The sequence below is a fragment of the Strix uralensis genome, chromosome 1, assembly GCF_047716275.1.
Source record: "Strix uralensis isolate ZFMK-TIS-50842 chromosome 1, bStrUra1, whole genome shotgun sequence".
In the NCBI taxonomy this organism is placed as follows: domain Eukaryota; kingdom Metazoa; phylum Chordata; class Aves; order Strigiformes; family Strigidae; genus Strix; species Strix uralensis.
In genome coordinates this window covers 162,207,071-162,351,249 of record NC_133972.1, presented here as the reverse complement: position 1 = coordinate 162,351,249, position 144,179 = coordinate 162,207,071, and the positions used below count along the sequence as shown (strand labels likewise).

The 144,179-nt window shown below is 41.5% G+C and overlaps 1 protein-coding gene across 1 annotated transcript; it reads right to left on the bottom strand.

Moving 5' to 3' along the window:
• Positions 1-59,239: 59,239 nt before the first annotated feature.
• FER1L6 (fer-1 like family member 6) lies at positions 59,240-137,151 on the bottom strand. Its single transcript, XM_074859727.1, has 41 exons — positions 137,117-137,151; positions 127,553-127,635; positions 124,328-124,454; positions 123,703-123,757; positions 123,477-123,608; positions 122,684-122,746; positions 117,693-117,771; positions 116,039-116,195; positions 114,772-114,958; positions 112,986-113,178; positions 111,619-111,968; positions 108,337-108,445; positions 106,374-106,554; positions 102,722-102,842; positions 101,368-101,468; positions 100,620-100,710; positions 99,697-99,816; positions 98,391-98,543; positions 96,890-97,076; positions 96,216-96,340; positions 94,129-94,263; positions 93,424-93,573; positions 89,449-89,559; positions 87,073-87,234; positions 85,745-85,928; positions 85,367-85,551; positions 83,729-83,851; positions 83,537-83,576; positions 81,674-81,789; positions 80,406-80,537; positions 79,248-79,373; positions 78,106-78,233; positions 76,282-76,452; positions 74,974-75,134; positions 71,878-72,020; positions 71,216-71,304; positions 69,530-69,628; positions 66,952-67,193; positions 66,464-66,627; positions 63,654-63,754; positions 59,240-59,420 (listed from the first exon to the last, which is right to left on the bottom strand). The coding sequence occupies exons 1-41, from the start codon at positions 137,149-137,151 to the stop codon at positions 59,240-59,242; spliced, it is 5,592 nt and encodes a 1,863-aa protein (XP_074715828.1).
• Positions 137,152-144,179: the final 7,028 nt, after the last annotated feature.

Below are 144,179 nucleotides of genomic sequence, written 5' to 3'. Positions count from 1 at the left end.
TTGTAGATACATTTTTGAGGAGTATAACTCAAATGCTCTGGAAACTTAAGGTAACTGGCAGGAAAGCGGAGCAACTCTGTGCTGCCTTCAAAATCCCTGCACTTTTAACTCTTTTATTAACTTCTCTGGTTTTCCCATAAATATTGATTATGTCAATTCTAATTTCAGCCAGGCTGCACATGGGAGAAAAGTAAGGTCTGAGCAGATGGTTGGCATGAAATGAACAGCAAATTATTGCACAACTGTAGGAAATCCAGCACATTCTACAATGCTCTAAGTCAACATGCATTACAGATGCCAAAGCAACCAGACTCAAGGGACACTTGAACATGTAGGAACAGACATAAAGTATACAGCCTGAAGACTGAAATCCTTAATCCTATGAACAGATATGTTTCATCAGAATTTCTACAGATTGGAGTTCTTGTTACCCTTGTGAGAAAACAATATGGACAGCATATGTTGGAGGAGTATATAGAAATCCAGATTATACTTGTCCCTGCAGTGAAACTTCCTGCAGAGGAATGGACCAGATATTCTGGAGGAACAGGGCTCGGGTATTTTAAACAACCATTTTTCAGGGACAACTGAACAGGAGCTAGGAAAAGATTAGGCAGTTGTCTTGATAACAGCAGTACCTGCAATCAGAATAAACAGATTAAAAACATTTACACGTTTGTGCAATGGATTTTTAGTTTATAGTTTGGGGCCACAAACTAATAAATACTTGAAAGGGGGTTGAAGGAAACCATCTTTCTGGTCAAATCATTGCATGACTACCCTGGGGGACAGTTCTTCAACCTTCTGGATCCTCCAGAGATGGTCTTTCTCAGAGATGGAGGACTGAGTTTCAAGGTCTGTATGGGGTGGATCTGACCTGGTAGTCCCTTGCTTGCTGTATGTCCTACCTAAATAACAGGTCTGATGAAAAAAAAAAAAAAAAGCATTAAAAATTGTGGTGTTTTCATCATGAGAATGTGTTGTGGTTGGCATCTAGCTTGAGTGCCCACATCCCGCCTATGTAGCACTCCTCTGGGCTTCTGGGTAGGAAGAGAGAGAGAGAGAGAGACACCATTGTTTGCGGATCTTGGTTTTACATCTCTATACAACACCACCTGATTTCAGTTGTGAGTGAAGTGCTTCCTGAGCAAAAGTTATCCCAGCAGTTTCTGACTTTGCAAAATGCTTTGAAACCAAAAGGGTGAAAAGTGCTGATGGGGAGCAATGCACAATTTTCTTATTAAGATGAAAATTAAGTAGTTGTTGGATGATCTGGCAGCGCAAAATCCTAATAACAATTTTTCTGGCCTGAAATTTTCCTTCCCCAGTTTATCTGGGTCACAGAGAAAGCTAATTCAATATTGCAACCATGGGTACTCTGCTTGGGTGGATTAATGGACTACACTGAGCCTTTAATTCTTTGCCCCCTAAAACTGTGTCAAAGACCATTAGTCAGTAATTATTAATACTCTTGGCCTACATTCCTGCTTACTTGTACATATATATAATCTCTAAAACTATCTTCTTCAGTTTTAGCCTGATGAAAGATGCTTTCTGATGCTTTTAATTTACAAGCAAGCAGCTGGATCACACTTCAAACAGAGAATGAAGCCGCCTGGGCTGAGCACAGAGATTGCCACCTATCTCCTCTAAACCTTTCTAGCCTGATAAGCAACAAAGCATCCCCCATCCATCACAACCTTTTAAAAGGCAGGCAGAGTGTTCTGGGTTTGAAAATTTGGATGGCAGATTTAACACCCTATAGATTTGCAGTTTTATGGACTGACTTTAATCCTGCTGGCCTGGGGCAAGCTGGGGAGCTGGAAATGACTCAGTGCTGGGCACAGGCATGATCAGTGAGGTCCTCTCTGTCCTCTCCTTCCAGTGCTGTTTTCCAGCACTATTCTTGCCAAACAGAGAAAGGAAGGCTGATCTGCTTTATTTTCCATAGCAGTTGTCAGATGGTCCAGGACATATAACATACCAGCATTTCAAACAGCTACATATATTTCTTCCCAGAGGGGAAATAGGATGGAATAGAGGATTTCCTGGGATGGAACCAGGTCTTCAAAATAGCCACACAGCTACTATTAAATTTCCATTTTCACAGCTGCTGTAACAGCACATGCTCTGTAGGAAAAAATGGTCAAACTACACATATGCCATTTAGGAACAGAGAAGAGAGAGGTCAGCTTACTGAGTGCTGATCTTCATGATAATTCACCTTTTCATATACTGCAGCTTCAAAAATGGGGAAGGCATGAGACAAACTTCCATGTTTCATTGACTCTGACCTTTATTTTCCTTCTGGAGAGCCTATGGGGACCATTAAGTTTTCAGTAGTGGTTGGGGAGAAGCTGAAAGGAGGAATTTGGAAAATACTGGAGATTTTAGCAGGAGGTGAAATTGCTTATTTGTTGGGTCATTCACTTTGGAAGGGATTTATACTACTGTTCATGTAGTTTAAAGGACTGAACAATGCAGTCCTTGTGATACAGAAAGATAATCAAGTTTAATGTGATGAGGAAGGAGGTGCTTTCCAGCATTCTTACTCCTATTATCAGGGACATTGTTCAGATACATTGAAAGCAGGCTGAAGTACATCATTCATGACTGTTCTGGCACACGATTAACTGCATAGATAACCATTCAAATGTCTGTAAATGGGAGGATGATTTACCACGAGGTGAAAAGACCTATCAAGATTTTTGATATAGTTCTTCTATGAATGAATTACCATTATCAAAAAGCACAGTTGGCTGCTACAATCTAGAGCAGCTAAATTTTTGACAATCTTGAAGGAGAATGGATGCACTTTCCAATGTTATTCACAGTGTTTATCACCAGACAGAACCACACTTTTCTTGCTCTTGAGGGTGCAGCCTAAACCTCCTAACAAATAAGTCTTCTGGTAAACTGAACAGACTTTTGGTCACTTGAAATACAGGGGGAAACACCCAACATAACTTCTTCTAAGAAGCAGCCACTTTTGCTTTATCTTTCATTTTTGTCTTCTTTTGAAGTGATCTTGGTAATAACAAGAAAGATAGTAGACAGGTATTTTTAAGCCTTTTTTCCAATATGACAAAGCTTATGCAACCGTATTTCTGTCTGTCTGTCTGTGACTCACTGCCTCCCAGTAATTCTCAAATCCAGTTTTTTGTCCAGTCTTGACAAAGATAAGAAGCCTGGAACTTAGTAAGTACCAGTAAGTTTCAGAGAGGTAGGGAAGAAAGAAATCAGTCCGTCTCACCGCTGCAGTAAAGGTGTCAGTGCGAGCTTCTTGGTTACTTGCTCGATTTGACCTGGATGAGGGTACCAGGGGACATCTCCCAACATCGCTCATTGCAGCAAAGGAGCTCTGTTACTTTGCTCTTTTGATCATCTTCAAGCCCCTGAAGTTTTTCTCCAAGGACTAAGGGGATTTACAAGAAAGTCCTCTCTATTTCCCAGATCTGCATCAATAGGGCAGCCTTTTTCTCCCTGTTTATTCTCAGACTCATGGGTTCAGAGACAGAGCACAGAAGTGGGAGCTACCCATCCTTCTTCTCTATGAGCAAGCAGAACTATTCCATGCTGCTGGACTCTCTCTCCCTTCTGCTGTAGTTCAAGTCAGCTGCTCTTCAAATTTTTCTGTCCCCATATCGTGGCACAGCTGCTAAAGCAAAGTTCCATTAAAATTGTGGTGTTAGGTCTTGCCAGGGAACGCGGGGGGGGTCCCCATGAATGTACAGAGGTGTGTTATGCAGCTTATACATCTTTCCAAGGGTGAGTTTAGCAGGGCTGTATTTCTTCTCTGCCCTCCTCTTTCAGCATTATCTAACATGATGTTGGAAATAAGTACACCAGAACAGGGCAGCTTCAAGTCAGCAAAGATATTTCCAGAAAAAGACATTTCCCCTTGCTCTTCTGCCATCTCAAACCATCGTCTCCAGTGGTCCTTCGAACTGGCCGTGGTGGTGGAGCGCCAGGGCAGTCGGCCAGAAACGCTGCCAGCTCTCCAGCTCTGCTCTCCGCCGAAAGCAAAGCAGGAAACCTGCAGTGAGTTCAAGAGCTCAGAGCTGACATGGAGAGTTGAAAGGAGCTTGGAAAGCAGAGATTAATCTCTGGCAAAGGTGTGTTTGATGTTCCCATGCTATTAAAAGTGTCGGATATATAAGGTACTGGCTATTTTATGAGTGAGCCCAGCTAGCTGGTTTTCTTCATCGTGGGAACTAGAATGCTGCTGCTTTATGATCTCATGAGTCACTGCTTTATAACTCTGTTTAATGGTCATTTCTTTGTTTATAGTCTCACTTCATGCGCTTGGGACAGAGCTGAGTGACATGAAATGACGTTCATTCCATGTCTGGATCCTGTCACTAGAAATTAAGATATTTTTAGCCTGAGCTGAATTGTTGTTATTCTTAGTTACTTGGCTGGAGCTTCTTCTCTACAAGCCCATCTTCTCCCCCTTACATCTTCTGAAGGTTTTTTTTACTTTCTTTCTCCCTGAGTTTGCTAATGAGGATACTGGGAATATATCGCTGCTGGGGGAATGAAAGGAGTATCTTGGGATTGCACTGAATTTTCAAAGATAATAAGAATAAATTATGTTTTTCGTACAATGTCCCAGGCTCCATATCTTTTAGAAATGAATCTGTGCAAGTATTTATGTAGGAAACCATCATCATGGAATTATTGGAGAGAGGGGTACTTTTAAAATAAATCTGTCCACAGATTTTTTTCTTCCAGGTAGGGTCTGGTCTTGACTTGCTTAGACTAGGAAAAACATAAAGGCAACATACATAGAGCTCCTGACTTCTTACATTTAAGTGGTGAAAGATGAAACAAGGTAAAGAGAGGTGAAATGATCAGAGATCCCTGAAGGCATCAGCACCACCATCAAACCCAGGTCTTCTCACCTGGGAGTGAGGTTGCCTTTACACTGTGGCTGCAGTTGTTCTTGCTCCCATTTTTCCCACCTTCTGTGCAGCCTTCTGAGACAGCTGCTGGTTTGAGACTGTGCTGCAGGGGAAAAAACAGTGAGCTGATAATACCTCTTATTTTCCATTTTTTTAGAAGCAGATATATTAAATTAATGTCTAAATTTGCCATTTAAAGCCTTTATTGATAGTAAGAGTTTGAGCACCCTCATTTAAATCATCTAATGTTTCGGCATTAGGGCAATATACAAGATAGCTCTTATTATCACTCTGAATATTACCCATATTAATCCATGCCACAAATGTGGGGGGGAAGTTAATTTCACTCTATCAGATTATAATAATATGTAATATAAAGTTGATAATAGTATGATACACAGCTCAGACACCAACAGAACAGAATTTCTCTTGAGATATTGGTTTCTCTTTAGATATTGCCATGCCATGAAGCTGACAGTTGGGAGCCATCCCTGGTGGCTTCATGGCAGCCAGACACTAACAAGCAAGCATTTGGATGAAGTCCTGAGATAATTTTTAATGCAGAGGCACAAGACCTCCTTCTTTTTAGCTACTCAGCCTCAGTGGCTGTCTCTGTGGTTATCAGGCTGGAAGGCAAGGAGGAGGGGGTTTAGCCAACCCAGGCTACCCACTCCCTCCACCCTCAAGGCACTTGGAGACTGGTGGATAGTTATGCAGGTTCCCATAAGAAAGGGATTGAGCAGCATGGTGACCCTCAGAGCTGTCTCTTTCTTACACTTTTTCCTCTCATCAGAAGATACATCTGCCCTTATCAAGAGCTCTGAGCATCTTCCAATAGCAGTTACAGCTGCAGGAATAGTGATATGCCTACATAAACAGCTCCTTTCTCTAGCTTCCCAAAACAGATTATATTCAGCTGAGATGCAGTGAATAAGAGAGCGTTCATTCCTCCTCTGTGCCCAGGATATGGTTTTTCACAAAACGCTTAGGACAGAAATGGGGAAATTATCCTTGTGGATAAGTTAATTCCAGTCTTCTAGGAACCAAATTAGGAACCAAAGAGTTTGCTTGAAGTCCTGTATCTCTGAAGACATAGTGTGTGCAAGTATGTTGGTCTATGTAGTACAAGTTTTCAGACCATTATAAAGTGCCATGGAGATGAGAGAAGGTCTCTCTTGGCCTCACAGGACGCTGTCTGGGAGTCTCTTATGGCTTCTTCAATCTCCACATCTGTCAAGGTTGCAAATTGGACCTGCCAACAGAGGTGCTTTGGTGTGTATTGGCTGGCAACAGCCTGTGGGGCTTTATCCAGCTCAGAACTGACATGCAGCTCTGCAGCCACTGCCTCTAACTCAATGTACCTGCATTCAAGGGCTCAAGGATGTGCTGGGATGTGGGTCACTTCAAATTCAGCAGCACACCAATACAACACCCAGCATCCACCCCTGTGGGTGCAGGGTTGTCCTCTCCCCTTGCCTTGTAATCCCAGTCAGATTGAAACTGTTCTTTATAGGAAAGTGATGAAAAATGACACCTCAAAAGCAGTCTAAGACACCAGTCTTCATTTTCAAAAATGTGTTACAAGCAGAAGAAATGGTACTACATCAGAATAGACTTGTTACTGGCAGTCACAGTGCTTTTGAGTGTATAGATTTACAAAATGCAAGAGTGAGATTAACAGGGACATAGTTTTAAGTAGTGTGCATATGTGTGTGTGCCCGCTTGTATGCAGATTTCTAAAATGCAAAAATAGCAGAAAATAAGAAAAACCTTACAGGGAAACAGTTGATGTGTTTTCAGGTTGATAACATGGCAAATGCAAATACATTTCTTCAACTCACATTTCTTCTTCTCTTGTTATCCTAAAAGGAATTTTATTCATTTAAGCTGTAGTAGAAGCCTATAATCCTACCAGCTAGACGGACCAGTGAGGAAAGCACATCTGCTGCCATTCCTTGTTGAATCTCAGTTGCAGAATATGAAAGCAGATCGTGATTCTTGAACTGTAGCAGTCCTTTCAAACAAACTCTTGCAGAAGAAGAACACGACAGTACATTGCATTAAATTACTTTCAGGGTAGAAATAACAAGCTGACAAACCAAAGTGAGCAGCTAGACATAATAACAAATCTGGTGCTGTTGGATCATCTGATGTCAACCACTGCAATCACATACTGGTGCATCACCACTCATCCTATTGGCCAACCTGAAAGTTAGACTTAGTTCTATCCTTCATAAGATAGTTACACAAAAATAGATCACTTTACTTGCATTTTAATGTGTCTAAAATTATCAAGAGGTGAACTACAGAAAGGAGACTCCAGTTCCCTTTCTCTGTATTGGAGGTGTTCAGGTTCTGGTGTCTCTGTAGGTTTGCTTCCCACTATGACCCTTCCTAACTTGTGACACCCTCCCCCAATCAGCTGCATTATTTCTATGTTTGAAGCTTCACAACAGTTCTGGGCTTTTGGCTGGTGTTTGGTTATTTGGCCACTTACACAAGAAAGCTTCTTGAGAGGTGAGCAAAGCTCAAGGGCTTTTGGGACTGAGCTGTGACATGACAGGTTTCGGTCACTTACGCACAACTGCAGCATCTTGATGTGGGTTTCAGCTTGATATGGCATGGAGAGCAGGCTTCTCCTGGGGCTGCAGCATGAAAATAAAAGAGTGCTGAGCACTGATCCCTGCACATAGCTGGAGAAAGGTTTAATGAGTTCTCTAAAAAGCTCAGTTTCCACTTGGAAAAACAATTAGCAGAAAAATTTCAGCCAGCCTTGAAGAGAAAATGCATCTTAATAGTGCCACCCTCTACTCCCTCTGTCCTCCCAGAGAGTCCATGGTGACAGCAACAGGCATTTGTAACTATTGCATGCCCTGGTACAAGCAGTCCTGGTTGGCCTTGAGTGACTCCATTTTGGAGCTCTGAACTCTCCTGTGGTCTGGTGACTGTATTAAACACAAGTGGGAACACACCAACTCCTAGTCTTGCTCTAGTCACACACCAAACCCTGGCTGAAGATAACAGAATCATAGAACAGTCCAGGTTGGAAGGGACCTTGAAAGGTCATCTGGTCCAAACTTTAATGGAAAAGGGAGCCTAGATGAGATTATCTAGTACCTTGCCTAATCATATCTTGAAAACCTCCAGTGATGGGGACTCTATCATGTCCCTGGGGAGGTTGTTCTAGTGTGTGATCATTCTCACTGTAAAAAAATCTTTCTTATATCGAGATGAAACCCCTTCCGGTGCAACTTGCACCCATTGACCCCTGCTCTCTCCATGTGGCTCTTTTGTGAAGAGAGAGCATCTGTCCTTTTTGCTGCTTCCCTTCAAGTACTCAAACACTGTGCTGAGGTCCCCTGCTGACCCTTCTCTTCTCCAGGATGAAAAGACCTAACTCGTTCCATCTTCCCTCACAGGGCAGGTTCTCCAGCCCTTTTAATCACCTTTGTGGCCCTCCTTTGGATCCCATTCAGTCTGTCCATGTCTTTTTGAATTGTAGGGACCAGAACTGGACACAGTAAATGATCTCCAAGCACAGGCTCATCTTCAACTATTGTCCTTACTTTTATTGTTATCCCCCTCTGACATTATCATCATATCCAGCTTTTCATACACAGACCACCAAGAACTGCAAATGAAGGTGAGAATTTGAAAAGAGGTTCATTTGAAGGAGTTTGGAAAGTTTGCCGAATCTGGGAAATATTCAGCAAGCAGTACGTAATCCTTCAGAAAGTTTTGATGAACGATTATTATTCTTAGCTGTGAAATGACACTTCAGAATTAGAGCCTTAATGGTGGTAATTTTAATGTGCGATATTAAAAGATGCACATAGACATTCATTTATAGTCAGCCTCATATAGTAACGTCTGAAGCAGCTTCAAGGTACCTTTGATAATGCTTTAAAATGCACTTGTCTCCATTGCAGGGCAAGAAGGGTGAGTGACTTGTGACAGATCAGGAGAAAACACAGAAATACATTTTGACCATTTCATACGGCTGAGTTAATTATAAATTTCTATTCCATAAGGTTTGAAAATGTTCCTGAGAAACTATTTTTAACTTGCATGTCTTGAATGTAATGACAAAGATCCCATTTACTATAAAGGGGTAGAATCATGCACTTTATGAAAGTACATCAATTTAAAAAAAGTAATTTCTGGTCTGGTCAGTTCCATAATATTTTTGCTGCTGCAGCATCTTTTTATAAAGCACTTCAGTAAGGTTGAATGGCAGGTTTACTGCTTGTCTCTTTCTCTAACGCAGAACTCAATGTTTCAGAGCTGAGACTTTCCCTAAATAAAAGTTATTTATGTGACATAGAAAGCTTGTTAACTAGGTTTTTTTTTTTCTAACAGATAAACAAATTCAGTACCTTGTAACTTTGGCATTCAGTTGTCACTCAAATTGAGATGATTCCTCAGGCTGCAAATTCAACACTTTGCCTTCCTTCTCTTTCGTAGCTTTCCCTATCTGATTTAATCTAACATCAGATGATACAGACAACCCTTTTGTGCCTCTGTCTCTTTCTCATTTCAGACTTTGAGTCCTTTTTCCCCAATATTCTCTTGAAATCCTATTTCAAAGTGCCATGGTGCTGCCAGAGTTATCAATGCAGCAAATAAATACCGAGTGAGGTTTTCTCCAAGAGTACAGGTTGGTTAATCATGCTTAACTTTAATACACCAATATGTGAAATATGTGGAGTATGTGGATCAGATCACCCTGTCTCCAAAAGGATACAGTACAACTTGAAACAGAACTGAAAAGGGCAACAAGGATGATCTCATTGCTTTAGCACGAGGAAAGGCTTTAAAAGGGATCTCAGTCTGAAACGAAAATAACGGAGTGGGAATGTGACAGAAATCTGTAAAATCATGAACACTGAGGAGAAGGAGGAGAGGAAAGAGTGTTCATTACCTTTCTTAATACATGCCACGGGTAGAACCCAATTAAATTACAAGGTAATAGGTTTCAAACAACAAAAAGGACATACTGGTTAATAGGAGGAAGTCCATCTTCACAGTTGGGCTTCTTAAAGGAGGTCAAAAGTACAAACAGGCTCCAAAAGAGAATAGATGAATTCACACAGTAATGGACTATCAGTAGATATTAGACACAGTTATCTGAGTGAAGGTTCTGTCTAAGAGATCATCACAGCACTGTTTAAAGACATTATAATTCTTTCAGGATGGTTAATTTGGCTCTGAGGACTGGCTCTGAAGACTGAACACCCATCAGCAGTGGGAGCACTTGGAGTACTCTTGGAGCACAACTCAGATTTTATTTCAGCTGAAAGAAGCCCAGGTCCTGTCCAGCAACACTCGGGAACATAGACTGAAGCACAATAAGTCAAGATGATCAAGAGATTGAATTCTAAAGTGCACTCTTGATATGAACTGCACCGCACATGAAGGCTCACCATTATAATTATGGACAAAGCACCATGATTTCAGTGGATTCACTTTCTTTGGAAAGGGAGGGTGGGAGAAAGATTATCTCTTCACATTAGCATGCAGATGGGATAGAGGCATGAAATGCATTTATTGCACCTAAATATAGGAATTGGCCTAAACATAGTAACACCGTGAGGCAGCCATAGAGGTGCTCATGGTCACCATGTGGAAAATGGCCTTTGGGTGGAAAATGGGTTTGGCTTTCATGGCTGCCACCAAGGTTTCAAATGTTTTCATGGTATATGTCCTCTCCTCCTGATCCAACAGCAGGGTCCTATATGAGTATTCACTACTTTACACTTGACTGAGGATTAGATTCAGGCTTTGACATCACAGAATCACAGAATTGTCTAGGTTGGAAAAGACCTTGAAGATCATCCAGTCCAACCATCAACCCAACATTAACAGTTCCCAACTACACCATATCCCTCAGCGCTATGCCGACCCTACTCTTAAACACCTCCAGGGATGGGGACTCCACCACCTCCCTGGGCAGCCCATTCCAACACCTAACAACCTTCTTTCAAAGCAATGCAGCATGTAAAAGCTACCTTGCTTTAATATACCAGAAAAGGAGAAAGAAAACAGAAGAATGTGGAAATTCTGAAATCTGATCCTTTTTTATGTGAAGATACTCCTGCTGTTCACAATTGTTTTACCCCTCATGTCTTAGGAGCATATAAAAAAATTCTTTGAGTTTTGAAATTCAGAATATGTGTAGGAAACAGTGTTTTCCTTCACTAACTGGTTCCTAATGCCACACTGACAGTGTAGGACAAAAGCAAGACATTTTTCCTGCCTTGTGAGTTCTGCTTTTCCCTTTTTTTGAGGGCTGCAGTGACACCTGTTAGTTGATGAACATTTCTTTCTCTTTGGCTATCACCCTCTTGTCTGGAAAGTGTAAATCTCATGGTTTGAGATGTCAAGAATCTGTTGATTCTCACGGTGTTGATCCTGGTTTCCAGGTGGTGTTATTTAGGTCATTTTATTTCTTGTATATTTATAATAATTTCACCCTTTCTGTTTTTAAGATTCTTTCTCTTCCATGATGGCATGACAAATTAAAAACGCAGCCAGAACAAAATGTACAGGCTCAAGCAGCAGAAAGCAAAGAAAAAGATGTTAAAATATTTATTTAAAGTCTTGAAAGGATTACATCAGTGGCTGATTTTTTTTGGCCTGAACAAAGATTTTTTAAATGCAACCATTCACTTCCACTTCACCTGGGAGTGTTTTTGGCATCATGCATTTATAAGAAACATGAATTCTTACAGGAGTCTCACTGAATTTGCTCTTAATTTGCTGATTTGTTAACGTGAAAATCATATCCTAAAAACATGCTTATGTTATTCAGTTGATTGCTACACAAAATTTTACATTATGTTGATCATGTTCCTAGAGAAATGTTAGGAAGTGGGTACAATGTATCGACAACAGATTTTAAAAAATTAAAACAATCTTTTAAGCTTCAGAATTATAATTTAAGCACCTAGTTTAGGGTAATAAAAAGGTAAATAAAAGTAAATGAGAAATGCCACAAGGCAGACTTACAAGACTCTAATCTGCTTCTTAGTAAGCAATCAGTTAAAAAAGGGTATTAAAGATTGCTGATGAGATGCAATATTCAAAAGAATAACTGGTTTGCAAAAATGGTGATTTCAGTTTTGTACTTTTGTAAAAACTAATCACAAATCTTATTGTAGTCAGGAAGGGAGGAGATCATCAGCATTAATTTCATGGGGACAGAGATGTTCAGATCCACAGGTCATGCCAGTTCACTTCAGTCTCTGGAAGTCAGCCATGACTATTTTTTCCAGCTCTTTCTCAGAGACAGACTGATGCTAAGCTTAGCACATATCCTGACTGAATTCTGTAATAACTCCTTCAATACATCAGGTATTTCTCGAGGATCTTATGAATTTGTTTTTACAAGCCCCTACCAGGGAAAAAAACTATTGTCTGCCATTTTACAGGTGGGTAGCTATGGCATAGGCAGGTGAAGGACTTAGCCACAGGATCAAGTTATTGTCTCAGCAGACCCATGGTCCTTTTTCATACTTTGAGCCTGTGGCAAATGTGACGCAGTTTGATTTTGTCTGATCCCAACTCAGACACTAACCTGATTTGAACTGTTTCACCAGACTAACTATCTTGCAAAGTATCATTACACATAATGAAACTAAGGCAAAATAGTTCAGCAGTTGAATAGTGCTGAGAAAATTCTTAAGTTAAATTCACAATTGGCTTAGCCAAAACAACTGGGCAGAAACTGGACATGAAAATGGTACTTCTAGTGCACCAAGTTACCAGTGACTAAAAACCAACCCCAGTCCATGCGAGGTGTCAGGCACACTGCCCATCACAGTTACGCTCTTGCTTGGTCTGCCTGGCAGGTGACTGATGGAACAACACCGTGTTTTTTCGCATGCCCTTTTCTGTACCTTTTGGTACTACTGCTGGATTGGAAAGACCAGGGGTGACAGCTCAGACCTGGAGGAGTTTTACTGTCCTTGGGGGCCTTCTAGCCATCAGTGAAAGTTGCACGCCTTGGATCCTTGAAAAAATGGGTCCTGTCTTTTTTTCAGCAGCAAGAATCTAGAGTTTCAGTTGAATTCAATTAAAAAAACACATCTAATAGTATCTTGTCCTTTCTGTGTCTGTTTCCCCATCTGCATGAGACGCATATGGATCTTTTAATGCCTTTTTGGGCTGTGAAGTCCTGTGTCTAAGCCAAGCAGAGTGATTCCACCACTGGAGGGGCAGAGGGATGAATCAAACCTGACCCATCTGGCCTCTGTGCAGCCCTTCAGCTGCTCATCCGTCCTCCCTTCTCATCATGTAATTGTGCTCAGAAATCCAAGTGAGAAGAATGGTTGGGAAAACCAGGATATGTTTCAAAGGTTCCTTGAATGATTGATGGAACTTCTTTGTCTAAACAATTCATTCAGAAGAGTGGGTTGTTTTCTGAGTCATGATGTCTGCTGAGATATGTAAAGAAGTTCAAACTATTAATTACTAAAGAATCAACCAACTTGATAATTGAAGCCCTCACAAGACAGACAGCTAAAAGAAAATAATAAGAGGAACAACATGTCCTCAGCTGACATGTATGTTTGAAAGGAAGATGTGAATGACTTTCATATTAAGATTAGTCAGAAATTTCAGTCTCTCCATTTCATGTCTGATCAGCACAACTATTTTATTCTTTTGTCAATTGTGTGAGTACACTCAGCCCTACAAATACACAAAACTGGGCCAAAAGAGGAGAAAGCATGCAGAGTGATCCTATCTTTCTGCCATTTTAGCTTCATGTAGGAGAAAGGGCCTTTTTCCAACCTGTCCACATGGTATTGTAATTCATTGTCTGAATAAATATATCCTCTGCTGGATATTCAACACTTCTAAGAAGGAGCCAAGAAAACTCATTTTCTCATGGTTAAAGGATTCAGAGATGTTATTGAGCATCCACTCCCGTGGTCATTTCACCAGTGCTGTAACTTGCCAGGCAGACAAGACTTAGAAAGAAAGACTTAGAAAGAAAGACTTAATAGTTGTTGACTGACTCGAAGTTTTTTGAAGATCCCTTAGCAAAAAACTATGAAATGGAATTAACCATTTCCATACCAAAAAGTGATTGTAAAATCCAGCAAAAAGGATGCAACCCCATCCAGTATTAAAAATCTGCACCTAGTGCACATAATTCATTCATGTAAAACCATGCTTAGCGCCCCTGTCAATTAAATCTCCTTCTCCAACCCTGCATCTGAAGCACAGGCATACTTTTGACCTCTGAGAAACATTTCTATGTATCTGATTCTGAAATGTAGTTTTTAGAAACATTACCTGGATTAACTATGAAGGTTCCTGGGACAGTTTTATCTCTCTCACTAAAGGTTTTTGGGAACCTTAATGCCTATAACTCTCTCACTCTTGCTAGTGCAGGATAGCTGGAAACATAGTGTACCCATCATAGGCCATTAATTTCATAAGTTACTCCTGAATGGAACCTGATACATTTTGTTTGAATAAAGCAGTAACATAATTTAAACCATCATTCCATATACCATTTCATAGTAGCTATAAAACATAGTGCTAAAGTTTAAAGATCTGGTAATTTAGGACTTGTTTCACATTTCTTGGGAAATGTAAATCATCACCTCCTAGGGTGATAAAACTAATCATTGTCCTTAGTGGGTTGTGGGTTGTTATAAAACCTTTCATTTGCTGATAGACTACAATTGGACATTGTCATGATTTATGTAATATGTAAAATGAAGGAAGAAGGGAACCTAATATTAGCATATTTAAATTCCTTTACCTTTTGTTTCCACTCATATTATTTTTATCGATGATGAATGATATTTAATAGCCTAAAGCAATATTTTCACCCTGTTGATCTGAGTCCTGAACAGAAAAATAATAAAAGGCTGAAGACATTAAAAAAAGTCAAAGGGAAACTGTGTATCTGCAGTACTGCAAAAGTTTCTGCTTGGTTTCAGTTATTATTCAGAAAGATGCCTGAAATTATTGACCATTTCTACCTCCCATCTTCTGGTGGCTATTTTCACATACCCCTAGTTCCTGACTTGAATGGTCATATTTGACACAATCTGAACTCATTGCTTCTGCTTGCAGAAAAACTTGAAAAATCAATTTCATGGCTCAAATACCAGACAGAAAGGAAATGAAAAGGGGTTGGTTTGTTTTTTTCCATCTCTGATAGCTTTAAAGACAGTTTCTGCATCTGGTTGCTAAGGTTTTTTAACTTTTGGAGTTAGCATTCAGAAAAAAGCTCCAGAAGAGTTAATATAGAATCATAGAACCATTTAGGTTGGAAAAGACCTTTAAGATCATCGAGTCCAACTGTGAACCTAACACTGCCAAGCCCACCACTAAACCATGTCCCTAAGTGCCACATCTACATGTCTTTTAAATACCTCCAGGGATGGGCACTCCACCACTTCCCTGGGCAGCCTGTCCCAGTGCTTGACAACCCTTTCAGTGAAGAAATTTTTCCTAATATCCACTCTATACCTCTCCTGGTGCAACATCAGGCCATTTTCTCTCGTCCTATCACTTGTTACTTGGGAGAAGAGACTGACACCCACCTCGCTACAATCTCTTTTCAGGTGGTTGTAGAGAGTGATAAGTTCTCCCCTCAGCCTCCTTTTCTCCAGGTTAAACAACCTCAGTTCCCTCAGACGCTCCTCATAAGACTTGGTCTCCAGATCCTTCACCAGATTCGTTGCTCTTCTTTGGACACGCTCAAGCACTCAATGTCTTTCTTGTAGTGAGGGGCCCCAAACTGAACACAGTATTTGAGGTGTGGCCTCAGCAGTGCCGAGTACAGGGAGATGATCATTTCCCTAGTTCTGCTGGCCACGCTGTTTCTGATACAAACTAGGATGCTGTTGGCCTTCTTAGCCATCTGGGCACAATGCTGGCTCACATTTGGCCAACTGCCAACCAACAGCCCCAGGTCCTTTTCTGCCAGGCAGGTTTCCAGCCACTCTTCCCCAAGACTGTGGCATTGCATGGGGTTGTTGTGACCCAAGTGCAGGACCCAGCACTTAGCTTTGTTGAATCTCAAACAATTGGCCTCAGCCCATTGATCCAGCCTGTCCAGATTCTTCTGTAGAGCCTTCCTATCCTCAAGCAGATCAAAACTTTCACCCAACTTGGTGTCATTTGCAAACTTACTGAGGGTGCATGTGATCCCCTTGTCCAGATTGTTGATAAAGATATTAAACAGAACTGGCCCCAATACTGAGCCCAGGGGAACACCACTTGTGACCAACCTCCAACTGGATGTAACTTCATTCACCAACACTCTCTGGACTCATCCAGCCAGCCAGTTTTTTACCCAGTGAACTGTATACCTGTCGAAGCCATGAGCAACCAGTTTCTCTAGGAGAATGCTGTGAGAAAGGGGTCAAAGGCTTTACTAAAGTCTAGGTAGACAGCATTCACAGCTTTTCCTTTAGCATCCACTGAACAGGTCACCTTGTGATAGAAGATCAGGTTATTCAAGCAGGACCTGCCTTTCATAAACCCATACTGATGGGGCCTGATCGCCTGTTTGTGCTCTACGTGCCATGTGATGGTGCTCAGGATGATCTGCTCCATAACCTTCCCCAACACTGAGCTCAGGCTGACAGACCTGTAGTTCCCCAGATCCTCTTTCCAGCCCTTCCTGCAGATAGGCATCATATTTCCTAACCTCCAATCAACGGGGACCTCCCCAGTTATCTAGGACTGCTGATAAATGATTGAAAGTGGCTTGGTGAGCACCCGCAGTACCGTTGGGTACTGGAAATGTTTCAGCTGAGAGCTCTTTACCCAGAGACTGGCATATCTAGTGCTTATCAGTTCTGACAAATTTCTCATTCCACAGAGAATTCGTCTTGCTGCTAGAAAAAACCAGAACTGCAGAGCACAGTTGCACAGATCTGCTGTTAATGCACAGCACAACCCTCTCCTCACGAGAAGGGCTGTATTCGCAGATCCAGGCAGCTCTGGGCCACTTCTGCAGACAGCCTCTTGGGTCAGACTGAGTTACTGAAGCTGCGGTGCAGTCCTGTCTGTGATCTTGTGTCCTGTTGCATCCCACTTGAGGAGGACTCATAAACAGGGAGATAGCGGAGAGGTATCAGGATCTGGGGAGACACTTGCTTCATTTTTTTAACTAAATTTTTGGCAAAGGTAGAGCTTTGTGTCAGCTACAGCCTGGCTTGTTTCCACAGTGAAATCTAACCCCCTCCAAAGAGATGAAACCAGATGTCTGCACAAAGGCTGTATGGGATATTGTTGTATAAATGGTAACTTCTTAGTGAAATAAGGCAGGAGCACCAGCAGTGACAGGGGTTGATTCCACATGCAAAGCCCTACATGGGTGGTGACAGCAAGGAGGTGATTTGCTCCCAACACTGGCACGGCACACATGAGCTCAGTGCAGCCCTTCTTGGGGCAGCCTGTGGAAGGGCAAATGTCAGTGGAAGAGCTTTCCTTGGGCAGCTTGGGGCAACACAACCTATAGAAATGTGTAGTCCAGGGCACCAGATAGATAGAAGCTCATCAAAATCGCACCCCCCCCAGACAACATACAGCATAGAGGAAAATACCTCAGCAACAAATAATCTGATCTATCAAATTGCTTGCCAGTGCAGGCACGGCTTATATGGGCCATGAAATGGCTGCATTTTTTTTTTTTTAAACCACATCAATTCGCAGCTGTATAAAAGACAGAATGACCATAATGATATTGTACAACCTCTTAGTACCTTCTTTTCCCATCTGTAAACCCAAAATAGTATCACTAAACCTAACGGCAGATGTTGCGAGGCTAAATGAACTTCTGAGGCCTGGCTCTCATTAAAAGATACAGTTTAGGGCAACTGCCTTTGATGATGTTATGCTTGTACTCATCACTGGATCTGTCCCACTGACTGTTTTATCTGACCTCTTTGCATTGTGGGTGTTAGATATAGAAAAATGGAAATATATTTTCAGGCTGAAGAGTGAAGCCAGTATCAATTTTCTCAAACATTTCATAACCAGGCAAGTGATAAACCCCCAAAAGATTATTTAAAAAAAACCCCAACAACAAAGGCCAATGGAATTATTTTAATTTGCCATCTGTTTTTTATTATTTAAATGCATAAATATTAAAGCCAGCAAAGACCGCTAAATAATTTGTTGTGACAATCTGAATTGAAGCAGCTTTGACTTCCACCTTGGGACTCTTGGACAAAGCCTAACAACATGTGTTTGAGTAAAACAAGCCTTCCAGAAACACATCTGGTTCTGTTAAGATTTCCAGAGAGGCAGAAGAGTCTCAGCTCCACATTAAGGTTTAGAATGGAAACAGCTTAAAGAAAAATTGAGATTTTTTTTTTTCATTGCCAAATACAACCTACCTCAGCACCAGGGGCTTTCAGAAAAATACATTGTAGAGCCCAAGAGCTGGCAGCTACAGGAATTTTAAATGACTGATGCTCACTTCTAGACTGCTTGTGAACCATGAAGCAGATGTTTGCACCTCACAGACATGCTGTCCTGACAGAAAGCATACAACCCAGACAGCATTCTTGGAGCAGCACCAAGAACTCATCCCTCACCACTTTCTAGCCCTGTTTAAAAGCATGTTGGTTTTATTTTTTTCCCTATTTTATGAAAATAACCCCTGTCCTCAGCTTTGGATGTGTATAAAAGAGGAGTAAAAAATATTTGGGGAACACAAATTAGTGCTATACCCTAGCAGAAATGAAAAGTGTACTTGTAAATTTTCTAACTTGCCCTGTGCCATGCTGGTGCAGATGGAGGAGATAACGAACTACTGCTACAGCCTCAGTGTAAGGGCAGTGGGTTGATCTAGCATGAAACAAGTGCTTTGCTACTCAAATCCCCTCAAATCAGAGGTCTCCTGATTCAGAGGCCAGGTCATACCCCCTGTTTCTAATTCTCAACACTGGCCTATTTTTTTGAATGTTAACAAAGCATCACATTGTTGCTTACTCCAGCTGGTTGAACATAGCTGTGTGAGCAGGATATCTTCTTGAGCTATTGCATGTCTGGACCTGCTCCAGCTCTTGAAAGTGGAGAAGGCAAGAAGCACCTGCACATTTTCCCCCTCTGGACTGGCTGGCTGCATAACTGTGGTGCCTAATTTTGGGTGCAGACCGGTATGGTATGTGATAGATCTTAGGTCCCATGTAAACAGAATGAAAAGACAGCACTGTATGGAGAATGCATTGTAGATACTGTCTTATTTTGCTCTTGGTGGGTCAGTGCTGCAGACTGCAAACGTATCTATGTGAGGAACTAGCTTCATTCAGTGCTGAAACCACTTGTACTTGTTATCTTCATATTTAGTGGTCTAACCTAGGCCACACACAGATGACAAAGTGTGTTACGCCACATGGGTGTTGCTGCTGATTGATCTTCGGTTTATCAATGCCACAAAATCTCTCCCTAACCTGCTTTTGCTGATCTATAGTGTGGAAGAATAATCTGAAGGCATATTCTCATCAGGAAATGAATTCTCATCTTATTATTCAAGTAGATTTTCAAGCTCACAGTCCTGTGCCTCCTTCACATCTTGCACAGTCAGGAATGGCATGTTTTTTCTCAAGTATGTGTATTTGCCTCTGACCAAGCCACCCCTTGGATTGCACATGGCAGTGCAATCAATCAAAACCTGTGCTAGATGTGGATTTTTAAATGGATCTTTTATGTTAAGTTGTATATTGATAACAGGCTTGCAATGATGAGGCAGAAAAAAAGGAATGTAAGTCTGTTTAGAAATCTATGTTCTTTGCAGACTTTGCCAAATTTTCTGAATGCGGAGTAAATAATGTCTGTCTATAGATATGGAAAAAAGTTACCACGGATGTTTCAGATGAAGGTTGGACTTCTCAGAATGACTGTCTGTCTCAGACAAATACCAAATAATGGAAATGGAACTAGTCGCCTCTCGCCTGCTGAACTGTAGTACCTGTCCAAGTTACTACAATAAGAGGTAATTCCCCTAAGAGGAGGCAGTAGGTCAAAATTCAGTGAAAGGCAATACAGCCAAACTTTAAGCACCAGATAAAAAAGCTTGTCACATTACTTTCTGACTAGTAAGAGCTAGTAGCTTGCCCATAAACAATTATTAATAGCCAAGTTCACTAATGCTTGTTACAACCATTGAACTTTGTATGCCCACAGAACATCCTCACATCTCAATCTCTCGGTAGTCAGGGAAGACGGGGACTTTTAGGGAGTGAGTCATCCTCCCTATTTAAACACCATTGTAAAAAGAGACAAACTGCATATTAAGTCTGCCTAGTCCACTCTGCTGACTCCAGTGAGTGTCTGGAGGATGCAGTTCAGGTGGACACATGGGGAACATAGGAGCTGGTATTTACTCAGATGAATCCTGGCTGTACTACCCAGTTAAGGCTCCATAACATGCTATGTATCTGAATCTTCAGTTGCTTAGGAATATCCACTTTGTTTTGGATCAGCTGATCTGCAAAAATAATAAAAGATTGGGTGATTTTCAAAGACTGTCCAAAGACTGGAGAGTTGAACACAGGTGCACACCAGAACTCCCACACCCTTCAAAATGTTAGAGTTAAGTCTATAAAACCATTACCACAAGTTCATGTTGATTTTTAGGTTGCTGTTTATTAGGTTGAAAAGTACCTAGAGGATAAAAGTAATTTAGTAGTAATCATGCTCTGAAACCGAACTCAATTACTCAAGGACTTTAAGAACTTTAAGTTGGACTCTTCTTCCAGAAGTTTTACTTTTCGAAACATGTGCACAACATAGCCCTGATTTAACTGCACAGCCAATGAAGTCACATGCACAGGCCACATATTTTCTTATGCAAGTGAGGCCTGATCTTGCAACCACGGAATGTGAATAAAAGGACCCATTACCTCTGGAGGTGCAGGATCATGCTCATGGGTACCCATGAACATGGCTCGTCATTTCTGCATTTTCCCCTATCACTATCACCAAGTTCCTAAGACTTGCAGGTTGTATCTACACCATTTTTTTCCCATTGTAGGAGTTATAATCAGTGTCAAGTCTCACCTTATGGTTCAGGCTAGCTGTCCTTTTGGTCTGTCCTGTGTATCGCTAACCCCCAGGTATTTGGTATCACTGCCAAACATGATCAATATTGTGCTCTCTCCAGCTCCTGAATCAACAGTGTCACTCTCTAATTCAGGCCAAGACCATCTTTTTCCCTCCACCTTGTGTTTGAATTGCCAGAGTTTTCTGAAGCATGAAAGAATTTATACTTTTTAAAAAATCTTCCTCAACATGTGGATCAAATACTATCTTTGCTCTCTTTCTTGCCGTATCTTGTTCTGTCTTCCTTTTCCTATAAGAGGTAGAGCTATTTCATCTGCATTATTTTAAACAACTGCTTTATGTGACCCCAACATTCTTTAAAGGAATACAGTGGCAAGCAAACAGACTACACACTGGTTTTAGGTTTTTAAATTATGTCAGAGGAATTTACGCAGTCTAGACACGCAGTGGTAAATGATCATTGCCTTCCCCTCACAATCTCTGTAGACGAGAGACAGATTTTCTAAAGATTTGGGGAAACTGTTATCATCAAAAAATTTGATAGAGAGGATTGCCCCATCGTCCTTGCCCCCAGGCCACTCCACCTGGAATGAAGACTGCGAAAGCCAGCAAACATCAGTCCCTTCCTCACATGGGCAGCATGATTCAGAGGGACTTTTGGTGCTTGCAGGCTCCAAGAGGTTCCACCTGCCATAGGAGAAAAGGACCTAAGCACCCCACATCAGTGCAGGACAGAGTACCACAGACCTTTCCCAACTCTATTTGTGCCTTTTCTGCCTCTCCCAAAGGATTTGGCCAGTCCATTTGTCTCTCCATGCTGTGCAAGCAGAAAGAAGCATATGTCTGGGTATCCTTGAACCATCTCCCAACACATTGCACAATCCTTGCATTACTGCGAGCCAGGAGGTGTATGACCTCTGCAAGTCTTGGGAAAACATTTGATACCACCCATGTGTCCTCACTGGCATGGTTAGTGATGCCAATTTGCAGTCGAAGAGCGCTTTGAGCTCTCTACCTGGGAGCAGTGGTATGAGGTGGAGTGCCAAGGGGGATGTCCTGCACCCACCTTGGTACAGACAAAAGGGAACTGCACGACTAATGTATGGCAGCCTCCAGAAAAGCATCTGAGGAGACAAAAGTCCAGTCACAGAGGTTGGGCCATTTGTCTCATTCATTAGCCTCTCCAGGCTAAGAAAACCCAAATCAAACAATTATACAGTAAATGCCTGTGATCTACTCTGGGCTACCCCAGCTGGAGCTGTATTGGCTCTGAGGCTGGGTTTGGCCTGCTGTGAAGACAAGGATGCCCAATGTCTTTGTGAAGCTAAGGCTTCTGTATGTAAATTGGCTGCATTATATCTTTTTTCCAAGATGCATTAAGTCATTAAAATGCAAAACATAAACAATGTCTCAGATGATGGGATGGGTTGAACAGCTAGTAAGGAAGTCCCCTCTCAAGGACTACTAAAGCAGTAGTATTTAAATGACATAAAGTTCATTAAGTAAAAGCCAACAAAAGCTCATGGCTGGAGCCACAAAAGCCTATATGAGATCAAGAGGCTCCTTACCATCCTCTGTTCAGCTACTACCTAATTCTGCTATGTTTGTTGGCTCTCTGGGCCTTGCTTCTGGTCACCAAGCACTGCCCATGTGCTGAACACTGGGGACTTGGTACCTCATTTTACTGTTGCAAAGTCTGAGTGGTTTGGTGCTGAAATTACAGGTGTTGCAGGGTGGTTGTGGACCTACAACAGCAGCTGGACCCTGCAGGAGGGTGAGACCAGGCCATGTGGATTCTGGGGCTGTTGGTTGACAGCTGGCTGCATATGAGCCAGCAGTGTACCCAGATGGCCAAGAAGGCCAACAGCATCCTGGCTTGTATCAGAAATAGTGTGGCCAGCAGGACTAGTGAAATGATTGTCTCCCTGTACTCGGCACTGCTGAGGCCACACCTCAAATACTGTGTTCAGTTTGGGGCCCCTCACTACAAGAAAGACATTGAGTGCTTGAGCGTGTCCAAAGAAGAGCAACGAATCTGGTGAAGGATCTGGAGACCAAGTCTTATGAGGAGCGTCTGAGGGAACTGAGGTTGTTTAACCTGGAGAAAAGGAGGCTGAGGGGAGAAGGTGTAGTGTAGTTGTAATGAGGTGGGTGTCAGTCTCTTCTCCCAAGTAACAAGTGATAGGATGAGGAGAAATGGCCTGAAGTTGCACGAGGGGTGGTATAGATTGAATATTAGGAAAAATTTCTTCACTGAAAGGGTTGTCAAGCACTGGGACAGGCTGCCCAGGGAAGTGGTGGAGTGCCCATCCCTGGAGGTATTTAAAAGACATGTAGATGTGGCACTTAGGGACATGGTTTAGTGGTGGGCTTGGCAGTGTTAGGTTCACAGTTGGACTCGATGATCTTAAAGGTCTTTTCCAACCTAAATGATCATATCATTCTGTGATCTCAGCTGTGAATCAGGACAGAAAATACTATCTGTAGGTGTATTCTTGCTTTTTCACAGGGCGGTGGGCTTCTATATCTAATGGTCTGCAATTGTGCAGGACAGGTTTTGTAATAAAGGATGATTTTTCCCCTCATTAATGCCTGTTTAAAAGATTAAGTTATCAGGAAGGTGGAGAAAATTTTCCTTTAAGCAGGGACTGAGTAGTAATGAGGGGTTGAAAAGGATTTGAATGTTGTAGTGAACATTAATTTCCTTCTGTTCTGTTACAGATAATAGGTAGGCATGTAATCGGACATAAGGATAAGGATAAAGAAATCACAGAGTTTGGGGAAATGAAGGATTAGGGCTTGGCTTGACCTGAACTCATGTGAAAAACTTCCTTTCAACATTTGTTACTTGTTTTAAACACCAGGATTAGGCTGTGCTAAGCACTGAACAAAAAAAATGAATAAAATCCCTGTCTATATGAATTTACCATCTGGAAATAAATGAGACTGAGCACAGGCCACATGCAGGTTCTCTTATGTTTGTGTTCAGAGATGAGGTTTTGGTCCTGACCCATCTAAACTCAGGTTTTGACCTGGATTTCCAAAACTATTGGCTGACACCACATTTATAGAGCCATAGAATCATATAGTGACAGGGGCCCTGTTTCTGAAAACTGGGACACAAATATGTGGTTGCAGAGTATGCATTAGAAAGGAATTACATTAAAACCAGGTTTTAAATGTCTTGAACAAACAAAGGAGATGGTGTTTCATGGGAGATATATACACTTGTAATGGGAAATTATGCACAGTACTTCCAAATCTCATTAAGTTCCATGAGCTGGTTTGTGTGCTGCATGATGCAGAGCATGACTGAGAAGATCTGCAACGGATCATGGTCCTGTGTCTTGTGACCTGTCCTGACTGTATGCTCCCCTCATTCAGAGGGAAAAATACATATTCAGGCACAGTAATTAAAGGAAAAGAAAATGACTAACAAATTTCAGATGAGAAAAAAATCATTTTTTGACTTGTGCTGAAAATACTTGCATTTATTAATGATTTACACATAGGACCATGAGATCTTGGGTCATGCATATGGACACAGAGCCTAGTGTCATTTAAAGGAATGAGTGATAATACTCAAATGACCTTTCTCCAGTGTATTAGGGGATTATTTCTTGAGCTATAAATCACTTCAAATGCTACCAAAATTTGCAAGCTAACACACTGAACAGTTGTGTATTTCCCACTATTAAGTCAAGGACAATTACAAACCACAGTAATCAGATATGAAGATCATATTTAAAGTGAGGACAGAGGTAAGAAGTGGGGAAAAAAAATAGCAAGCCACAAAATTCAGTGTGCTCTGCAGCCTGGAGACATACAGAAAGGATTGGGACACATTTCTGCCTTTTGTTCCCTTATGTCAGTCACTTCCAAGCAGCATGTGCTGCGAAGGAATCAGAGAAACACCCCATCAAAAGTCATAAAATAGCAACAAGACCACAACGTACGAGGAAATGTAATCCATAGCCCAGAGCAGGGTAGGACTGGAGGGGTGATGGTAGCTATCGTAATTCCTTACAGAGAGGAATTCAGCCAGTTTAAAAATAGAAGTCGTCAGGCAAAACAGAAAGTCTTGGAGATGAGCAGGTGGCTGCAGCAGATTTTTGTTTGAAATACTAAGGTGGAGGAAAATTACCATCTTCATCCGGCCTTTCTGTTTCTTGAGGTCCAGAAGAAGCCAGGAGAGCTCATGGAAACCTCTTGTCTTCCCACTGAGCATCCCCTTTCATGGGAAAATGAAGATAATGTGCAATATGAGCTACTGCCTCTTCTCCAATTAGTGTATTGATGTTCTCTTTGCTCCCACAGTTTGAGAGGTTACTTAGAGACCAGTTACTTTTATAAATGTAATTTACTGCCTATGTCAAAGCAGGTCTTTTTTTGTTTGTTTGGTTGGTTGGTTTTTTTGTTTCTCCAGGGCTCTGAAACACTCATCTGCATCCTTACTAGTGCTTGCAGCCAGTTGCCTCTGGCAAGGAAGGAAGGGATTTATTCCTAAAGTAACCTAATCCTAAAGATTATGTCAGATATAGGAATAGGCAGAAGCAGACAAACAACAGCCAGAGCAATCCATCAGTCATTCTCAAGGGACTCTTAGCAAACAGCCTCAATGCACTCTCAGTACAGGAATTTACTGGCAGTGTAACCAAATAAAGCTCAATGCATTGCAAGAAGAACAAAACATTTTCATCGATTGCTACATGCAAGCCAATAACCAAGTCATCAAAGTACATGCTTTTGCAGATAATTCATTTTAAACAGACTGGACATAGACTTTTGTGTCAAAAATATCTCTGCTGTGGTTAGATAAGGAAAGATACATCATACCTAAGTTTGGATGGCTGTAGTACATGTCTCCAGCTGAGCTTCACATCATAAGCTCCTGCCACTGTCAATGGAAAGAAAAACTAGGCAATTTTAAATATGATTTATAGAGTATATTTTAGATACTGACTTTAGAGTGAAATAATGGACACTCTGATATGACTAGTTGTAACCACTATTAAGTGAAGCCAAATGAATGTCTCTTGATCACATGAATCCCACCAAAGGAACAGTTCATCCTAAGAGAGCTTGGCTTGTGTAGACTCCCAGTACTGCCCAATAACTGTAACCCTCTGTTCCATCTGGGGATGGTGGTTTATCTTAACCTACAGTGTTTGACAGTCATCTGGGACAACCTCATTGATCTGCTAGAGCTGGTAGTGTCTGACCTTTGTCTTGGTAGCTTCAGGCAGAGCAACACCTACTGGGAGGACTATGGGTAGGAACAGACCTATGCCTTTAGGGCAGCACCATCTGAAGCAAGTCTCTTTTCTGGACTTTGTTTTAGTATCTTTTAAATCCTGGGCTGCATAAAAAGAAGCATAGCCAGCAGGCTGAGGGAGGTGGTTCTGCCCCTCTACTCTGCTGTGACATCCCACCTGAAGTACTGTGTCCAGCTCTGGCATCCTCAGTATGGGGAAGACATGGACGTGTTGGAGTGGGTCCAGAGGAGGGCCACGAAAATGATCAGAGGGCTGGAACACCTCTCCTATGAAGAAAGGTTGAGAGAGTTCGGGTTGTTCAGCCCGAAGAGAAGGCTCCAAGGAGGCCTTATTGCAACCTTTCAGTTCTTAAAGGGGGATTATAAGAAAGATGGGGACAGACTTTTTAATAGAACCTGTAGCAATAGGATAAGAGGTGACAGTTTTAAACTGAAAGAGGGTAGATTTAGACTAGATATAAGTAAGAAATTTCTTTATGATGAGGGTGGTAAAACACTGGAACAAGTTGCCCAGAGAAGTGATAGATGCCCCGTCCCTGGAAACGTTCAAGGTCAGGTTGGACAAGGTTCTGAGCAACTTGATCTGGTTGAAGATGTTCCTGTTCATTACAAGAGGGTCAGACTAGATCACCTGGAAAGGTTCCTTCCAACCCAAGCTGTTCTATGTTTCTATGATCTTCAGGGATGCCTGAGCACTAACTATTTAACTTCCTAACAGTGATAGGGACTGCAAGAGCTGTACTTCAGAGAGTTCATTACAGCATATTGCTAGGAGGACAGGCAGTCTAGTATTTTCTCACTCTGCTCAAACAGGTGTTGACAGTAGTATATCAGCCTGTAAAGATCTGAGGCATAGATAAGGTCCCCTGAAATCCTTTGGTCTTCAGTAGGACACTCTGGTATACTCTGGTATTTAGGTGACTAATTTCCACTTGGATTCTGCAGTAGATATAATCTGCTCTCCTTGTCTTTCTCCTGAAACTTCTTGACATTTCTTTGTTTTTTCAACAGAATTTGTTCATTTTGCAAGCTTATAGCTGTTCAAGGGGATCTGAAAGGCATGCAGTAGCCTGAAATCAAAGTCTGAGGAGATCATTCCCAATTAATTTCTGTCCTTTGAGGTCCTCCAGAATGGTAGTTTCCACCTACTGGAAAGTAGCATTTCTGACCTTTCATTCCAAACTGGGTAAAAAAAAAAAAAAAAAAAAAAGGAAATCTGAAATTTTATACCAATACAAACTTTTTCAGCTGTGGCTATGTGCTGGGGAATTAAGGAAGGAAATTTCAATTCCACTAAACAATTTTCAATAGAAAGTTGTTAGTATATTTTCAGCCACAACTTAATTAAGTCTATCTCTTTATTTAGTCCTGACTTTCTTCATTAAGTTCACTTGACAGGATACTGGCTCAAGAGAGATTACTTTGCCAGCATGCTTTTCTGTAATATTTGCTAATTTTACTCAAATACCTTTTCCCCAGATAGCCCATGGATAGCTGGTATAAAGAGTAGCATACATATTGTGACTACATTTCCAATTTCAGAGCAAGCTTAAGTTTATTTGTTACTGTGATGTCTGTCTGGCAAATGGCTTCTGGTCATAAGCTATGCTGGAATCACCTTCTGTGTTTGTGCAATTAAAAAGAAATGATGCGTCTTAAAAAGTCATGTTGTAATGCCAGTAATGACGTTATATGCACATGCAGGTGATGAGCATTTTCTCTGTATTTCTTCTTATGCAGGCGAAGTGTCTTTGTTCTTGTTACTGCCTTTTTTGTGGCAAAGGTAGGAAATGCTAGATGCATCTCTGGTGTAAACCAATGCACCCAACAAATGTACAGATTTCATTAAGTGAATCTGAAGACATTTTCTCCAGCTGGTAGAAAATATGGATATGAAGCATCAGAAAGAGCACAATGGGTTACAAAGGGATTTTGCTCTGTGCATATGCTAGAGAAAGCAATATGAGTGCATATATTTGCATGCTCAGGATACAAGAGGGAGGGGATTTTATACTGTGGGCACTCAAACATGAACTTCTTCAGTACCTTCTCAGTCCTACCTAAAGCCAGCAGAGCACTGCCAAGTAAGCCAATCCCATGGGGACTGTGCAGCCATCACCTCACTTCACCTGTGTCCTGGCCTTCTAATGTTTCCTCCATGAGCAACAGCTGCGCATCAGGGTAAGCTCTGCTCAGGCCAAAGCTTGACTGGCATCTTCTTCCCACCGCTGCCCTGGAGAGGGATCTCACTGGCAAAACACCTTAACCTCTCCTCCTCCTCCCTCCCTTTCTTTCTCAGTCTGCTGCCTGTACCTTCAGTCCTCAGGGGAAAAAATTGTCATTCTGACATCTGTAAGTGAAATGAGTAATTGTAATACCTTATCGCTCATATCTTTCGTGTTTCTCAAAACACTCCAATGATGTCTGCAAGTTGGCATTTTATTCTTCTGAGGCAGAGGTCTCTGAGGCAGAAAGGGAATATAAGAACTGTAGGGAAGTATCTGTGCCAGTCTTTAGACATCTAAAATCTGTATGTTTAGTTTTAACTGGTTGCACATGCCTCCTCTATTGCTATGGGACAACCAACAGAAGAATTCTTACTGAAGACTGGGATAGGAATTATTTCGTCCAACTTTAGACATCTCCATTTGAACTAGTCACCCTAGGTTTCCTTTCCAGTCAGTGGAGAGAAGTAGACTATGATTCATCATGTCCATGATAGGATGAGAAGAATTACACCTATTCCTCTCCATTGGTCATAAAGGTAATTCAGAAATGACTAGCTTGGGAACTGATGTCTATGTTTCAGAAGCTGATGTTCAGTGAGTCGCATTTCATCCATTGTGATAAATATCAGTGTTCTCTAAGATTACTTTTGATACACCACATACCTGCTGCCATGTGATGTACATCATGCTCAGACTCAGCTCCAAAGTACAAATGAGACTGACTGATGTTGCTAGGTCTTTGGTGTAACTTGTAGTTCTTATAGATTCAGCAAACTCTGTGACTAAAAAGTTCTACAAGGTAGTTGACTACAAAAACCATTTGTCAGCCAGAACTTGTGTCAGAAGGTAAGAAAACAAGATAAAAGGACCATTTTCATTGTCCTGGCATTAGTCAGCATTATAGAGAGTTTTAGAACCAATTCTCCTTGACTAAGGAGGATAAACAATGGGAAGAAAGAACAACTGGACAAGAAATTCCTTTGTAGAATGTTGTAACTTCTGAAAGCCATGTCCTTCCCACTCACCACATTCTGGTGTACATCTCTGAAGAGATCCAGATTTTTCCAAACTTGGGCCATTGCCAATCCCAGGTAAGAAATGTCCTGTTCTGAATTACTACAGATTATCGAGTTTACTCAGCATTAGATGTTTCACCAGAATCTGCCTTTGGTCCTGCTGGTGGTTTTGGAAAACAACATTTGTAGGATTGGCACTATACAAAGCCAAGATCTCTAGGTAGTATGAAAACATCATATTCCTTTTGTCTTTATTTTCAGTTTTACGATCTTGTATGAAAAACCTAAAACTAAGTACTTTTCACTCATTATATCTTCCAGTAAAGATGACCTAAGCCATATCTCCTGAGTAAGCAGTGTGGAAAGTGTCTCGTAACTCTGTGAGACACCTCATCTCAGCAAAAACAGCCATATTCGGCTGGGATGAATTACAGTCATTCCATCTTTTCCTGTACAGCCGCTGAGATATATATCTTCTTGAGGCAGTTATTCTCAAATCCTCATGATAGTCTTAGTGCCACAGGAACCATTTAGCCATGCCTCAAGGGCCATTTTGATTTAACTAGAGGAAACAGGGACATAAAATGTGATACTGGACCTGTTGGTCACCAGTGCAAGTGAGCTAATGGGTGATGTCAAGATTGGGCTGCAGTGATTATGCACTGGTGCTGTTCACAGTCTTAAGGGGTATGGGTCAAGTGAAGAGTAAAGTCAGGACCCTGAATTTTAGGAAAGCAAAATTCCAGCTCTTCAAGGAGTTAGTCAGCAGGATCCCCTGGGAAACTGCCCTTAGGGACAAGTGAGCAGAACAATGCTGGCAGATCTTTAAGGACGCTTCTCATAAAGCAAAAGAGCTCTCAATCCCCTGGTGTAAGATATCAGGAAAAGAAGGCAAGAGACCAGCCAGCGTGGATGAGTCAAGACCTGCTGGTCAAACCAAAGGGCAAGAAGGAAATGCACAGGCAGTGCAAGCAAGGACAGATATCCTGGAAAGAGTATAGGGACGCTGTCTGATTGCGTAGGGATGGGGTCAGGAAGGCCAAGGTGCAGCTGAAGCTGAACCTAGCAAAGAACACAAAGAATAATAATACAGGTATTTCAGCCAGAAAAGGAAGGTCAAAGAAAATGCACCCCTGCTGATGAACAAGACTGGCAAACCGGTAATAATGGACAAAGGGAAGACTGAGGTATTTAACACAGTTTCTGGTTGTTCCAATGTCAGAGTTTTTTTTTTTTTATCTCCCAATTTCTGTCCCACTGTTCTACATTTTTGTGGTTATCTGTTCACTACCAAAAGAAAACACACTGCAAGAAGTTGCATCTATTACCACACTCTCCAGTCACTGAGGTTCATGTATTTGAATCCTTAGAGCAACACTTCCACAGGGTGACATTTTCCTGTATACCCAGACCCAAATTCTCAAGGATATCTGGTGTCCATCTACCCCTTTAGGCAAGCCAGGCTACCATGTGGCTGTTGACAGCTCTTCCACAGTTCAGCCTGCCACCCCAATGTCCTAGATGTTATATTTCTCTGCCATTGAGCTTTTACAAATCCATTGACGGTGCCCTGCAGCAACCTACCTAGGATTAAAGGTTCACAAAGCTGCAGGTAAGACCCTCACACCATGTGTTTGCCTTGAGTGTTTCAGAAAATCCTGCTGGTACCTCAGCTTGCCATTGAACCACCAGACAAGAAAAGAGGCAACAAAGCTCATTCTCCAAAAAGTACCAGGCACGTGGTTATATAAATGTGGTGAGATGGAAGAATATGAGCAGAAAGGAGGGGTGGAGTGGGGAGTGGGGACTGTGGAGAGGGACACTGTGAGTGTTTCACAGAAAGAAGATAGGATACATAAGCAGGTAATCTGGAGGGAAATAGAGGGTAAAGTCCTGGCTGGGACCTGTCTGTGGCTCATCAGCCAACTATATTCATAAATCACCCTCCCTATAAGGAAAGATTTAGGTTCAAGGCTGAAACTTTCTAGTGGATGGCCAAGAGGGTAGGTCTTATCATGATCACATTTAAATATTTTTGAAGATTTGGCCTTCTGTGATTTATACTCCCTCCAGCAGGACTGCCTCTGACCTGGTGATGGAACGACCGGGTCACCGTGGGCTGCGGCATGTCTGTCTACAAGGGCAGCACTGTGCAAACCCTTAGGGACTACTCAGGATTGAGGACCATTGTCTGATCTTCGTGTACCAGAACTCCACGGTGAAGGTGGCAGCAAATGGCACTCGGGAATACACAAAGCAGTCCCAGGGTGGCTGAGGCTGGGGAGAAGTTAGTGACTTGCAAATGGCTCCTTCTGTGCAGCACTTCCTATAAGCTGCTCTCAAAACACATCAAGAAAGCAGAAAATAAGGTTTCATTTCACACTGAATTTTTTTTATGGAGAGAGAGAGAGACATATATATATTTACTTTAATGGCTGTGAGAATAAAGACATTGTTGCAGCCAGGATAGTGAGGAAAAAAAGAAAAACGAATTCATCATGAGTCAGGTAATTTCCATCAAATTCCAAGACTTCTGTGCACAGGAGATGGAAGGAGATGGCAACTCTTCTAAGCACCCATTTCCTACTCTATTCCAATGTGTAAGAGTTTAAAAGAAAAATTCTCCAGGAAAGAAAAAATTAGGAATCATGTTGGATTTTCAAGTGCAAAAAATTATTATTTCATTTTATTTTCCATGGGGGAGAGTTAGAAGCAAGGAAGAGTAAGCCACAAACCTCCACATGAAACCAACTTTTGCTGGGGTAGAGGAAGGCAGCTGACCCAAATCACCAGAAGACCAGTGACATGTCTGGGACTGGACAATGGGCCTCCCACATCCACTATTCTGACTCCCTTGCACCTCTCATTCAGCAGTTCTCCTCCCTGGATCAAAACATTGTATCTGGTTATTAGTTCCTAGAGCACTTTTCACCTGCCATATCACTTGTTCAGAATTATGTGTGAGCTATAAATGAGAAAATATGTGTATTATGCCTCTGTACCAGGAAGGAGAACTGCTTGTGCAGTCTTACTTTCACAATCCACATTTTCCAGACATGCACCTTTTCCTTTTTCATAGGATGACCCTTCTCTTTCTCTCTGCTCCTTTCTTGAGCATTTAATTGTCTTTCACCTAAACTTTAACTGATTTTCTTCCTTCTACCCTCAAAAACAATAAAAAAGGAGATAGACATTTTTAATAGCTGCATTTTCTTACTGAGGAATACAAGGCTGCAAACTCAGAGGGAAAAATAAATTTCACAAATTTCAGCATCTCAGTGAGTGCGAGATACTGCTGACTGAAAGAAATTAAGATGTAAGAAACTCTATGCTGTGAAGGAGGTTTTACTGACATTTTGTCACCACCAAATTCTTAACGCTGGAAAATTATTAGCTCTTGTGTCCATGGAGATACATGAGGGACTAATTTGGTCTTTCTTGTTTCTTTATAATGTCATGTACAGTGGATGTTACATGACACAGACTGAAGTACACAGTTTTGCTGAGATATGGACTCTGAGATTCATGCAATTACCCGTCTCAGAGGCATGACCCATGCAATGTGCATTTACAGGAAGAACCACAGCCTTCTCCTTCTTCCACAAGCTCATGTGCCAAGGGCACAAGGATATCAGCATTGTAAACTGCATCAAATGTGCTGTAACAGAGAGACAAGGAGGAAGATGAAGGAGGAAAAGAGTTAGCTCTAGAGTTGACCAGCTCTCCAAGTCTGGGGTAAGTAGTGCCTGAGGAAACACAAAGGCATCTTGAGCAATGGAGACAGGCGTGACAGTCCTGTGGAAGGTACAAGTCAAGGTCTCAAGGGGACTGGGGTGGAGAGAGACTTGGGTGCAGACAAATTGGTCGGTCAGGCACCAACCACACAGGTGTCCTTGGGACACCATGAAGACAAGCTTTCCTCTACATACATGTCAGGGAGTTGTACTCCCCGGCTATGGAAACCCATTCTTAGAGGATGAAGTCCTTCCATGAAAAATCCATTGCTACTTTAAAGTGTGGCCCAGTTTTCAAGCCCAGTTTTAAGGGCTTGAAAAACATATTTTAACTTTGTTCCCTCCATATTGTGCATTCTTAAAGAGCACTAAACTATAATCTGGAATACTAGTCACCCTGGAGTCTGCCACAAACCCACTGAGCCCCCATGACACTCAGTATACAAATGGCCTTATGTGAATGGACATCTGATAGATGTATCATGTCTCCCCAGAGCACCCATCTGCAGGGAGAAGGGAAAGGATTTTTCCCCCAGTCATTCCATGTGTCAAGCTAATTGTGCTCTCTATTTGAGTGTATCAACAAAACAGGTAGATTTGGTGTGCACATCTATGATCCCTGACTCTTCATAACTTTACATGAAACCATCACTGGATTAAAAAACATAAGTTTTCTTGGGAGCACCATTTAAGCCCTTCAGTGGGTAATCCTTCCTTACCTGCTTAGGGCTCAAACAGCAGAGTCTGACCTGGAGCCATGATCAGGGAGCCCAGAGAAGGCCCTGAGGGACAAGAACTTTTGACCCTCAAACTTACTGAAACTGAAAATGGTTTTTCATAATAGCTGATGCTTGCAATTTTCCACATGTCAATTAATGGAGGGAGGCTTTTTCCCTGTGGGTTGCAGATGTCAGATCACTTAGATGCTTTAACAGAACTTCAGACACTAATTAAGTACTTTCAGCTAAGAAAAAAAAAGTGAAAAAAGATTTTAAAATTAAGTGAAAGGTTCAGAGGTGACAAGCTCCCAGGGAAATACAAGTGGTGTCAGGATGAAACTCCCTGAAGTAACAGAAACATTTGCAAGTCAGTGAGGAAGATTTATACTGGGGAGTCCCCTCTTTGCTTAGGTCCATGGGAACATACTGCAACGAGAATCCTGATGTGCTTGTTCTCAGAGACTATGATTTAGAAGTAGTCTGTGTTGGTCATTGGGCTTGCTTTGGCAGGGCACTGCAACCAACGATGAAAAATAGGTATGCGCAAATTATGGGTACTCAACAGGGTGTTACTGAGAGAGAAATCATCTTTGCATGCTCAGAAATGGAATCTAAATAAGACCTGGAAAAGTGCTGTGCTGGGATGACTTGGGGAAGTTGCAGAGATTCCTTGGCATATTTCAGTACAGTTGAAAAGATCATTACTAAGGCTGCCTTTCCAGCTTTGCAGGAGGTTCATGATGGCAGAAGCAATTGGTGAGAAAATACTGCGGTCTGGGAAACTCTTGGCTACATTCTGTGTGTCGGCCCTCTGCATCTGAGAATATGTCCAATGCCATGTTCCCTGGGCACATGAGACCTCCAGGCAACTCCATCTGTGGGGTCTTATCCTTCTCCAGCGGTGAGCACCAAATAGCAGCTCTAATCCTTTTGCTAGTTTTGAAGGGCTCACAACACTGCTCTGTGAAGTGAACAGTCCAGTGAGTGAAGTGATGGCTTCTTCACCCTAGGAATGAGCCTTCAAAGTCAGCTTTGCAGTCCAGTGATGGATGAGTAGGTGGAAATCACAGCTGCACGATTAACCATGGAACAATCCTTCACCGATATGTGAAGAAGAGCAGTTTCCAGTGCTGGAAAAATTCTCCCTTTCCTGGAGACCATATCACACACAGAATCACACAGAATCATCTAAGTTGGAAAGGACCTTGAAGATCATCTAGTCCAACCGTTAACCTAGCACTGACAGATCCCAACTACACCATATCCCTAAGTGCTATGTCAACCCACCTCTTGAACACCTCCAGGGATGGGGACTCCACCACCTCCCTGGGCAGCCCATTCCAACGCCTAACAACCCGTTCTGTAAAGAAATGCTTCCTAATATCTAGCCTAAACCTTCCCTGGCGCAACTTGAGGCCATTACCTCTTGTCCTATCACTTATTACTTGGTTACATGTGCTCCAGACCCTTCACCAGCTTTGTTGCCCTTCTCTGGACACGCTCGAGTAATTCAATATTCACCCTGTTCTGAATGAAAGACCTGGGAAAAGCCCCAGTCATATCTCCTCACACTGCCTTTCAGAGAAACTGTGTGCAGGTCCTACAGGATGATCTGGCTTCTCTTATTATTGAAATAGTTGTCATCACTGAGTCTGTAGTAATTACATTCAATTCCACATTGTAATTCTTGGAGTCGCCCTCAGACATATGTAATACCCTAAATCCAATTAATTACAATCCCTCTCCTAGAGACAGACCATCTCTTTTAATGGGAAAGACATGTATAATTTTTATCTAACAACCAGTTCTTGGCCAACTTGACAAAAGCAGCTTAAAGAGGCTGCCATCATCACAGTCCTTGGTAAAGAGAGCCAGAGGCAATGGTCTTGGCACTGGATTTATGGCAGCTGGAGATGCCTGAGATCTGGTACCCAATACCTGATACAGCTGTATTGGAGATGTATTTCTCCCTTGCCTGAAGAAGAACACTTTATGGAAATTCTTTCAGGTTATGGCTTTGATATTCAATTAAAGCAAATCCAGTAGTATCAGGTTCCATAACATCAAGTGACATTACAAATCCACTTGAAGCCTTACTTAAGACCATCATTCCTGTAAATATGACCATCATTACTCAAATACACTTTTTATATGACAAAAACACTCTGATGTCCAGGGGACTGTTCTTATTCCTAGATACTCTCTATGCTATCTCTCAATTCTCAGTTGAAATAGTTTATCTTTCATATATGTAAATAATCACTTAATCTGTTATGCCATTGTTTTAACTGGACAGGCAAAGACAAAGAAAACCTAGAACCCTGTCATACAGGTTACATTAATTTATTGCCAGGTTAGGTAAAGCAGAATAACAAAAAAATGTATTGTACATAGGGGATGTCCCTTCTTGTTCAGGACCTCACTGGCCAAGCCTCCAGCCACAGGATGAGGGTAATTCCTATAACATGCTTGATGGTCTTTCAATCTTCAGATCCTAGTCTCTCTTTTTATTCTGTTTTCCTTTCAGTTTAAAATATTGTTAACATCCAGTTGGTTAACTTTAAATGCCTTGATATGGATGAATCTTAAAGTGATTTCTGTCTACCATTTAGGTCCTTTACTGAGAAATTTTGCATCTGTGATGCTTTGTCACTTGTTAGTTGCAATATGACATCTTTTATTTTGCCTTGTCTCACACTTATTTGCTTACAGTATCCCAGCAACAGCAACCGGGGGTCTGACTGAATTTACATAATCTTCTATTGTCATGGGGAGAGCAAAACCAACAGTGATACAAGGTAATATGTTGCCTGCTCATTTATGCAACATGAAGTCTGCATACACAAAATTGCATTATTTTAGCTATATTCAAGCCCACAGAAGTGGCTTTTTCTTATGAACCAAACAAGACATTGCTTTATGACTGACAAACTGGGGAAAAGGAAAACTTCAGATTTGATTTGCAACTACAGAAAAAAACCAGGATCTATACCCCAGCCTTCCCCTGCTGAAGTGTGCCATCATGGGGTTATTGCTCCATTTAGTGAGTGATGGGACATGAACAACTTCTTCTACCATTTTCCATGAGAAAGGATAGTCCTGACTGAAGCATTAACTCCAGGGAAAGTTTTATAGAGAAAGGTGCATTTAACGTGTCTCCTCCTCCCTGTCATATGCCCTGCTGTGGCTTAGGGACTGCACCACTCTTATTTACTCCTGTGGCATTTGTGTAATATGATTCACGCATCACACTGAGAGTTTAGGTGTTGAGCTCAGGACTAGTGCTTCAGAGATGGGGCAAGTTGCTTGAGTTTTGGTGCTGGGATGCTGTGTGCTGCCAGTTCCCTTCATGGACCTTGCTCACTCATCTTTAAGACTCTTCCATGGTGGGTTACTTCCAGGGCTTTCTTGAGGAAATATCTAATTTTTTCCTTAAAAATTCTTTGTGTCTAACCCTTTAAACCTGAATTGATATGTAGCTATATCCTTTTAATATCCACTTTAAATTTCCTTCTAGAAATCATAGCATCCATTTTACAACCAGTACATTAATTTCTTCCACTATTAGAAACCAATTTCTCTTACACATTTCCTCTCTTCCAGCCTCTGGAATATTTTCATGCCGCATTGACACAGATAAAGCAACTGCAGTACTCTGGAAAACATGGAAAAATATTAACATTATTAAACAAAAGAATACATTAACATAGAAGCAGACTGTTCAAAAAAGTTTCACTGGCTATGGTTACTTGAGGTACAACCTCACACAGTGGAATGCTGGTGTAGTTCTACTGGCTTTATAGTTGATTTACTTTGGATGGAGTTATGTTACAGAATGAAAACAACTGAGCGGAATTTTAAATGGATTCAACAATCTTCCATCGACCCATTTTGGGTCTAGAATTACTCTTAACTAAATCCTTCATTTCTTTTTGTTCACTGCTTTTTCGATATCTGAATCACCACCTTTTATTGCACCAGAAGAAGGATCATGAAATAATTTATGACGATAATCAATCACAAGTAATCCACTATTAACAGAAGTGGGAGGCTGAGTTTGCATTGGAGACAGTCTTTGGGGGATACCGTTATGTGGTACATTTTGTGTCTGATCTACAAAGTTCACTTAATTGCAATCTGATCTGAGGTCAGAATAAGACATAGAATTTAGGTGACATGCAAATAAGCCACACATCTGCCCTTTACTTGTTTTTTGAAGTGTTCATGTTCTCTCTGAATCCTTACAGGAGCTTTTTTCTTGTTATGTCTTCTGCTCAGATTCTGCATATAGTAGCCTGTAAGGTCATTCTGCATATAACGATACGTTGAAGCAAAAAAGATTTAGAAGTGCCCTGATACAATAAGGCATCTTCCACAACTCAATGTCTTGTGCACATCTGTCCTTATGCCTTTATGGTCCCCAAGCACCTTTCTGAAAAGTAGAAAGTTTTAAGAGCAGCTTTATAGATCCACTGAGATTAGTGATGGGGAAAATAGTTTTCTTTGACCATTTTCTTCCTTCTCCTGGGTGGGTTGCCTACAAAATATAGACAACAGAGTGACTGGACCTGCCTGACTACCCCACTTTTCCCTAAGCAATACAGCTGGGCAGGTCACACCAGGCTAATTATTAAGGCGACATTTGCAATTAGCCTACAAGGTCCCTGCTGCCCTGTTCAGTATGGACGAGGTCTCAGCTGGAGCACTTGGGTCCATTCAGAGTGACACAGAAACAGTAAAAAGATTTTGAAATACATGTCAGGTTCCTACAAGGGAGAAAGGGGTAATCCCCATTTCCATCCCATGATGGGCAGGATAAGAAGTAATCAAAGAAACATGGAAGAAGGTACAGATTGGAGAGTAGAAAACACTTCCTGTGAGATCAGTAGATGAGCAATGACCTACTTGTCTGCTCTGAAGGCAATATCCTCCCAATCCTACACTTTGCCTTATAATTGTAATACTTGTAATTTTGCTCAAATGTAACTGAGCTGAAATTTCCCAGCCTGGGAAATCCCTGGAACCAAGGTTTAGTGAAACTTTCAGTCCAAGCAGTGTGTAGTTGAGAACTGTCAATGTTAGATTAATGGTTGGACTAGGTGATCTTCAAGGTCTTTTCCAACCTAGATGATTTTGTGATTCTGTGAAAGTTTCAGTTTCCACTACTTTTCTTGGCACCATTGCTGACTTGGACTGGGAGGATTGGGTCTGGGAAAACTGCAGTCTTTGCTGTTGTCAATCAGTCAATCCAAACTGGAGAAGCTACTTTAAAAAACCCCGAACCTCTGTTTGTACATACCCAACAGAGACATTCGTCTTTTGTGATTATCAAACAGAAAACTCTGGGTTCAAGGAATCAAGTTCAGCCTCTAAAGGCTCTTGAAATAAGTCATGTTTGTTCAGTTGTTGGAGAAGTTCCTTCTATTGCTACTTTTCACAGTATATCAAAGTCTCACAAGATGCCTTTAATGTGTCACATGCAGCTTTTTTCCCCCTGTAAACTAAATGAAAAAGTGATGCAAGTGTGGCTATCTCTCCAAGAATTGGTGTAGGACCTATCTCAGCCCTTTATCTCTACTAACTTTAAACACTCTCCTGGAATTTGGAAACTGAGATGAAGCACAAGCCTTTGCCATCTATCTGATGCCAGTCTGTCACTGTCACTAGATCAGCTGCTTTTGTTGCCATAGTGCTGTACAAAGCTCCTGCACCTTCATCCTGCTGACACTTCCAAGGGGAAAGGGACATTCAGATCCTGTTACCCTTTCTGAACAGGATCTGCTCCCTGGTGCCATTCATGGAACAGCATCCAGCTTCTGGGCTGGTTTCATGATGAAATGGGCTTTTTTTCAATCAAACACCTATTTGCAGCACAGTTTAATTTCTCAGTCAGTTAGCTTTAATAATAGTAATTAGCAGATTGGAAGAGTATACTTGATTTCTGAAGTCTCTTCAATGATTTTCCTGCTGATTACTTGAAGAACAACAATGCCCTGAGCCCCAGGCATGAGTACAAGAAATGTCTGTATAAGAACAGTTATGAAAATGTAACAATTATATCACCATTTGAAGAAAAATAATCAGCTATCTCATATTGTCCAAAAGAGACTGATAGATAAATGCTGTGATGATTGATAGCAGGATAATAGTTTTTCACTTTATCAAATATGAAAGTGAGATAGTTCCTCCTTTCTTCATGGTTATCTCAAATAGAGTCATGCCCCAACATTGGCTGAGAGGAGGCGGTGAAGTTTACGTGACAAGACAGAGTTACCTGCTGAAGTAGTTGTGCTGGGCCTGGGCTGTGATCAAAACACAGAAAATAAACTCAGAGGCAGGAAAGACCTGAATGTTTTTGGAGACTGCCTTACATAAAACTTTCCATTCCCTCAGACAAGTGAAGTATGAGACAAGACAGGTAAAGAGGGAAGGGCACCTGGAACTGGAAGCTCCTCAGCTGCTGGAGAGGCACTTCTGTCTGGGAGCTGGCATCAGGGAAAACTGCCTAATGAACCACCTTTAAAGCTCTGCAGGAGGTGTGCCATCACTCATCCTGAGTGGCAGGTCTCAGTGCTGCCTGTGCACATCTCTAATTCGCCTTGTTACTGCTGAAGAGTCTTCTCACTTCCCCAAGACTTCTAACACCAGGTAAGGCAGGGCATGGCAATGTGACAGGTTTATTTCATCCAAGCCAAAGGATAGGTAGCTGTACTTCAAGTAGGGGAAAAGATTACAGAAGAGAAAGACAGAATAAAAGAACCCAACCTCAGATCCTATCTGTGCAGAAACATTCCTCCCTTGTAGTCCCTGAGATGCCCTAAGGCTTTTCTCAGCTGGAGAGCAGAAAGGAGTTCAGGCATTGCCACTGACCTCCCTGCATGCTGCTATTCAGTGTTGAACCCTAAAGGGCTAACCCTGACCAAACACCTTCCCCATCCCTTCCAGAGTAGCTGTGGCTGAGCTCTCTCTTGCTCCCTTTATCTGTGATGGACCTCCTTTCCCAGCTGTATTTGAATTTCACTTGCTAGTTCTTCCCTGTCACAAGAAGGCAGCCTCTGAACCTCTGACTCAGACTGTTGTTATATGGGATGGGGACCATTTGCTCTAACGTCTTCCACTGTCATGTCTTTTGGAGACAGTCCTGGAGGTATAACATCCAAATGTAACAGGAGTTACCTTGTCCTCCCAGGTGGCCCCTCAGTTCTAGAGTCTTCTTTGGCTGGGACATTCCTTCTGCTGTAATGAATCACACATTGTAAGATGCATTTATTGTACATACACTATAGGCAACCCACGGTCCTGCTGAGTTTTATCTCTCCATGGGGATCAAAAGCTACATTACTAATGCAGAGGATGGAGTTGTCCAAACTGTTCACTCCCACGTCTGCCCACACACCTATCACACAGGGCTCGCAATGAAGTCAGTATTTATTTATTTATTGTGCCGTGGGGTATGGGGAAAGCAGCTGAAGGGTTTTTCATTACTTTGGTCACCACCTGAGAGTAAAACATTTTCCTTGATTTAAATAACTATGAAGGGCTCTGTTGACACACTGTCCAAGTGCCTCAAACTCTTTAAAGAGTTTTATCACCTCCCTGATACAATGTGAGATGTTACAGATAGAAACAGAAGTTGTAAGTATAAGTAGTAATGAGGCCAACAGCATCCTGAACTGCATTGGAGGAGTGTTACCAACAGGTAGAGAGAGGTGATCCTTCCCCTCTGCTCAGCCCAGGTGAGACATGCCTGGGTGCTGCACCCAGGAACCATTTTTTCATTTTACAAGGTCACCCAGTTCCCTGAACAGCACAGGGTCTATTTACTTCTGCAGCCCCATCAGAATAAATATGATGAAAAAGGCAACTCAAAGCCATGGCCATGTACCTGTTCAGAAAACACAAGGTGAAGAAGAGCCTCAGTATGACCATATGAGTTCCCAAGAAAGGAGATGTTAATCACAGTTTAAAGTCTGCTTCAAAAGGACCACAAGCAGCTGCTTAATTAGGGGACGTAGAGCCCACCATGAACACAGTGAGAGATGTCAGCAGGAAGGACACCGAGTTCCCTCTGCACTCAGCTTTTTCTCTTGTGCCTGGGAGCAACCCATCCCTGTGCAGCAATTAGAGAATGCCCCTTCTCAAAAAAACTATGTCCCACCAGCAATTTTCTCCTTTTCTTCAAAAACTAGTTCACAAAAAGTGAATTTCCATACAGCAAGTATGTTCCCTGAAGTTACTGACCACCCAGAAATCCTACCTCCATCCTCTGTGCCCACCTCAGGCAGGCAGCTCACTGGGAATAGCCTTTTGCAACCTTACAAATTCTCAGCCCTTAAACAATCTCGCAGGTACAAGTGTAACCATACAGACTTGATATATTTAATCTGGTTCCACCAAGGTTAAAGCAGCCATTTCAATTCACAGTAGCCCACAGGGACATTGAGCACAACCTACATCCTCTTCAGAGTGGATGTAAGTCTTCTCTGCAGACAATATGATAGGTTATGGAAAGATGTTATTTAAATATACATGATACTCAAGCAGTAGCAAAGTATACTGCATTCACACACACCCACACCTGCTAAGGTATACTGTTATATAAAGACTTTAAAAAAATCTTCCTAAAATACAAATTCTTGTTAGTTGTTCTCTCAAAAAAATGAATTAAAGAAACTTACAAAACTTCTGCCAAATATGAGCCTGGGAATTAAAACTCTTAGTTTACTGCATACCAGAAATCAATGGCTCTGTAGCAATATTGCTTTTACGACACATGATACTCTTCTCCCTGATAACCTCTCTGTGCTTCACATTTTCTACACTATCTTGCCTTCTCTTTTCTCAGCTGGTATCTACAACAGCATCTTTCTCTCCATCCTATTAATATCTTTCCACTGGAGAGGTACCAACCACAATTCCTTCAGCAATGGTCTGATACACAGCTTATCAATCTGTGACAACATTTCTCTGCTGTGACATGCCTGTGAAGCTCCGTGGTTCTAATGCAGATCTGAAGAAGATCTTGCGTGTCCAAAAATTTGCCTAATTCTTCCTTTTTCACTGGTTGGTCTTAAAAAGAGATGTTGTCTTAACTTATATACCTTGTTTTGACTTAATAATTTTAATATTATTTATTTTTTAAAGAAATGTTTACATTTTTTATATTTGCTTTAGGATGCCAGAACTACTGAGCTCAGTGCTGCAGTTTGCACTGTAAGGAGTGACGTATTTGCATCACCTACATCCTCATTAGGCCAGGTGGATTTAGAGTCCCTGCAGCATGGTAACTGCACTGGCATAACAGCTTTTCTGCTACAGGACTTATTCAAAAATACAGTATGTATATATAACTGCATATAACTATGAATTACTTATTCTGCAAACAGGAAATGAGGAAAAAGGAATAAATGGTGATCCTCTGGGTAGGTGACTCAAATTTTGCCCTTTAATGAAACCAGTCACTTTATGCTTTACCAGTTGGATTATGGCAAGCCAATATATAAACCTCCAGGGAGCTATGATGAAGTGAGAGACTTCTGGCATGAGTCTGCTCCATTTCAGTCAAAAATAAGAGGTGAACAGTGAAAGCACAGCACAGATTATGGATAAAAATTGACATCCCAATAAAAATGTAGTGAAAAAGGTAAATGTGGTTGAAAATCACGAATGACGTGCTAGAATCTTTTCCACCTCATTCATTTGGTCATATTCTCTATTTTCACTAGTTTTCAAACTGAAATGTTACTCATTCTTTTGCCACAGCTGAGAAATTATTTAATTAGACTCCATTCCTGCTTTTGTAATAAAAGGACTGAAATGAGCACAATAAGAAGCAATAGGTTTGTCTATTGGCCCAGTTTTGCTCTGCTGAAGTCTCTGGTTGTTAACCCAGCACCATCTCATAACCATGATGATGTGGTTGCTGGGTCTATTGAAATAGCTTGTTCTGGGTCCCGGCTGTAAAGCAGTCTGAACTCAGGAGACGTCTCTCCACTGTCACTCCGAATCATCCTAGTGTGCGCTGTAGAATCCTTTTTCCAGCATTGAAATGCCCTTGACTAGGAGGGCTCAATTCTGCAGCCAGTGACTGCTAAAAATACTTCATGGCATCACCTGCCCCATCTCAATATGTTCCTTAAGGTGTTATTTGCAGTAATAGCACATATCCAGGCTCAGAGAAACATCTGTAGATCTCCCGGTGAGGATGGGCTGGTGAGGTCCTCATATCAGGTGCTGCAATGGGGGGTGACGGGGTGAGCACAAGCAGCTGACTGTCCTGCTTCTGCTCTGCCTCACAGTGCCTGTGCCACCACACCAATGCAAATGGGGCATCTGATGTTGGTCCTGCCTTGACGTCTCCGCAGTGATGTTCCTACATGCCACGCGCTGCTTCAGAACTGCACCCAGTGATCCTGGAGGGGTGAAATTGATCTCCAGGGCTGCAGTCACACTGCAGGAGTTCAGAGAAGTTTGTGGGTTTTTTAAGAGGTTTGTTGTTTGGTTTTTTTTCCTAGTCCTCATCTTGAGTCCTGCACAGCAAAAGTCTGAAAATGTGAAATACTGAAGCTACTAAGCTTTTTTATAATGAAACATTTGTTCACAGTGTCTCTTTCTTTACTGTGTTCAGTTTCCTCCAACATGCAAACTATCAGGAGCACATGTATTTGATGAGAGTCAACAAAGGTTTTTTACAAAGCCTTCAGCAGCCAAGTTAGTTACTCTCAAACTGTTGACTGTTTGAAGTCTAGCAATCTCAAGCCCCACACACATCAGAAACGAAGTTCCCACCGTGTTCAGCAAGAGCAGAACTGCTTCTCCGTGTTACACCAGGGGGCGAACACTGACAGAGAGTCATTTCAGATAAATGTTTAAGCTGTGCCAGGGATGACTGACCACAAAAACCATATGGTCTGTTCAGTAATTAGTTGAGCATGAATGCTCTGGCATGCCAGTGTTTCAGGAGCTCTGCTCCAGTGATGGGTTTTACGGTGAGAGCTTTTGAAGGTGTGAGCAGGTCGCACACCAGCTGCATGCAGCTCAGCAGATGACTTGCAACTGCATATACACCATTTGGAACAGCACTCAGTTTGCTTCTCTTTCAGTGACGAATGCAGTAGCAAGTAAAACCAACCCACAAGGATTCCTGTGTAAAAAACCTTCAAATCCTGGGATGAAAGGTATTTTGATGGATTAAAAAAAAGGAGATCACAGTCATACATATTCATAAGCCAAGAGTCTGGTGAAAGCTCTGAGTTAATGTAATTATAAGCAGTGCAAGAGCTGTCATGTATGAAGTACTTGCAAGCTGCCCAAGGTTAAAATAACATTTTTCACTGACAAATTTGCCTTGCCCCCTCAAAAGCACTGACAAAACAATACTACCTGTTTTTCTGAGACAGGGATCATCATTTATTTAACTCAGTTCCAAGAGAAACTGCCAGTGGTTTTGAATCAACTGTAGACTGTGAGAAACTTGCATAAAGATCTGCAAAAAGTACTGAAATGCCATCAGACCTGGAGAGCTGAGATAAGACCAGGTCATGCAGGGGTGGGCTAGTGCTATCAGACACTGATTCTGATTAGTGCTGAGAAGCCTCAGCAGCATTGGAGCCTGCCCTCCATCACACATCCCAGAGGGCACCTCGACCAGCTGGTAAGTCTGCTCCTGTTGTGCTCAAGCTGCTCTGAAACCTGGAGGTAGCAGGACCAGCTGTGAAATTTGGAGCTGGTTCCTCCTCTGCCCTCCTGCCGTGGGTTAGGATGTGCAGGACCTGGGTTCCAGCTCTGAGTCTGATTTGTGCTGTCAAACCTTCTTGTAAAATACACTTTCTGTAGCTCATTTTCACATATTTCCAAGCAGGCTGGATGTTTCTCAGACCCAATGACTGCAGAGATGTGTCCACCTGCTTTTATCCTTTAATTTACAGCCAATAAATACAGGCTCAATAAATAACATGCTGTGGGTACTTTGCAACACACAAAGCAATGATGAGCCCAGTTAAACCAGGTGTGCATCTACTTTTCATTGTTAGTGGAAGATGAGCTTGCTCCACATGTACTTAAAATGAAGGAAGAACCCACAAGGTTGGTTTCTTCTAAAGAGGGAATTACTTGTCTGCTCTTGCAGTACTGGGAATGGGTAGCAGAGGGGAAAAGAAACAGAGGGGGTTTAGCCGATTACTTGGCAATGGTGAATGGTTAATTTTAGCAGTGAGTGGAAGCTGATTTGGAAACCTTGTTGTCTTGTGATCGTGAACTGCAGGGAAAGTTTTGTGACCTTGAAGCATGCAGGGGAGAGGTCTGAAATCATGGAGTGACTCAAAGGTGATTAACAGGTAGGATACATATCACATGCTCTGTTTGTCCTTCAGCACTGTCATCAATTAACTGGAATCAATTAACAAAGCAAGGCATGATCAGCAGGGCTTGTTAAATATTACAGCTTTTCCAAGACCAGACTCAAATAGTGAGTTGATATTTCTCTCCCCAGCTGTCAGTTCCCCAGCCTGTCTGGGCGGTCCTCAGGATGCTCACAGTGACTCATGAGGAACTTCCCCACAGTGGGTACAAAATGAATGGGAGTAAATTCGGAGTCAAATCCGTAGCTTTTTGTGAAACTACTGAAATGTAAGTGACAGCAGCAGTCAGCATGTAGTTTTGTGTGCAGCAAGATAATTTTCTTGCCATGAATAAATTAGCATATTTGAATACTAACCAAGTGAAACAACCTTTCAGGCAGATGTCACACCTTTTTTATTCTGTTCCTAAAAAAGGTTTTGTGCCTGACATAAGCAGTGGAGTGTCTGGGGTCTGACACATGCCCAGATGCCACAGGGAATTCAGTCAGCACCCCAGTGACTACAGGTGCAAGTGATTTACGGGTGCAGCTTCCCTTTTTGGATCCAGTGGGAATAACACCTTGGATAAACTGACACCTGCTGGGAAATGGTTTGCCTGATGTAGTAAGAAATGGCTTTGGCAAGGGGGCGTTCAGCTGTGCAAGATCTCACAGTCTGGAGCATGTTCGTTGTACAGGCCCCCAAGGATTGATGCAAGAACTCAGCCTGGACCATGCCCCTCATACAGCTCTGTGCACAGCTCTGCCACTGCCCTGCCAGCTGCTGCTGGGCAGACCTCTGGCTTCGATGGCTCATGGTCTGACCTGATACAGCAACCTCAAATTCTCATTAGTCTATGCTTCCCTGTCCCCAAATCCAGCTGACTTCTCAAACCACTAAATGGGAATGGAAACACTAAAGTCAATCTATAAAATTTTAGCCCCAAAATTAGAGGTGATCTGGGAGAAAGTGATGTTCTTAGAAATAAATAGGCTTTGGCTCTTGACCCGAGGGGGCTGTGAGGGCTCTACAGTCACTGGAATTTGAGAGGGCTGTAATGAGATTTGGACTACAAACATAGTGTTCCCAAAATTTCTCTTTTTAGCTGCCTGCACAATCTTTGGTTTTTCAAACCAAAAAGGCCCTGACCAAAGCCCATGGAGTAAGTAAAAAAGGGTTTGGCCTTTTCATCTTTCCTCTCCCCATCACAGATATTACAGGGAAAAAAAATTCTGACAAAGCATCCCAGCTTCACTTTTCAGGCTGAAAAATCTTTCATGTCTAAAAGTCCAACAACTGGATGAGCTAATAAGTTCCTCTTTCTTGAGCACATATGTTAGCCCCACACTCCAGAGGTCCATCCTGGTGGGCAGCGAGCATCACCAGTGAGAGATGTAGACCCAGGATCACGCGAACAGCACTGGAGAAGGCAGATATTCAACTCTCTTAAGGGTCTACTATGCTCCTGGGAGGGAAAATCACAGTGCTTGGCTTTGAAACCCATCCTCCATGCTGTCACATTTTACAGATCCAGTCCGTAAGTGCTCCTCACAAACAGCTACTCCAGCTCTTTGTGCCAAGAACAGGAAAACCTGGCCTTAGTACATCAAAATCCACCCATGTTCCCAGAGCTGTGAGTGAGCCCTCTTTCTGGTCATAACTGCCAATGGGACACCTGTGTGAACTGCACCCCATCAGGAATCAGTCAAAACAGAGCCTGGGACATGCAAACTATTTCCAAATAAAGATATTGAAGGAGGAGAAATATGTGAACTGAGCAGAACAAGAGAACTCTCACTAATCCTCTGATTAATGGTTTGCTCTTATTATTACTGTTAGCTTAATATATTGACTTCATTGTATGATATTCACTGCAGTTGCATTCCAAGGCTCTAAAACAGCCTTTGAAGGTGCTATAGTGTAGCGCTTTCACCATAATCTGTGCACATCCATCTGCACTGTGGGTACCAGTTCTGGAGAGCCATTGGTCAAAGGCAGAGCTGCTCTCTTGGGTGAAGAAGCTATTCACACACCAAGAGCCAAGAACATAATGATGGTGTCAAGAGGTCAAAGGCTTTTGAAAAGTGCTTTGTTTACTGTTTCAGTGAGGTTTTATTGCAATGGCTAATTAAAAGTTCATCACATGCACCAAATGCAGCCAACATTCATACATGTACAGTCCTATTGACAGGCCAATGCTTTACCAGTATATCAGAAGTGTGTGCTTGTTTCTGCAGTGGATTAGCTATCACTTATCTGCGAGGAAAAAGAAACATCACTAACCAATAAGTAAACAAAAAAATAAATCCTTGTCTCTCATGATGTGCCAACAGCCTCTGGGGTTGCTTTTGTATTTGGCTCTTTTTCTAATATTTTCCTGAGATCTGGCATGTAAGTTGCAGTGCAGAGCTAAACGGTGTGGACCAGCATGCTCTGAGCATGACAAACCTACCTGGATTTCCTTCTGTCTGAAATCTGTTCCTTAGCCTAGCGGGGGCTTGCAGCTGTAACCACTGCTCATGGGTGTGTGGGAATTAAGAACTGGTAGTAAGCAAAACGTAAACTGCCCTTGAGGTTAGAAGAATGATTGTGGGGAACTGAGGCAACATTCAGAACACCATGTTGCGAGCGTCAGAAACAGCAGGCCAGAACACCGCCTGCAGAATGCATGGTGAGCGTGTGAGCAGTAAACAGATAAAACCTGAAGGTCGGTAGGATGTAGAAATAAAAACAAACCTATGTAAACAGGTGGTAATAAATAGGGAGCTTGCACACAGTGCGGTGTCATTTGTTCTTGACAATGGTCCCCCTTCAACAAAGTGAGTTTATTATTATTTAACATGTCGCCCTGGTCCCGGCTGGTCTGAGACCGACAAAATGGGTGCAAGGTGCTTTGATCAAAGATGAAGGATTGAGAAGCAGGGCTTCCAAATGAGGCAGCTTGACCAGCTGTAACCACTTAGATTACAGGTAACAAAAGTGGATGAAGGAATCCCTCTGAGATGTGGTACCCCAGGGTGGCTGGCTATTCTGGTTCAGGGACCAAGGGTACACAGAGACCCTTCTGGATGAGAATTGCAGAGAATAACAAAGACCTAGAGTAAAAGGAAACCCCTGGAGGAAGGTGATGGCAGTATAACTATACTGTTCAACCATCCCACTTAGCAATGTAGACATGTGAAGAGTTCTTCTTCTGTATATTTAACATGCTTTTATATATACTACAGTATTTCCCAGTCTCCAACGACTCTCAATTTTGCCTACTAATGGATGTCAAATTTCTATACATGCCTTTCTTAAAAGACATTTTGGGAAGGAGTCTTATAGCACCTGCAGATACTACCTGCAGGTCTGCAATGTTTTCAGTGCCTGAATGGCAAGGGAAAATGCAGACTGGGGCTGGACATGGAAACTGGAGAACGTTTCCTTCCCCTCTACCAGCCTTCCCTTCACTCCAGCTTCTGAGCCAGCAGTTGCGTGCAGTGAACTTGCTGCTTTCCATCTTGCTCACAGGCAGGAGCCAGCTGCTTGCAAAAAGTACCAGCCATCAGTGCAGTACAAGGGGGAGGTAATGGTGCTGGTAACGGTGTCCTCCTGAGCTGGCAGGTCAAGCACAGCCTTTTTCAGGAGCTGCAGCATGAAAAAGGTTCTGTGCTGTGACGAGCAGATTATTCTGAAAGAGCAGGGTGCTGGAATTAGCCCATTAATTAGCTGTCAGTATCATCAGAGAGAACGCAGCCAGGGCCGCTCTTCGGTCAGTGGGAGAGACGGTACAGCCAGAGATCTTTCCAGATTGCTCTTAATGAAGGTGGTCTCTGTTACTGCCGTGGCATCTTGGAGCCATGGCAGAGGCATCCAAGAAGCAGATGCATAGTTTCTGCTAATTAATGTAGCTCTGATTAGTCTCCATACCTGCTTGCAGAAGTGATTAAAAGAGATGCAGTCTGGAAGATTTTTATAAATCATCCTTTCTCCATCAGAAATAATGTGAAACATTGTTATTTGTTTGCTTTTGAGATGGGGACTTAATTCGAAAGTGGAAGGGAGAGGTGGTTGTCATATACCAAATGTCTGGGAGCCTGGAACCAGATTTTGGGTTGAACTTTTCCCCTGTCACAAATGGCTGATAGAAAATGTATAAATTAGTCTAGAAGGAGACAGCATTCTGCACTTTGGAGCTGAAGGCAAACAGGCTATTCAGCCAAGCTCATAAATATCCCTTTTGGAGATCACAGCCAGCACAGAGAGCAATGAGGAGCTCCTCCTGGCAATCAAAAGCCTTTTCTGTGACTAACGTGTGGAGGAAACAAATTCTTATATCACCTCATCAGGGAATTTGTTTCTTCCAAATTTAAAATTAATTTTAACGTACTCATTAGTCACTACGAGACCAACCAGCTGGGTGCAGTGCAGTTAGTGGGCTAGGAGCAAGAATATTCTGCAGAAAGCAGGGCAGGGCAAGACCCCCTGCAGACCCAATCTGACACCCCTGGCTTCATGACCCTGACCAAACCACCATACCAACAAACACCTCAGAAGCAGCAGCAGCTGCAATGTTACAAAATATTTCTGTGCTTTGTGGAACAATTCAGCGCACTGAGATGGAGATTTGATTTATAATATTCCATGTAGGATGGATACAGCTGTCTCTTATCTATATGGACAGCAGAGTAGTGATAGCTAAACGTGAAAGGCTCTAGGGTACATTTAAGTGAGGAATAAGATTCAAAGGTCTGGGTAGTGCCTTTCTTTTTCTGATATGTCCTTAATATATCTTGTGCGGTGGTGACCACCTTTCTTTGTGTTGAAATCAGAGTGGAAGTGAAGGACACCTTGCACTTACTGCAAGGTGCCAGGACTGGCTTGAGATGGTCTCATACGTGTAAAAAGGGAGACCTCCAGGGGGCACGTGCAATTGTAAGGAGACCCCCGGTTGTTGAACCTTCAGATAAACTAACTTCTGGAGCTATGATCACATGAACATCAATCACAGTGCTTTCAAACCTTTTCTGAGTAGGAAAGAAATCTCTTTACAGGTAAAATATCTTCAGTTTGTCCAGAATCTTAACTTTCAAGAAAGTTTGGGGGGGAAAAAAAAACAAAACAAAACAAAACAAAACAAACAAACAAACTAAACAAAAAATACCCAACTCCCCAAATCCAGGAGATCCAGGCTATTTCATATTGGACTTAAAACCACTTAGAATGAAGTCTGCCAAGAGGCACAGAGCTGTTGAATTTGTTGTCTCAGAAGAAAGGTAACTGCAGGATAAAGATGTATACAGTCTGTTTTGGAGTTAGCTTTTCCCCCTTGCTTTGCTTTGTAGGTTAAATTGTTCTGCCAATCCACAAATACAATATTCAGTACAACATGAATGGCCACTCTCAGTATGATAATCCCACCAAAACTAGTTGAGTATGTTATCCATAATTTCTGCCAGTCACATTGTTATCTTCCCTTTTTAAAATGTTTGCAAGAAGCTAAAAAAGTAAAAAGACTAGGCTTTCAAAAAAAGTATCCCTTCCTTACAGAGGATAAGGATTGAAAATTGGAAGGTACATTTTCAAAAGCTGTCCTTTCACCTTTATCACCCTTTCTCCTTTATGTACAAGAAAGCTGGAAAGGGACCTTTTACAAGGACATGTAGTGATAGGACAAGTGGTAATGGTTTTGAACTGAAAGATTAAAGCCATTAGAATACATATAAGGAAGAATTAATCACTATGAGGGCAGTGAGACACTGGAACAGGTGGCCCAGAGAGGTTGTGGCTGCCCCCTCTCTGGCAGTGCTCAAGGCAAGGTTGGATGGGGCTTTGAGCAACCTGGGCTAGTGGAAGGTGTCCCTGCCCAAGGCAGTGGGGTTGGAACTAGATGATCTTTACGGTCCTTTCCAACCTAAACCATTCTATGGTTCTATGATATGGTCAATAGTTAGGTGTCTCTGACTGACTGACTGACTGATGCATTTGAGAGAACTGTGGTTCTGCATGAGCATCTGGGAGTCCAGCAGCAAATTAGATGTTAACTGCTGCAGTGGGATGCTGAGGGGTTGGGGCAGTCAGCAAACACGTGCATTTCCATCACTCCCTCAAAAGCAGAAGGAATTACATAAATGATAGCCAGCAAACCTTCCTTCTTCTGCAGAAACAAATTAGCACATCTGTGATGAGAAGCACATTGTGTGAGTTGCTCAAGTTTCTCCCTTGTGTGAAAAAGATCTTCTGAGACCCCTCCTTCCCTCCATGTTCTTCTCTTCCAAAGTCTGAGCAATGCAAGGCCAAGATGCCAGGCTGGGCAGGCACAGCTCCTCAGAGCATGCCAGCACCTCCCATGGTGGCTGCAGAGGCTCTTCTGAGTCTTCTGGCTTGTAGTGGTGTGAGGGGAGAGGTGAACACGTGATGTGCTCAGAGTATGATGGCTCCCAGCACAGGATCTGGAAACATTTGTCCATCAGCTAGGTTGTCAGAAAAGCCCCACCCCCCAAAGCCCATTTATTTTGGGAGGGAAGAAGATGTGGTGCCTTATTCACAGCAGAAGCAAATCAGCCCTTTGCCAAGGTCACATAGAGATAGGAGAGGAGTGTACCTGCTGCCAGCATCAAGGGGCCACATGGCAAAGAAAGGAAAACAGATCTCCAGAGCAGATCTGGAGAGAGCACTAAGCTGCAGATGCAATTGTAGCCCATCTAGACAACCCACGTACCAGCCTGCTGCTGCATGCTGCTGGGATGCTACCTCACTATATGAAATGCAAACTAACTGCACAACACTCAGAAACTAGCAGGGACCTGGTGAGTTTTGCAGAAATTACTTTGCAGATGATGGTAAACGTGTTCTGGCTGGCCCAGTGCAAGTCTGGGCTTTGAAACCTCATCCTCTAGCAGAGCTTCAAGGCTGTCCTGGTTGTCCTGGCTCTGCTGGGCAGCTCAGCATCGGTGGGGGCTTGGTGGGAACTTGGCTCACAGGGAAATCAAGTGCTGCTTTTCTCCGTCTCACTCAATGGACAGGGAAAGGGAATTAGAATTATGTTTTTTTTCCTGATTCCTTTTTATCGTGTGGTAGTTTAAGCTCCCGAATTGTGGTGACAGTAGAGGGAAGCCTATGCTTGAGTTTTCCTGGGGGTTTTGTGATAGGCTGGGATGTTATGAGTGGGAAATAGCTGGTAATGGGTGCTGCACATGACCCCATCCTTAACTCCCAGTGAGTCTGGTGATCATTTCACACTACGGTATTTCCAGACCAGCACACATAAACAGCTGGTCTTCAGTAGCTAGGCTGAAGTAGCTTTTGCTTACACAGTTAAATGGGGTTTTTTGTTGCAAACTTCTGTAGCAAGACTCAGAAACAGCAAGTGTATTCTTTGGGAGCTGCTACACTGTGCAGCATGAGAAAATTTTTGTTTGTTTGTTTTAATTAGCTATGTGGGAATGCAAAATCGCCAAAATTTGTCAATAACCATAAGACTTGCCTTTTGCTGTCATGTACCTGGTCAGCATGTGGCCAAATCAGTGATAACAGCTCTTTTCTGTTCTTACAGTAGGAAACGAGGCAAGACTGCAGCAAACCCCAATGTGGAGGTACTGATTACTGGTAACTGTCTACTTTTACTGGCCGAGCTCAAAACTTCTGCTGCTTCTTAAGTATTTCATGCTCTTGCTTGCCTGTAGCATTACCATGTCACTGTATGTTCCCAAACTGAGCCAATAGAAATGAAAGAGGTAAAAATGAATATTTTGCTCAAGGGCTCACAATTCAGTAATCTGTTGGTGGGTTTTTTCAGTATTGTTCCCTTTTATGGGAGGCCTTGACAGCAAAGATCTGATAGTGATTTCTTATTGCTTTCCTCCTGCTCTGTCAAAGCGTGTGGTTTCACATCTCTACTCTGCAATGGCAGTAATGCTTCTTCCTTCTGATTCATGTAATAAAAATATTTTATAAAGATTCCATTTTTGTGTGCCTGTGAATACTCCTGGAGCTGAGATTTTTTTCCTCAGAGAACAGGTCCTTTTCCAATGGTTCGTGTTGTATCTTGATTAGATTCTGCTTTGTTTTTCCTCTTTAAAAGTAGACTTTCCATTTCCTTTCCTCAGATGTTCTTCAGCTATATCACCAGAACAAGGCAGAGGTCCATCTTCCCCTGCTGCCCCATCTCTACCGCTGTGCTGTTGGACATATGCTGGCAGCATTTATAAACCCGTACAATTTCTTTTCATGCAGTTTTGCCTAGTGATTGAAAATGCAGCACATTCACCTACAACAATGGACACATGCGTGGATGACAACAGGCCACTATTTGCTTTGTGACCTGATGTGTCCTGTTGAAAGCAGCAAGGTTTTGGCACCAATACATGTTTTTGGGCTAGAATTGGCTTCAGTCTGGCTAGCACAACTCTCTGATATGTCTGTCCCCAGTCACCCATCTTGATGTGCCCATAGGTCAAATCATCTACAACTGGAGCCTAGAGCAGGAGCAATGCCCAGCTTGTTCCACAACACTAAACCGTGGGACTCTGTTCCCACTCTGCTCCCTAAATGCCAGCAGAGGCTGAGTTAGTGTCTACAAATCTGACCCAGGGTATCTGAAGTTGGGCACCCAGGAATTATTTCACCCCAAACTTGTGTCTGTCTTGAACAGTTCAGGAATAGGTCTCTCTATCTTTCAGGTTTGCCTCCCAGAAGGGTAACATCTGCTCCCTCCTGAGATTTTTGGATGCAAAACCCATGTTTATTATTGCAAGCCAAATGTTTCAAAGCAAGATGTGCCTTTTTAGATTAGCAGTGGTCGGCTATTATTTCCAAATATTTTTGGGATTCCTGGCTAACCTTCCCATTCCAGGAGAACAACCTTATATCTACAGATCTCATAGTTGCCAATGGTAGCACTCTGCTATTTAATGAGTTATTTGTGGTCAGAAACCAGTTGATAAAACTCCAAGTTGTACCAGCTGGCCTCAGAATTCAGCCAACATGATTGCAGACTAATGTTGAGGTAACTGCTCAGAATAAGGATCTCTGCCTTTCATATGAAACAGATAGAAGCCTTTGGCATTAACAAAAATCCTCAGTATAAACCTCACTCCCTATTAATCACAAAGCCCATGTCACCATAAACTCACTTAAGATGCAAACCCATAACATCTGGCATCTGTATGAGTAGTTGTGTTGGGTTTGTGTGTGTGGTGGGGTTTTTGGTAGTGGGGAAGGGGGCTACAGCAGTGACCCCTGTGAGAAGCTTCTCAGAGCTCCCCGGGCTCCAAGCCGGACCTGCCTTTGCACCAAGGCCGGGCCAATTAGCGATGGTGGCTGCGCCTCTGTGATAATGTATTTAAGAAGGAGAACTTGGGAAGAGGAGTTGAAGTTGTGAGGAGGCATTCTGGGGGACACGCCTATGCAAACACTGAGGTCAGCAGAAGAAAGGAGAAGGAGGAGAGGGGGAGGTGCATTGCAGCAGAGACTCCCCTGTATCTCATGGTGAGGCAGGTTGTGTCCCTGCAGCCCATGGAGGTCCATGGTGGAACAGATGACAATCTGCAACCCATGGAAGACCCCATGCCGGAGCAGGTGGCTGCACCTGAAGAAGGACGGGACTCTGAGGGAAGCCCCTGCTGCTGTAGTTCAGCACTGGGAGGACTGCAACATGCAGGAGGAACCCACACTGGAGCAGTTCAGGAAGGCTTGCAGCCCGTGGGAAGGACTCATGTCAGAGAAAGTCATAGAAGACTGTGTCCCATGAGAGGGACACCACGCCGGAGTAAGGGAAGAGTGCAAGGAATCCTTCCCTTGAGGAGGAAGGAGCAGCGAAAACAATGGATGTGGGACTGACCACAACCCCCATTCCCTGTGCCCTTGCGCTGCTGGAGGGAAGGAGGTAAAAAAACTGGGAGCAAAGCTGAGCCTGGGAAGATGGGTGGGGTAGGGGGAAGGTGTTTTTAAGATGTGGTTATACTTCTCACCGTAGGACCCCAGCAGCAAGCACACAGTGGCAGCAGCACTGTTAGGAGGAGACAGATGAAACTTAACAACTCTCTTTGTTAAGTGATAGTGGTGGTGGTGTTTGAATTAAATTGATCTTTTTTTCTTCCCCTAAAGAGTCTGTCTTTTGCCCATGACCATAATGGGTGACTCATCTACTCCCCTATCCTTATCTTGATTCCTGAGCCTTTTGCTTTATTTTCTCCTTCCCATTCCTGAGAGGGAAGAGGTGAGTGAACAGCTGCATGGTGCTCAGTTTCCCTCTGGGCTCAATCCACGACAGTAATCCAGAATTGAGTGCTCCTATATTTTGTCTCTTTCTTTAATACTTACTGACAGCCCTACCTCTCCAGCTACTTTGCAGCCATCTGGAAGATCATGAAAAGGTATTTGATTTAGTTTTGTCCCATAAGACAATGCTATCCAGCTCAGCCTACGTTTGTTGACTATAGTGATAGGCAGTTTAAGAATTGTGGAGGAGTTAGTTTGTTTAGATTTTGGCTCTGTGATGCCCTTTTTAGCCCAGACTGCAGGGCTATGCAGGGATAAGGGGATCTTGGTGGTTCAGCAATGCAAGGGGCTCAGAAATGGCTGTGCTGCAGGGGATTGAAGACCCCAGGGGCAGCAGGGGTGAAGGAGATAGCTATTTGAACAGGAAGGCAAGGGAAGAAGGGAGACAGGGTCTTTGCAAGGTCCCTGCTCATCCAGACTCAGACCAGGACTTGGAGGAGGATGTCTTTTCAGCTGTCTCCTCCTAACAGTGCTGCTGCCACTGTGTGCTTGCTGCTGGGGTCCAGAGTCAAGGCTTGGTCATGAAGTCATGCAGGAGGACCCTCCAGCAAGGGCAGGGCACTCAAGCCACAGTCCAGTGCTTCACACAGTGCGTGACAGCAAGGTCAAACAAGCAGAGTAAGGACAGATGGACAGAGCAGCTGTCATGCAGAATCAGGCCTACTACCTGACACACTGGAAAAAAATCAGAACCATCACCTTTATGACTGTCACAACATACTCCAGCTGTCGCAATTCATCTTCCACTTATTGCACAAAAATAATTTTATTTGCTCTTACTGGAATTTTCAAATTGTAATTCCACAATTCATGGCATGGTGAAATATATTAGGAGAAATAAGATTTCGTTTTCTATTTCATACAGGCTCAACTGCAAAGTAGCACAATGAAAAGCAATTGGTTTCAGAGGAATGTGTCACACATGCTGTGGAAGTAGAGGCTGCACTACATGAGGGCCCAGTGTAGAGAGATATGAGATGAAGAGGGACTCGAGGGTGCTCAGCACCTTTCCACATCACTGTCTTGCATTGCTACATTTAACTAGTGCAGATTCAACCATGTAATTGTGTTCTAATTTCTTGGTCATATTAAATGCACTGCTAAAGGAAATCAGCCCAACAGTAAAACCCTCATGTTTAATCGTAACGTAATTACTCACATACCTAAATAATTCAGTTATATTTACTGTATACTTAGAACATGAACTAAGAGTTACAATTAGCTAGATAGGGTGGCGATGGAATGTGTTCAGCCTGCCTTTAGCCATCTGCCTCTATCATCAGTGGAATGAGGAAAAGGTGCTTTCAGAGCAATTCATTCCATCCAAAATAAGCCTCTAAAATGCTTTTTAAGTGTAAAATATCTTTGTGGAAGTTTTACTAACCTTCATTTTTCAGAATAATGCAATTGCCTGTGTTGTAAGCTAGAGGGGAACACAGAGGATCATTGCACAGTCTTAACAGGCCAGGTACAAACTACCACTCAAGCTTCTCATAGAATTGGCCTCTGAGAATGATGCAGATGCCTACATTTCTGTTCCTGCACCTATATAATTCCTGTTAACAGTATTTCTAGGATTTCTTGTTCTTGCCTTTAGATACTTTAAAATTTGAAAAGGGTTTTCACACTTTTTATGAGCAGAGCATGATGCAAAGCATTTTCTCAAAGGTCACCTTTACAACATGTCTAACCATGGATGAGACTAGATTTCTATAGCTACTTCAAATTCATAATCATTCATTTTAAGGCCAAGTGGGGTCATTAAGTTATCAATCCTTGCCTTGTGCATGACAGGCTGCATCATTTTCTTCTGTATTCTTAGGTAGGATGAGGATTTTCATATTGACAATTGTGTAAGGTTTTATTCCTTGTTTTCTTTAATCCTCCATGATTTGTTCCACTCTGGAGATTTTCTCTTTCCCATTCCTCTTTCCCTCTGCTCATCAAGCAGCAGGATTCTCCTTGTTCCCTCTCCTTAACAAGGATCATTTGCTACTGCAATGCCTGTGACTGAGTCTTCATCTTCCTGATCTCTCTCCTCCAGTGACCTCCAGCACTTTCAAACTGCAGCTGAAAAAAGTTCTTTCCATCTCTGCTTCTACCTCCCCCTGTCATAGACACTTACCTCATTTATAAGTGTGTGAGACATCTTTATAGAGCACAGAGCTCCTACTGAGAGGCACAGGATGAATTCTGCACATGACACTAAATGAGACAATTTAACCTTAGATTTATTTTTAATAAAACTTTTATCTCAAAATAATCATGCCATTATAATAAGTCATTGAAAAACAGTTGAAATAATTAATTACAAAACTATGCAAAGACTGAACTATACATTTATCTTTGTGTACAGATTTTGCCCTGAATATTTAATCATTTGTCTGTAATAATAAATATCTGACTGACAAATCAGTTTCTGCATAGCATTAAGGAACTTACTTTCAAACACAGTTTTAGGTGAAGAATCAAACTTCCATTGTCAATAAAGCTGCATCAGTATGTTAATGATAATGTACATTAAGGCTGGGTCTGAATGAGCAGCCAAAGAAGACAATAAAACATTCTAAAAGAGCTCCAGTTTATGATATGAATAGTTATATTTTCTTTTGACAATGAATGAAATGTGTTTCAGGTTGATTAATTCTCTATGCCTGACTTCTGTTTTTAACTGAAGTGTCTGTATACGATTGGTTACAATGAGAGCCACAACTATGCTCATCCTACAACTATCCTATGACTGATTGCACCTGGCAGCGTGTAGATGAAGAGCACCAGGAAGACAATAAGAATAAGCAGAATTATGCCAGCGATGATGTACTTCTTGTAATTTCTCCAGATCAGGTGATACAAACACTTGAAAGGATTTACAAACCAAGAGAAGGATGTGTCTGGTCGGCTAAAGCAGAAGAAAGAAAAATAAAAACTGTTGTAAAGGCAGATCCAACTATTTCCAAAGTTACCCCACTGCAAAATAGATATTTGAGTCTAAAAAGACCCTTTAACTCCTGGGAACCCACTAAAGAGTTTAGAGGAAACTTCCACAAGATTCACATATATTGGGTCATTCTTCTTTCATTTGTTCCAGACCCCAAGCCCCACACACCACTCAGAATGAAAATCCAGTTCACACTTCATAACTACTCCAGTTCAAGGCAAGATATGGGGTTCAAAATTACAGGCAAGATCATGATAAATCCTAAAGAAGAAATGCAGATATACTCAAACTTGAGTACAAAAGCTTTCTAATCATTGCAAGGAATTTAACATTGCAAAAGGAGTAGTCACTACAAAAAATCTGATTGCTCAATGCTAGTCACAGTGCCGTAACAGTCAGAGCCAGCTCAGGCCTGGCATATGGCCCAAAATGGCATATTTTCAGAAGGAAATTTAAAAGAGGCCTCCTGAAAACAGGAGATGAGTTGAAACCCAAAATCTAGGTAGTTTGCTTGTGTACATAAAGAAGAGCCACCTTCTTCTGCTGGAGAATATCTGCAATCCACAATCCTAAGTTTTTTTCAAATGTTGCCTCACGTTATATTCTCCTCCATATCAGGAGTTTCTTCACACTGTACAGTAAAACTGGCTACATACAGAGAGGAAAACAATGTTCTCCTTAGGAAAAATGTTGGTGTAATCTCTCCTCTGGCATTCCACCCAGCTTGGGAGGTCACTGTGCCTCTTACTTCAACAGCCCTATCCCTGCAATGAGCTGAGGCAACATCTGTCAGTTTTGTATGATGGGATGACCTGATGAATATGGTGGTGTGGAGCAACATTAACACCTGAAAAATTTGGTGCAGGTTGTCTTTCTTATCTAATATCACTGTAGTTGTACAGATAGTGCAGCAGTAAGGAGAATGAAATTAAGACTCAGGGTCACAAAAAGCAACGGCCATGCCTCACTCCAGAAAGCTGTTTAAGGAATTTAAGCAATGTCTTAGTCATCTGGAGAATTCAGCGTTCAGCATGTGGCAGTGAATGCCAATGTAACAGAAAGTCTGTAAATCTAAAAAGCCAACTGAATATCTTTTAATTAAAGACTGTTTTATACTGAGGTGGAAATGACTCAGAAATAAATCAACAAATAAGCCCTCCAGGTTAAAAGGAATTATTAAAAAATGGATACTCTAAAGAGTAAAACTTAATGAATCACAGACTTGAGTAACAAAACCATTAATCTGCATGTTCCAACTACTTAAGGGCTTTTCATAACCTTTAAAGACAGGGAAAAAAAGCCAGGCTGTTGATCATTTAATTTGTTTTCTTTGCAATGTAGGCAATAGAATTCGTGCCAGTTATAGCAGCATATTTGTTATAATAGAGTGCATCCAGAGAAGCATTCTGTCTTCATTGACAGAGATGAAGAGATGGACAACATCATGATGCACATCACGGTGCTTTGGCCAGCAGGAAATTACACTCACTGCACTTTATTTCTCATTTGCATGTTTCTCTTTAGTTCCCAGACAGTTAATCTTTGTCTACCTTTGCTCTGGTACATTAAAGAGTCTGCTACTGTCTAGTAGCTCCTAGAAGATAATTTTAGTTTTGAAATTATTTTGTTTCTTATTTTGAAAACTTAATTACAAAAAACAATCTGAAACTTTCCCTCCCTCTCTGTGTGAGCCTATGTGATTAGAAAAAAATAATGTGACCCTACAGTACTGGCATAGAAATATGGAGGTCCTGACACAAAGCTCCTTGAGATGCACTTCTTCCTAAAGAGAACTCATTTAAAGTGCAGAAACAGTTATCTGTTATCTCTCAGTTGATTTTGTCTACTCTGCATGTATGAACTACATATTCCATCTCTCGGGGGCACTGAGCTGGTTAATGGCATGCAATGTCTTCAGCTATTAGTTTATTTTCTTTACAGTAAGTGAGTGTCTAGCTAAAATAGTATTTACTAGCCACATGTTAAAATTTTACTCTAGTAACCTTAGGATTTATTTTGCCTAACTTTAAAACTTAGGTGCCCAGCCTGGTCAGTCATGGGCTGTCTGCATGTGGAGAGGAAGGACCTTCTGGAGGACAATACATCTCTTTCCCCAGCTCCCGTCTTAAGATATGTTTGTTAGGTAAATGGGGTGACTCCATCACCTGTACATAAGCAGCTACAAAAGGAGCCTGAATGGCTTGCTTCTGAGATGGGTAATGTCAAGTGAGACTAGCCTCACTCTAATTTCAATTTAATTGAGGCATATATCTCAGTTAAGAGTAGAACTGGGTTGAGTGATGTGTCAGCCCTGTATTTCATCATAAAAACCTAGATGTGGAGCCTCTCTGATTACTCAGTGCAAGATCTGGAGGATGACTCTGGTTTTGTGGCTTCTGGGTGAAAACACCTCCAGGCTGGCTATGCAGCAGAGAAGGGGCCAGCAGGCTAGTGACAACCTTTTGGCCCAACAGCACATTTGTAGATAAAACACCCTTGACGTGAAAACACAGGGAGCCCTGGAGCCCCAGGCTGCCTGGGATGAATGGGCTGGGCCTGAAAAAATGAGAGGAAAATGAGACAGTGCCTCTGCACATCCTGTTGACAACCTCCTGGACATGTAATGCCGCTATTACACACTACACTCCCTCTTAAAACTGCCTAGTCTGATTGTTTCCCACCACATGTATTTCAGAGCTATCCCAGTCCTCTCTCCTCTGTAAAACAGTGCTTTAATTTCCATTACTGGGAATCTTTCAGACATCTGTCAGGCATAGCTCATCCTGCCTTTGGGTAAAGATGTTGGGTGAAATGATTGATTAAAGTCTTTCCAAGGCTAATTTTCAACAAGTCTACCTCTAATTTTCAGGCTAAATTTATACCCTTTGTAGGGGTATTGGCAATTCCACATTTATGCTGTTTTATCCTTCTTCATGTTTATCCTGAGATATATATCAAACCAACAAAATTAAACAGAATATGCAATGATTACCATTATGATTAGCAATTGATTTTTAGAAGCTCTGGTAGCAGGAAATATAACATCAATTTCTCTTTTTATTTTTTTAAATCTAGCTCATTACTTTAGTAGAACAAAGTACTTGAGCCAAAACAGATTTGAAGTACATTTTTTCTGAATGCAAAAATCTCAGCTGATATTTTTTTAATGTGACAAATGCTGAAAGAGAAAATGCTCATTCTAGATCATGTCTTTGATAAACCACTTTAAATGTCGTCATTGAAAAGTCTTATGATGAAAAATAAGCATTTTAATTCTTTGATCATGAAGTAAAAAAAATTTAGAGAAAGATTTGTTAAAGTTGTATCATTCCTGTATGACCTGATTTTCTTGCTTTATGTGCTTTTATATGCAAGTGATTAATTTATTCAAAAATAACTATATGTACACAGAGGTAAGTTTTCCACTGGTATGTAACAGCTGAGATACCTTTAAATGTGTGCAGATAATTCTTGGAATAATAGAATCACAGAATCACAGAATCAGTTAGGTTGGAAAACACCTTTAAGATCATCAAGTCCAACCACTAAACCATGTCCCTAAGTGCCATGCCTACAGGTCTTTTAAATACTTTCAGGGATGGTGACTCACCTACTTCCCTAGGCAAACTGTTCCAGTGCTTGATAACCCTTTCGGTGAAGAAATTTTTCCTAATATCCAAAATTCTTGCTTCCTAATACTAAGACTCTGTCTCCTAATGGTCATATTAAAAAAAAAAAAAACAACCTAGACATAGAAAATTTTTCATACAGTCATTTTAAAGCACTTAAATATTAATGGCTTATAGTTATCCTTTTAATATAATAAATATAATCCATCTGATCTTTACAGGTGACTAAACTGAGGTGTTGGGTGTATGCATAAATTATGATGGTTTAAGAAGTTATCACATACCAGGTCAGCTATGGAATGAGCCCGCCTGTGAACTCTAGCTGAGGACAAATGTGCAGCAATGCAATTTATTTGGTCTTCCAGAGGAAGGTATTTCAGCTAACCTGGAAGTTGCTGCCAACTATGAGTGCCAGCAGCCACGCAATGCACAAGTTGGACAAATGTCTTGCTCAGGGTTACAGCAGGAAAGAGGACAAAAGCCAGGAGAGGACAAGACCTGCTCTTCCCCGTCTCCTGCTGAATGCCCCTGCCCCAGCTTGTTTAATGAGTATGCTTCTACTCACTTGGGTTTTTCCAAGGGCTCAGGCTCCTTTCGAGCTTTGCCTACCGGATTCTTCTCAGCTTCTTCTGCTGTGACTAAGTGAAACTCAGCTTCCACCTTGCCCTGGATCAGAGAGATCATATGTAAGCATCCAATCGTGGGTTATTATCACTAAATCACAGCAGGATTCAGCTTGTGGATAAGTTATGAAACCAGCTGAGGGCAAAGGAAGTTTTTTAGAAAAAAATAAGATAAAGTTTTTGCAGTTAAAGAGAAAGCACAAAGGAAAACCCAGGCACCAAATTCCTGACTTATGCTCAAGGACCGTGAGGAAAGAGAGAGGTAGGATGTTTTCTTCCAGACCCATAAATACATATTCTGATTCCTAAATTATAACGTAAATCATCTGAGAAGACCTGTCTTCTATCTATCACACTTCCTGACAGAGCTGAATGGTCAATCTGGAAGCTGCATTGCTGACATGGACAAGGGGTAGTACACCAACAGGAGGAAATCCAGCCAGTCACAAGTGCTGGAGCAGTTGAGCTGTGGGGTCTCAGCTCACAAAAGGCGGATGGCTAGAAATGAGATCTGTGTGCTGAAAACATCATGAAGTGCTAGAGCTCTGTTCAGCATAAAAGAATAGTGGTCTGGCAGGTGGATGCAGAGTAAATTTTCGTGATGGAAGATGATACACAGAGCTGTGACAAAAGGACAGCTTTGTTCAGCACCAACTTACTGATAATTCCTAGAATCAGGAAAAGTCATAATGGAATATAACTTCTGGTTTACTGCTTGTTTTCATTGTGACAGGCCATTAAAGCTTGTTGAGTGACTAACAAAATATTAGCACTTGTAAGAGATCATGTCTGTTACACCTTGCAGTAGAAATATGTAATCTGAGTTATTTGGACTCTTAGTATCAACTGTAACTTCTGCTATGGAAGTTAGAGTTTCCTAAATATGGGTTAAATATTTATTTTTCCCTTGCACTCACAGCAACAAATCTGTTGATAGTTCTGTCTGTATTAGGTTAGAGATGTTCTCTCTTTTCCCTGTTCATCCAGGTGCGTTCTTCAGTGCTATCTCCACCATAGAATTAATTAGGCCAAAGGAAAAAAGATTTTAAAAAAGATTTCAGAGATTTAAAGATTCCAGTAACTATTAAGAGTGGGTAAATCAAATCTGCTTTATAAAATCTGTGATGGATGAAAAACAAACAAATTGCTTTTCATGTATTTACTATTTTCCTACCCCATACCTTTATGGATATCAAAAACTGAAATGTGGTTATTTATCAGTGGCTGCGATTCAGCACAGAACTAGGCTGAAAGAAGGATGAACATAAAAGGGATCAGTGTGGAAGACAAGGGGATCAAGAGCTGAAAGTGGACTGGGAGAAGGAGAATCAATTGTACTAGAGCTGAGAAAATGGAGGTAAAGCAGGGGTTTGGGAGTGGAGCCCATTCACTAAATCCATGGAAAGTACACAGTCACCTTCAATCTGAAGAACGCAATGAACTTGAAGATGGCACTTTTTATTAAAACATTCTTGCTGGAATGGACAGAACTATGAAGGAAGGGTGAGGTTTAGGAAAACCCTTAGAGAATCAATGAAAATCTACAGAGGGAAGGAGATCCCTTAAAAAAGGGCCAAAGCAGGTGTATTTGTAGAGGACTATACTACAGGAAGCTATCTTGTAACTCTTGGTCTGTATCCCCACAGGGATCTGGATGCACCTAAAAAGACTCCAGCCACACCAATCCCAGAACTGGGCTGCAGGGATGTCTGGGTTCGGGTCCAAGCTCCCAAAGTCCACTGTGGCCATGCGAGCACATTAGCTTGGGTTTTCCTTCACTACCTCACGTGCTTCTGCTTCATGCTCTGTTTCATGTAGATATGCCCCAAAGACCATGAGCAGAGTTAACTATTGGGATGTAATTCATGTCTAGATACATGCACTCCACCTAGGAAACAGAGAACCAGAGCTGGCTTTACACTGAGGATCCCTATACTGCTGTAACAGTACAAAGGAGCCTTAAAGATAGGGAAAATGGAGAAGTTGTGTTAAACACTGAGAATTTCAGTGTAGCTCCAGATTATAAACAGAAAGCACTATAACGTTATGAAGAGAAGCTGCACCAGAAAACTCTGAGATAAATGGCTAAGTACACACTGAGTGAGATTTACACCCTGCTGCAAGCCTGGTTACACTAGAGGCTTTGGGTAAATGAAAATTTGTGTGTCAGCATTTATATTCCTTTTAGGAGAATAATTCTAATGTAACAAGTCTTATAGAGTTTGGGGGAAGCTGTCATTGTCCTTTGCACTCCTTTGTATCAATTGTATCCTGCCACTAAATCAAAAAATATTGGCTTATTGAGCACACTTCAACAAGAAGAGGGGACTGAGCTCTTTCTGCTTGAGAAGTGTCACTAGCAAGGAGAATAATGGTGGACTCCAAAATCAGTTCCTTTGCTCTGGTTGACGTGAGAAATAAATACTAAAGAAATAAATAAGCAGGTGAGATTCCTCTCAGGATTTCCTCAGCTGAAATAAAGTTGGCTGGAAACACCTCATTTTCCACACTACCCATCCAGTGTGCTGGGAAATGAAGAATTCAAAGAAAAAGTACAAAGTGCTCTGGTTGCGTGGGATTATCTGAACCAAATCTTTGGGGAACCACTAAAGCATTTGGAGGGGTCCTATGGACTGCCAGTGGTGTTTGTTCTTCAGATGCCATATCCAAAATTAGTATCTCGCTGTTTCAGGATCTCAGCAGAGCATAACAGCCCCAGGGAAAAGCTGTTCATCTGTAGTGAGATGCCTACCGTGAGCTCCCCAGCCTTGATGAAAGGCCACCAGCCTCTGATGCGCTTCTGCTGAAATATGGAGATCTTGTTTTCTTCACTTGCTGACATAACTATGCCTAGGTCACAGCTCTTGGCTGTCTTTGCTGCTCGAGGGAACCCATTCAGGTTTAATTCAAGAGTGCCTGGAGGGATAAGTAATGTGACAACAGTCAGAGACCAGACAGACACCAAGGTATTCAAACAACAGCTTCTAGATGAGATACATGGAGCCAAGCATCTTGGGCCCAAGCTTCAGAGCTGGGGATCTCTCTGTACTGTCAGTCATTCATTTGTGTTGCCCTAGCAACATCTCATCTGAGTTCCTAATTATCCTCTCTCCAAGAAATGTGTAAGTTTGTAATGTGGTGCTTAGAGAACGACAAGCAAAAGTTGGGTCTCATACCTCTACAAAATACAGGTCTGGCGAGACCTCAGGTGAAGTTCAGGCAGATCCATTGCATACTTACCCAAGAAATCATCTGAAGAGAGTCTTTCAAAGTCCCACACCTGAAGCACCAGCTCAGCAGGTATTTTGCGCTCCGTCTTTTCCAAGGAAAATATGTTTTCTCTTTTACTAACCACCATTTGTTTCTCTGCTGGGAGATAGTGGAATGGGAACACAAAGCGCCAGTTGAAATTGCCCTCTCCTGTTAAGGAGTTGTAATGTACATCTGTCTCCTGCTTGTCATCTTCCAGGCCCTTTATCCACCTATGGCAAGCACATAGTGGAAAGCACTGCTGTCACCAGGGGAGCTTGAATCATGGTTGTCGTTATTTGGTTACAGGCATGATCATTTACTAATTCCTACATAATCAGCAGGAGGCAACACACTGTTCAGGACTGTGACATGCAGCAACAGCCCAGGCTTGGGGATCTCAGCCACCTGCCAGCCATGGCACAGGCTGCAGTGATGGCCAGTGATGATCAAAAGCAGAGAGTGAGAACATGATTTTTATATCAATTAGACCCCAAAATACCAGTTGGCAACTCACTATTGGCCAAGACATCTGTCTTCTTTGGGAGAGACAAAGACAGCATCAGTCATTTATCCACTACTAATCACCCTGTATTCATGTTGTGCCACACTAATAAATTGTGTGTCAATATCCCAAGACTGATTTCAGTGCTCAGTATTAAAGTCTAAGTTGTTTGCAGTTGCTATTTGGGGGTATAAACATGGCATAAGTATGGCTGGAGAAGTCTCTCTGGTTTTTCTTGTGATTTCCTCTTGGTTTCTGCTACAGTGTGCACATCTGATGTGCAATGCTATGGTACAAAAGGACAAAAATTTCCTAAACATAATCTCTTCTGAAGAGCTCCACTGAGGTAATGATCCAGCAAGGTATGTTTTAGTTCTGAAGATGATTTATCACAGCTTGAGTAAAGATTAACATCTTTGTGCTGCACTCAAAGAGTGGCTTTTCCCCTGCAAGCCCCATTATTTCAAAAAGGAATTGGGAAAACCAGTAACAATCCCAAGCACAGCACTGCCTGCAGTGCAAATCCATGCCTGGTGACAGATTCAGTGCCATGTGCACTGTCTGAGCATAATAAGATTTATGTCTTCATCATTAAGGCACAGAAGCAAACACTCTGGCACTGATAATGATGTCTTCATGTTATCACAGAGCTCAGCATAAAGGCTAGCTCCCTATTTCTTTCCTCAATTTTGTGCTCTCGGAGCTACTCTGCTACTGCTCTGAACACGTTTATTGATAAATTGGATATATCTGTGTGAACACCAGTGATTTCAGAGTAGGTCCTCTCAGGGAACTGCAAGGGGAGGTTTGCTCAGCCAGTGTGTTCAATAACCACTCTTGCAGCACACTGGGGGCCATATGGTTGTATTAGAGCGTGCTTCACCTGGGCTAATATCACCTGCTCCAAAGGAGTGGTACCATTCCTGATGCCCCACACAGCTTGGTCAGAGCTAACACAATGTAACCCCCCACAGGAGTAAGAGCTGCTACCAGCCTGACCTGTCCTTACGCTTACTTTGGATTTCTTATTATGTTGACGTGATTTTCAGAACCTGCAAAGTGGAAAACATCCTCCCTTCCCTGCTCCATCAGTCACAGTGCTCCCTCCTCCAGCTCTTTGCATTTGGTCATTGGCAATGCTGCAACAAGTTTTTAGGGAAATTCAGTTTCCCTATGCTTAGCACTCTAGAAATTCAGATTTTTCCAGGACTCCAAAATTACATAATTCATACTGGCATATTAATGTCCCTCTCTAGCAGTGGAAACACAGCAAGAAATGTAAGACCAGTCTCACACCTGAGATTTCCAACACTTCTTACTGCCATTTATGCCATATATTCCCCCACTCCTCTCTGGTACCTGCATTCAAATCCTGCTCAGAAGCAGAAAATGCAAAGCAGTACTCCAAAACAAGCAATTAATTTTAAGTAACCTGCTACAATCTCAGGAAAGAGATGGTTTGAGTGTTAAGGTTCTCTTTTGTTCCCCCTCTTTTCATTTTATTTATGTGATATGGTTTATTGATTGTCCCAGTAACATCTGTGAAGCTGCGATAGACGTTTTGTCTGCAGAAGGAAGGAGATGGAGAGCAGAAAGTGCCCATGGGATGTTCTCCCCAATGTGGCTGTGGTCATTCACCTACACATGCTCCCCACATGGGGTTACAAAATATTTCCAATAGAAATAGTCTAGCAGACAACTGCTTTCTTGTTTCTAATGTAGTCATAATTCCCTTTTCTCTGATTATGTCAAATCTTTCTGCATCTGTGTAAGCTTTTACAGTTCAAGTTCTGTAAGTGTTTGATCTCTGTTTGCTAAACTGTGGGCTTGGTTCTGAGCAGGAAGTAATGACTAGTGTCATTTTACAGTTACTTGATTTTAAGAGGGGAAAAAAAAAAAAAAAAAGCAGTATCCAATATAGATGAGTAATTTGGGCAGGCATTTAGAGCAAAGTGCCAGGATCATAGAAATAGCTTATCAGATATTCTCACAACATAATTATTTTTTGTGATTTTTGAATGAAATATTACATGTTCTTTTGAAAACAAGTCCTGAAGAACTTACCCTTTTACATAGATATCACTTGATTTTTGCCCTGTAAAGATATTTTCATCTTCTAGAATTACATCCTCTGTATTCCAGATTATTACCCTCAGTTCATAGCTGGAAAAAAAAAAAAGAAAGTAGGCCTGTGTATGCTTAAGCTCTAGTTAAACACTAATGTAAACATCTATCAAATCATGCTTTTATAAAGTGAGAAATGTTGTATTTGTGAAAAACTCTTAAAATAGCATCAGCCTCAGGCCTCTTCTGTTTACAAGAGTCTAGTGATAGACTAGGGCTGGTGGCTCCTCTAAGGTCTTGGAGTATGCCGGACAATAGTGGAGTCACTGTCAGCTTCAGAGGGATGGAAAATAACTCGCTTTTTATGTGCCTGTTGCTTTACATTTCTTTTCACAAAAATGTTGCAGTGAAACAAAGCAAAGTTGATCTGAACATCATCAGAGCAGTCTCCAAAACAGTGAGCAGCTTGCTAATAAAAATCAGAGCTTCCTGGAAGGTGCTTTTCAGAAGAAATGCCTAAAAACATTGTATTTGGTGCAATCTAGTTCATTAAAAGGGAAGAGAAGCACTGTTTAGAAATATTTTCATTTAAGCAAGTGCAATCATCTATAGAGACATCATTAGTAAAAGGAATTCGTTTTCCCATCATTTCCACTCCCTATATACAGACATTTATAGTGGCCATCCAAAGCTCTAGAAGCTTGAACTGAAATACAAATGTTACAGGTGACATAAAAAATTGATACTCAAAAATTTAGGTGTGACTTGAGTCATTGTATAAACTGCAAAATAAATTAAAAAAAAAATAAACCAACTGTGTTTGAGAACACTAACACATGATTTTTCTGATATGACATGTGTTGTCTTAGAAAAAGCCTCAATCTCAGGTGTGAAGCAGTTTGTCCCAGAAATTACCAGATACCGAGATACCAGGCCATGGAGGTCTTAAGGAGATGTTGACCATAAAAACCAACTTGCATCTGCAGTACTCCGTCAGAGCCTTGTTCAGTTGAAGATCTTCAACAAGAAATACTTTCACAAAGTGTTTGAAGTCTTATGGAGCCTGGAGACTGTTTTGCTACAGCAAATATACATTTTTCATCAAAATGTGTAAGTTGTGTTTGCATGTTTACTTTCTTTCTCATAATTAATTGTTTGACAGTATTTTTCCCTGCTTTTGTAGACCACAGAAATGGCAGCAACAATTTGGTTTTGTGGATATGATTAGTTTCAAAACTTTTTGGATTGAAAAATGTTTGTTGTTAAGGAGCTTTATAGAAAGTTCTGGTCTGAAGAAAGTGATTGTTACATAGACTGTTATTTATGTCAAATCTTGGCTTTTGTTAAAGGAAAGAAAACGAAACAAGTTTTTATTACATTATTTCTTGTTCAAACATAAATAATACAGGAATAGTACCTGATGTTGCTTCAGACATAAAGTTGTCAGGAAAGGCCTTGCTAAAATAATGGAATAAAGCTGATATAGGATGAGCTGAGAACTCTGTTGCTCATTTTTGTGTTTCATTTACAAACATTCAATTAGCTTGAGGAACTATCTCAAACTTTTCTCAGGATCACAGAAGTTTGTTCTGATAGTTCTTTTTATAGTTCTTTCCACACTCTTAAGAAAGATTCAATCTTTGAAGACTTATGCCACTGTGCTGGGAGGAAAGCATAGAATATTACCCTTTGGGTTTTCTTGGTGAAATGTCCACTGGGGGTCCTGGCAGAGGCATATCTTTAGGAAACATGTCGACCCACATCTGTACACGACCCTTGAAAGCAAAGAGATAAACATCTCTCTAATCTAATTTTAGAGACTTTAGAAGGCTTTAAATATAGTTCTGACATCCAAAACCACCACTTCCTCTATAAGCACCAACCAGCTCACTATACTGTAACTATGATTTTATCTATAAACTTACAGGACAATATATTTTTTTCATACACATATTCTATCAGTGTCTCAGGAATTTGGTAAAGTTGGAATTGAGCTCAAACATTGGCAACTTCAAGGTAAAATACATATAAAAATATTACTTGATGAACAGAAAAAAAGAACCGAAGTCTAAATACAAGCAGAGTTTGTGTTAACTTAATAAACTAAAGTATTTAAAAGAATGAAAATATGCAGTTACACCTTGTGTGATTACTGTGTATTTAGGTAACTGGCTGTATACATACATGTGTGACAATTTCCAGGTTGATACTGTAAAAAGTCTCATGTATGGTACAACATTTGGATGCTGTTTCTGTAAGTTCACACATACAAATAGAAACCACAGTAACTGGAGGAAAGAAAAACTGCTCCTGGGTCTACCATCACCACCACCTCTGAGCTGCTCTACCTGTTCCATGCCTGGCTTATCCTTATGGTAGAGAGGCCGAGTCTCAATGTGCTCTGGGACCAGTTTATATCCAGCTCCAGGGATTTCTTCCCAAGCACATAAAACCTTTAAGGAGAGATGTTCATACGATTCAACTGGCTCCTCTATAGGAAAGAGTCAAACAAAAAGAACAAAGAGAGCTGAATTATAATGTTGAACCCCTTGGTAATATGTGCCATTAATTATTAAAGACGGTCATTAAAAATTTGCTTGAGTTAAAAGGAAGGTTTTATGTATCCCAGCTGAATAAAGAAGCGTCTTGAAATGCATTTAGTTCTTGTAAATAAGGATACCCACCAGGGCAACTAGATTAGCACTTAGGCAGCAGTTTATCTGTAATACACAGCGAATCATTTCACTATTACAGTTTCTAACAGGGAGATGGAAGAAACCTGTGAACTACTCTTTTAACTGAAAATGTGAATCTTTTTTACAGCTCATGAAAGACAAGGAGACTTGGATTTTGACGGAGCTGACAGTAAATAGACAATAGTAGTTATATCTACACTTCATTTTGCCTTGTGATGGCAACAGCAAAGAGAACTGAATCACACCTCAGAGGAAGAGGGTTGAAGTCCATGGGCAAGAGCGTGTCACCTCCTGACCAGCTCAGCTTGGCCACCGGAGGAAGGAAGAGCCCAGAGAATGGCACCTCAAGGAAGGACCAGTGTTAATATTGAAGGTAGGGTGAATATTGGAAAGCACAGAAAGCCTTTTGAGGTCTTGACCTTACTTTTTTTGTGGGATTCAGACAGAAGGGACACAGACTTTGAAGAGGGATATCTTCTAGATTAGGAGAGAAGTACCCCAGTGAGAAGAAATTCAAGACTTCTTTGTCAGCAAACTGTTATTACTTTTTCTGTGTTGCTATCTCTGGGTTGGTGGTAGATGTCGAAAGGTTTGTTTGGGATTTAAACAGTAGGTGATAAACCCTACCTAATGGCTCAGAGAGCAAGGAAGGATGACCCTGTGGTTATGAGTCCTGGTTGCCTCTTGTGTACCAATATGTGTTTGAGATATGATGTATTTCATTTAATTTTAGCCAGCTAAAAGCAAGGTCTTTAGCCTGAGCTACTCAGGCAGCCTCTACAGCAAGGACATAGACTGTCCCATGATAACCCCCATATCCTCTCTAAGACACCTTTCTAAAGATTGTTTTCACCCTCTGAAGATGCCTATTTCTTCCCATTGGCTACAGGTAGTCCTAGACTACCTGGGAGTAGTGGTCAGGCAGTTGGACCAGATGATTGTTGTAGGTCCCTTCCAACTGAACTATTCTATTCTATTCTATTCTATTCTATTCTATTCTATTCTATTCTATTCTATTCTATTCTATTCTATTCTATTCTATTCTATTCTATTCTATTCTATTCCATTCCATTCCATTCCATTCCATTCCATTCCATTCCATTCTAAACATCTATGCTCCTAAAGCAAAGTTAAATTATTCTTTCCCTTGCAATTTAAAGCTGGATGTAAGGTCCATAAATATAATTTTCTCCACCTGTAAAGTGGAAATGGTACTGCTTCTCCTTTTCGGTACTCCTCTAGAGCTCAAATCTGTGGTCTTTGTTAGTTTTACAGATCCAAATGATGACCAGCACAGAAACCCAGCAGGAAATAAGGACCCAGATGTACTTATCAAAACAGCAATCTGGATAAGAATTATGCAGAAGACTGTCTGCTGTAAACTATTTCTTTATATCGTGTTGAAAAACTGGTGTACTATGTACTTTGGACTTTGCCATCTGGTTCTGTATTTCCTTGCTTCTGGTTTACATCATCTTGTCTGATGTTGGTTTGTCTGAAGCTCATTTTAGTGAACCAGAATTTTGATCAAGAGATCCTGTTGCTGGTAGTCACACTCAGTCATCTGCTGGTGAGGAAAATAAACAAACAACACTACTGGAATCAAATATCTCTCTCAGGACAAGAAAGCAAAAATGGATCAACTCTTCTCCCTTTAGCAATGAAACCTTAGCAGCCTCCCACTTGAGGTGTGAGCTGTATTTTGTAGCTGCCAAGGGGAATTTGCTCAAAGATGTATAAACACAGATAAGGGTGTAGAGGTTTCCCTACACTGACACAGTGTCCACTACTGTCTCCAAGACCAGCTCCTCCTGATCCCCCCCCGAAAGTTTCCATCCTCACACCTCTTTTCCTTATCCTAAGTATAAAACTGAATCATAGAACAGTTTGGGTTGGAAGGGACCTTCAATGATCATCTCATCCAACCCTCTGCCATGGACAGGGACATCTTTTGCTGACAGCTCTGTCCCACTCCATCCCTATGTGATATGGACACTCAACTTACTGGCAGCTTTGACCTCTTTTTAAAGCAAGTTCTGCCCTGCCCTCTGGATTCATGGACCCCGCAGGTACCTGGATTTACACAGTGCTGTGTTAGTGTTTCAGAGCAGTCAGAGTGGTAATAATCAAGAAGAGGAAAAAAACAACAGAGAGGAAAGCCAAGTAGATAAGGTAGGACTGGCAGATAAGTGACCTGGAACCTAACTGTCGTCACAGACCTGTCTGATCTTGAGTGACTCACTTCACATCTGTATTTCCCTTTCCCCTTCTTCTCACTGCTTGTTTTAGTTTAGACAGGGAATGCATTTTTGAAAAGACTCTCCCTGACTTTCCATGCTGTGATTTGCTGTGTGGAAGGACCTCAGAGCATGCAAGCTGCATTCCTTTCAGATGAAACTAAGCCAGAAGACATGTTCCAAGAGGGTCCCCTGCACTCCAGCCAATCCTGGGCATGCTATCCTTGGGATCAGGCAGAAGCTAGTTCATAGCATCCCCCAACACCTACAATGTGGATGACAGGTCACCAGAAAAAACTGTCTCAACCTACAGATTCTCTGCAATTAAGCTACAGCAACAGCCAATATAGACACAGCATTCATCTCCACAGTTGTATGAGTATTTCAAAGCAGAGACGGGTTCCAGTAATTTGACTTTAGAGTGCATAGCACAACGGGGCCCCAGCTACAGCTTGAGCAGCTTCTTAGTGCTGCTACAATGCAGCTGATAAATGATGAACTAGTTCATTACCATTCTCATCTTCTGTGAAGACTGTCTGACCCTTAAAGACTTTTGTTCCTACTTGTATCTCCCCTGGCCGCATGAAGGGTCCACTTATTCTGTAGTCCTTACACAGCTTAGTGAGGATCTCACTTGGCTTGGTTGCATCTCGCCATGCATTGTACCCTTCTCTGCAAGGAGGGAACAGAGAGTGAAGAGAAATGGGTGAGGTTTTCCTTCAGCAAAGTGGACTGGCAAATCAGTACTTCCTATGCAGAGATTTGCTTTGTGGTCAGTGGCCCTGACATCTGCTCAGCCAAATTTTTCCTTTGAATTGTCCAGCACTACTTCCTTGTCTGCTCAGGTTCTGGGGCCAACCACTCTTTTCTCTCAAAACACAGGAGACATTGATGCAAGCTTACCCACAGCTTAGATAAAGTAGCCCAGGTACTGGCATGCTTGCCAAGAGGAACAGGACCAGAGCTCATTCCCTGTTCTACCTAAAGGATTCAAGTCTACTTGTTCTACCTCCATTTAAGGAGAAGTGTTCTGTGGCTCCCACACACAGAGGAGAAGCCGAGATTATCTGGGGCCTGGAACAAGCACATAAAAGCAATATCTCACACTGGAGACCAAGCTGACAAGGAAAGTCTTGGGGTTTGGTCTGTGCTCCTGCATTGCTTTTTCACATTGTCCACCCTTTGTTTGTAAATAAAATATAGAAACAATCATAAGAGAAGAACCCCAAACCCACGTCTCCCAGGTTACTGCCCCACCCCAGGGCAATGGAATTATTTTAGTTTAATTTTCTCTGGATTAATTAATCTTTGTGCACAATGTCCTTGAGAGTGCAGCCATATGACAGGGACCAGAAGCTCAGCATCAGCATCCTGTGACTCATCTCTGTTACAGAGGCCATGCCAGCAGCCCTGATCTGCTCCTGCTCCCACCAGTGCCACACCAGTCCCACCAGCCTTGCTACAGCTGCATAACAGAGAGCAGAGTGGAGCCCTGTTATAACTACTCTGACAGATTTTTTTCCATTTGTCCTTTATGCCTGTCCAAAGACAGTTTATCAAGCAGGTATGTTATACGCAGGCTGTTTACTATCTAAAATACATGGTGAACAAACAGTGTTGTTAATTTTAAAATATCCACTTCCTACTGAGGCTGGCAGCTACCCAAAGCCACTGATAAGCTCTTTGGTGAATTTTAATTAAAATATCTCCTGTGACACTTTTGTGCTGGAGAAAACATAATATTTAACCACGACTTGAAATTCTCCTTCAAGTCAAGTCATTCACTGTGTGCTCTGTTGTTGTCTGATAAGGTACTTACATTTCATATTGACTTTGCAACCCACAGGTCGCTCGATGCCTGCTGTAGAAACGATTTTCCAAATCAATTTTAGTCTCTCCAATGAGATCATCTGTTCCCACGAAGTCATGGTCATAGATCAGGACTGTGAGCAAGGAATCCTTGGGGAATGTAGCTTGGATTTCAAATGATCTACAGCAAAAATTGAGACCTACATGCAGTCAAATCAGTTTTGAAGCCTAAAAGATTAAGTTAATGAACACTGTGCAAACAATGCGTGAACAGTGTCTCTTCTAATAAGCAGTGGGGTGGTTTTGGTAGTGTTTTTTTGTTTCAGTGAAATACCTGAACATACTGGAAACACAGAGTGCAAAAGTATTTTTTTCTCCTGCTTCTGTACCGCTCCCTATACAGTTCTAAGATTTTTCCTACCTACAATAGACAGAGCAATGGGATGGAGCTGGTCAGGTGCAATGACTTATCCTGAATCCAACAGAGGTGGAAGTATGGAAATTACAAGGCTAACAAAGCTATTTGTAAGAGTTCTCACATGCTTTTCAGAAACCACAAAAGGGACATCTAAGTCTCTTCTGTTTTAGTCCAAAAGCTCCAGGTTAGCTATTGAATATAGAAATCTGGGGGCACCCAACAAAATGATCAGGCAAAAGCTTTAAACAAGTCTCAAAAAAGCGAAGATCAGAACTCCCTTTTTACTCAGTGCATTTTTCAAGGATAAGAATCTTTGTCATTGAGACATTTAGGGAAGCTGAAAATATAAAAGTGATTTTAAAGGCGATTTGGCAAATTAATGAGAGGGCACCCTCATCAGCAAAGCAGTGGCTCCAGATTTCTCCAGAGCACAGGCAAAACTGAGCTTTGTCTGCTGAAGGATTTGCTGGTCAGGTCACCTCAGTGTTGCCACTGGCAGAAGCAGCAAGGACTATCCAAATGAACAGTGCATTCCTAACCTTGCCTAAAACGAACACAGTGATGATTTCCCATTCCATCTACATGCATGACTGTGCTTTGTGGTTTATCATAACGATGGTTCAGTTGCAACCTCTACTAAGGAAAAGCTTAAATCACAGAAACTGAGATGGCATGCTATGGAGGCACTACTCTGTTCTTGTCTTTTCTCCCTACACTTTTTTTATTAAGCCTCTGCTTTTGCAGACAGGACCCTGGACTAGGGGACTTTCAGTCTAACATCGTATCATTTCTCTGTCTTAATGCTCTTACAGAATAATTCCACCCCAAATGAAAACATTTTCAACTGTCTTAAAACAGGAAAACTTACTGGCAAAAAATCACAGCTATTAGCATTAACAATATAAATAAGTATAAAACATTGATAAAGCAATGTTGATATTTACTGACAGTTGCCCCTGGCTCCCCCATTCAGAAGGCTGTGTGGGTTCAAAAAACTAGGTTTTTTGTCCTAGTCCTAAAATTATGAGATTTATTTGGCACTCTATTCCACCTGAAATAGTAACAAAGATTGTGAAATCACACTTTGCTGTGCTGATATTTATTTCACTTTAAACTTAACAATTGCATCAATTTGCACAGACAAGATCATTTGTTGCCTCATTTCCTCTCATGCCTCACTTTGCAAAAGCTCTCATGGATTGCATTCTGTGATGTGTTTTCACTAGTATGAAAATGAAATAATTTATAATCATACAGGGTGACACCAATTCTCAACATTTTAACTAATAGAATGATAAAACATCCAAACAGGCTGAAATCAGCACATAACAAACACTTTGAAATAGTAACAGCAATGGTGGTGGCAAGTGATGAAGCAGAAATCACCCCAGAATAAGAAAATGAGCCATCACTGACCTTCCAAATACTGGGTTTAGTTGCTTGGGGATGTAGTTTTCCCTGTCTTTAATTTCTGTGCTGCCCAGTCTCAGAACAATGTAGGGATCTGACTTGCCATCTGGATCAGCTGGGCTGAGGTTAAATGCCTGTTAAGAAGAAAGACTGCGTCCTCAAAAAGCTTGCTTAAATGCAGCATGGTCATGACACAGGACCGTGGGTTTCCTGCCCAGTCCTGTGTATTCCAGAAGTGCGGGGGCTTTGCTTGCCTCATGTAATATAAAATTTGGCATTTAGCTTCGTAGGCTACTGGGAAGAGACAACCTGGAGGAGAAGAGAGTTTGCAAAGGTGGAGCAGATGTAAGTGCTGTCCCACCACCAAGATGGAAAAAGAGATGAGCAGGAGAGACAACCCTGAGGAGGAAGCTGGCTGCACAAGTACATGTAGGATTCAGGAAAGGTTTCCCAAAAATACTGGTCCAGACCCTTGGACAGTGCAAAACAACTCTTCTTCTTCTGGCTTGGAAGTCTTTATATTCAGGAAATAAAGTAATCTCTTCCAATCCTTCTCTTCTGTTTTGTTTACCACTGTCTCTTTGCTTGTCATTCCTCCCCTCTTAGATCACCTGCAACTCTCTTATTTCTCTGAAATACCAGCTCCTTCTACCCCTTTTACTTCTCACATTGTGCTCTCTTATCATCTTGTCCTCTATATTTCTACCTCTTTCTCCACCCCATAACTTTTTCACAACCTCTACCACTTTGATTACATGGAATTCACAGCCCTCAAACTATGTGCTCCCACTGAGGTTTTGTTTAAATGTGTGTTATGTTGAAACAACTCTACTGATTAAAACTGGCTGCATTTGCATAATGTGGCTGGAACAGGTTGTCCATGCTATGTTAGTTATGTCTCTAGCCCTTTCAGTTTGAACAAGTAAAGTGATTCTCCAGTCTTGTGATTTATCATGAGGAATATGTAACATTTTCTAGTCTGAACACCCATTTCTAGAACATGAAATATGTCTGAAATATGACCCCAAAAAATTCTACCACATGGATGAGGACTTTCAGAAGCTTCACTGCAAAGACACTGCAGGTAAACTGAGTTGAAAAGAAACATCCAAGTTATTTCAAGGTTAAAAGAACATCTGTCTACTTACTGCCACAATATAAACCCTGATGAGGACTTTGACAGAGTGGTTTGGTGGTATCCCTTGCAGGATGCGGGGCTGCCCTCCGTCCAACAAGCTGCCATCCTCAGGACTTCGGTATATGCAGAAAGAGCCCTGGTAATAGACTGGTTTTTATCTCCCTTGAAAACAGATCAAGTGCAATACAAAAACAACCCTCTGAATGCAAACAAAACATCATTCATGAGGCCTGCACTGCAGCACATACATATACACAACACATGTTGTGGTACCACTCCAAGGCTTCAGTGCACTAAACATCATCCTTTAAAATGTCTTTGCTCTATAAGGTGGTACTATTATCACATCTAGGTGATTGCAAGAAGTACTTGCACGCTCTTAGCTCTCTATCTTATTATTTAAAGGACTAACACCTGCAGGTGTTCTAAATCTAGTTTTCTTAGTATTAATATTCTAAAAATAATGTTTCGCCCTTAACTGTATATTTGCAAATCAACAATTCCACTGGGTTAGTTTTGCAAAAGTGTGACTGGAATCCAACTGTATTTTTGCAGCCACCACACAACTCATATAAATCAATATTGACTCATGCTGCTGAGTAGCTCATACTGCCTGAAAGCAACTAGCAGGTCATTTGAACAGAAATTTGCATTGCAAACTAATTGAGGTATCAGTGAGTTTAATCAGTTCCTCTAAAGTACAAAATGCTTGAAATCCTAATAGCATTATTCATGCTCTGAACTAGGTTTTCAGATTGCCTCATCGTGCCCTGGATCAGGCTGTGCAATTGTTTCCAATTGGAGCATCTGTAAGGGCCTCCATTTAAATTACTGAAAATTACGTATATGGTGCAGTAACTGACAGTGCAGTAATCAAGTTGCATTAGCAGAATCTGGACTACATAATATATCTCATCTTCCCCTTCTGTGGTTTAAAACTTTTTTCTAATTCCTTGTTTCTAAACACCAGTGAACACCTGGTGTTGGATGCTGCTTTCATCTATCAGAAAATGGGAAAGGAAGAATATTACTCTAGATCCAATAAAAGAGATAATTCTATTTACAACAGCCTGTCAATGTCTTTTTCTTTCATCTTTGTTATACCTGAAATAAGCTGAAATCTTAAAGTCTCTAAATTATTACCCATTTAATCAGCACTAAAGCTCACCTTAAATTTTCCTATTATTCTGTCTTCAGAGTCAGCATGAACTTCGTCATTAGATTTTCCTCTTAAGAGCTGGAAAGTTTTCACCCAGTCCTCAAAGTTATTAAACTCACTCTCCAAGTCTCCTTCATAAATCTTTGAAAATACGAGAATGCTTATTTTTTGTGGTGCAGTGAATATATTTATAGCAAGCTTTTTATTGCAGGATGACTAGAAATCCATTTTAACACAAAATAGATATTTTAATAAAACCAAGGTTTTGCAAAAGTCCTTGAGGAAAAAAGAAGTTAATTCCCCACTTAAAATTTGAGCAGTTTTGTCCTTAACCAAAGTCCTCCCCAACTACTGGAATAGCACGTTAATGTAGCAGGTAGAAGTGGCTCTAGAAGGGCCAGAATGAATATATGTAAGCACTGGTGTGGGTGAAAAACAGTGTGGATGTGCTGCTCTTTGCTTCTGTTTCCTCTCTGCAATGTGCCTGTGATGTACTGACCCATTCTGTTATGTTAATGTGTCAGAACATGAGAGCAAAGCAGACAATAATAAAGTGCTGTGAGGACAGAGCTTTAGGATAGGTAAAAGACCAAATAATTTTTAAAAGGAGGGGGTTTTTTTCAACACTCTCCTCCTGTGATTTATGAAGTGTTATTCAGTGTGAAACTAAAGGGCCTATACTAGTGCCATCTCTTAAAAAATGGAAACAGCAGTTTCAAATTCCCCTTTAGTCAGCTACAATCTAATCCAAGCAGTCTTAATCTTTTCAAACCCCCTCATCTCTCCAGTCATTTTGCATGACCCATATAGTTTTCCTTGAATTCATTCTATCGTTGCTCAATCAAATCTAATGCAAGCTGAATATTACCTCCCCATCCCCATCAGGGAGGATGCACTAGAGATTGAAGCAATGCTTTCCACACTCTTTTTAAAGTTATTCTTAATAGACTGTAATATTTCCAACATGAAATTTGGAATTTCCAAATTCAGTGTTTTACAGGCGAACAGAACTGAATTTTCACTTCAGTCTCTCTGGGGGTGTCTATACTGGTAAATTGAAGGTCTAAGGCCAAGGAGGCCACGTCTGCCCTACGAGACCCTGGTTTCCTCAGGGCCCCATGTGCTGATGTATATTATCACTATCATTTTGTGTGTTTTATTCATTTTAAAGTGTCTGAAATAAATGTAAGGGGGATTCACTAAACTCAGCTGCTGATGTCAAGCTTTGAGGAGACAGTGAATAACAGTCTTACCTCTCAGCCTTACTTCTCTCTTACCTGAAGTGTTGCTAGGTTTGCAATTTCTTTCTGTTTCTTTTTCAATGTCTTATCCTTCTTCTTTTTGTCTGTCTCCTCTTCTATGATCAATGCAATGTGGTCAGAAGTCTGCTTATCTGCAGAGATTTCATGACATCATGTAGGTTTTAGTGAGCAAAGCACATCAAATGCTTCAGATAAGGATGCAAAATACATTTTAAAGAGTCCTCCTCGATCCTTCTCCATTCATTCTTCTACCCCCAAGCATAGGTTCCTGCCTTTTCCCACCGCTCCTCCCAGGCAGAGAAGTGGCATTTTATCCTCTCTGTGGCTAACAGTCTTCATGACAAGCTTGGTGGACCAAGTGTGATGGTGTCCTGTATCACTCCTTCCCTGCTGGTCATCTCCAAGAACACCTTTTTCCTTCCGCTCTGACTCCTCCAAGATGCAAACTAACAGATCTTAACAGTTTTCGTGTAAAATTTAAGGCTTATTTAAAACTGGAAGCAGCTATTTAGGCTGACTAGTACTTCAGATATCAGGTGATCCAAGTCCTTCTCTCCTCAAAGGTATCACAAAATAGAGTGTATCTCACCTTGTGAAAGCCTAGAAGTATGAGAAATGGGAGGAGGAGGGATCTTGGCCAGCCCCAAACACTGAGAGGGAACTTCCCAACGAAAAGACAGTGAGCACTCAAAAATGGCATTGAGATGGTTCAGTTCTTTGGCTGAAATCTGGATTTTGAGTTCACTTTACTATCATTTTCTGAGTAGTTCCTGTGTGTTTGATATCACTAAATATTTTGAAATATGTATATATGTGCTGTCCTGTATTTATAATGCCTATCATCATAGGTGAAAATATGTAACAAAAACTATCAGAATTTACAAGATCTGAAGCCACCAGTCAAAACCAATATGTCATGGCTGCCTGAATAACATGTGGGTGGATGTCACAATTTCAAGTAAATATCTATTTGTAAGTGAACATTTGTAGAACATTTTCTATCTAAATATTTCCTCCCTGTGGACAAGTGAGTTTCACTCAGAAACTGATCTCCGCCTCATCTCTCAGCAGCCCTGTTGATCACTGAAACACCATCAGGTGCTATTTCCAGAATGATACCATCTGACATTTAGGTTGTGTCTTCCATCCAGAGAAATCTCCACACCTCCTTCAAAATAGAAATCACCTCAATCACTGGTGAAGTGCAGTCAGCTCTGGCATGGGAAGACGTTATAGTTTAATTCCAAACAGCAGGTCTGTGTAAACAGTAAAAATTTGGGGGTTTTGCCAGTCTGCTCAGTCACATTTGTCCAAAAAAAAAAAATTGTCTGGAGTTCTGTTTGATTGTGGGAGGACTTGTTAAGCCATGAAGTATACACATATGGAGACATATATACATACACACACACAGAGCTTATTTCTGGCCAGTTCTTTTAGGTTCTTGAGCAAAAAACTTTCTGCTAGAATGTGAGCTAGACACAAAGTTTTTCAGCTATGGAAATAACACACATGACTATGGAGTCTCCTAGCAAAAGCTGTTGCTACATCATTGATCCTGAATTGGATTCAAAATTGAAAGAAGCTTTTTTCTGAATCTGTTACAAATGTAACCTAAGATTAGGATAATCTCCACATTCTATCATTTAGGACTTTGACTTTGTAAATCTTTGTGCATGAGATTTGAATGACAGGAAACTCATTTTAACCCAACACTGTTTATGAAGTTTTAACTTACTCACTATCTGATCAGCTGTAGTGGAAAGAACCCAGCATATTAGCAGTACTCTGTTACCAGACATTAACTGCTGACAGTAAAATAATAGAAAAGCAAAGTATTAGTAGTACAAAGTAATAGAAAAATGCAAATAATTTACTTACTGTCTTCAGGTTTTCCCTCACTGGAAAGAATTTCTTTTGCCTTTCCAAAAAAAAAAAAAAAAAAAAAAAAAAAAGACAATGGACAAACTCCTCATTATGAATGAAATACCAAAAAGGAATCATCCAGTAGTAAAAATCTAATTTTACAACTTTGCTCATCCATGAGAGTTTTGGGCATGCTGGGTGGCTTACCTTTTGCATTTTGAGCACAGAAGCATAGTATTTTGACCACCAGTCAATAACATTTTCAGCTGATTCATCTGCAATTGTTCTTCTTCTCCTCTTTGTTGACCGTCGGATAGATTTTTTCATATCCTACCAAAGCATGGGAAAAAGACAGACTCTAGAAATGATTAAAACTAATCACCTGACTCATGACATTAAGCATGAACAGATGTGTACAAAGAAAATTTCAACCTCCAAGAGCTAAATAAAATGCAATATGAATTAGTGTCTCTGTCTTTTATTCCAAGACACTTCATCATGATCATCATATTATTAAAGCTGTCTCTATATTACCTACTGATGATGTCAAAACTTTGAACATTTGAGACATTGCCACAGGAGCAACACACACAACAGGCAAATCTACACAGAGAAATAGGTAATGATGTTTTAAGGGATGCGAACATTCAGATACAAACTGGTTTCTCCCACTTAAGTCTGCGAGTATTTTAAGAACTCCCATTATTACTTTATTGCCTTTTGCAAGAAGAAAGAGTCCCAACAGTTGCTGCAGTTCAGCTGTTCTCTTCTTACAAAAAGCTAAAATCTGATCCTGAAGATGACCTGCTCATGTGGCAAACCTTACTAACTTCATTCTTGCCTAAAGATTGGCCCTTGTTAAAGAGTGTTTAATCCTACACGATTAAAGAGAGTTGTCAGCTTGGCTGGGGAGGCCAGAGCAGAGATACATGATTGGGAATGATAGATAGGTGGGAATGATAATTAATATAACACAGATAGTTAAATTACGGGGTTCTCTTTAGGACTCTTTTCTTACTATACTTTGCTGCTATACATTAAAATTGTTCTGTATCAGATGAAAGATCCAGACTGGTGTGTACATCAAGGGAACAAGACAGCCCTGCAGTTTCTTTGACCTCCTAATTATGAAGGATGCCGGAAACATCTGACCACTGAAACATCAAAGGTTAAAGAAGCATGTCTCATGTAGCTGCAGAAACAGCTTCTGAAATGAAACACAGTACTGCATCCTCTGCTTTTGTTGTTTTTAATAAAAGAGTATTTGTGATGGAAGAAACTACAGAGAAAGGAGGAGCAAGTGCATCCGAACAAAAAATAGTACAATCTAGAGCGTTTGCTGTACTGCAAAGACCATTACCTTGTTTTCCTGTACTTTCCTATCTTCTTCTACCCACAGACTGACACTAGTTTTGTACTTTGTCAGTCAGATCTTTTGGAAACAGACTTTCTGCTCCACATTTGTACAGCATCTAACACAAGGGGGCTTTCATCCCTGCCTAAATGCCATGGACACAGAAACAGTCATTCACAGTGAGAGTTTTGCAATTAAGTAGATCATTCAAGGCAAGGAAAAGCTACACCAGTATTATTTGCCTATGAGATGACTATCTAGCACAAAAGGAAAGAAAAGAAGTATCTATTAATGGAAGTAATGAAATTATACACGGTTGAAGCCTCATTGCTATCTAGTTCTCTCAAGGGCCATCAAGATAGCATGGGTGTTAACATCAGTACCCAGAATCTCTAATCCTGAGATAAGTAAGAGATTACCATTTTATAAGGAAGGGCTAAAGTCTGCAAGACTGCAACAGAAAGTTAGTTGGCAGCTTCAACTATGCACACCTTCTGTTTTCTCTCTTTCTTTGTTTCAGAAGCCGAGTGCTCTGGTTCAGTTGCAGGAAGCGTTGCAAGATGTGGGTCTGGCTCCACCACTGTACATTTACCCTGCTCCACCTCAGCATAGATGTGATCAGCTAAAAATGGTTCTTCTCGGGATAACTCAGCAGGCTGGGAGGACTCAGGCGAAGCTGAAATTGAAACTTTGCAAGTTAAGTAAGATTTTGCCAGAAATGTTATCATCACACTTGGTGATCATCAAATGACCATATCATCAAGGGTTTGACCCTACACTCAACACAATAAAACATAAGTATGTGCTTAGTGTTAAGCTTCTGAGTAGGTCCTTTGTCTTCTTATTTGGGGTTGGGACTGGACATTTACCTTTCTCAGTTTCTACAATGTCTAGTCTGTTTGGTGTAGCTTGAGGACCCAACTGGGTTTTACAAAGGAATTGTTTAAGGCAATTGATGGTATGTGTTCCAACAAGAGTACTCCTCCCAAACGCTCTCCAGTCGACCACACAGATGCTTAGTGGTGGATGCAAGAGTTCATTTTCAGGCAGCTCCTAGTGGAGAAGGACAGACAGCAGCTGAGAATTGCCAGAGAATATAGAACACATATAGAATATTTGTCATGCACAGCAATGAGGCTTTTACTCTTCCCTCCCTTCTCCTCCTCAGCTATTAACATACTCAAAATGCAAAATGCATACAGCATAGGCAATATAGTTCTGTCCATGGTTTCCTGCAAAGTATGGAGAAAGCCTTGTCCTTAAGAATACAGAGTGGACTGTACAGACTGTGCTACTGGTTTGAGTCCCATGCTGTCATATGCAAGCATCTCTTGTTAGAATAAACTGGGAGAATCAGGATGTTCAGAAGGAATGAATGCTGTATTGGAAGTTGAGTCCTAATGCCACAGCTGCTTTGTTGAAGGCTATTAACCCTCTCTGCCTCAGTTTGCCCAACCATGAGTTGTGGACATTGGGTGGCTATATGCCTTATAGGATGAATTACAAAAGGGAAAACAGCTCTTTGGACATATGATGTACAATGGAAGCTAAAAATACTGTAGCAACTGCACTTCACTTTCCAGGCTAGTGTTTTGATGTCCTTTTGTCTTATAAACTTCTTTTCTCTTGATGTTAGCAACTAGAACAAATCGAACCAATTATTTTTTTCTGATGCTGACCTTTGTCCACTGAAAGTGTAACCCAGACAACAAGTGATAATTAAATTTCCAGGCCATAACAGTGAGTATTACAATATGAAAAGGTCCAGAGCTCATGAGCCATAACTGATCAATCCCCTTAATAGCCCAGTAACACATGAAGGAATGTTAAAAGAATGGAAAGAAAATAAAGGAAACTGAGCACTACCCTGCAAAACGGGAAAGGAGGAGGAAAAAGTATTAAAAATATCCCTGTTATCTGTCAACAAGTTCCAACCTATCAGTAAAAATCTGATTGCAACTTATTTCCTTGCCTACTTGGGACATAATGTGAATAACATCATCTTCTTTTATCATACAGTTATAGCAGAAGTCTTTTAAAGCATCTTCAAATCAGTAGTTTTTTCATGAGAACTGATACCCCTTAGTATTTTATCAAGACACAGAGGAAATTATTTGACAAAGAGGGAAGGAAATTAGTAATTAACACCTTGCCTAACCAGAGAATGGACAGGCAAGCAGCAGCATGCTATACACACCACTTCAAACCAGTCTGCAAGGCCACTGAAATTGGGATTTTTCTTGTAGCTTTGGATGACACAGGATTTCACTCCTTTCCCCGCACATTCAATGAGAACCTGGGGGCGATCTACAGAGAGGAGCTGGACTTTCTTCAGTTCTCGAACACCCCAAAACAGGACCTGTGGTAAGCAGAGAGAAACATCAGTAGCCTGCAAAGACCCCTCAGTCTGGGGAAAGCCACTGCTGGGATCCCATCACCTCATATCCCTTTGGGAATGCAGGAGTACCAGAAAACAAACAAACAAACAAAAAAACCCAAACAAAACAAAAACTGAAATCTGATATTCAATAACCATCAGGATTAATGGTAGAAGTCAAAGCACTTAATAACATCCCACTATTATCAAGGAGATATTGCCAACAGCAAGCCATAATAATCACATTTGCAAAAGCTGTCTTTTCAGCAGGGCAACGGGGACTATTCATCTGACCAGCAGTGGCTTAGTTTGTCTAAAGTGTTAGACCTGTTGAAGGAGCAAACAAATCCCATATGAGCAGAGGTGATTAACAGAAGCTTGCCAGCTGAGCAAGCCCTCAGGTCTGCAATGGATGGTGGGAGGTCTCCAAGCAGATTTCCTTCAGAGGACTGTCCTTCTGGACTGGAGGACAAGAAGGAAACTGGGTCTGTAAAATAGAGGTCTGCAGGAAAAATGGGAGTTTATACAGCATGTGCTGGGGGGGCCCTGAAGGAGAGGGCTGGGTCAGCAAGAGATGGTTGGTTACAGTTGGTGAGAGATGGACGTTACAGTTGGTGAGAGAAGCCATGAGTCTCATGAACGTGAAATGAAGACTAGAAGCAAAAGAAACCTTGGGGGGCTTTGTGGACAATTTGAACATTGGCAGGACTGGAGATTTGTGTGAGTCAGGGAGCAGCAAGAGTCACTGGAGGGGCGTGAGGATCAGTGAGATCCTGCTTTGTTGCCAGAGGTTCCCAGTTAAAATTGAAGCACACTTCTGTAGTTACAATGGTTCCGTGGCCTTTTCCACCAGTGTGAGATATAGTTTATAATAACTTAACAAAAATAATTGTGTTATATTCATTTTGTGTTATGTCCTTACTGGATATTCTCCAGAGTTTGTATTTCCCTATATATACATGCACTTCAACTTGTTCTTATAGCAATTTAACTGTCTGGATCTGGATGCAATTTCCCTGATTTTGAGGTGCCCAAGGTATGAGACTAAGGAGTGGAGCTGTCCTGGGCTCCTTCCATAACCAAAGGAGACAGAAATGCACTTACAAAACATGATTTAATCTATCTGAGATCTGAAACACTTTGAGAAGGTAGCCACTCTGCTCAGCTGTTCAAACAAGAAGCCTACAGTGAGGATGTTTCTAAGCTGGGTGCCTTAGAGCTAGTTGGGATGAATGTCACAGCAGTGTAAAGTAGAAATTGCACAAACAGCACAAAGCAATCATGCTGCAGGAGCAATGGGAACACCTAAATTTAAGGATTTAAGTCGTCCCTTTAGCATCAGCAGAGTCGTTCATGGGCTTATTTTCCTCCCAATGTCAGGTGTGAAAAAAGAATACTGCTAACAAAAACTCTTTCCTATGTACAGAAAACAATAGTTTAACTAAATGATACAGCAGAGCTAATAACTGTTCTCTCCTTTTCAGCAGCTTAATTGCTTGATCCTTGAAGGCAAAGCTGGACCCGCTTCTGGGCTCCCAAAAGAGTATCTCTGGGGAAGGGCCACCAAGTAATGCAAGCAGGGTCTGACTTGGCACAGCAAAATGGACAAGTAAGCAGATAGTGTGAAGGCTGCAGGACAAGTGACAGTGAGTGGTGAGGCTGGGCAGTATCCAGGCCTTACACTGATGTGAAAAGCTGCCACATTTCCCTGCTTTCTAACATAAGGGGAGTTTGGACCCAAATAGTGCAAGAGAGGAGGGCAGAGGAGGTGCAAACATTTGCACACAGGCAGGAAATATTGTTTGGCTGAAGTTTGGGACCCAGAAAAATCTTGGGAGGTGGCTGATGTTGAACTTAACCTCCAGTGAGGTCAGCTACAAGGGGAAGCTCTCCGTCTCCTGCAGACACTTCCCTGGGCTGCACAGAGCACAGGTCCATCACCCAAGTTCTGCCTTCCCAGCAGGTCCGGACTGAGATGTAACCCTTGCTGGTCTCAGGTGGAAGCACTTCCTTGCATGCTCAGCCTCGGAGAATCAATTTCATCTGAGTTTACCAGAATTATTTTGGGACCCATATGCTATATTCACGTGATTCCTATTGATCAGGATTTTAAAATCATCATCCCTTACTATTACAGTTCAATAAGAGAATAAAAGGAGCTGAGATTTGGAAATGGAAATATTCTAAGTAACTCACCTCCACTCTGTACTTGCTTAAAACAGGTCGGATGTTAGCTGGGACTGGGTAAATCTGGCCAACATCTGGTGGATCCAGTGGGGGAAGTCTGCCTGGATCTGACTCAGGAATCTGCAAAATTAAGCGGTCATAACTTAGGGTGTTTTTTGGAAGAATAAAACTAGTATGAGAAATATCTGTGAATGGCACATAGAACACATCAATTTACTGCAGTTTTACAAGACACATTGCAGAGCAGACAGGTTGTGCTGTGAGGGGAATGTGGCCTGGATTGCTATCTGTCCTGCTGGGATGCTAAAACATTTGGCAGAAAGAGTATTCAATACATTGGGTTTACGCACCTTTCTGAAAAAAAGACTTCTTTGTCCTAACGGGACATAGTTTGCCCTAAAGACATGCATGTACTGAAGCATGGTGACTTTATTTACTAAAAATGGAATGCATGGTAATTCTATTTAACAAAAATCCTGAGCAAAACTTCTTAGAAGGCTTTCACAGGAAAATTCTAGATCTGATCCTAGTTAAAAAAGGCTGGTGAACAGACTGTACACATCAGCTAAACCACACATTTGCCAGACAGACATAATGGTTTTCAGCCCCTATGACATAGTGGCCCTGCATTATTGCATGCTGTCACCATTTGAAAACTTGTAAATGGCATCTTCAGCATTAGGTCTGGGTCTTCTCTGTGCAACTATGAAAATCTTGCAGCAGGCGGCACTTATGATCTTTGTATGTGATTACACATAAGCCTGCCCCACTTTCAGGAGCTTATTTGGGTGTACACGATTGCCATGTACCAGGTGGGTGGGAGGAGACCATGCTCCACCACAGCTCTGAGGCTTGACCATCTCTTTGCCTCTTGCCATGCTCCAGGATCTGCTGCCTGCTTGGTTTGGTTCACCTTCTGTGGGAAAGCTCCCTGGCTTCCTTTCCAATACCTTTCTAATTTTCCACAGTGTGTTTATGACCTTCTCAGTCCATGCAGGCCAGAACTGGCCTGGCCTGATTTAGCAAATGTCTACATAAAACAGTTGAAGCCAGCACCTGATGATCAAGTCTTACATGAAACTCAGGTTGTGATAGCAGAGAACAGTAGGAACGCAGGTTTCACAGGTGAGCTAGCAACCCATAAACAGAGCTCTCCTTGGCTTTCACATGAAGTATGGTACCTAAAGCATACTGTACATACAGCTTCTGGAAAAAAGAAACACAACTTCTGGAGTGCTTCAGTGTTCCTAAGTTAATATGTCACTTGAAAGGTGAAGCAGCTGAGATACAGCTCTCAAAGGACCTGCAGAGTTGATTGAACCTTCTGCTTCATTTAACTAGGCCACCTGTCTGTTATCTGCAGCTATGTACAGTTGTGTGGGAGTTTAATGTGTTCCCTAGTACCTTGCAGGTGAAGGAGACGGGTGGAAAATGTATCTTCTAGCATAGGACCTGCAGAGTATGTGAGTATTCACATAATTAACAGCAATAATTCACATGGACATGTTTACTTCCTTTTATCAGTAGAAATCAAAAGCAATTAATTTAATAGATTTCATGAAACTTAAGGCCAGAGATCTAGGTCTAGTTTTGTTGTTCCTCAATGTATCTGGTTTCTATCAGTCGTGTCTGTGATGTTGTTTAAAAAGCCAAACAGAAACACATGACTTTATGAAATCCACCTGTTTAGCTTTAATCATATTCAGACCTTCCAACTCTATATTAACTGACATTAAATGTTCCAAAAATTTACCTCATAATAGATTAACTGGTACTTTAAATAAAACAGGAGGCACACTACCTGAATCAGATCATATACCAGATGTCATCTTCCTGCACACAGTCCATATCTCAGGGTACCCACTTTCATTGCATTATCCGACTTGTGTACTGATGACAGGTGATCAAGCAAAATATATTAATCTACATGATACAGTGATTTATGCATATGCAATTTCTAAACTGTACCACTTATTTATTTATTTTAAACTGGAACATATATAGCTATTTGTGTCCTCTCTTACAGCTGTGAGAAGGGATTAGTTCCAAAGCACATAGCTTAGGAGAGGAAGGCTGGCATGATCTCACATTTGAGGACAGAACTGCACTCTAACACTTTTAATAAAAGGGTTTTATTAAACTGCACTCCAAGAGTGCAAAACCTAAGACTGATACCAAATCAAGATTCTCTGGATCTTCACTTGTTCTTCATCTTGTTCTTTTTATGTATTGCAGTTAACTGAACAGTTCAATATAGTGCAAGGTCTCCAGTTTTCCAAGATCTAACAACCATTAGTGGAGTTGACACTGTTTCTGTATTACATAGTGAAATTCTGGTAATTTCAGTGAAATTAGCTTGGTATAACTCAGAAAGGACTTTGCTTCATGGCCACAGTGAAACTGCACAGAACAAGAAGTGAAGAATGATCTGTCACTCAAATGACAGTAGAGGAAAATGCCCATGAGATGTATTTACAAGGGTATTTTGCTTTTTTGATTAAAAAAAATAAATCAGTAAGTCCTGAGCTCACTTTGAGCAAAATCAAGCCTGTTAGTATTCATTAGTCATATTTTTATAAATGCCAGGATGCTCTGTTTTAAGAATAATTTCATCCCAAAACCCAGCATAATCGCATTCATTTTGAGAAAGAAGCATTCACTTCTTACACTTCTTCAGCTGAACCAAATGGTACCTGCAGATCAGAGTTATCAAGGACAGTATGTCATAGGAAAGGTCATGGGCCCAGAATGAGAATAAATCAGTGATGAGAGATTTTTGTTTCCATCCTCACACAGGGCATCATCAGGAATCCCTTGACGTTGGAAGGAGACACTGGCACATTAGCTCTGGGAGTGCTTTGAAGACTGGCAGATGTTTATATATATATATCTTTTCCTGAAAATTTCTTTAATGTCCATATTGCTATTTTATGCCATGTGAGATGTTCTAGAGTGTTGTACTGAGAAGAATAATACAGTGTGTGAAAATAAAGACTGCAGGGTGTTTATTTACTGTTACTGTCAACTTTCTAGAGAAGTCTTAGGGGTGTATTTAGATATATCCCGGAAGCAGTGTTGCTTCCCTTGTCCCAAAAGATGGCACAACAAATTACAATCCTCTCTTTGTTCACCAAAAAGTGGATTTCAGTTAAAAAAATGGGAAAATTATGGATAAGGTACTAGACTCTATCCCTTGGTACCCCCCATAACGAGGAAATGTTCCACATGGTGTCATATTTCAGGCTTTCACCAAGAATATAATTAGCCCATTGTGTCTAGAAGCCTGTTTTATCTTGGGAATATGTGCAAAACATGTCATGGAGTTCCACATTTTTCCCATTTCAGATTTCAGAATAAACTGCTATAGGTTTTCAGCAGAGAGAAGTTTCCTCTAACTGGTGGCTCTGCAAATTCCACTGAAATTCCCTGAAATCCCAGGCATGATGCACCCCACTCATGCATCTGCCAGGCTAGCCCCAGAGGTAAGCTGAATTTGCCTTTTGTCTTGCAGTTGGAGACCAGCGTAACATTTCTCTTAATATGTTACGGATATCTGAAAACTCAGTCTCCCTAATCCAATCCTTACTATTCACCACTTCCTTTTCCTAAGAATGAAAGCTGGATTGAGAGCTTTGAGGTTGCTAAAGTCAGGGCCGTATGTTACTCCAAACCACAGGTCATTGCGATGGCGATGGGATTTTCACAGTTGTTTCTCAGACCAGATCCCAGTTTAGAGCAGGGCAAGTGATGGGCAAATGAGGCTCAGAGCATGAAAGGGGCTGGCGGCGGTGTGTGCATGGATGGTGGCCCCTGGCAGGGTGGAGGGAGTGACAGAGATTGCTTGGGGACTATGAGATCCACAGCAGAATCAGTTTGCTTCAGTTGCAATTCCCATTAATTCAAAAGAGTGATGGGCCTTGATGCCACAGCTGCTTTTGTGAGCCCAGGGTGTAAAAGTATAATGGTTGAGAAAGTCTAGTTTACCTCCAGAAGCTCAAATGTAGCAAGAAGGTCTCCTCCTGAAAGATTGCCACAATACACTGGGTGGTAAGAAAGTTTAGGTGGTTCATATTTTTGATCAGCAAGTCTCACCACGGGGGCAGCCACTGTAGACCCAATATATTCTGCCTTACCCTAAATAAAGGAGAATACAGGTGTCAAATGCATTTCAATTTCACAGCTGTCATAGGAGCCAAGATGATGCAGAGTTTAGTATTTGTAAAAAAACCTTCCCCTGAAGGAAAGAGCAGGGTCAAATGCAAGGCAGCAAAGAAAATGGAAAAGCTGAGTACTTTTACCTCCTCAGAGCATCCAAAGTTTCTGAGCTCTATATTCAGTCAGTGAGACTGTGTCAGAATTTGCATGGTCAGAGATAAATCTGTGTCTCCCCAGACTTAGAGACAATATTTACAGCTGTGTGCAGGAGAGGTGAGAGCAAGATGCTTCTGATTTCTGTAAGCCAGTCTTTAGGAGTGAGATTCACTTGGGAAAAAACAAGGACACAGCTTTGCAAGGACGTAAAGTGAGTCTCAGGGCTGGTTTCAGATGTTAAACTGCAAACCACTGTAACACTGAGCTCCGTTCAGCAAGGTCATCCATTTAACAACTATTCAGTGACACAGCTTTGCCTTCAGACTGGCAGTAAGATGTAAGAACCCAGGCTTTTACTAAGAAGGATTTCAAGTTTACCACTGCATCATCATCATACAGCTCGATGACGATCTCTGGTGGGAAGTAAGCAATCTCCTCTCTGTTGCCATGAAGCACAATGCTGTTGAAGAGCAGCATCTGGTTCCAGGTGGGCGATAATGTCTGAGAAATGATCTAATGAAAGAGAGGAAATGTTTAATGAGCTATGAACTGGTTGGTTGGGAGTCTTTCAGAGGACGTGCTGCTGGTGATGTCCTTTCCCACAGTCTGATCAATTCTTTGTCCGAGACCACAATTTTTAGCAGTTATTCCCAGACAGAAGAATATGATTCTTTCGCCTTGAGGCTGGTGTCTCCATTTTCTCCATATCACTGTTTTCCTCACAGACCCCTTGCAAGTATATCAATACATGTCCACCAGTCTCTGTAGACAAAGATCAGTATTAAATTTAGAGGAAAGCTGTTGGTTTAGGAAAACAGGCACGTGTCCAGTGTTATTGAAATAAAGCCTTTGCCCTAAACCGAAGCCAGTTTTCACTTCTCCAAGGTACATTTTTTCAGTCTTGTTTTTACTTCAGTGTAATGACACATAACATTTAATGAGGAAAAAAAAAAAAGATATTTTAATGAATCACTCATAATAAACCAATAGTTTTTAATATGTTGGAATTTGGCTTATGTGGATGCTTATGCCGTTTCATCATAGACAATGTTTTAACTGTCTTGGCAAGAAATATATTTAACAAAGATAACATTTAAAGAGGAAAAATATGCCAACTGTAAAATGACTCATAACCTGCTATCATTCTTTTGAATGGAAATAAGGCTCTTGACTACAGTTTATTGGCACTTCACTGAGAGTCTTCTAAAAACATGCAAGTTATTGGTTGCAATATTTTATTCAGGCAGTGAATAAACTTAACACTTCTGTGCCTATAAAATCCTATTTTTCCTGGGCCAAATTCCACTTTTCTGAATCTAGTGCATCTAAACACGCACTTCATTGACTTCATTCACCAACTTCTATTAGAAGTTAAAATCACATTACAGGAAAAAATCAGTTCATATCCTTGAGGCAAAGGAGCAGAAACAGACACCTACAATGTAGAGCAGAGAAAGGCTTTTGCTTCTCATTCCCTTTGGCACATGCCACAGAACTTGCTTCGTAAGAGAAGCAGCTGTCAGAGGAGTTTCAGAATTAATTAAATTAAAACAGTATTCTGTGGAGTTTTTTAGGGGAGGGACTGGACGGGGGTTAAACACTTTTTCTGAAGCAAGACCATATTTGGCCCAGCAAATTCTGCTTGAGGCATGGGTTTCAGAACTACCGGCCCTATTTTAACTCCAGGGTAGTTGTAGAGGGCTCAGGACCTCTGAAAGCCAGTCTGCATGTTCTGTGAGGGACCATCCTCCTGCTCATTTGCCAGGGCTGTACTTCAACCCTTCTTACTGGAGCTCCGTAGAAGTTCCCACTTCTCTCTGGAGGCTTCATCAAATGTCCACAGGATACCATCTGCCCCCTGGAAATGCCTGAAGGAGATGTGAGACCACTCCCTCTGGGCACATTTTTGCAACATTTAAGTAGTGCAGAAAGTCTCACACCTCTCTGTTTTCAGCTCATTTCAACTTTGTCACTCTAAAACCACCTGTGTTCTTTGCCGAATTCCATCACAAAGAGCCATGCTGGCTCACATGGCTACAGAAACCATATAAAGGTCTTCACTCTTTGCTCAATCATTGCACACATAGACTATAGGAAAAGAGAACCGTGGGGGTTCATCCTTATACCCAAGCAATGACAACAGCCCAAACTTAAAATGTATAGAAATAGATGCAGAAAAAGGTAATTCGCTTGCTACAATGTCCTAGTAGCCCCAGAGAATCTGACATATGAGCTAAAATAAACTAGTACTACTGCACCTCATGTTAGAGTAGTGGGTTACACCTAAACATTTGCCTTGCTTGCAGTGGACTGTCAGGCGTTGCCCTTTAACAGCGGGCATCTAACTATTCCTGCTAGGTACCTCCTTGCAAAACCAAGATTTTTCCTTTTCATGGCTTATTTGGGGGAAAAAAAAAAAAAAAAAAAAAGTGTTTTCATTTACTGAAATAGACTTTGGAACTTACCTTTGTAGTCTGGCAGTGTGATGTGAAAGTAACTTTTGCAAAAGGGTCGGAAAGTCCAGTGCTGTCAGCTGCAATGAGCCCCCTGGCCTGATACATGTGGGCTCTCAGCTGGAAGAGGTGCGGGGCTATGTCAGTGCAAAGAAAACGGTAAAGTTAGCTTCATGGAAATGATGCAGCACATAGATAGAAAGGGAAGATTCATCACCTGCTGTCCAACCAGAATCCGACAAGGGAAACTGTTGCTAGTGTTGTCTTACTAAAGAAACACCCAAGACACTCAGAAGTTGTGTAAGACTTCTGTATTCACTTAAAATCAATGTCCGATGTAAGTCTCTACTGCAATGTTGTTAACTGCCAGTTTTTATCTCTCATCACTGATTTATCTACTAGATGTTCAACATGGTAGCTTCATCAGGAGAACTGAAGGATGTTTCCTCATTGGGACAGGGAACAGAAATTACAAATTAACAGGTCCTTTCTTTCCCTGACATCTGCTAATTTTCAGTGGCAGGGCTAATGACTTGGCAACAAAACTAGCCTTTTCTCATTAAAAGATGCTAAACCATGATCATCTTAGAACAGTTACTTTAAACAGAGGTTGTGCCTCCCTCTGAATTAGAGCTTTTGGGGCCATGTCTCTTAATTGCTAATATTAAGAAGAAAGAGTGCCTTACTTTTATACAGCAGGCAGGCAGGTGAGGGCACCACACTGTGCCCTGAGTTGGTGTTAGCTGGTAGTTCAGTCTCATATCCTACAGGCAAATTCTCCATGATGCTGTGAGCATAGCTGGCAGGTCCAAGCCATAGGTAGATGTCCACCTTCGCCTGCACAGGCCAGCCCAGTGGGCGCTTGCCTGGTAACTGAAGAAAAAATCCACCCATCACCAACAAGCTTAAGAAAGAGAGATGGCTGGATGCTGAGTCCTACCAAGCCTGAGAAAAAGCAGCATTCACTGAGTTGATACACTGATAAATTACCTTTCTCCACAATGAGTGGCCCTGAGACTCCTTTAGCACAAGGAACTTCTGTGATTCTTAGGGAAGAAATGAGTGGTTTGCTCGGTTGAAAGTCTATGTAAATGGCATACTGCCTAATATGCAGAGGTCTGTGTAGGCTACATAATAGCTGCAAGTACATCAGTGCTAGCTGATACCCTACTTTTCCCAGACTTCAGCCTACTTTCCATTTCATGCACTTTTACTGGTCTCCAATAGTTGCTCCCATGTGTTACTAAAAATATTACTCCATTGGACAGGTTGGAAAACATATTCAGGTATAAAACATTACTAGTCTTAACAAAAAATACTATTATTTCCTTCCTCTCCCTTCCCACTTCATTTAGCTCAGATAATAATAAACTAATTTATTATTATCTGTTCCCAAGGTAAGTCTTGATACTGAAAGGGCTGGAGAGTTAATTATGGCATTTTTTTGTTCACGCAGGCAAATAGTACTGTGCTTAATGAGTACCTATGACCACTACCAGGAGCTTAGATACTTATTATGGGAGTACTTATATATTATGGAAGTGCTCCCAGCAACCCCAGATGAAAAAGCACTAAAAAGTCATTATATGAAGTTACTATTGTCTTGTGTGTTTGAGCTTTTCCTGATGGCCATAGTAAAAATTACAGTGCATGATATTCCACTGCCAGATACTACCCACCTTTGTAGGATTATATGCACTAAGACTTTCTTCAAAATGAATAATCCAATAACAATATTTTTGACATATATTGCACAAACCTAGGCACATTTTAAGTGTAAAGAATTGTTATATTACCTCCAAACACCTAGTTTCCTTGCTATCTCAGTTGCTGGGTGCTGGTCGCTTACCATTCTCCTCCCAGACTTTCATGTACTGTATTCTGACGTCTTTGCCAGCAAAGAAGCTGTACCTCTTCTATCTGTTTATGTATACAGCTATAGATAAACAATGCTATACACTTGCCATAAAAAGTAGTGAGAGAATTAATTACTGGTGTACCAAAAGCCTGGCAATGATACAGTGCTTAAAGAAGGACAAGCATAAATGAGAAGCAAACAAGCTATGAATGTGTACACATTTTTAGTACATTACAAAGATGAGCCTGTAAAATACAATCCCTGAAAGAAATTTGAATACTGAATGCTCCCCAGACAACCCCAGTGTTTGCAGAGCGCCCCAGACTTACTTTCAGGAAATGGGTTTTAATCTTCCCACAGTCTTTGCCTCTCTGCTCTTTCGCTGGGGAATAGAGTATGTTTTTTGCTGGGACTCTTGCATATGCAACTCTCTTGTTGCTGCTGAGCATCCAGATGAACACATCAGGCACCGTATTCTGTGGCTGTTAAGTGAGAAGGAATATTGAACTAAAACTGAATTCTTTCTATGAGCCACCACCAATATTTTTTGTTAAAACACCCTCTACCAAGAGCTGATTCCCTCACAGCTCCTGTGGGGTGGCAGATGTGCACCCAGACTAAAAGAGACTGTCACTTCATGCTTGCAGTCCAAACCTCCATTCCTAAGCTTGGTAGAGTGATTCAGGAACACCCACTCCATAAAACATTTCAGGGGAAACTAAAAACCTGGGTACAACTCTGCTTCAGGAAATAACTTACTCACAGACTGTGTAAACTGGAAGTACTTACCATGGAAATACCATCAACTTCATCTATACCAGCAAACCAAAAAGGACCAGGGCTAAACCTAAGAACTGGCATATGATCATCTATTCTGCTTGAGAGGATGGTCCTTGGCATTACCTTGCCCCATCCCAGACAACATTTCCCCAAGCAAAGCCTGAGCGTGGTCTGAAGCAAAGACCAGCCCAGAGGCTGTTCCCAGAAGGCACTGTGAGCGAGGTTACTCTGTTTTGGGAAGGAAGAGAGTTTGGGTATAGGCTGCAAACCACACCAGGCTGTGCCACTTGCTCTCTGAGCCAGGGAATAGCCATGGCCCTGTTTAGTTTGCTAGCACAGACAGCTCTCAGAGGGATAGCACTCCACTGGCTGGATTTTGGTTTGACCAAATATGTTTCTTCTTCCCTTATTCCCAGGCTTTATAGCATGTCTAGGCAGTGTCTGCACAGTGAAGTGTAGCATAGAGATTCCTGAGCTTATACTACGTCCATACAAGTGGAGACATGAATTCAAATCAGAAAGCAGACTATCTCCAAACTACCAGGGCACATATGGGATGACCTTATTTAAAAAAAAAAAAAAAACAAAAACAAAAACAAAACAAAACAAAACAAAACAAAAAAGAAGAAGAAGAAGAAGAAAAAAACTCTCCATACTGCATCCTCTCCATACCACATAGCCCAGTGTTTCCTACCCCAGTCTAACATCTCCATTTAACACAAAACAAGATTGGGTCCAGACATCCAAAGGAGAACTCTTTGGATAACCAGACCAGGAGTTATTATTCATACAGGATTATGAAAATCAAAGTCAAATCCTGCATTTTAAATTTATCTGAATTTCTGTGTGGATTACCTCATCAACCAAGAATCGAATTTTATCTATAAAGCTCTGGGTCTCACGCATGATTTCATCCAGTGGCATCTTCTTTTTCTGCTGCTGAACAATTCCCTTGGCATCACTGGACATTGCTTCCTGCAGTCAGGAAAGACAATATGTATTTTTTATGCATCCTCAAGTAGTTTGAACTGGACACAGAAGGAGAAAACAGTCTTCGATTCAAGTTGAAAAGAGAAGAGACACTTGGTTCAAGGTAACAATAACCTTTGTCGTAACAGAAAGCAATCAACTCTTTGGAGCTGAATAACATAAAATGTGAATGTTCCCCATTTTCTTTTTGTATGCATACTGCATAGATGCCCCAAGAGACATGTGATTACCACCTAGAATTATCAGACCTCAGGCCTGACAGAAGTCACAGCCAAATTCTGTGCTACAAACAGCAAACAAAGCTAATAAACATTCAGATGACCTCCACCCAGTTTGGTTTCTTCTCACTGGTTCCCTGGAGGAGGTGACTAGGTCCAGGAATATCAAATGCCAGACTTTACTAGTCTTGAAGTTCAGCCCCACCACAGTAATTAAATGCCTAACAGCAGTGTTAATCTGGTGTTTTTACACTGAACTAGCATCACCCCATTTTAAAATGCATGGAAAAGAAAAAACAGCTCATTATTATAATGTCTTATTTGTATGTAAAAACAACATGTTCTGAATTATTTTAGGGTATCTTACAACTCTTTGTTGTTGTAAGACCAACCTTCATTGTAAACTAAGCACAGCAGGGTTTATTAAAAAAAATGCTCTTGGATACTATATTCATGTTAATTACAAAGCATTCCAGTATGGTGAAATCAAAGAGAAATTAAAATGTATACAACCAGTGTGCTTTCAGTTAATGTCATTGCATCGATGCTTAAAGGCAAAAACACACATACCAGCTCTTGCTTGAACAGCATGAGTCTCTTTCTATCCAAACCAGTGTAGTTCAACCCTTTGGGCTTCTTTTCAGCAATGGTAATGAAGGCCCTAGGACACAAGAATAAAAGGTTCTTTAAATGTGTTATTTTTTTAATGTGAGCTGCTAAAATACTTTGGAATTAAATGTTCTATCTGCTGCAGTGCATGAACCAGAAGACAGAGATGCTGAAATTCTCTAAAATAAATATTGAGCATCTATAAGATTCAAAGGATAGATTCCAAAAACTCTGCATCACATTTCACAGAAACAGGGTTAATATCTAGAAATAAGGGTTTACATCTACTTTAAGCCAAATCATGTCATCTGACACAGAGCCCACTGTGTGATTTATCCTGCCATGTGGAATCCTTTGTTTTTATCTTAACCCTGTCCTTTTTTACAGTATGTCTATCACACAGTCTATTAAATCCTACTTATCCCATAGACATTCTATTCTCAGAGTCCAGAAAGCCAAAATAATATGACAATGATTGGCAGTATTCTACTGACAATACTGAATACTGAAAATAACAACAAAATATTTTCTCTGTATAAATAGAAACTGCAATTTGGGAAGGCCTTTGCTTTTGCAGCAGAATAAATAAAATACATATTCCTAAGTTTACTGTACTTTTTTTAATTATCATCAGTTTCCTTGTCTAGCTTCAAATTTGTAGCCAATATATAAAGTTGATTTTCTGTATGCCTCTAGTAAATGTAGTTACCTGCTTTGATTGATAAAATGATTTAGGGTCGTCCTCATTTTCTCCTCAGATGCAATCTCTGAAACCTTGATCAAGTCCTTTACTTGCTCTAATGATTCTTCCTATGAAAAATACATGAAAAAGCCGTTATGTAAAGAACGGAACTTTGTCATTCTGATAGTGTTATAATACCATTATTCACTGTATGACTAGCAAGAATGAGGGAGGCAACTGTAATCTGACAGAACAGGACCTCTGATATATCACTAACGCTTAAAGTACACAGAGAGAAGACTCCGGCAGCATCATTTATTTTGACCTTTCCCCAGTTTCTCCAACTACTAGTCCAAGCTACTACTGCTTGGAGCAGCTTTGTTTTCTCGCTTCTTTGGTAAAGATCAGTCAGTGGGAAACACTCCACTAGGTAGCAGGAAAAACTGTAGTTCTCCTTGGTTCTGCTTCCAGCTCTGCTGCTTAAATTTAGCAAGTTGCTGGAGTTAACTTCTTAAACTTTAGTGGGCATCTGAATCCATATGCAAGGTCTACTGCAACACCTGCTGTTATCATTGAAAAATGGAGTCTGTTCTTACAAAATAAAATACATAGCTGGATTTCCAGCAAGGCCTGTGAGTGTTCAGGTACAACATATCAGATACAAACATATCTCTCCATATATATATATTTAGATGTTTAATTTGCAAATACCTGGGTTTGAAATGTTGGCCTATAAACCACTGTCTTCTCATGATACAACCTTGTATGAATATGACTTCAGTGTTGTTGATCATGAGGTGCATAAGGATAAATGAGGAATGAATCAGACTCTTAACCTGAGTGCCCCAAATTAAAATATTCAGCATTAGAAGTCACTTTAAAGAAATACTACTACTGGTGATAGTCAACTTTAAATAAGGGTAGAAAAAAACATTATTATGGGAAAACACTATGATTAGGGCATCAGAGTGACTGCCCATGAGATGATATGTTCTAAGAGTCTCCAGCATAAACACAGGTTAAACCATGTGGTCTGGGCAAGAAGACATCAGAGGAAGAGCCATAGGAAACAGAATTATTCTATATCACATATTTTAATTGTTTGACTGTTCTTACAAAGAATATAGCGTTTCTCAGAAAAGAAGACATCCCTATGGAGAAAAAAAAAAAAAAACAAAACATGGACAAGAATATTTGACTAATATATCAAACAATTTGGGAAAAAAAAAAAAAAAGAAGGGGCTATATCACCTATTCTTTCACAAAATGAACAACAAGAAATGCAGTTGGGGGAAATTTTGAAGGCCTATTTTAGGGAACGTGACCTCTCACTGCCATACTCTGATGAATACATGAGCCTGGAAGCATGGTTGCCACTTACCAGGTGATCTGCCATTTTCTCAAGAGTGTTGGAAGAGTACAGACGAAAGGTCTGGTTGCCCCAGTAGCTCTTGACACAGATACAGGGCTTCCTCTCATCGTATGGCAGGTATTGGTAGTTCCTGTGAAAACAAAGTATGGAGCAGATAATAGAGGTGAGAGAGGAGTTCAAGGGGAGGCTCAGGAAAGAAAAACTTTGGTGCTCTCTCACAGCACAGAAACTGAAGACACAACAGGATGCGTTCACATGTGTTAACCAGTAAATACCGGGAAGAACAAACACAGATATCACTTACACTACCTGTGAGATCCCTGAAGAGAAAAAGCTTGAAGTCAATGAATCTCATTTCAGTGCTTTCCAGGGTGGGAGAAAAGCCAGGCAAAGAGGCATGCAGAGAAGCTCTGAAATACTGCTAATGGTGGGAAGCAACAAGGGGAAAAGAAGCAAAGATTAAAATCCAATCACCTCTTCAAGAACAATGGCTCCACACACTGCACAGTGGAAGAGGCATGGTAGAGTCTCACCACCACATTACTTTCATGAGATGCTTTTTTTCAGAAGCAATAGCTAGGGGAGATTGACATTCCTTGGGAGAAGATGATCTGCAGGACCTGCTTAGTAAAAGTGATACCAAACTCATAATAAGCTCAGTGATAAAATGCATCTGTTGCTCTCTCCTTTCTCACTTTTTATCTTAGGTCCAAACTGCCATATTGACTATTTTTATAATGCTGCTTTCTTTGGGTGTTCAGCTCTGAGTGTCTTGTAGTGAAAAAAATGAGCAAGACACCAGCATAACCAGAGGCTCTGCAGACTTTAATGTACACCTGCCACAAAGCCTGATGCTTTGATTAGAGTTGTGGTAGGCACTACGTCAAAACCATGTACCTGATAAGCATGTTTTCCTCCCTTTATAGAAATACTATAGCTCTATGAAACACCATGCTCAGCCATGCTGGATTTCACACACAAGGTCTCATCATTTACCTTACTAATGGTGGGACAGTGGAGAGCTTTGGATATGAAACTCTATAAACAGCTTTATGTTCTTCTGGGAATGGGTCTAACCCGATGCCACCAATACATGCCCTGCAGCTGAGAAGAGCCTGTACTGGAGAGCTATTTACTGGTGTATACGTGTGTCGTGGTTTAATCCCAGCCAGCAACTAAGCACCACACAGCTGCTCGCTCACTCCTCTCCAGTGGGATGCAGGAGAGAATCAGAAGGATAAAAGTGAGAAAACTCGAGGGTTGAGATGAAGACAATTAAATAGGTAAAGCAAAAGTTGCGCACACAAGCAAAGCAAAACAAGGAATTAATTCACCACTTCCCATCAGCAGGCAGATGTTCAGCCATCTCCAGGAAAGCAGGGCTCCATTGTAACAGTTACTTGGGAAGACAAACATCATCACTCCAAATATCCCCTCCCCTTCCTTCTTCTTCCCCCACCTTTATATCAGTGAGCATGACACCAGTTGGTATGGAATATCCCTTTGGTCAGTTGGGGTCAGCTGTCCCAGCTGTGTCCCCTCCCAACATCTTGTGCACCCCCAGCCTACTTGCTGGTGGGGTGGTGTGAGCAGCAGAAAGGCCTTGACTCTGTGTAAGCACTGCTCAGCAATAACAAAAACACCCCTGTATTATCAAACTGTTTCCAGCACAAATCCAAAACATAGCTCCATACAGTCTACTATGGAAAAAATTAACTCTATCTCAGTCAAAACCAGCACAACTTGCCTTGTGACCCTTCAGTATTTCCCCACAGAAACTGATTCCCTCAATAATAAAAAATAAAACTACCCACATCTCCTGCTCTTCACGATGTTCAACTGACCTAAAAAATGGTTGCATTTTCCATTTCCTCTCCTCTAGGAGAGGCTGTGGTTCTAAGAAAGGAAAGTGCACTTTGTATGGAGAGGAGACTTTTCTTCCATTTCAAGGTCTCTCTATCTCAGTCAGCACAGCCAAATTTTTAGAAAGTCCTGATCATCTGCTCCTGAAATCCAGAGCCCCAGTAGGCTGAGCTGACTAAGCATGGGCATCCACCCGCGGGCCCAGAAGGGGCTGGGCCTCTCATGTTTGCTTGTAAGGATGCCTCAGATACCCTAAGTCATTTCAGATAGAACTGGGCACATGTGTTTAACCACTAAGCCAAACCCACAGAAACCAAATCCCTTGCCACTCTTGAGCGGCCTATCCATAACTCCTAAGTTCCACACATACCTAATAGGTTTATGTGAGAATTTTTCTGTTTAAAAAGATAAAGATCTTCTATACAACTCAATTTTCCTGCCCTATGGGATATCAAAGAGAAAAATAATTTCTGTTTTACTTTCTCCTCAATAACCTACAGCAAGGTGAGCATTACCCATTGAACAGGCGCACAGCAGAGCTACACAGATCTCGGGCAATAATTAATTTTGGTCGTTTCATAAGAGGGAAAAACAATTCAACTATCTCTCAATGCCAGACCTTCTTAACCTGAAATTCATAGATCTTAAGAATCTTTTCATGGGATTTACTAAGAAAATTATATAGCCATGAAATAACTCACATGAAAGACTGAATTTTCATGTCTATTATTCCCTCTATGAGAACCGGGGGAAACCACTTTTTTAGTGTTAGCTTATCCTTGCTATACATTTTGACATAAATGTGGAAAATTCCTGGCAATTTCATGGTGTCTGCTTTAGAAATCTTACTGCTCTGCCTGCTCCTTTAATAAGTTGGTGGTTTTAATCTCCAAAATCGACTCTTGTTATTGTTCTCTATTGTTCATTTATAATTCTAAAATGCAGAGTTTATCTAAACTATTGGATATCCCATTAAGTACTGATTAATACTAAAAATATCCAGTGATGAAACCAGTAAGATGACATATTGTCATTAGTTGGTATCTGTGGCTGGCCAAAATTTTAGATAGCACAGGAGGGAAAACAAGATGCAATATTGTACATAAATTTGAGGAAAGGGGATCTTTAATGAGAGAAAACTTTGTTAATATTGGAGTGAGCCAAGAAGCAAACAGCAAATTTGAAGAATGATTCATTCTTTTACAATGGTTCTTTAAATCTAAATTCTTGTTAAGGGAAAAACTAAAAATCCCACAGTCTCTCAGAGAGGATAATAACTGAGCATGTACCCAAATCTGCAGTCCTGTTAATGAGGAGATGCAAGTATCTTTCGGTCAAATATTGGTTACTTCCCCCTTTTCTTTATTTATTTGCTGCAGAAACAAAAATTGTATGGTATTTTAATTCTTGTTTTCTTTTACTAGCTCTTATTTAATCTGACTGAGCCATTAATTGCAAGAAAGGATGAAAGTACATTTTAACTTTAGGTAGGTCCAGAAACCAAACAGATCCAGGTTGATATTTTCCCCCTGGTCCTTATATCTGTAGACTGCTCTGGTCCTTATATATGTAGACTGTAGAGGCCAAGATCAGAAGATGAGTGTAAAATGGCTTAGAGCACATTCACTTTAGTGGAGCTTAGAAAATTTACCATTGTGAAAGATATAACTGAGGATTTGAAAGCCTCTATTCCAAAACAACCTGTTTAATGGTGCTGGGGTTCATTAATGAGTCCTGCAGGATTATAAAATAGGAATCAGAGTCCTGGATGATGAGATTTTGAAACACAGATCCTCACCTGTTCCCACCTGTGATCAGTGGCTTCTCAGGGGGTGTGGTGGATATCAGGGTTACTCCAAGGTCATGAGAAATTTCATCCTCCCCCTCATGCATCAGGCTTTCTTCTGCTTCTCCATCACGTGTCTTCTTTTTCCCTCCAGCTCCTGCTGATGGTCCATCAGTAATATTTCCAAAGTTACCTGGAGACACAGGGTTACAAGTAAAGAGATGACTAGCTTGGAGGTGGTAAACCTGAATGAGATTTTAAAAAAGAGAAGGACCAGTCATACCAGTGGAAAATGTTTGTCCCTTCCTGTTTGTTAGCTGTTCTGACCATACAACAGTTTATAAAGGTCCTGACAAGGTATGTTAGTCCCAATGACTTTTCAGACTCCAGGACAGTGCTGCTTTACCTGCCTTTTATGTGATATATACCTAATATATTGCCCCTATCACTAGGTGATGCAATCCTCTAGTTGCTGGCCCCCAGGACCTTCTGCTTTTGCTAAAGAAACTTAGAAGCAAAACCAGTGCTGCTGTTGATATCTCTAGACCCAGGAGTCCTGGTATGTGTTTGATTTACATAGCAAATGTGTGTCTTCTTTACAACATATGGATGGCCATTTCAAAGTCTGATCTCAGCTCATTTTCACACAAGCAAATTTTGCACAGTAGGGTTGCAGAGTTAGTAATAACCATGCTTTGAGTCTCCAGTTTCAAGCCTAATGCCAGACAACTCTGCTAATGATACACCCATCTTCTCTGATGGGGTTTTGCCTTAAAGGGCAATTACCAGCACTGGGAAAGAGGTGCATCCATCAGACTGGTAATTACAGATTTTATTAGCCAGGCAGAAAACATTTCCCACAGGAGAAGGATGTGCTGAATCTCCCCAGATGACATCCTGATCTGGAACTTTGGTTCCATCTTTCATGTAAATAGTGGTCATTTGCCAAATTTTGATCCAAATTTCAACTGCACAGGTAGCCGGTAGATGTTCAGGTCCAGAATTCAGATCCAGATTCATCTTTAGTATTATTTCTGACAAGAATCAGTATGATTTCTTGCCCAGCTATACAAATGAGTTTCTTGTCATTCTCAGCTCTGCTTCCTGCTGAGTTTCAGCAGGAATCAATATCACTCATTGATTGCCCTGTTTGTCACAGACATCTCTCCCTGCACACATAGCCTTACAGCTGAGCACACTCAGGTACACAAGCACAAAGATGGGAAGTGCCAGGGTGCTACTGTGCACTTGGACTCTAAATGAGGCTAGTTCTGAGATAAGCAAACCCCTGCAAGGGGAATGAGACAAATTCAAGCTTCTCTCTTAAGGGAAATTTCTTCTGCTATGAAAATATCCACTCAATGTTCATGAAAATTTCTTCAGTTTCTCTTTAGTCTGCTCCTGGGGACAGTTCAGCTCCACCATGAGGAAGTCCCTCATGCAGTACAGTCCTGCCTTACTCAGAAATAAGACAGGACTTACCAGGAGGATCTTAGAGTACAAGCTGGTGCGTGCATTTTGAGGCTTGGCTGTACATCACCCAATGCCACACTCACAGACCCGCATGTAGCTGAGCAGGATTGGCCAAGACAGTCCACACGGATCCTCCCTGCAAAGAGGCTCCCTCACAGACACAGACTAATTGCAACAGGCACCACAGAATGAACTCTGCCCTGAAGTAAATTATTTGAGTTTGGTCTCCCAGGGGATTAAGAGGCTAAATACTGAGTGAGTTGCTGTATATAGTGGGTAAAAGGATTTGTATTAATACAGGGCATCTGGAGTAGAGACAGCTAGGCATCAGTACGCCCAGCTTGACTGTTATCCAGAGAAATGATGAACAGCATTTAATTCAAATGTAAACCCTACTCTGAAGCTGACTCCTGAGTTCTGAGACACAGCTGTCAATAACACATAGCATCCCTTTGCTCCTAAGACTCCCTCTCTGCTTTGGAGAAGAGCTCAACACACTTACCAATGGAAACCTCAAAGGTTATTGGCTTGTCCCCAACCTTCCTATCAATCATTGTGGCTTCAAAAAATGTCCCAAAGAGGAGGAATTCCTCAAATTTCTCTTCATAGATCTATTGGAGAAGAAGGAGGAAGAAAAATGTCATTTATTTTATGTTCTACTCTTTTTTACAGCACAGAGTAGTCTTTATAAGTCTCTAGCAGCTGTGTTACTGTTGTAGATCTATCAGTCTGTGGTGGTCAGTGAGGCACAATTTGTAGGAAGAAGTAATACCTCTTCTCTGAGAAACTGATATGATTGGAAGAAGAGATAAGCCTGTGTGACTTTGGTCTTGTCAATATTGTGTAGTTATAACTGGTTACATGAAACTCATTACCCCTCACTTCATTCTCTGTCTCACCAGTAGTCGCTATTAAATGATTTCAGCATCTTCACATACTCTTATACCATCATTCAAACTATACATCTATGGCAGTTCAAGGGCAGTTTAAGAGCACTCTTTTAGTGCAACAGCAGCAAAATATCACCATACAAATATAAGTCATTTATCAGTGAGTGTGGCAGTAGTCTTCCTTTGCATTGCAATAGTAAATTCTGCCATTGTAATGCATCCAAGCAGCGGAGTGCTCACCCAGCTCTGCTTTCCTCAGAATGATTTTAACCTATTGCCCATGTGTTTGTACTATCCAGACATTGACCTTGCTCAAAGTCAAGACTTTGACACTCAGCTCCCAGTGACACCAGTAGGACACAAAAATTTCTGGTATCCATATTTTAGATGGCATCCCTGTGCTAAAGCCTACTGAAACCAAGCAGTCCTTCATTTTTTCTATCTTGTTGTGCTTTAAACCACAGGCCCAAAGGTGGGGTCTCAGTGCAGGGGAGTGCAGTCCTCTGCTCTCTGCCTTCCCTGGCATCACAGCACAGAAACCTGAAACACAGTAATCTTCTTTTCAGCTTTTGACAGAATTTGGAAGCACATTGGAAGCACAGGAACCAAAGGGTCTCAGCACAGCAGCACACCCTGGAAAGTGTAACAACCTTTTGTGGAGTTTTAAGGCTCTGCTAGACTCTCTTTAAACCTATTAGAGACCCAGCATCTGCTTGTCCCTGGCACACTCTCACTCAGGGATGGCCAGCTAACACCTCTAGCGCTCTTGGGTCATTAACAAAACAAGCTAATAGCCCCAAGCCAAGACTTTTATGGTTTGAGTTCTCCCCAGATTTACACCCTGACTGTCACAATCTCTCCAATGCACACCCTACTCATTTCACAGCATGGATACCAGCGTACTGAAGCCCCTTAGGCAAGATCAGTACTAGCTGCTTTTGTAACAGAGCAAGACAATGAATAAAATGTCAGCTGAATATGAATATCTGTTTCCCTGACCTCTGCAAAGCATAAGCATCTTTTGACACAGCCCATGACCATTTCATTTTGAAAATCCTCTGTTATACACAATAAAAGGGCATAGGTCTTCAGTGAAAGGATTAGCAGCATCACATATCAAAGCTACACCACAAACAGATTGTAGGTCCAGAGTAGTTTTGGCTTCCCTGTGCCTTGATTATTTTCAGCATGAACCCACAACATAGGGTGCCTAATAAAGCTGAGGCTCAGAGACTACAAATCACACATTTATCTCCCACTATAAAGCAAGCAAATTGCAAGCAGTTAATGTCTTCTTGCTGCCAGAATAGGCCAATAAAGTTGGTCTGTAGGGCTGGGTAATTTGCTTCTGTTTTCTCAGAGGTTCTATGAGACATTTTTTGCCTTATTTTTAATGTCTTCAGTTCCTGCTCAGAGAGTTGTAATACAATTACTGTGTCTACTGTAGCATGTAGCATGAAATATTGCTGAATGTCAAAAACAAAAGAATATCAAGCATCCCTGTATTATGTTGTTGCCTTTTACTCATTCTGTATTTGAAACCAAGGCACAGTAGCCAGAAATAAATCCTTATTACTGTTATTAATATTTACCAGTGTTACAGCAGGGTTTCTTCCTCTACCTGGAGTATTTAGCTAGCACCTAAGACCACAGTTTTTGAGCCACTCACAGTAATGGATTTCTTCCATATAAAGGAAAATCTGTATGGAAATAAATTACTTCTCATGTCACCTCTATTACAATCTTCAGAGAAGAACTGAGGGACAGAGGCAATTTACAACTATATGAGTATATAAAGCAAGACCAGGGCACAAGTTCGCACAACTGACTTGCAATTACCCATGCCACTTCTCTGCTAACACACTCCTTGACCTGCTCCAGCTAGCACTCATGCAGACAATGCCAGAGCACAGGCCAAGGAAGAGCACTTGCCAAGGCTAGGCCTCAAGACCAAAGAACAATTTCTTCTCTCCTATTTACTTGCAGAGATGGAGCCAAAAGACCAAGAATCTGATCTAATAAGTGACATGAGTGCCTTAAGCACTGAGGTGGGACTCCCAATACAAAAGCCAAAATTTTCATCAGTGACATAGTGAAGTGGGAAGAAAATTAGTTATGAGGATATTTTTCTTCCTGTTTATTGGGTTAAAAAAAAAATGTGCTGTTGCTCCCAGACAGTGATGTGATGGAACAGAGAATCAAAGCTCAAGTATTGACTCAGCACCTGAACTCACATGCCCTGCCACAATTGCACAACCTTCACAAAGCATCGTAGCACAGATCTTCCCATGATGTAACGCACTACAGTAGCTGGAGTTAGGAAAGTAATATCAGTTAACACCAGTTGAGACTGAGCATATGATTTCCAGCTCCTCTCCTAAAGAGATTAGCAATCTAAAACTGCAATGAGAATGCAGAGTTAAAGGAGGAGAGTGTAATAGGCTAGGCTGTATCTCTCTGCATTTTCACAAATTCTGTGTTAATGATTTCCTAATGACTTCAATTGACAACTATTAATTTTCTCGAATGCAGGAAATCAGACTTCATAATTACTAGCTGCCCCCATCAGCCCTCTGTCATTTAGCAGATACTACATCATATAAGTTTCTAGTAGGAAGACATGAATGCAGCTAGCGCAGCAGGGACAATAGGACAGAAGACTAAGTTTTATGGAAACTCTCCTACTTGATATTTTTTTTATGAGTTACAGGTACATATTATTGTTCAACTTGTGCTGCATTATTATGGGAAAGTCCCAAGACTATGGAGGCATGGGGAAGCTGGAGGGAGCACATAAAAGCAGTATTTTATGGCCTGGACCCAAATACACACATCAGTGCCATCCATGGAGGTTTAGGGGCACATGTCAATCAGTCTCTTAATATCATACAGACCTCTGAAGGCACATCGAATGGCTCGACTTCCACTTCAGTTGAGTTCATCTTATCTGAAGGGCAAGCTGACTTTCGATCCTCTCCTGCTTTCTCAGTTTTGTCTTTTCCTTTGGGTGCTTTGGAGTCTTTATCTTTAGATGGCAGTTTGATATCCTTGATAATACTTGAAAACTTTGACTCACGGGCTCCTCCTGAAAGTATCTCCACAGCAATCTCAATGAAGAGACGTCCCCTGAAGGAGACCCCTTCTCCAAAACCTTCGTTAAGCTCCTGGTGGTCATCCATGAGGCTGTGGTTCCTGGGTGAGCCATAAAGATTGATCCAGGCAGGCCCAAAGGTAGGCAAAAACCCTGGAGATAAAGCAGACTTTATAGCATTTCTGTTAGGTGTTAGCACACTCTCTTCACTGTCCACTCCAAGAAATTTCACCTCTTGCATATCAAAAGCCAAACCTGGACCCATTTCTATGCTGTTTTGCAGAGCAATACTTAGGCACCAAGGAGCGTCTGCCAATACCCAACCAGGGACTCTGCCAGTATGGTGCTATTTCTCAGAAGGTGTTTGTACACATGTGCTGGGTCATGAGGCCTATTGCACCTCTTGAAGAAAACATCTTGCTCCCATAGGCTGAGGGCTAGGACATGGTGGGAAAGGAATGGAAGCTTTCTCACCTTGTCCAAATTGTTCCCAAGTCCATGTCACTACTTTATATGATTTATCTTTTATTTTCTGATTAAGGACTCAGATACACATTTGAATTGACAAGTTTAAGGAGTTACTGTGCCTTTGCTGAGCTTTGATAACTGACCATGTCCCACACATAGATTGCACAACATAAATAAGGCTATACATGTAGATTCAAACATCAGTGAAAAGACTCCAAATAGTGAGATTTACCTCACATACACAAGGACAAACACACTAGTCTATGGTACCTCCTTGAGCTGTGATAGCACTCAGCTGAGCCTTACTTAAACACTTTGCTCTTACTGGGTAGATAAAAAACACAAGCCTGCTCTGCCTGTGATTTGCACTTTGTGCTTTCATTGCCCGACAGAAACTCTCATGAACTATAAACGTACATCAGTTATCCCTAATGGACTACAGCAGGCTATTGCCACAGTCACAAAGATACCAAGTTATGTAGCAGCCCTGTAACAAGAAAAGCAGTGTCAGACCACCATGCACCAAGCACAACATAATATAACTTCAAATTAAGCAAGAGAAGGTCTCTCAGAACCAACAAAAACTATGGATGTTTACTTGAGCTCTGGGCATTCCTAAAATGGGATTAGGCAGTGCCCAGATCCCAAGCAAGTAGATCCTATGTAAAGGGCATATTCTGGAACAAACATTTTCCCCTTTACCTTTGTCACCGTCTTGTTCATTTGATATTTTCTTCAAGTCAATGAAGTGGGTGGCTAAGGCCACATCATTCATGCTGCCTTCATCCCAGACCTGGATTTTGACTCTTCGGCAGAGCGGAGGGAACATTTCCTTGAAGATAATCTGTTCATGCCATACTGGATCTGCACAGTTCTTTTGCACTGTTGTCCGACCCTGAAATGAAAGTCCAGCAAATTTAACCCCAGATGGGTCAGACCCTGGAGAATGACAATGAGTATAGCACAGATTGCACTTAGCAACATCTCTCTGGTCATTTTTAAAGCACAAATATCCTATCTTGAAAAGTACTTCAGCTTCTCCATTAGTTTGTTTATTTTCCCCTCCATATCTAATAAAAGACCACATTATAGCTAACGAATTCTCACCTGCACACAGCAGAGCCTGGAATAAGATCTACTTCTTCAGGGCCCTTATGCACAAAACATCTGTGAAGCCAGACTTTGTCATTTCTGCTACAAACTGCACATCTTCGGTGGCTTTTGGAATACCTGAGTAGTGGTAATGCAGCGCAGTTTGTCTCATAAAAGGTGAAATTCATTACAGCTGCAAGGCTGCATGTACCAACGGAGTTACCTTAAATGAGGCAACTCATCTAGTACAAAATATGATTACTGTGGTTTGCGTTCTGGGCATATGTCTGTGTGTTAGGGATGTAGACACTGGAGCTATTCCTCCTAGCCTGAAGAAGATGACAGGACTGTACCACAGTCCATGCAGTCGCAGGTGTGGCAGGCCTTCTACTTTCACATTTAGTGGGGAGAACAAAGTCAGGAAACCCACCAACAATGTCTCTAAGCCCATATGTTGCACACCAGCATGCAAACTCACATCAGTGACCCATTTTTATGTCTTCCTCAGCCCTCTGTTAAACCTGAAGCAGTTTCATGCATTTGAACATTTTAACCCATACTAGTTTGAGATGTAATACTTTGAAGTTTGGATTCACAACAAAACACAAGATCAGCACCAAGAGCCTCATTCTCATGCCTGAAGGCACTAACTGGAGTTGTCCCTAAAGCTTCCTTGCACACAGAAAGCATTGCTGGCTTAAAATCATTTACAGTTTGACTCTTTCCTTATTTACACCAATAATCAAGACAAGCTCCCTGATACAGTGTTTCTTGGGTGTACCCCAGAGGAACCAGGTCCTTGGGCATCCTCTGAACTCCTCTTCCACCTCTCAGCAGCCCTCTGTAGCACCATGTTTGGTCTTGAAGGAGCTCTGGGAGCAATGAAGCCAGGCAACACTGAGACAGAGTCTATTCAAGTGCTTCCTCTTCTGCTACCCACAGAAAAGTTGGAAGGGTTCTGAATTACAGCAGAGTAATTCAGAAGTCAATATACAGCCCTAAAATCCAGATTGAACCATATTTGCTGATTTCAGCCCTGTTTCCTTTTTTCACTCTAGGGAGACCAGAACATAGCACTTACCTAATACTACACTGAGTATTTAACTGTCTTGAAACTTGATGTTTTAGTAACAGATCTACAGAATTATCTTTCCCCTCCTGCTGCCAGACTCTAACCTAATGCTGTGAGGCTGATATTAGTCTGCTGGCAATAAATGTTTCCATCACTTTGTTCCTGCATAATTTAAGAACTGAAAATTTTCTTTCTGACGACAGAAATGTGTGGTTTGTTTAATTTATGTAACTATAAGTTAAAGGACATCAGCATAATTACCTGCCTGTAGCACAGCTAATAGGAAAGAAGGCCTATATTTGTGATCAAGAGGATCCCAATTACCATTTGACCTGCAAACATGACCACCACATAGGGATCCACAAGGTCCTTACTGTCACCTATGAATGCTTTGGTGACATTGGCCATGATGCTAGAGTTCATCTTCGGAAGTCCCTCTGCTTTGTAAATTCTCACATAAAATCTGGCCCATGGTCTTTCAGATGGAAAGCCTTTGGGGATCAAGAGGTTCCTGGAAGAAAAAAGAATCCATTTCCTTAAAATTGAAAACTTAGACAATGAAATTATATTTTTTCCAACAAAATTGTCATCTTAACTTAGCTTGTCTCCTGAGAAGACACAAAAAGGCATACGAATTTACCAAATTCATCAAATTTACCAAATCTAAACCAAAACATTTTCTGGTTACAATGAGAAAATGATACAGTATTACTCAGCAAACTTTTCTATGTGATATAGAACAAGGTCCAGATAGATCAGGTTGCTCAGGACCTTCTCCAGTAAATTCAGAATATCTCCAAGGATGGAGATCCCCCACTCTCTCTGGGGCCCTGTTACATTTGACCACCTTCATGGTAAAAAAAATCTTGTATCTGTTTTGAAATTCCCTTGTTCTAACCTGCGTTCAAAGTCTCTCATCCTTCTGCTGTATTCCTCTGAAAAGAGTCTGGCTCTTCCCTCTTCATCTAGGATACCCCTTAACCTGCTTTTCTTAAGGCTCAAGAAACCAAATCCTCACAGACAATTTTCCCTGTAGACCATGTGCTCCAGCCCTCCATCATCGTGGTGACTCTCCATGGAATTGGTCCAGTATGTCAGTAATGACCAGAAACATTGCTTCTGTAAAATTTAAACTATGCTGGCAGCACACTTTACTACCTTGAACTTCTGTGTTTTACAAGGAGAATGCTAATGCATTCGAGTTTATGTACGGATATGGAAAATATCCATGCACACACATCTGATAGAAGAGAAGGAATAGCTTTTCCTCATATTTTTCTTCTTTGTTCACTGCTTTTCAGAAATATTTAACTGGTTTCAGATCAATGAACCATCTGTCAGGGATAATCTGGCACTTAGCCACAGGGCATGGTCAACCCTGTCATCAGCTGCAGAGAAGTGACCCTAACATGCCATTCAATTTAGTTGAGAGGATTGTAAAAACTCTCTTTGAGCACATCAGAACAGCCAGATGTACAATGCTATCCTGCTATTAACCCTGAGTTAGCAAGGAAAGGACTGAAAGGAGGTCAGAGAACTCTTGAGGTACTTAGTAAAGAAGAAAGCAGTAAAAAAGAAACTATTGCAGTACTTTTCAATCTGCTCCTCAGTATCAGCTGTTTTCTGTGTAGCTTGTATTGCATCACCTTTCCCAGTCACACTGATGTCACACTTCAAGTATCCCTTGGCTCCCGTCCTAATGTCAGCAGGGTCTGTGAGAAGCGCCCACTTGTCACAAAACTGATGACCTGTAAGATGAACAAACTTAAACACCTAAACAGAGGATGCAAAAAATGCAAATATTTCTCCTCTCCACTCCCAGAAAGGGCAAGCACAAATGTTTGCAGTGCAAGAGGATCGTGCTGAAGTATACTTGCTTACCATGCACATCTAGAGGGTCCAAAATGTTCTGTGACCAAAAAGACAAACAAAGGATTGATCTAGAGCTCATCAGCAACAAGCTCATTTTCATCCATGGTTACTGAGATCAGTGACTAAAGAACAGTGGAAGTTGGGTGAGCATTCAGCAGCTGAATTAAGGCTGAAGCTTTATGAGGAAAAACCAACTTTTTGATGAGAACAGTCTGAAGATCTCAGAACTGTCAGCAAAGTCCTTGCTGGGAGCTGTGGCCAGGCATAACACTGGCAGCCAGGTGAGAAAGGAGGGTGGACAGCCATCAGAGAAAGAAGAAGCAGCCAGAAGTAGGTTCTGCTCCATCTTTCCAGTGGGAAAATGCAAAAGACAATTCATCCACAACAGCCCTTGCTGCAGGCCTGCTTCAACAACCTGCTTTGAGCAACGGCCTAAAACCTTACATCAAGTCCTTGGCCGTGACCTTGGGTGTGTAAAGGAGTGGGAGGGAGAGACCAGAGTGTACCAGGGATATTAGCTCAAGATCAACCCTCAGACAACATCCTTCTGTAAAAATGTGAGCAGGAAATACAGGACAGAATTCAGAGACTCACACAGTCTCAGTATGGACATAGACTGCTCACTTCAGTCAGGTCATTTCTTTCTACTGACTCTTACAGGAGCCCTGAAGAGAGGCTGGCCTGAATGACTCTACACTTTTGCCATAACTGGGTGCAAGTGGCCTAAATATATTCATTCCCAAAGACTGAGAAAAGCCCGGGTGCTTGAGTAATTATGGAAGAGAGAAAGATACATATTTTGTGGATGGTTGTAAAAACAGGCCAAAAAAGAGGTAGGTGATCTTTTCTTAGCTTCAGATTTCAGAAAGCACTAGACAGCTCTGAAGATGGCAGGTCAAGTGGATCCGTGGTCAACTCTGTAATTTCCTTCTTCTCTCTCCTGTAATGGTCTGCTCCTCCTCTCATCTTGTGCTCTCCTCACCATTCCTTCCATGCTCCATCCCACTTTCCCTCCCTCCACCCCTTCTACCCCAACACACATGGCAGAGTTTTGGATGCTCTGCAATGAATGAGTGGGGTTGGGTTATGTGGAGCCCACTCTGATCCCCTAAAGAAAAGCCATCCTTGATAAGTGCTTCTCACCAATGGGCAGATTGTGAAGGTTTTCACTGTTGAACATTTTTCCAAAAATTTGGCTGGTACTCTGGTATCCAAATAGGAAAACAACACTTCCAAAAACCTTATTAAGTTTATCCCTTGGCATAAACCTCAAGCATCTAAGTGGAAAAGGAGCACACCTCCCTCTCTTCTCCTTCCCTGCCTCACATCTCATTTAACAGTCAAAAAGGGTAGAAAATGCACCACTTACTTACCTGGCTGACCATACACTGTCCCCAGATCTACTTTAAAGGAGCCTATCAGCACACTCCCAATCAGTTTATTGTGCATAACCTGTTAGAAAAAGGCTGGTTAAAGAATGTCACTGTCTCTGTTTCCAGTCAGCATAAGAAAGGGCAATCCAAACAAAGATCACATTTGGTTCAGAAGTAATAAGCAGCGAGATCCAGCACTACCCAAAACTGTGTGTACATAGCCACAGCAGATACAGCAAGCATTTGAAGTGTTGTGAAGTTTGAAATATTGTGCCAATTTAGAAACCAATATAGTTTCATCTAAGTGGAATCACATGGGTTCCTCCCAGGTCCCAGGATTATATAGAGCAGGAATCAGATGGATGTGTCTTCAGAGCAGGTTTTAAATAAATCATAATGAATATAAACACATGGGGCATAACTGTTTTCACACTAGGCTGCAGAAATCATATCATTCTTTGTACAATAGCTGAATTGCCATAAGAACTGAGTACACACAGAGGAGAGAGAATTAAAGTGTTTCTTTGCAACATTTCAGTGTGCACATAAACCAAGAGACTTGATTCTGATTTACTCTCAACAATATTAATGAAAACAGAAAAGTGATATAGATATAAATGAGATGGTAAGCAGGCCCCAGCAAGTCTACCTCCTTATCCTTCCTGCCGAGTAATAATTTAATTTAATTCAAATTTAATTAATAGTTTTCCTTTGTCATGATTCCCGAATCTATGTACTTCTGTGTCTGGTTTTCAAATACACGTGTGGCTTCACTTTACAGACAAGGCAGAGGCTAGCAACATCTTCTAAGGGAAGATTGTCTCTAGAACTGTATTTCTTGAAAAATGTATCTCACTTGGTTTCAGAATAGTTTAAAATGTTGAAATCTAATCCTTGGTTGTGGAAAAGTTTCTGAAAGCAGGCTGAATTGTCTGGAATACTTTGGCCAAACTGCAAAGATAAACTAGCCCACAGAAGCTACTAAACAGTTGTCCTGGTTTCAGCTGCAATAGAGTTAATATTCTTCCTAGTAGCTGGTATAGTGCTGTGTTTTGGATTTAGGATGAGAATAATTTTGATAACACACTGATATTTTAGTTGGTTCTGAGCAGTGCTTACACTAAATCAAGGACTTTTCAGCTTCTCACATTGCCCTGTCAGTGGAGGCTGGGGGTGCACAAGAGGCTGGGAGGGGACACAGCCAGGACAGCCGACCCAAACTGGCCAAAAGGATATGCCATACCATATGGTATCATGCTCAGCATATACACTAGGGGGAAAGCTGGCCGGGGGGGCACTGCTCGGGAACAAGCTGGGCATCGGTCAGTTGGTGGTGAGCAATTGTTTTTCATTTGCATCACTTGTTTTTCTTGGGGTTTATTTCTCTCTCTTTTTATTATTTCCCATTTTATTACCATTTTTGATGATGATTATTATTATTATTATTGTTTCATTTAAATTATTAAACTGTTCTTTTCTCAACCCATGAGTTTTCTTACTTTTACCCTTCCAATCCTCTCCCCCACCCCACCAGTCAGGGAGTGAGCAAGCAGCTGTGTGGTGCTTAGTTGTCAGCCAGGATAAAACCACGACAGACCAAGCCTCTGAGAGCATTTTAGGAATCTAGAAGACATCACACCCTGTCTTTGGACCTACACATCCTAGATAGGGATACAAGACTTCTATGATTTTTTATTGGATTTGTCATGTGACTTCATTTTGTGCATTTTTCTTCAAGACCGGGAGACATAACATTCGAAAGTAATGATCACTGACACCTTCATCAAGACCTACCAGAAAATTCAGGAGGTTTCTAGGTGCAACATAGTGTCATTCCCTGTTAAAGGCCTCATGCCACTGTGCTCCTATGATTTAGGGAACACACTCAGTTGTCCTTGATAATTCCTCACTTCAACATGTAAGGAATTTCTACAGCTGAAAAGTCAAGAGCGGACAAAGGAGCAGTTTTATTTTACTTTACTATTAAAGCTTAAAAATTAAGCAACCTTCATGTGGTAGAGGAGTCAGTGTGAAGCCAGCACTCCATGCACTGGTGCTGCTTTTTCTCAGTCCCTGATGCTGCCAGATCCCATCATAGCACTGGACCCTTGTTCCTATGGGGTTGGACTAGGGCACACAGGGGTGGGGAAAAAACCATGAAAATTGGTGGGTTTCATCCTGAAGCCATGCAGAATTACATCTTTGGAGGAACCACTTGGAAATAAGAGCTTTCCCAAATCAACTGAACCAACACAGGATGGATTGAAGGGGGAAGAAGGCTGTAGCCTCTTTGTAGACAAAAAAAAAAAAGGAAGATATGTAGTTAGTCCAAGGTAGTGTTGTCTCATTGCTTATTGCATTTTCTCTCCAGTGGATGACAGTATGTTCAGAGAGCATTAAATGTTAAATGTGTAAACTTCGTCCTTGAGACTTGCTGTGTGAATGTGGTGCCCTTGGGTAAATGCCCCCTCTTCCCACTGAAATGATGGGGGTTTCCACTCCCTGTAGCACACATTGCTTTTAACTGCTGAGGAAATAACTCACTGTTTCTATTAAATGCACTGCATCTTTCCTGGCACTTTTTTTTTTCAAGTGTATTTTTTCTAATGTAACAAAGTAGGTGAGCATGAAGCTTATAACAAACACTTCTTGTCTTCCCTGAGAGGGAGCATCACATCTACACTGTATCTAATTAAAGGTTTGTGTCTTTTCACACTTGATTGACTCTATAGATGACTGAAGGATTTTCTTCAAATTTTCTGGATGAGGACAAGCACGCAGAGTATTAAACTGGGGAGTATTTCAGTACTGGAGATACAGGTTTAGCATCAAAGGGGCATCTCAGTTTTACTGTGGCATTAATACAGGGTTTCTGAAATGCACTGGAAGATATTAATGAAGAAAAAAAAATCTATTAATTAGCAGGTGCTGAGAAACTGAAAATCTCATCTTCCCCTCAGGGTTTGAATACAGCTAGACTAACTGCTGAACTGATGGACAATGGTACTAATCTTTTTTGGCTTCCTTGAGCTTCCATATGCAGAGAAGCCATTTTTCACAGATTAAGCAAACCGAGTGCATGAATGGTTGCTGGTAATGGAGGCTGCCAGTCTTTGTTTCTCCGTAAGTGAGATTCATGTTAAGCAAGTGCTGTGAAACTTTACATTCCCCAGGTTTTCCTTCACTCCCAGCACACGTATTTCCTCTATTTTGTTTCTATTCCCCTGTTATATTGCATTGTCCAAAACTATGTCACAAGGTAACGAATCTCTGTTTTCAGTAGCATGCATGAGCATTGCACTAGATTAGTTCATGTTTTTTTTTTTAAAAATGACATTTTTATCTAGAAGACATTAGTGTTGCATCTTCACCAGCTATAAATCAAATAAGCTTGCTGAGCCTGATGAAACTATGCAGATTTACAGCAGGTAACGGTGACACATTTCCCCACAGTCCCAACACACTCAGAAAGCTGGCACTCTCCCCTCCACCACTGGATATATGGAATCCTTATCAAATAAGTGTGAGATCGGAAAGACTGGCCGTATCTTGGAGAAAAATAACTATGCATCCTCAAGCAGCAGTAGCTCACAAGAGTTGATGCCTCAGTACTGTGCAGATACTAACCATGTCAGAAACACATATAGGGGCCATACACTGTGATATAAGTCATAACAGTGAGACCATATCTACTCCCATCAAAAGATGGGTCATTGTCAGCCTGTAGTAAACTCTGTTCTCAGGGATAAGTGAAGGTCAGATCTGCAGATACCTTATGTAGGTACGAATTTCATATATTTGAACTGTTCATATGATATAGTGGATTTGAACTGGAGCTTAGGATTCAGATTGTCAATTTACTACCAGCATTGAAAAACTAGTTGTCCAGCTGTCCATGTGTAAATGAACACTTTATTTTTGTAGCTGGGAAGAGTCACTTTATTAACCACTCAGCAAAGCAGGTACATGGTGAACATCTCTAATCTCTAAGAGGTTTTGCACAGATGTCTCCTATAGCTCCTGACCACTGCCTGTCTCTGTCAAGCACAACCAGCACAGACCCTTTCCTGGTGTACTTTTTTTGAAATGGACAAACCACTTCAGGGAAAAAGAACGTTTCCTGGGGCAACAACTCACTGCTCATTTCTCTGGCCAAGTAGTGGGAATTTTGACAGTAGAAATACAAAAAAACAGCTCATGAAGGGCACAGCTTGTGATAGTTCTAAGCAATCCAAACACAGCACTGTCCAGAGTCTCATGAGATCTTCCTTAATTCCTCAGCAGCTTTGCTAAATGTGGTGATGATCCTCAGGAGCTTCAGGTAAGATAATTAGCATGGCTCCATAGACTTGGCCTTCCAAACAACAAATCATTATCTAATGCCCCAAGTCCAAAAGCACATGTGTCTTCCATCAGGGCTGTTCTGAGATGTCACATAGCTTCACTGGGACTTTACTTGCAGTAAGCAGTGGGAGCAGCACTGAACACTTGGAGCCCACTCCCATGCTAATAGCAACCAGACACTGACGTTCCTGGACACACCAAGAGCCGCTGTTGAGGATAAGGTACCTGGATAGTTTAGTTAGAAACAGTTGTATCTGAGGAGCTGAGATAAGCCAGAAGTGTCAACTCAGTCATTTGAAACAAGTGGCAGCTTAAAAATTAGAGGGATGAAGACAATGCTGACAAGAGTTAACTAAGCTGAATTTTCTTGTTCTACCTTGCAGATTGCCAAGCCAGCAATGAGTGTCCCTGAAAATGCACACTGCATCTTCCTTTAGGGTTACATTCCTTCAAATCATTGCCTTCTTCCTTTCCTCCTTTTCCTCTCCTATTTCATTTCTCTTTCCTGTACTTCATGCTGACTTTATGGCACTCTTGGTACCTAAAATTGTTTCTCTTTTTAATTACATTAAGAAGAATCATTTAGAGCTGAAGTGACACAAGCAACAATGACCTTTACTTACTGTGATGTTTTCCTAGGTACTTACAGAGATGTTGATTATTTTGTCGAACAGGAACACCTGTGGTCCAATGAAATCAAACACAAAGTACTGTGGAAAAAGGGAACAGCAGATCAGAATCATCCTTGTGCTGGTAGCCAGAGCTGTCAGAAGCATGGTTTAGCTTTTTGGGTTACCACATTACCACACAGACTCCCAGTGAGACACTGGGCATGCTGGGGAGGTGGTGGTGGACACAGCAGAACCCTTTCCTTGCTCCCTGGCTCATGTCTGCCATGGCCCAGATCTGTTTCTACTCTCCTCTTTGCATGGCTGCAGAGCACTGACCTTCACAAATGACCACAGCTCTCACCCTGCATCAGAGAGTACTGTCAAAAGGGACAGGAGGCACAAGGGAACCCAAAGGACCGGTTGGTTTTGGGACTGGTTTTGGTCTCATTTGACACCAGTTGGGACAAACACATGTCGAGGATAGGCTGAAACAGTGAAATGGTAGAAAAAGGAGGTTGTGAGGGGTCAGTTTAGACAAAGCTCCCAAACAGATCATTTGAAAAAAAGCAGAGGCAGTGGCACTAGGACAGGATGCTGTGGAGGGGGCAGGGAACAGAATGGGCAGAACTTGAGAAGAGAAAGAGCAAATAGAGCTAAACCCAAGGGACCTATTGCTGGTGCTTGTTCAAGCTTGAAACTCAAACAGCTTCTGGACAGACGTCCCTGCTCAGACATGCACAAATTTGGTTCATCCCCTTTTGAGCTACTATGTGGTGGAAGCCACCCAGAGCCACTGAAGAAAATTCCTTCTTCAAGAGAAAGCACCTACCTCATTGTAGAAAGGGGCATTTGTGCCTTCCTTTACTGTCGTTTGCTTCTTCTCATCACCTATCTCGATAGTCACCACAGGGTCGATGTTCTCACCCACCAGCTGCCTGGCCTCGATGATGGTGATGGCAATCTGTGGGGCACAAGGACATCACATGCGCTTCTAGGCTCAGATCCAGCCTGCCTGGGATTTCACAGGCACCTAAGGGCCATTACCTCCTGCTCACCTGGTAGTTCTGCGATTTCATCTCCTCTTCGTGAATTCTGGTCACGAGCTTTGCCCTGTTTAAATGACAAAACAGGTCATTAGGCATCTCTAGGCAAGAGCTGCTACTTGGGCACATGTTGAAAAGATTTCTTGTCACTAAGTAAGCATTGTTTATGTCAGGTAGCTTTGCTGTGAACAGTTAGGCTTCATTTCATCAGCATATGTCTTGGTGATAGGGAAATGTTTTGCATCCAGTGCAGCTACCTGCCATGCATGAGAATGATTTCACTTGTTGATCCCATCAGACCTGACTCCATTCCTCCCCTGTATGAAAAAACAACTACACAAACTCTTGGCTATAGAGATTGCTGTCCCCTTTGGCTCATTTTCATTAGCACAGTTCAGGCACTCTGAACATCCATTTCAATCTCTCCTTGCAGTGAATAGCATCTGTTGACAATCTGTCTTGAGCTGATAATATTTTGCTGACAAGTATATCCCACTCTGTCATGTAGGAGATCAGGAGTGAAGGGATCACTGCTGTCAGCAAATGGGGTTTCTGTCAGTCGATGTATTGTCCTAGGGCAATGCCATTCCTGAGAAGGATGGAAAAGGTGTTTTGGGGGATGTTAGGTAAGGTATACCTTTTCCTCTTTGGGCTTAAGGATCCAAAAACATTGGACAGTGCGTCGTCATTCATTAGGTCTTCCTCTCCCTCTTCTTGCCTTCCGAGAGTGTCATGGTGAAGATTTGCACTTTCATCATGATCACCTGATGAAGAAAACAGTCAAGAAAGTAAAACCCACCTCTGATTTCTACTAGCAAAAAAAAAGTAACTTGGACCAGAGCAGTGAATTCATCAGCATGAACTGTGTATTTTATTTACTTGGGTATCACAATTAGAGATACAGTAGTGGTTTGTATTGAGCTGCATTGATTACAGTGGCAGCTCCCCTCCTGTGCAAAATCATGTACCATATAAATCGCAGCTGTAGCCACTCTCTTCACCCCATATGCACCCACAACAGGCACATGCCCACTAGTCACATCTGACTGCCCCATCTCTCATCTGCTAGAAAGACAGTGGGACAAATTATTGCTAGGTTTTGCACATATTACTTTGCAGCGGTGAGTCTGCCATCCATGGTTTGTTGTAACAGTTTGACACGCTTCAGTCCCTTCCAAGTGACCAAAGCAGAGCCTAGCTTAGAAATAATTTCTCACCTTTCCTCTTTGCAGAGATGATGAACTGTAAGATCAAGGACAGAAAAAGAGAGTTGAAGAGCATGATTCATGGGAACTCTTGTAGAGAGTTATACTCAGACAAGACAAATTACTTCCAGAAGTGCTTATTTTTCTTCCTGATCATGAAGAGAATCTCAGTGACTAGCTCAGATGTGCACATCTACATTTGGCCAGAGGAGCCCTTCCCACACTGTTCTCCTTTGTCCTCCTGGTCTGGCAGAAGTCCTACCAGCATCACTGCCTTTTGACAAGCATATCTGTGTTCAACACCTGCCTTGGGAAGGGAGCTGTGTGTTTTAGGTGAAAGTTAAAACTTTGGGTGCCTGTAGTTCATTCCAATAATTACATCTGTAAGCAAGAAATGTTCAGTGACTCTAGACGCGAGTTATTTCTGGTCTAGAAGTTGTAAAGTGGTACCTGCAACAGTAAAGATGAGTTGCCCAGCAATACTCAGGGGCTTAGGTGACCTTATGGATGACCTTGCATCAAATGAAAGGAGACACATCCAAGTGTATTTTCTGCAAGTACTCTATGCCACTGTGTTCCCACTGCAAAATTAGACAATGGGTTGTAATAGTGTTTCTTTGTCTCTTTGCAAAGGTATGGTCACTTGAGGGGTGTTTAGAAACTGGTGATGGTAGTAAAGGACCATACACTGTATAATAAAACTCACTTGAATAGCTCTCATAGGTCTGAATGTTCCTTTTTCAGCTGGTTTCCACAAGCCCCTACTCCAAGGCAAGCCACCAGAGAGGTACAGACAGACACAACTTTTTCTTGTGTTGCAAGGCAGCCAGGCATGAGCCAGCTCCATGAAGATTCCTCCACTAGCAATCTCATATAACATATAGGCTCCCCAACTGCCTCCCTGGCTCTTGTCCAACCTCCCAAGAACACAGGGAAGGTGAACTTGTCTCTGTATCCCTGTAGGCATAGCCTGATTTTCAGCCCTTGAGACAAAGGCATCTGTCCATAGTTTTGCATCTGTAGCACCAAGTTCCCATGACTACCACCCATATACTATTTACTCTAGAGCATGCTGTTTGATTATGGGCTTGTAGTAGTCTGTACTGTTTGCTCTGAGCTTAAAGCAGATAAAACTTTCCCCCAGTTGGGGGACAGGCATGCATCAGCATGACACCCTGCCTGAACCACTTTTTCTGAGTTCCATGTTGTTTCTATTGAAATGTAAACTCTTTGCAATGCTTCTTTCCCTTTATAGCTCCATTTTCCTGACATTTTAATATCTGAACCATTTTTTCCCCTCAGTAACCATATGTATATTGTGCATAGCCTACCAGCAAGAATTATTCCCCAGTATGGATCCACTAACAGAAAATGCAAATGTTTCAGTGAGTGACAATGTTCCTCTACTGCACACTTCCCTGGCAGGTCTCCTAAGCCCAAATCCCAACCAAGACGAGAGAACTGGGGATTGCTGTATCTTTGCTGGTTCAGACTCTTCAGCAAAGACACTAATGAAATAGACAAAGATGCAGCATAAGGGCCCCAATCTATCCAATGATTCAAACACAATCATTTGAAATAAACAGAGACCTGAATGTTCACATGGAAGACTGAAGCAAACTACACTATAGTGTATCTTGTAGAGCATGGCATATTTCATGGAGCATAAGATAAATAAACTCCAACATATCTGTAATTAGTAAGAAATTTCATGGTCTTTAGTTTCCTCTGCTCCAAAAGCCCAAACCCATTGCTATAAGGACCAGGGGAGAATCTTTTTAAAAGTAGTGCCCTTTAGCTAAATAATGCCTTTGGCACTAAATATGTATTCCTGTTTCTGCCCAACAGTGAGTCAAGACACACATGCCTGGTTTATTACAACACTGTAATTCAAGGGCTGCACTAAACATATAGTAGGCCATGTTTTAAAAATTCCATGAAATTTGAGGTGTGAGACTGCAAAATAAAACTACAGAAGGTGAAGACTGTTGCAGCTGAACTGCAGGTTTGGGTGAATGGCACAACTGTGATGATAGGAGAAAAATTACAGTGGTAGGATGTGCAGGGGAATGTATCCTTAGCTTGGAAACCAATGGTGTGTTAAGGGAAAGAAATAGGAAAGTCTGCACGTCTTATAGATGTACCCACATCTGTTAAAAACAAAAAATAATTATTAAAAAATAAAATAACTGCCATACATTTAAGAGGAGATCTTCTACTAAGTAAAGGTCCCAGCTTTATCAAGCCAGCCCATCTGGCCATCAGAGCCTACTCAGTTTGTGTTCTTATGTTTTCTAGATGAAGTAGATCTTCTGGAGGAATTATACACCTGTAATGAATTATCTATCTCTAGAATAGAAAAAAAAAAATTCAAAAATGTGTCATCTGTCTATGGTAAGAGTCAGGCTGACATTTTTGTTTTACTCTACCAGATAGAGCAGTCTGAACTCGCAGAATCTGAAGGTGGACTTAACAAAACAGTTAATGCAAAAAGAGCAAGCTCTCTGTTTACTTGGGAGTGATAAGGAGTTTACTGCCCATTTTATCAATACTAAGTAAGTCCTAAAACACAATTCAAATGAGTTCACATGAAATTAGATATAATATAATCCCCCACCTGCTCTTCCCAGTTACAATATTGATTTATGAGGCCTTACCCAGTGCATCTTTGTTTGCAATAGTCAACCCTTTCCCGCCTTTTCTCTTCTTCTTCAGCTTCATGCCAGCAAACAGCCCCTTTCTGAAAAAGTAAAGAAAAGTGATCAGTGCAATATCTTCAACTCTTTTTCTGTGCTGGACTCTCATTAAACTGAAGGAGTTGTTAAAAGGGATTTTTGATTTCCAAGTCACATCATTATACTCTGATTTTCCTTTTATTGAAAGCAAACAAGAGAAGGCTCTGGTTTTATGCTTCATCTAATTTTGTTTATTTTTAAAATTTGGCGGTGTACAGGCAAACATACTGAGAGAAGAGCCAAAACTTCTTTTCAAACCAAGACAGCAGGAGGCAAAGAAAAGAAATCCAAAGTAAATTTGAAATCTACTGACTTCCCACACATGTGATTCTTAAGTCTGTGACAAGACTAGAGAGAAAAGCTTCTCACAAAAATACAAGTTCCAGATCAAAAGCAGTTTTATGCAGAAAGCAGTGAATTAAGACAAACATAAAAACATTTGTGTAAACTTCCTTGGTGAGGACACCCACTGTATCAGTGACACATACACCACAACAGCTTTTGCCATTTATTTAGTTAGTTCTCACTTCCTTCCAACAGCAAAGTCATGAGCAGGACTTGGACAAGGGTTTCTCCTCAAGCTATGTTACAGAGATGCTTCAGCCCGGCATCAAGCCCAGCTACCACTGCCTGGGGCTTTTCTGACTCCCACGTCTTCCTATACTGGATTAGGGAATTGATCCAGCTTAAAACTAACCAAACCAGTTAAAGCTTGGCGAGGCCATTTTTCAGATCCTTTAGTCATGCCTGCTAAAGCAGCTCTACAGCCTCATTAGGGCTTCCTTATGCCTTGCATTCAACTCAGTTTTAGCCACAACTCCTTGCCAGAAGCCTACAATAATCATCCAGGAATGAGGTGCATTTGTGTGGTGAGACACAGGCAAGGAAGCACAGCCCCGATCTGGTTGCCATCACAGATAAAACATAGGAAACTGATGGCAAAACTCCCCACAGCCCTGACTTGGGAGGCCATACAGCTGCTGAGCTAAGATAAAGCACCTCTCCCAGCGACAGTGCAGGACCAGATTTTATGTTCAGAGGTCTGTGTTGGTTGTCCTTTGCCTATTTTACTCTTCCATTGGTCCTTCAGCTCTTCAGTGAGCAGAGAGAGTAGAAAGAAAGAGCAGCTGTGTTTTGTAGAATTGGTTTTAAAGAGGGGGGCGAAAGGAAGTAACTCCACAAATGTCATACAGTATTTTCCTCTCAACAAAGGGTCGTCTTTTTCTTCCCATAGTCACCCATCCCTCCTTGTTGGTTGCCAGACAGAATCATCCTACCAAACTCTTTGTTTGCCCCATGGCAGGGTCTGGGAGCACCAGTCCTGCAATAGGACACCAATACTGTTCTGACATTTTGCAAGCATGGAACAAAATATGACTACAAGACTAGTAACTTGAACAGTCTCCAATTCACACCTGACCTACTGCTCCAACTTCTGCTCTACCATACTCTAGAGCTGATACACAGGCAGGAGCCAAGGCACTGCAGAAAAGGAAAGCTGTGGGAAGAAGATGGGACTTCTTCCCCTTGCCCCACAGCAGGGCTCAGCACAATATCCATTCTTAGCAACATGGAAGAGAAACACCATTTTCTGCATTAAAGCTGTGCCCAGAGAGCCACTTTCAACTGAAGATTTTAGAGAAGGGGTGGGAAGCAGATGGCTATCCTGCAGTTGCCTCCCTGAGAGATTTAGCACAGATATCCTTACACTTTGGGAAAGGACTGGCTGGTTTTTGTTTATCTTCATGTTTTTCTCATCTTTTCTTCCTTTCACAAAGTGTGTGTTTTTAAGCCACATGATTCACCATTCGAGAGGGGGTTGGGGAATGGAAATCAAATCTCTGAGCACTGGAGCATGCAGTTTAATTTTTCCAGGTTTCTGAAGGTTTCTGGAGGACACAAACCAGTTTTTAATAATGACCCTTACAGTCGTACATGTCTTTTCTTGCTGCCAATCAAGGTCTGTTAAAACAGTCATAACAATGCAGGAAACATACACAAAAGTTATTCCTTAATGGTAAACTGGATGGTGCTTGGAATAGGAGTGGGTGATAATGAACTCTTGGCTTTGAATGTCTGAACTAATACAAAAAAGAAAAAATGGGTAAAGAAATCAGTAAAACCAAACCAAGTTCAAGAGGCTATTTTCACTAAATAAAAGCCTGTAGAATTATCATTTGACTTAACCAGACCAACCTGACTTATACTCAAAAAATCCAAAGTCATTGCAAACAATTCACTTGGCTTTATTTGATGGTGAAAATGTAAATCCTATTGTTGCAAATCTTATCTGCTTGCTGAAATCAACATAGTTCAGATTTCATATTAAATAGTAGTGAAATATGTGACTCTGTCTGCAGACAATCTGATCCTTTTCAATTTGAAATGGCAAGAAAAACATTCCAGCATATCTGAAACATTTCATTTTGAAATGTTGAAATTTCATGTTTTTATATTTTGAAAATATACTTCATTTTGAGAGCTGAAACGTTCACTAAATCCCACGCAAATTTGCGAGCAGTGATGGGTTTCAACTCACCTAGAATTTCACTTTTATTTGCATATTGCTCTGTACTATTTTCCCAATTATCGGGCACATTGGCTCAAGAGGACCTCTCTGTGGGCATGATTTCATACTACAAGGAAACAAATAAGCCGCATATTTCAGAGGGAGAAACAACCTAAGCTGCTTGAGAATTTTGTGCTATTAACTCTACTGACAAACAAACCAGGTGGTGAGAGTGGAAACACAAAGGATTTAGTATAATGGCAACATTTTTCAGGTTCTCTTTGGCCACAAGCATGCAGTGAAAAACATTCAGCACATTTTTTTCTCCCTATCATCAGAGGACTTGTTTGCCTAAATTGCTGTAGGAATAAAAACTTACCTGGGGAAGCACACAGCCCAACTAGCTCAAACAAGCAGGCACCTACGAGCTGAGCACACCTAACAGCAATCAGTGCTCAAACATCTGAAATCACCTGCAAACTCGAGGTGCATTTAGCTATGGAGGAAAAGTTACTGCAAACTGGAAAGGGAAGCTGATAACGTTTAAAAGTTGTATTCAGAGCAAGCAAATGAAGTTTGCTGGCCAGGCCCAAGAGGAACGTCAGCAATGCTGGGCACAATCACAGAAAACGCACAACTTCCGTGTGCCAGAGAATGCCAAAACCAAATCAGTATGAGTGGAAATGTAGTACTAAGACAAAAAATTGCTCAAGCAAAGCAGGAGTCAGTGGGCAACTGGAGGGAATGGTCATTAATAAAGCCTGGTCTGCCTTCCATGATTTTTATGTTTATGTAACACTGAAACTTCTTAAAGACAGAACTGCAGAAGGTGCCACAGAGTGACAGAAAGAGAAACAGCCAAGCTTGAGATAACTCCACAGGTGCCAATAGCAAAATCTATCTTTGAGGCAAACCAGATTTCAGTCTTAGCTTTTTAGTCTGTTAGAGGTTTGTGCACAGAAAGGCATCAGGGTGCACCTGAGCTCTCCTGCACCCCTGGCCCCACTGGTTACCTTGGCCAAGGGCAGCTGTGACCACACAGAGAAGTATCCCTCTAAAGCACTGGAGAGGCAACAAGCACAAGCCACTTGCAAGGCTCAGCTATGGGAAAGGAGAAGACCGTGGGTTTGTTCACCAAGATGGCAGGGCAGCTTTCGTTATACATGAGATTTGCCAGAGACAATCTTGTCTGTAAAGGTCTTCACTAAGTAAATTAAGTTTTCAGGGAAATGAAGGTATCGATCCCTCACAGCAGAGAGGCTCCATCACTTTGATATGTAAACTCTTTATCATCCAGTGACAGTGTACGTGCTCCAAATATTGTGCCCATGGGTAACATCCACAATGCTTAATAAAATCATTTAGGCTTCTTTAAAATGTTCTGTGGATACTCTTTTTGCAACAGGAAGTTTGTTCTCTTGGAAAGGGAAAAAAAGGTAATCTTCAAATTTCCACAAAGAATGTTTCTTTTCACTGAATCTTTGATATAAATTCAATCAACTGTTGAAAACTTGAAAATTACTCTTTCCCCTGTCCCCAAGATTGTGAAAATTTTCACAGGAAAATGTTGCCAAGAAGGGAAAGTTTCAGTCTTCCATGCAGTTTCACCAGATTTGATAATGTCCCCCAAATTATTCACACCCATCTGTTATCCCTAAGCCAGGCATAAAACTGTGTGCCACCTCTAGGCAGACCCCAAAGATGTCATGAAAAAGTATCTCCCATGTTCCTCACAAGACCTCCTGGCTGTCAGCAAGGCACAAACATGGCACCGCAAGAACCTGGGAAATAAGAGAGACTTGGGGTGTAGAAAAAGTCTTTCATCAGTCTTGGATCCTTGGTGAGGTTGGAGGTTGTCATTATTGTGGTAGTACTGACAAACTTCAGTGAAGATTTATCCCCCATATGTTATATGATGCACAAATACAAATAAGGATTTTGTTCCTTCCTGGATTCAACAAGCTAATTTAAGATACAATAAAACAAATTCATGTCCAAAGAGAAGGTGGAGGAAAGAGTTCCTACAGACTACTAACAGGTTTCCCATTGTAAGTGCCTTGATTAGAAACAAATAAAAATTAGCCATCTCAACTAATCAAGAACATTTCTTGGTTCAAAGAGGACTGAGTGTCCCAGCTCCTTCCACATGGGGATTGTCAAAAAACCTGGAATAATGAGAAATTTTTCTCCTCTGCATATGTACAGTGACAATGTGAGCCCTGGTTTATGACTGTGATGCATTGAGGTTTCTCTGATATAAATAGTAAATAAGAGTGGCCACCAACCATACCACAGCATTTGACTATACACAGACCATCTTGGATTTGCACCAGAAATCTGTGAATACAAAGGTTCATTTCTTGTTATCAGTGCCATGGGTCCACTGGGTCTCTGAATAAATCTTCATACTCTTTGAAAAAGACTCACAAACTGTATTTTCCTCTCATCAAGATTTATCCATGGTAGCTTCCAGCTTTCCAGCTTGTTAGATTTCAAAAAAAATCCTTTCAAACCCTTTCTTTTTCATTTAAGCTGTCCAGTCATCACAGAGACTTTATAATCACTTCTTGCACTGTGTAATGTTCTCTTAGATATCCAAAAATTGCAATTTGCTGTCTAATTTAAAGGAAAGCTGGCAAAAAAAAGCACTTCAGAGTTGTCAGCAAGAAAGTATAAGTGACCTTACTAAATACTGAATCTCCTTGGACTTTCTCCACATTGTTTAAACTTAGTTTCTTCTTCCAGCAAAATCCTTCCAGAAGTCTGTGTGCTCAGAGAATTGATGTATGAAGAGAATAGCTTCTTGCTGTGGAAATGGTCACACATCATCCAGAGACAAACGGGCACTCTAGACACTGTCGAATGACAGAAATTGCTTCTCTGTTGGTTATAATGTCAGAAGAATAACCTGAGCCATCTAAACACAGACTCGAGGAGAGACCTTCTGTCCCCTTCCACAAGGCCCCCCTCTCACTGCAACTTTCTACCTCTTGTTCAAGTAAAACCCAGTCTTGGGCTTAACCTGCATTAGACCAAGATGCTTGTCAAGGTCCATTTTCATAGCCATGAGCCTTGGGATGCCCTTCCCTAGTGCTGGCATGTGATCCCTGCTCCTGGTGTGCACAGAGGAACAAAACCAGGGAGTGAGGTTTGGAAACACAGAGGGCAGACACAGAAACAAACCCTCTTTTATCCAGTACATCTCCTGAGACCATCCAGGGGCCCTCATGTAGACAGGGTGAGCAAGTTGCCAGCGTGACCCTGGTAGCAGAAAATCCTTATTGGAGCAGCTGCCCTGCTTCCCCCCACACACACTTCTCCAAGCCCCTTTCTCCCTGGAAGCAGCAGACTCTGCAAACTTTTTGGCACCATCCTTAAAATTCTGCTTCTTTCAACATAACTTCATTTTCCAAAGAGCTTTGCAGTAGATCAAACAGTGTTGAACTAGATGAATAATTATCTCCACATGATAATTTATCATTTTCATCAGATAAGCAAGAAAAACCTTATTCTCTAGGTTATAAAAATGTTTTCTCTTTCCTTTTTAAATGCAAAAACGTAAGAAAGACTATTGGCTCATTTTACCACTTTCCCGATATGTACTAGTCAAGGAATTTTAAAGGAAAAGTAAATTACCTCATAATTTAAACCACTCATTTCAAAGAGTAAAACATAATTAGAATGCAAAGGTGTGGCTTCAACATAAAAAGCCTGATCAATTTAAAACTATAAAGTGAGCATAACTGGTTAATTCAGAAACATTTTTATTATGCTAGTATGTCATTTGTGGTAATAGATGAGGCCCTAGGGAAGAAATTTATTGCATTATATTAATTGTCAAATAGGGCTGAATAAAATATCTTCTGTGTTCTTGAACATAGGGAAAGCAAAAAACATCTTAATGAATAGTTAACAATGCACTCATTTTATGCTTTCTTTTCTCAGGACTACAGAAGTTAAAGGGAGACTTTGACTGTTTATTCATTTAATTTATCTCCTTTGCCAGTGCAGGGTTGCTTCATACAGTATATTGTCAGATACTTTATCCTGATTCAGTAATGAGATTCCCTTTATCCCAAAATCCATTATTTCTGCTGTGGTTCTTTCACAGCCCAGAGCTCTCACTAGCTGTCTTGTTTCCATTTTTCCTGATTTCCCACTAGTTCCATTGTTTTGACAGGTCCAAGGATTTGCAATAGAAAAGCTTCAGCTCCTCAAAAAGGTGAATACACAATCCTGTATGACAAGCTACTGTTTAAGAACCAGCTGTGACACACACATAGGTATCAGTTCTGAAGTTCTGGGGTTTTTCACATCTGTGTGATACTATGACATTATATGTCTTGTCTCAGCTATTAATATCTCATCAATAAGAAAACAAAATGCAAGGTGACAATATGGTTGTCAATATTAGTTATACTTTGAACATTCAAGAGCAGGCTCTAAATTAGCTATTACAACTCAGGAAAGAAAGTCTGCTTTGTTGATAATTCTCTGTAAAACTTTAGTTTATTGCACTGTAGCAGTGAAAAACTGAAATCAGCCATTAAGAAATGTAAGAAATGAGATTAAAAATATGACAGAGAAGATCATATGCCACTAAATTACTGCATTTTGGCTACTGCTTGCCACTCTGATTGCCCCTCTCAGAAGGAACTCAAAACTCAGCAATGTGCAGAAAATACTGGTGTGATCAGAGGAGGGTGATGGCTCCTGGCAGTCTATTCAGCCTGGAAAAGAGATGATAGCCTGTGTTTTTAAGGTGGTGCAGTGAGGTAAAGATAATCAAGTATGCCTGAGAAGTGCTGAACTGGCAATCAAACTCAAGGAGATGGTCCTGGAGTCATCACTGGTGGTCTATGAAGTCAGCAGCTCAGTGTGCAGCATCAGTAAAAAAACCTAACACAGTGGTGGGTGTTGTCAGGATGGATATTAAGAAGACAGAAGTGAGTGTCATTTTGCCTCTAAAGCACTGGTGAGCCCTCACAAGATCGTAAGACAGGATCACAGAATGATTCAGTTTGACATCTCAGATACTGCATGCAGCTTTGGTCTCCACATCTCAAGAAAGATAACAGGGTTAGAAGAGGCAAAGAAAAAAGGTGGTAGAAGCCACCTTATGAGAGACTGAAACAGCTGGGACTCTTCATTTGGAGAAGGGATGACTAAGTAGGAATAGGATCAAAGTTTATAAATTTAAGCTGGTGAATAAGGTGAAAGCAGAGCTGCTTGTTACTCAGCAAAACCCACAACACTAGAATGAGGATGCACATGATGAAAGAGGTCTAAAAATACTAAAAGGACCAGACAGGGATGTATTTATTAACACTCGTGATAAAAATGTTCTGAATGCTGGGACGAATGGACCACAGAAAGTGGCCAGGTTCATGTGCTCTCCCTGAATATCATCTCCTTTTGTGACTGCTGGAGACAGAGCACCGTGCCAGATGGATACTAGATCTGACCTCATAGGGTATTTTTCACATTCTGGTGGTTCTCTGATCATAAATACCAAATCTCTGCATGGCTGACTCACCTGACAGTCATACTAGATTTGAATCTGATATGGGTTTATTATCCCATTTCTGTCAGAATGATCAAAGCACACAAGCTTTTGCCAGAATTATACCTAATCCAGCATAAAACCTGATAGTGAAAAAAATCTGTTTTCGGAATGCACTTGAACAGGAAGGTGAGTTCATCCCCAATTAGCACAGCCTTATGTGATCACCATGTTCTTGAGAGTTACCTGGATTTACTGTTTTGTCTAACTGCAGCTGAAGTGGTGTTTGGAAGTGAGATATAAAATAATGAGCGTCCTGGAGAGATGAACAGAGAAGGAGTTTCTCAGTTTCAGTCCCCAGATCACAAGACAGGAGCACTCAATGACATTATCAGGCAACAAGCTTAAAACAAATGAGCAGAAGTGTTTTTCAGTGAGACACATAAATCATAAGATACATTGCAAGGAAGGTTGTTGAGACCAAAGAATTCAAAGAGATTTCAGGTAAAATTATGGAATTTGTGGCCAGAGGGACTGATATCCATCCAGCTCATAAAATTCTTAAGTCCATGAAACTGCTAAGGACAGGATCACTTGCTCATACCTGTTTCACAGACTTTTCTCAAGTATCCACCCTTGGCCCCTCTTTGGAGGCAGAAACTGGGGTGAAGGAGACCTTACAGTTTGACACAGTTTCTTCCATGATTTTAGCATTTTAATTAGAAAAATATTATTTCTCTAGATGCTGTTATATGCAGAATGACTAAAAGATGATCTGGAAGAAGAAATATCAGGTATATTCAAAAACACTCTGAACAACCTATAATTTGAACTTGAATTTTGCACAGTCCTGCCACAAATGGTCTTAAACTTCAAAGCTCTGAGAAGGATTCAGAAACAGCAGCACCACAGCACGGCACCTCTGCAAACACTGGCCATTTACCCAGGCACATACAGCCTTGGTTCTTTCAAATCCTGTCCCTTCTGCAGAGAAGCAATGACATTTTTATTGACAGATGAGTCATAGCAGCAAAGAAGCCATGTCCTGAACAGGTGCAAGTTAGTGGTCATATTCATCAACTTGTCTCATGTCAATGCTCAAGAGCAGGGTAACAGATCTACTGAACACTAACATATGCCTACAAAATAAAGAATGCAGTTAATACACACAGGGTGTTCATTTCTCCTGTTTCCCTACCTCTTAGAACCCTTTTCTCCCTCCACAGGGAGCTTGAGCCATCACCCACTGGACTCAGAAAGTCTTCCCTTGACATCGTTCAGGTAGAAATTATTAAATAAAGCACAAGGCAGTATGGAATAAATTAATACCAGCAACAATAATCACATCTGCCATGAATGGTTAAACAAGTATTGAAGGACTTGGTTTTTTTCTTTTCCTTCAAGAAGTCTTTAAATATAATCGGCTGAATTTAACTCAAACCTTGGAAGAATTTCCTAAGGGTATTAGACATACCTGTGGGCCTGAGGTGCCACTGCTGAGGGCTCCATCCTGCTGGTTTTCTTCCAGTCACTACCTTTCACATAATGAACAGGCTCTCCAAGCTCATATTTGCATTTAAGACCATTTAAGTTTGCTACCTGCTGGTAGCAAATGTGGTGCCTGGTTAGTCAAGTTGGTAAACACTGAACAAGAGCAAAGACTTATCCCTGTGCAAACATTAACTTCTCTTGCTCTGCAGAGACCCGCGGGAGCAAGCCAGTGAACCACACCTCCAAGCTAAAAGGATACAGAGATTTTCACACCCACTAAGACACCTTGAAAAAGTTTAGATTTCAGACAGACTGAGCAACCACTCTCTGGAAAAATAGGCCTATTTTAAGTATTCATGTATTTATGCCCAGTTATTATTTAATAAGAACATAATTTCTTTTTCTCTATTTTCTCACTTTATCCATCCATAACTTGCCTAACTTTTCTCTATTGCAGCCCAATGTGCACAGCTCTGGATTGTGGTTCCCCCTTCTACTCCTCCCATCTCCCCAGTTAAAAGGCTTAATATGTGTTATTTTTAGTCAGTAAACTTTCACATTATTCACAAATCTCGGCTCCAGTCTTGTATCTACAGCTACTTCCTTGACATTTCCTCTTGGACATACTCCAGTCCTTGCTGAGAACAGGTTACAGAAGCATAAGACCTCTTTTGTTCTGCTCTTCCCACAAGACCATTTTCACACTGTTCTTAACCTTGTCTGATGGGAACCACCCTGTAGAGAGGATAGTCTATTACCATGAGGCTGAACGTCTCTTTAAGGATGCCTTCAGAATCAAGTATTTGAACCCCGGGGCGTTCATTCTTCCCAAGATACATAATTATGTTCCCTGCTGTGATGGCATCTGTAGTTTTACTGGAGTGAGAAATGCACCAGGGAAATGAAACAACTTTAGGCAGTTTAACCCAAGTGATCAGCCATGTTCAAAATTCTGCATCCTTTTATTTCTTTTGGGTGACTTCTGGGAGACAGCTGCCTCTGCAGGTCAGGTTTATTTGCTCTGCCTCCATTCAACAAGGTACAAGCTTCCAGCCTAGCTGCCCAGAAGCTGCCCTGCCCTTAACTGGTACCAATCATACTCCTGTTTGACTTGAGCAGTTGGGCAAAGCTCTGCTAGGAGGAGGAATGGTAATTAAATTATATATCTCATACAACTTTTAAAAAGCATACGCAAAATCCCCTTTTCTCCATTGGAGCAGAAAATTAAATACTTTCTTTTTTCATCCACCCTTCTGAAGTTTGCAGTTAGCCCCATGTTCTTATTCTGGCTTTTTCTGGAAGTGTTTTTCTTCAATTTCTTTTCTTACTTTCTCTCATTTTCTTTCTCTTTCTAACACAAACAAGACATCGTAAAAAATACCAATAATGGAAATCACCAGGAGCACATCTTATGTTTGGGTGATGAAGTGCCTATGCCCCAGGAGGTTACTGTTGCTTTAGCTATCTAATTCCCTTAAAAGGCTTAACAACTTTTTCAGTGAAAAGCATGAGCTACACTAAGGAAGGGTATAGCAACGTGTATAATAGCATATAATAGCACATCTAGTCCAGGCAGGCTCAGTTGACAGCAGAACAGTACGGTCCCTTGGGACATGTCACACTGCCACTTCAAAGCACATTCACCAAAGCCAGGTTTTAAAGCATTCTGGTTCTAGAGGAAATCTTAAACACTGTGAGCAGTCAGTGAGCCCTCTCAGTGGAGGGTTGCTCACAGTCTGGCAGCATCCAAAAAAAAAAAAAAATAAAACCTTTCATTTCATGAATTCCAACCCCTTTTCCAGCTGCATTCAGAAATGATTCATTACCAATACAGAAGTTTTTCACTACCTTGTCATAAAATTTGCAACCAAATAAGCTGAACTGGCAGCTCTGCAGGAAAAAGGCTGTTGGGGAGGGAGAGTCCTGGGCACCCTGAGCACCCACCAGCAGCTGATCAGTTTTGCTCACCAGCATCTTGGCAGGCAACCAAACTCTCCTTGCAAAGGCTGAGAGCCTCCCTGCCAGGCTGATAGCCACCTACACCATCCAGGTCTCAAACAGCACAAAGCTTCCCTTAACACATGAAACAAGCCAGCAAGCATCTCCTTTGCTCAGCTGGAAACAGAGGCACTACACTGAGCACCCAATTAGTAGGTGAGTGGCAGAAGCTGAGGTGACCTTTCAGCAACTGCTCTGGCCTACTTGAGACTCTTCCCTTCCTTCCTTCCTCCCTCTCCTTCACTTGCTTGCTCACTTTTTTGCTCTTTCTTTCCTCCTCTTTCCTCCTCTTTCCTCTTTTCTTGCTTTTGTTTTCTTTTTGAAATGGTAACAAAACCAGGTCTTGATTAAAAGAGGAGATACTTTGTTGGGAAGAAGGAGAAAGTAGAGATTATGCATGTCTCATGTCTTGACTGCTTTATTTTGTACAGGAAATATTTGCAGACTTATGCACTTTAACAGTTGAGGTTCAACATGCAAAGAGGTGTAAACCAGCTCCCAGGCTGCATGGGATGCCTGCCTTGAGCTGCCTACGGGGCTTTTTTAAGAGGAGGTTTAATGCTGAAAGACATGTATGTAAACATGTACACTGCTCCTCAGTCCCTGTGCCTCCAGACTGGCAAGACTTGGCATGGAGGAGAAGTCTCACTGACTGTTTCATAACTAAGTGCTATAGCAGCAAGAAAAGGCTGAGAGGGTGGTATACCCTGCTCTTACTGCTGGGAAGGACCACGTTCCAGCTGCAACTTCCATTCATGTTTCTCAAAGCTTACGTTTCTGGAGCTGCTGTGCAACAAGTAGGGCAGAAGCAGATTCCATATATATGTCTATATATATACTGAAATCAAGCCATGTTTGCAGAGCATCTGGTACAATGGAAAGTCTTGTCCCAGGAACTATCCTCTCCATTTATTATTAATTGTTAAAAAAGTCATGGCTGCTATATAGAGGATACATGTTGAACTATTGAAATCAGTCTATGTGATGTTTCCTATCTGTATGACCACTGTACTGATAATTCCTTTCACCTCACCCTTTCACTTCACTAGTGAAACTAAAAGCTCTTCAGGACAGAGACTGTCTGTGTACATATCCTGGTCCAAACACAGTGGGGTCCTGGTCTCTACCTGCCATCATATCAAGGGCAGTAAAAAATGTCACCAGAACAGTTCTGGCTATTGCTGTGGCACACAGTAAATGCTGGCTGAGGGGCATGGTGTCCAGGGATGGGATAACAGGCTTCAGGGAGGTAGTAGCTAAAACTGAAGCTTTCTTCAGCAGGTGATGGACAGTATCCTATTGAAATCAGTGTAAAATAAAGTTGGCTGGTTCTAGCTGTGGTGTTAACATAGGAAGGCAGCAGCAAACAGCCCCACAGGCACGCTACCTTCACCAGCCATCCATTACAGGTCACGAAACACTCACATCAAAATCACTGCCTGAAGGGTGGCATTTTCCTTTCTCCCCTCCCCTAGGAAATCCATCCCCAGTAGTAATATTTGTTAAACTCATTTTTCTCCACCGTGTTCAAAGGCCAACTGTGCTTTGCGTGTCCCATTGCTGTCCAGCAGAAATCCACACACGCACCAGGCTGTGAGCATCAATCCACCAGCCACAGCGCGGATGCCTCTTTCACGCCTGCTTTGCAAGGTGGCACAGGGCAGTAATCCCTCTGCCTGATGAATTGCTCTGTGCTACAGGACAAGATGAACAGAAAGTTCTGGGGTTTTCATTTTATGAATCTGAGGCTGAACAGAAACTCCTTTGTATTTACAAAGGGGGTGTTTCTCTGAGCTGCCCGATAAATGAAGGTGGGGGCTGTGCCCGGCACCAAGTTACAGGATGTTTAGGGGTGTAAATAAATAGAAAGCTTACATAAGGGGAGGTTTTCAATAGTCAATACGTTAAAAAAGTGACTCAGCCCCTCTTGTTTCATAAAACAGTAGATCAGTCCTGGACTAAGCCAAGACTTCAGTGGAAGGGAAGGGATAAGAAGAAAGTCAAGATATAGAGTCTATTTCCAGCCTCATTGCTGCCACATCCATAAAGTTATGTAGTTTTGGGTGGTCTGTTCAGTTAGTGGTTTTAAAACATTTACCTGTCCCATGGGAAGAACATCGGGAGACATAAATGTTGTTTGAGAAGGCTCTGATCAAAACCACAGTGTTTATAGAGTTGGTCTGGTGCATCTAAGGCTTGAACAAAATGGTTCCTCGCAACTACCATAGGCGCTTAGTGATCCACATGTTTTGGTTTTGGTTTCTCTAATGCATGCAGAATATCGTTCTCAATCACCTTTAAAACCCTGAGAGACCCGATGCCTTTTACTGCACTGAGCCACAGGAACAGGTTGCCCAGAGAGGTGACAGATGCACCATCCCTGGAAACATTCAAGGTCAGGTTGGATGGGGCTCTGAGCAACCTGATCTAGTTGAAGATGTCCCTGCTCATTGCAGGGGGGTTGGACTAGATGACCTTTAAAGGTCCCTTCCAACATAACCCATTCTATGATTCTAAATGGTTCCAAACTGGACATGTTGCTGACAAATGCAAGCAGCTATAAACAGGAGTTAATCTGTTTTGTGACGTGCCAGAGAACATGAACCATGAATTGTCTGCTGCCGGGGAGTCCTCAAAGCATTGGAGCAACCTGGTTCGAGAAAAAGTGATACTTAGAAAAACTGAGAAGCTTAAATAGGCTGCCTCCTCAGCGGGTATAAATTGGTGTGTTATCTCAATAACTGGGTGGCCCTAGAAATGGGATTACTGTAATTTTTAAGGGAAGAATCAATGTGTTAAAAACTATGCAGAAGCATCTAGCTAACGATCCAGCTGAAAATAAGTAAAAAGATTTGACAGAGCCAAGTATAAAAAAGCAGAATTTTACTTTTGTAGGTGATGCTGCAGAGCTGATCATGGGCCAAGAGAAGGGCAGATATGGAAGCATCAGTACAGAATCACAACAGGAACATTTTCCCGATGCTTCTGGCAGCTTCAGGGAGCGTGTTGCAGGGTGGTCAGCCAGGGATGGAGAGCCAGAATCTGCTGACTGCTGCAAGACCTGTCTGGTATGGGGCAGTGTTGTTGGATTACCCCCAGTGAGTGCATTTCTTCCTGAATATTGAACTAATGGATGCTTTGATATAAAGGAAAAGATTTCAAATTTGAAAATTAAAATAAATGCTTTGTGGAAGTGAAGTATCACATTCAGTGCCCTACCCAGAGGGATTTGTGATATCAACTCAGTCTTTTTGCACTTGCTTTACGAGAAATTTTTATTTTAGGAAGAGAAAAACATACTGAAGTGCAGAGGGGTGGTACTCAGGAACCCTGAATTGTAATCCCAACTTTGCCTCAAGGCAGCCGAGCAGCTGCTGGCAGGTCTCTGCGCCCCTGCTTCCCCTTCCACCTACCTGCTTGTACAGCAGATGCTGCAGTACAGATCAGGCAACACAAAGTGGCTCAGACTGCTGCTGATGCCTTTGGTTCTATTTCTGCAATGTCATAAAAACCTACTGTATCTACAAAAGTAATGAAGCATCAGTGACAGGATGGGGTCTGTGCTGGTCTGTCAATGAAACCCACTCAAACAGCAAGGCAGAGAGAATCCTCGTTGCCGGGTCAGCCAGGAGGGGTCTATAATCAGCCTATAGTCAGTGCTGATACCTCAGTACCCTGTGGGTGTAAAAACAAGCCTGGGTCTCCATCCTGGACAGGAACCATTCCTGAGCAAGCTTTGTTCCCATAAAGTCAGGCTGACAAGTATCCCTTACCGAGCCATTTCTCAGAGGCAGTGGTTCAACCCTTCACAGTCGGTGCCAGGTCTCAGCATTCAAGCCCATGTTTTGCAGCTCAGCTGTGCATCCTAGTTCTCCCCAAGGGGCTTGTTATTTTACAGTACTCCCAACATACTTAATCTTCAACTTTCCAGATACCGTTGGCAAGATTTTTCAGCAAATTACCATGGAGCTAGAAGAGGAGAGGAATAATAAGTCCCATCAAATCCTGCCTGGGCCACGGATCTGAAACATCCTTAGGGCCACCCTATTTTGTACCAAACCCTGTTGGTCCCAAAGACAGAGCTGTGAGCTCTCCCATGCTCTGACAGGGAAACGAGGCTCTGTCTTCTACTCAGTACAGTCATTAGGACTCATGGCTCAAAACTACAGCCCACCAATACAACCCTCAAGCTGCTGGCTGGTTCATCACTCTCCAGCGATAAAGCAAAATATTCTGTGAATGCAAATTAAGCAGTGACATTTGCGAAGATACTTCTGTTTTATCAGCACGTTGTTTGCACTGGAACATAACCATTGGCTATTCAGCATGAAAGTATTAGTCCTAAATGAATCGTTTCTGGCATAGGAACAAAACCAGACTGTGCTGTGGGAAGTGTTTGGCATCTGAGCTCATCACACACATGGTGAGATTCTCTACCAAGTAGACATGAAGTTTAAACATTGTTCAGGAGGCCAAGAAGGTTGATTTCCATAAACAAAAAGGCGTTTGAGCACAAACCAGCTCAGAAGTCACTCCTCCTGGCAGAGAGCCTTTTTGTTATTCCAGTCTCAGAAAGGTTGTAGCTCACCTTACCAAGACAAATACAGTCGTCCAACAACAAGAGACCCACTGGGCACACACAAGGATCCTGATGGGCAGATGTGGAGGATAAGGGATGTGGGTTGCCCTCCCAGAGCTTTACCAAAAGCTACTGCCAATTCTTGAGCACATAATATAGTTTTCTGTTTACAGGTGCCTGTATATAAGATTAAAGTAATGATTTTTGCATTGCTCATGTGCTGACAACACCTTTTCCCTTCCTATGTCCCTGTGATCCTACATCACCAATGTTAGATCTCTTTCCTTTTTAAATCTATCCTTCCATCATAAATCTGTTCTTATTGTGCCTACTTCAGTCCCAGTCTGAATGAGTAACAAGACAGTCGTTGACCAATGTAAAAGATGCTCCTAGATGAAGAGGCTAGTAGCAGGTGTTTCTGACATGTCTTGAAACAGGATGAGTATCCGACTTGTCTTAAAGTGCTAAG

Coding starts and splice junctions, on each gene's coding strand:
- FER1L6 (XM_074859727.1), bottom strand. CDS start 137,151: ATGGAGCCCTCAGCAGTGGCACCTCAGGCCCACAG. Junction 123,609..123,702: donor TGAAATCGCAGAACTACCAG/GTGAGCAGGAGG, acceptor TGTGCCCCACAG/ATTGCCATCACCATCATCGA. Junction 69,629..71,215: donor TCACCAAGAAAACCCAAAGG/GTAATATTCTAT, acceptor TTTTTTTTCCAG/CTATGAACTGAGGGTAATAA.